At 42.9% G+C, this 144,179-nt stretch overlaps 3 protein-coding genes across 6 annotated transcripts in view; 1 reads left to right on the forward strand and 2 right to left on the reverse strand.

The window, feature by feature from the left end:
• Positions 1-4,247, reverse strand: part of KCP (kielin cysteine rich BMP regulator) — a 24,872-nt gene extending 20,625 nt beyond the window's left edge. Inside the window, 4 exon segments of the mRNA XM_073898554.1 lie at positions 541-617; positions 694-883; positions 1,459-1,625; positions 4,153-4,247. Coding sequence (XP_073754655.1) covers positions 541-617; positions 694-883; positions 1,459-1,625; positions 4,153-4,231 — 513 coding nt within the window. The 5' untranslated portion in view covers positions 4,232-4,247.
• Positions 4,248-21,549: 17,302 nt separating this feature from the next.
• IRF5 (interferon regulatory factor 5) lies at positions 21,550-32,120 on the forward strand. 3 transcript variants are annotated; one of them, XM_025865608.2, is made up of 9 exons: positions 21,550-21,574; positions 26,285-26,490; positions 28,464-28,653; positions 29,088-29,197; positions 29,659-29,692; positions 29,883-30,152; positions 30,397-30,789; positions 30,875-30,993; positions 31,267-32,120. In XM_025865608.2, the coding sequence occupies exons 2-9, from the start codon at positions 26,296-26,298 to the stop codon at positions 31,513-31,515; spliced, it is 1,560 nt and encodes a 519-aa protein (XP_025721393.1). In that variant the 5' UTR covers positions 21,550-21,574; positions 26,285-26,295; the 3' UTR covers positions 31,516-32,120. The 3 variants fall into 3 exon arrangements, with proteins under 3 accessions (XP_025721393.1, XP_025721392.1, XP_025721391.1); XM_025865607.2 differs by lacking the exon at positions 21,550-21,574 and adding an exon at positions 22,157-22,292; XM_025865606.2 differs by lacking the exon at positions 21,550-21,574 and adding an exon at positions 22,495-22,964.
• Positions 32,121-33,109: 989 nt separating this feature from the next.
• TNPO3 (transportin 3) lies at positions 33,110-112,461 on the reverse strand. Of its 2 annotated transcripts, XM_025865610.2 has the most exons (24): positions 111,984-112,461; positions 100,325-100,485; positions 88,481-88,681; positions 87,434-87,507; positions 85,805-85,961; positions 76,078-76,221; positions 73,028-73,203; positions 72,406-72,544; positions 70,765-70,911; positions 68,052-68,159; positions 66,280-66,371; positions 64,234-64,373; positions 61,262-61,453; positions 58,540-58,631; positions 57,592-57,668; positions 55,788-55,848; positions 54,768-54,908; positions 51,225-51,341; positions 49,857-49,951; positions 48,349-48,505; positions 46,768-46,935; positions 42,707-42,819; positions 36,073-36,164; positions 33,110-34,273 (listed from the first exon to the last, which is right to left on the reverse strand). In XM_025865610.2, the coding sequence occupies exons 3-23, from the start codon at positions 88,601-88,603 to the stop codon at positions 36,104-36,106; spliced, it is 2,574 nt and encodes an 857-aa protein (XP_025721395.1). In that variant the 5' UTR covers positions 88,604-88,681; positions 100,325-100,485; positions 111,984-112,461; the 3' UTR covers positions 33,110-34,273; positions 36,073-36,103. The 2 variants fall into 2 exon arrangements, with proteins under 2 accessions (XP_025721395.1, XP_025721394.1); XM_025865609.2 differs by lacking the exon at positions 100,325-100,485.
• Positions 112,462-144,179: the final 31,718 nt, after the last annotated feature.

Genomic DNA, 144,179 nt, shown 5'->3' on the forward strand with positions numbered 1-144,179 from the left:
TACCCCCACCCCCATCATCTCCTGCTGCTCTGGAGCCCCAGAAACCGTCTCTTCCCAGTGCCAGCAAGTTCCCAGAATGGAGAGGTCCTAGGAAGGGAACTGAGAGCTTCCTCAATGGAGGAGCGAGGAGGGAAAGGCTGGAAGAAGGTGGATGTGGAGCCAAGTGAGGGAGACCAGGCGGGTAGATGACAGGGACAGATGGATAAGCAGGGACAGGGAGGGTCCACAGGTGAGGGGGTGATGTAGGAAGACAAGCAGCTCCATCCCCTCTGCCCTCTGCCCTCCATGCCACTGTTTGCCAAGCCCAAATCAGAGGGGCTTGGGGCCCCCCCACCATGTGTGTGTGTGGGGGGGGGGTTGAGCTCCAGAAAACAGAGCCACTTGGAATCAGCAGAAGCCCCTGGTGGCAGGGCTTTGGGGGAGGGGCGGGCAGACCCCATCACTCAACTTCCAGCACACGAGGCTGCAGTGACTGGTAACTTAAGTGAGGCAGGTGAAGGGGACAGGTATGGGATATGCAGGTGGGTCATGGGAACTCACCAAGCAGTGGCAGGTGGTGCAGGCGTCTGGGGAGAAGGTCTCCCCATTGCCATAGGCTTGACCGTTGTGGCTGCAGCCTGGGGAGGAGACAGGCCGTCACTTAGGCACTCAGGTGCCCAGGTGGTCCTGGCAGGCAGATAGAGTGGCACTCACCATGGCAATGGGGCAGGTCGGGCTTGGGCTCACAGTGCACAGCCCCGTCCCGGCAGACACAGGCTGTGCAGGTGTCGGGCTCCCAGCGAGCGCCCTGGGGCCAGGCCCGCCCCAGTCCCCAGCACTGGGCAGAAGCGGGGCGGCATTCACAGGACTCCAGCCGCCTCACCCTCACCCGCAGCTCCTTGTTCTGGGAGAAAGAGGCGGAGGGGAAGGTAGGAGGTGCTGGCTCAGCTCCACCCCATCCGACACATCTGGCAGATATGTGGGGTGTGAAGACTGAGCAGGGCGAGAAGGCAATTTGACTGTTCCAGGGCACAGGTGGGTCCCTTCCAGGCAGCACCTAGTTTACCCACAGTTCTCAAGATCGGGAGTCTGGACAGGCTCCTAAGGGAGCCCGGGGCCCCCAGACCTCTCCTTTGGACAGAAGTGGACCAATCCCCTCTCCCCAACCATTAAAGACCTTTATCCATCCCAAATCCTTTCTGATGAGGCCTTATGTATAGTAGGTGCTCCATAGTGTTGGCCAAATACATGAAAGAACATGAACATCTAAATTGATGAAACCAATACTCTGGAGATTCTTCATTTGTATGAACGAATCAATATTAAGAACCGTTCATATAAGAACTTCTCCATGTGCATTTAAAAACCAAACTCTATTTTACAGTTCCCGGCCCCCCCCCCCCACAGCCCAACCCTTCTTTCCTCTAAGGACGCAAGATCTGCCCTACCCGGCACAAACCCACCGGCCTCCCACGCTACCTGCTCTCTGAGCGCCATCATCTGGGCCTCCAGCCTTCCCAGCCGTTCCTCCAGGGGGCGCCCCTGCTTGTGGGGGGCCCCAGCAAGGGCTGAGGCGAGGACAGGCCCCTGCTGCCCGTTGTCGTGGATGTCAGCAAGCTCAGGGGGCTCCCTGAGGATGGCCCCACCTGAAGGGGACAAGAATCCAAGGTGGGCTTGTGGGTGAGGGGCTGACAAGGTTTCCTGGGTCCCGTCTTCCAAACGCTGCAGGGGAGGAGGGGCACCTGGGCCCCACCCCTGTCCACCTGCCCACTCACCTTCCAGAGAAGGAGATTTGGTCTGTGAGGGTGCCGGAGTGAAAGCGTGGAAGGAGAAGGGAAAAGGTGGACAAAAGGGACCCAGACCAGCTTTCCCAAGTAGCAAGGACCCCTGTCGGTATCAGCCCCAGGACCCTGACCTGCTGGGGCCATGGGGAGAGTATCTAGGCCAGGGCCTCCCTGCAGCCTCCCATATGCTGCAGGGGTCTCCCGCCATGGGGAGCGGGTCAGGGTCCCCCATCTTTATGTGCGCAGGGTCTTGGCCAGGGTGAGCCTTCGGAGCTGACCAGTCAGGCTGGGAGGGGCCAGTGTGGGCTGCAGTGCAGGGGAGGGAGCTGGCCATGTGAGCGCCCCGGGCCCTCCAACTGCCCGTCCTCACCCGTCAGCGAAGGCGCTGTAGCTGGAGCGGGTGCACAGCGAGGGGCGGGGCGGCTCCTCCCTCTGCTCCACCCCCACCCCGCCCCAGCCTTGCCTCTATTTCCAGGCCCGCGGTGGCGGGGCCGCGGGACCCCACATCGGGACCTCACAGTCTGTATCTGACAGAGGTCCTTGCTACTTGGGAAAGCTGTCTGGGTCCCTTTTGTCCACCTTTCCCCTTCTCCTCCTTCCACGCTTTCCCTCCAGCACCGTCCCAGACCAACTCTCCTTCCCTGAAAGGGGGGTGGGCAGGTCGACAGGGGTGGGGCCCAGGGTGCCCCTCCTCCCCTGCAGGGTTTGGAAGACAGGACCCCACACTGGGCAGGGGGAGCTCCAGAAGGTGGAACTTGGTTGCATTTCTTGAAGGGTTTAGGGAAGGGGTCAGCAGGGCCCCCACTAGCTTTCAAGGCACCAAGCTGAACAAAGACAGCCTAACCCTGGTTTTTGATGACACTATGTTAGAGAAAGGGGTTCCTCTGAGTTCAGGCCTGGGGTTGAACAGCCATTTCCACCTCACTTGAATCCTTCCCGTGCAGTCAGAAAAGTGAAAAATGGGGGTGGGGGGGGCTGTAGGCTGACTCCACAGACCTCCGATAGACCAGATCCCTCCTCTGGGTGGGGGTGGGCAGAGGAAGGTCTGGAGGAGGAAGAGGAGGAGGGAGAGGGGAGGGTCTTCCCTGCTGAGGCAGCGAATTATGAGGCCTGGTCTGGGGTGGCTAAAAGGGTTTCTCGTAGACACTAGTCCTGTGAGGCAGGGGACTATGTCACCCACTCCCCTCCCCCACTCCCCGAAGCGGGGATTGGAGAGTCTCATTTGAAACCTAAATTATCTTCTTTCTTCCAAACCTGCTTTGGCCCGAATTCCTTGGCTTTGTTGCTGCCATCCCCACGGACTCTGATATCAATCTGGGGCTCGGTTTCCCTCTTTTGTGCCCCCCCAACCCATCAGCCTCTGGTCTTATCCGGTTGTCCCCAGCCCTCTCCCCTCTCTCCACTCAGGAGGCTGAAGTCAGAGCCGTCCTCCCTGCCTCCACCTGACACCACTTCTCTAAGTCACACATCTGAAGGTTCCCAGCAGCAAGTCCAAATGTGACCTTTTGCAAACGCCACCCATCTTTTCAGCCTGCCGCACTACTCCCCACATCCAGGTTCTAACGCCCCCAACAAATGCGGGCACTCAAGCCTCTTGTGCACATTCCCATTCCCTCCCTAGCTGGGTATCCCGTCACCTGGAACTCGGTAGGGCTCCTGTAGGTGGCGTTCTTCCCCGCCCTTTGCAGGGCAGCTGAAAATAGATGAGGGCTCAGCATCTTAAACCCTCCGTCCCAGCTTGACACCCCCACCCCCACGATCTCTCCTCTCAGGCCACACCTCCAGGTCTACTTCAGCAGCACAATAAGGGAGTCGGGGAGAGGGTGGGGGTCCTTTGGGACCCTCCGGGAAGACAGGGCCAGTCCCTTGCCTGGAGAGACCGGCAGAAAGAGCTCCAGATTGTTTCACAGAGCCTGCTTGCTCCCCATGGAACTGTCCTCGGCTCCCCTCTCCCTAGCCGGCTGCCAAGTCCTTGCACTGACCCCTCTAGTCCTGCCTGCCCCCCCCCCAGAAGGCCAGACACAGACTCAAGGTCTGCTCCCATAGCGGGCCTCCTTCCCCCCTCCCCTTCTCAAGACAAATAATTAACTTCAGACTCCCAGATTCCAGGGCAGCCTCTCCCCCACCGCTGCCTGCAGGAATTCCTCCCGAGCCATTGCAGGAAGCCCCCCCCCCCCCCTGCCCCGGGCTCCGGGCCCCAGCCTCCGTGCGCGCCCCCACGCGGGCTCCTCCACCGAAGGGGAGGACTGAGGCCGGCCCGGGAGGCGCTCGCACCCCGCGGCGGGAGGTCGGGAGAGGCAGCCTGGCCTCAGCTCCTTCCCTGGGGCTGGGCTGAGTGAGAAACGGGGTCCCGCCGGGCCGCCCCCGAGCCTTCGGCGCCCCGACTTACCTCTGCCCGTCGCCGAGACCAAGGCCAGGCTGGTGAGCTGCAGGATGAGGGGCAGCGGAGCCGCCCGGGGCCCCGCCATGCTCGCTCCGCCTCGCTGTCTGTGGTGGCGGCTCCGCAGGCGCTGGGGGAGGCGGGGTGGGGACACACCAGGCCGCCTCCCACCCAGTCTTTGTTCAGGGAGGGCTTCTGGAGTCTGTCATCCTGCCTGGGGGCGCGCGCCTCCCCAGTGGGCACCTCGAGCCCAGCGCCGTCCTGACCCCAGCCCTGTGGCAGAGGGCAGCGCCTGGGGAGCAGCCCCCGCCCCGCAAGAAGCTGGGACCCTCTCCTGCCTATGGTCCCTGGTGGAGACCCTGACAATAAACACAAATTTCTCACTCTGAGGCCCTGGGACAGCTGGTTTTCCTGCCTCCCCCTGCCCCCATTCCTTTGGGGTTACTCCATTTGCCCTGGGGTTCCCAGTTCAGCTTCTTTCTTGCTTACAGGAGGATGGGGCTGGGTTCAAAACCCTATTTAGCCAAATCCATGTGTCCTTAGGCAGACCCCTAACTGTGCCTCAGTTTGTTTGCAACCCGGGGATTCTAATATCTACTTTATAGACTGGCAGTGAAAGTATATAAATAGGGTAGTGGTTGGCACATGCTAAGTGTGTAAATAACAGTAAATAACAAATTCCAGCAAAGATGCTGTTCCAGACCGCTGAGATCAAGGTCTCCTGCTTTCTTCCTCCTTTGTCCACCTATGCGTTTCCTTCCCGGACTCTACTCACCACCCCTATCCACCCCACTAACCCCAGGCTTGGCCCCAAATGCCAAGGCCTCCCTTTGCTGCCTGGTCCCAGCCCATTTTCCAGTTCCTAAACTCAGGCCTGGGGGCAGGGGGTTAGGGGGGTGGGGGTGGGCAGCAGGGACGGGGGTGGGGACAGGGTTGGGCGTGGGGCTCAGCAGGCAGAGGGGGCCAAAGGGAGGAAGTGAGGAAAGCTGGCCACGAACTCCTCAGTGCAGCTGGGAAGCAGGGGGAGGTGGGGATGGGCCCCCGAGCTCACAGGCAAAGGGACATAGAGGGTGGAGTCATGAATCCTGCCAAAGCAGTCTCCCTCCCTCTTGTCAAAGCCAGCAAGTCAGAAGTCACCCTTCCCCCCAGCCCAGGCAGGGACTAAAAGTCCCCCTCCCCTCCCGGCCCACTCTCCAGGCACACTAAGAGAGGGCAGCATCTCTCCCAGGAGAGTGGACCCCTAAAATGGTCTGTGCAGTTGACAGCAAGGCGAGGGGCGGCATGAGCCACTGCTGAGAGCTGGCCTCTGCAGGCCTGGAGCTTGGCTCACAGGAGCAGGGGAAAGCTAGGGCCCCCAGGCCACAGAAGAAACCAGAAGTGGCAGGTTTCATCCCACCAGTGTTAAAGAAAATGGTGCCTGTTATAAGGCAGGTCCCCTGGGAGACTGGGTGGGGCAGAGGCTAAGAGCAGACTCTGGTGAGAGCTGCCAGACCAAATCCTGGGTCTGACGATGCTTTCTACTGGTGACCTCAGGCAAGTCATTTAACTTCCAGTGGCTAATTTTTCTTAGCTGTGACCTGTTGCTCTAATAGCACCCCCCTATAAAGTGTTTTGTGAAGCTCAAGTGAATCAGTGCCTGGAAAGAGCACATTCGTTATCTTCAAGAGAAGGTAGAGAAGCTTCTGGAAAACTCACTCTATGAAACAAAAACCCAAGGCCCGGAGGAAAAGGAGTTTGGAGAGACATTTGAGTTCCACCATAAGCGATTACTGTGAGTCTCTTTTGTGCCAGACATCGAGCCAGTATAGCAATAAACAAAACATGGTCCTTCGTGGAATGCCCCCAGGAAGGCCAAGGGAAGGGGGAATGTGGTCCCTGGCAGAGGAGGAGTGTGAGCATGGGATTATGGATGCACACAAGTGTCAGGCTTGGTACAGGCCTCACGTTTCTCTGCCAGATGCGGCTGTCCCGACCAACACCCAGCCCATTCTTTAGAAGAGGGCATTCTGGCTAGAGAAAGCAGGAAAGACTCAGGCTTGAGTCCTTACTTGGCAGCATGGCCCCACATACACAGTGCTGTGTGGGAGCTGGAGGGTATGTGTGAGCAGCAGCAGGACTCCAGGGTTCAGAGTTGCTGAATTCTGAGTTCAGCTCCTGCTCCACACTCACGGTCTGCGCTGGTGGTTCTGCATTTCTCCCCCCTCCCAGCCCCTACAGACAGCACCCCCCTGGCTTCCTGTTGGGTCAGCCAATGAGAGGCACGAAGGTAGGAGAGGAGAGTGGTTGGGGGTATTTCTTCCCTCCTTCTGCTCACCTGGGCTCCCTTGGTATTCCTTCCCGTTGTCCTCTCTGCCCACCCATTTTTGGGCCTCTCTGTCCCCCCCGGGTGGTGCTGGCCTCCTGCTATTGTTAGTCCCGGGTCTTCAACATCCCTCATGAATTCTCTTACCACTGAGTCGGCCAGTCTGTAAATAGTCCCTTCCTGAAGTTCTCCTGAGCTAGGAGCACCTGGGTGGCTCAGTTGATGAAGCGTCTACCTTCAGCTCAGCTCAGGTCATGATCTCAGGGTCCTGGGGTCGAGCCCTGTGTCGGGCTCCCTGTTCAGTAGGGAGTCTGCTTCTCCTCTCCCTTTGTCCTACCCCCCCCACACTTGTGCGCACGCTCTCTCTGTCTCAAATAAATAAATAAAATCTAAAAAAAATAAAGAAAAAGAAAAAGAAAAAGAAGTTCTCCTGAGCTAAACCCTTTTGAAGGGAATTCTGTTTTCTCCTGGGTCTTCAGCCAATACGTGAACCTTACTACTTACTTCGTTAAGTTACTCCGCCTACGTAAGCCGAAATCTTTCATCTATAATATGAAGTACTAAGCCTACTGCAGGTGGAGAAAGTTCGATGAGGATGTGCGCCTGACGTATGCGTGGTGCCCAGCACACAGAGGACCCCAACGTAAGTTACCTCCCGGGCGTTCATTACGTGCTTCAGGCTGTACTGCCGATAGCCGATAGCAGCAGGTTGGTTTTCTTTCTGGATTTGCTGGCTGGAAGTAAAAGGCCAATGTGGGGAGGGAGGGACAGAAAGGATTAGTAAATGATTAATTTTTTGTACTTCATTTGCTATCTTTCAAATCATACCAGTTGTAACAAATGCAGTGAGTTACTACAAAGGTATGCAGACCAAGTGCATTGTTACATCTGCTCCAACCCCTTTCCTTGCCTATCTCCTCCCAGCCCCACGTGACCAAGGGTAACACGGGTATGTTCTCCCACACCCTTCACCCGGCTCACACAACCATATGCAAGCGTGTGTACACCACGTGATTTCGTTTGGAGATGGCATTTTGCAACAGGCTGTGTAGGATCTCAGCCCCCAGCCCCAGCCCACAACCCTGGCCAGCTTGCCCCTGAGTCAGCAATCTCAGTGGCTCCCGTCTCAGCCTCCCAATTTCCCCAGGACCCTTCCTCCCCACTGACAACATCGTGTCACCCCCCAACCCACCCTACCCCCTCGCAAAAGTCATCCCTAGCTGACCAGCTTGAGCTGCTGCAGCGGGTGGGGGATGTGTTGTTCGTCATAGATCTGAGATTCAAATCCCGCAACTGTATCTCTCAGCCTGGCTACCCCTCCCCCAGATTCAGAGTAAGTAGCCGACCAGTGGCCCTCCAGGAAGGTCATCCTTTGCCTGTCCTTAAAATGCCACAAAGGTCTGCCTCCGGACGTCCCAGGCTCTGTGCCAAGCTGCGGCACGTCTACTCAAGTGTGTGCCGGTCCACACACTTGACCAACACCACTCGAAGGTTAATACTCACAGGTGGAATACTTCCCTGTTGGATTGAACCTGCTGGGATTTTAGGGGTGTGTGTGCATGTTTTGTTTTATTTTTGGCATAGAGAGACTGATGCCATCAGATTGCATATCTGAAGCCTGCTGCAGAGCAAGGACCTAGGGGGTGGGCAGAAGGTTTCCAGGTGCCCGCACTGCGACTGCCAAGCCTTGAAGTTCTCCAGCTGGGAGGGGAGCTTGCCCATCATTCTCATGCCTATTCCCACCTAGGGTTTCTTCAATCTCTTTTGTGACTTTCTTTTCTCAAGGACTGGCCCCTGGGAATCCCACGAGGGCTTGGAGAAGCTAACAGGGTGAGGGAAGAGAGGACGAGATACATAGGCGTAGCTTCCTGTCGGCACTCCCCTCTTCTTCCTACCCAGCCGTTTATCTTCTTCCTATCCCTCCTGGCCCTGACAGACAAGGAAACTGAGGCTTGCAGGGTTTAAGCAGCCTAAGCAAGCTCACTCAGCTGGAGAGTGGCGGAACTGGCTCTCCACCCCAGCTCTGATGCCTAACCACTGTGGAGATGCCTGCTGGCTCTTCTCCCACCGCCCATGACTCCTGCACACAGGGAACTTCTGCTTCTCGTCGGTTCTTCCGCAGCACTGGGAATTCATGCAGTTACAAGATTTAGGTGTCTTCTCCCTTGCACAGAGGGCTGGGAGCACCCCTTGGGCTGGGGGGTTGCTTGGCAGGTACTGGTGGATGGGCACACACAGGGGTCTCTCTTTCCACTGCCTCAATCCCATTATAAAATCCAAGGATTGGGTTGGGGGTACTGAGTCTCAGAAGTGCCTCTGGCCCCCCTATTCCTGTGATCCTGGGTCAGGACCCCAGAATTCAGATCCCAAACAAAGGCAAGGCCTATCATTAACAGCCTCCCTCGGAACTGACCCAACTCAATTTGTGGCTCTGAGGAGCCAGATGGGGGCTGGTGAGTAGGGGCACTGTCTACACTCTGCTTTGGATTAGCTCAGAACCCCTTGGCAGTCAGGCTCTGAGATGCGCAGGGTTGCCTTCCCACATGGGCTGGCCAGAGGAGACAGTGTCTCGATGGAGTTTGGGCCAAGACTGGCCAAAGGGGCTCTAGTCTAGCAACTGGTCTCACCCAGCCCCAGCCCACAGTTGGAGAGAAAAACGAGACTTCGGACAAGGACTGAGGGAAGGGACTAGCAGCTCTTCCTTCCAGGTAATGTGGAGACAGGGATCCGATGACTAGGGGGAGAGGCCAGGGGATCAACACCACAGCTGGGCTATCTTTTTTTTTTTTTAATTACATTTTTTTTTTTTTAAGATTTTATCCACTCATTCAAGAGAGACAGACAGAGAGAGAGAGGCAGAGGGAGAAGCAGGCTCCCAAGGAGCAGGGAGCCCGATGCGGGACTCGATCCCAGGACCCCGGGATCATGACCCGAGCCGAAGGCAGACGCTTAACCGTCTGAGCCACCCAGGCGCCCACAGCTGGGCTATCTTGAGGCACCAGATGTCCTGGCACCCAGCAGTAACCTTGGGTTCCCTTTTTATGTTTTCTGTTTGGTAACAGTTTTTTTGAGATATAATTCACATATCATAGATTGACCCGTTTACAGGGTACCATTCAGAGCTCACAAGATGGCGGGGGCAGTGACCTTCCCGGGCTGCTGGGCCCGAGCGATGTGGAGGCGCTGAGGCTCTTGGCCACCCAAAAGTGTATATAAACCCAGCCAAAGAAACAAAAACTGGGACCTGCGGCTGCTGGGGACTGCAGGTCAGACAGCACCATCACTGGAGTGAGCCGTGCCCCTCGGTCCTGGGCAGTCCACACGAGCATCTCAGTGTTGACATAAAACAGGTGGGGGCCCCTGGCTCCTTCGGTGGAGCATCCTACTCGATCTCAGGGTCGACCTCGGGGTCGTGAGTTCAAGCCCCGCATTGGGCTCCCTGCTGGGTGTGGAGACTAATTAATTAATTAATTAATTAATTTAAAACATAAGACAGATGAAGAGCCTAGTGCTATTCCCAGGGCACTGCTGGTGCTGAATAAAGGGTGTTGTTATCCAGCGGGTTAGAAAAGAGTGCAATTCAGTAGTTTAGTATATTCACAGAGCTGTGCAACCATCAGCACAATCAACTTGAGAACATTTCATCACCCTCCAAACGGTCACTGTACTCTCGGGCAGTCACCCACTGTGTCTCACCGCCACCCATCTCCCAGCTCTGGGCAACCACTCATTTATACTTTTTTTTTAACTTTTCTTTTTTTTTTTTTTTAGATTTTATTTGTTTATTTGAGAGAGAGAGAGAGCACGAGCGGGGTGAGGGGTAGAGGGAGAGGGAGAAGCAGACTCCCTGCTTGATCCCCGGACTCTAGGATCATGACCTGAGCCTAAGGCAGATGCTTAACCGACTGAGCCACCCAGGCGCCCCTACAATTTTCTCTATAGATTTATTTGCCTATTCTGGTCATGTGACCTAAGTAAATTATACAATATGTGGTCCTCTGTGTCTGACTTCTTTCACCGAGCATATTTTCAAGGATCCTTGGTATCATGACGTGTATCGGGACCTGATTCCTTTGTCCTGACAAATAATATTCCATTGTAGGTATATATCATATTTTATTTATCCACTTATCAGTTGATAGACATTTGAGTTGTTTCCGCTTTGGGGCTGTTATGAATAATGCTGCTATGAATATTCATGTGCATGTTTTTGTGTGGACATATGCATTAATTTATCTTGGGTATATGCCAAGGAGTGGGACTGTTGCATCATGTGATAACTCTATCTTTAACCTTTTGAGGAACTGCCAAATTGTTTTCCAAGGAGGCTGCACCATTTTACATTCCCACCAGCAATATATGAGGGTTCCAATTTCTCCACATCCTCTACAACACTCATTATTATCTGACTTTTTTATTGTATCCATTCTGGTGGGTGTAGAGTGGTATCTCATTGTGGTTTTGATTTGCATTTCCCTAATGACTCATGATGTTGAGCATCTTTACATGTGCTTGTTAGTCATTTATATAACTTCCCTGGAGAAATGTCTATTCAAATCCTTTTCCCAGGTTTTATTGAGTTGTGTTTTTATTATTTAGTTCTAAGTGTTCTTTACAGATTATAGATAGAAGTTACTTATCAGGTATATGGCTAGCCAGTATTTTCTTCCATCTTTTTTGTGGGTTGTCTCTTTTTTGATAGCATCCTTTGCAGCACAAAAGTTTTTAATTTTGATGAAGTCCAATTTATCTGGTTTTTTTTTCTTTTGTGGCGCACTTTAGGTGTCGTAGTTAGGAAACCACTGCCTAATCCAAACTTAGGAAGATTTATCCCTCCAGTTTCTTCTTCTTCTTTTTATAGTATTAGCTCTTACATATAGGTCTTTCATCCATTTTGAGTTAATTTTTGTATACAGTGTGAAATATAGCTCTGTTGTTAGGTATGTATATATTTATAACTGTCACCTCTTAGATGGACTACACTTTTATCATTATAAAATGTCCTTCTTTATCTTTAGTCACTTCCTTTGTCTTAAAATTTAGCAGGTCTGGTTGGGGCACTTGGGTGGCTCAGTGGGTTGAGTATCTGCCTTCGGCACAGGTCATGATCCCGGGGTCCTGGGATCCAGCACTGCGTGGGGCTGCCTGCTCAGCAGGGAGTCTGTTTCTCCCTCTCCCTTTGCCCCTATACCTGATTGTGCCCTCTCTCCCTCTCTCAAAAATAAATAAATAAATAATCCTTAAAAAAATAAAATCTATCGGGTCTGGTATAACACAGGTGAACGTAGTCAGTAATATTGTAACAACTTTGCGCGGTGACAGGTGGTAACTAGACTTATTGTGGTGACCATCTCGTAATGTATAGAAATATGGAATCACTATGTTTTCCACCTGAAACTAATACAATATTGTGTTCCAATTACTCTCTTTCAATTAAAAAATACTATGATGATGGCATATATTAGAAATCCACTGGTTAATTTAAATTCACATCTATTATGTATATTAAACATAAATAAACTTTGTTCTTTAAACTTAAAAAAAATGGACGGGGTCTGGTGTCAGTATGGCCTCTCCAGTTTTCTTATGGTCACTGTTTGCATGACATATCTTTTCCTGTGCTTTTACTTTAACATCTATCTATATTTCGTTAAATCTAAAATGTGTCTCCTAGAGACAGCATATCGTTGGATCTTGTTTTCTAATTTGGTCTGATGATCTCTGCCTTTTGATTGGATTGTTTAATCCATTTGTATTATTGGTATAGTTGTATTTGCCATTTTACTAGTGTTCTAAACATCTCATCTTTTTTGTTCCTCTATTTCTCCCAGACTGCTTTCTTTTACATTGTGAATATTTTCTAGTATAAAATGTAAATGATTCCTTGAATGATTTTTTTAAATTTTTATTTATTTATTTTGGGGGAGAGAGAGAGAGAGAGAGAGAGAGAGAGACCAAGCAGGAACAGGGGGAGGGGCAGAGGGAGAAAGGGAAAGGCAGAGGGATGGGAAAGGGCAGAGGGAGAGGGACAGACAGACTCCCCACTGCGCAGGGAGCCTGACATGGGGCTCGGTCCCAGGCCCCCGAGATCATAACCTGAGCTGAAGTCAAGATGCTTAACTGACTGAGCCACCCAGGTGCCCCTTACTATTTTTTAAGTTGTTTTCTTAGTGGTTGCTGTAGGCTAAGCTGTGGACAGTTTACAATACTGTCTTCCTGTCCCATCCAGGTAAGCTGTCCCCAGAAAAGGTCCTGGACAGTGTGTGGGCAGGAGAGTTACCTAAGGAAGGATGGCCTTGGACAAGGGGTGCCACCTGGAGGAGGACCCGGGCACTGAGATGGCCACACGGTGGCCCCAGTGAGTAGTACGGAGGAGGCAGCTCTGACGGAGCATTTGGGGGGTTGCCCAGCCCTCGGGATTACCTCAGATTTTACGAGTCAGATGTTCAGGCCCAGGAAAGCACGTGTCCGAAGGTCTGGGTGCAGGCCATTGATAGCCCTGTGGTCAGGCTCCCTGGCAACTGCCCCCACTGCGCTCCTTCCTGCACCTTGAACGGGGACACATTCCCTTCTGCCCCAGGAAGGAACAGGCTGTGAGGGCAGGGCTCGGTGGAGATGGTAGCTACCCCCTGCCCTTTCCCTAGAGTATCCTAGAATTCGAAGCGTGAGCTGAGCTGGGCTGGAGGGCAGACCCAGGGATGAAGGGTGGAGTGGGGGATTGGAACGCGAGGAAGTGTGAGGAGTGGACAGCTGCTGAAGGCTTCTGCGTTTCTGGTTCATCCAGCGGCCCTGCTAAGAAAGCGAAGCCTCCCTATCAGCGCATCCGGAAATCTTTGGGAATAGACCTGGGGGCGGGGAGCTAGTGGAGCATAGGACATGGTGAAGACCAGGGTCACCCACATACCAGGAATCAGTTCACTCACTGGGGACAGGGTTCCCTGCACCCACTCACACTTCTGTGGGGACCCAGACCTAGGGCTTTGGGGGTCTGGGGCAGGGGCAAAGCTGAAGCATAATGAGGAGTGCTCTGCCCTTGAACCCCCACCCCAGGCCCCCGCCCCTCATCCCAGGTGACACCCAGTGTCAGGATTTGCTGCCTTCCTAGCTCCAGTCCAAGGTAGAAGGGGGGATATGATGTCTGATGACCTCCCCAAGAGACCTCTCCTAAGGGGACCTGCCGTAGGCCTCCCTGCGGCCCACCCTAACCCTCACCCCAACCCCAGTGCTGGCTCTTGGACCCCAGAGCCTGAGCCCCTGAGGTCTTCCCCATGAGATTTGGGGCTCCCCACCTCTCTGCCTCTGCACCCTTGGACCCACAATAGCCTTCACCAAACGCCCAGCCCTACTGAAGGAGGCGCAGGGTGCACGCGGGAGGGGTGGTTTACAGCCTGACTAGGGCCCGCGGGGTGAAGTAGCTGGGACACAGAATGCACACGTACAAGTGTGCAAGGCCCTGCTGCCCGTCTCCTGACCTCCTCTCAGCTCTCAGGGGGCTGAGAAGTCCGAGGTAACTGTGGGCGCCAGGGTGTGCCCCCACTCCCCCATCAGATCCCTCCCTTCCCAGTGGCTCTGGTCTCTCTCTGCTTGCCACCCCTGCCCCTTCTATCCTCGGCTTTCTTCTGCCTTACTCCACGCCCCAAAGAGGCTGACCTCCTCAGCCTGCGTGCCCCTGACTCCCTTGGCCTCTGGATTCCATGGGGATTTAGCTCATGGGAGGCATTGACAAGAGATGGGGGCAGGGTTGTGGAACAGACTGTGTCCCTCACCTTGTGGTGGCCACAGGTCCCGGGGGGTGTCCCTCGGAGGCCGATAATGGCTCCCCCCCGATGCTAGGCCCTGGGTGCCTGGACATTCCCCCTGGCTTTTGTAACCCTGCTCACGCCTCTGTGAACTGGCCTGCATGTCATGGCACCTGTGTCCTGCCAGGACCCTGACGTGTGCCCCTGTCACTGCAGCCACTCATACGGAGGGTGGGCCCTTTCCCTGGTGCCCGGGGACAGTCGGGGAGCTTGACAGAGGTCAGACAACAGTCAGCCTCCTGAGAGCTGAGAGGAGGTCGGGAGAAGGACAGCAGGGCCCCAAAGTGCTGGGCTGGAGGGAGGGAGAAACAGAGATGGTGGGGGCAAGGTGTCGCCCCTGCCCGCCTGTGAAGGATGTGTTCTTTTCCTTTGCTTTGCTTTTTGTAATTACGTAGAATTTTTATGTTGGGTTTATTTAAAGAGTTTTCCAAGACCTATTTATCATTTATCAGTCTTTTGCTTGCCTAAAAAGGAAATTACAAACTCAATAAATTTGTTAAGCTATGCCCAAAACTTCTTGACATTTAGTATTTGGCTCTTCTGAATCACTTTTTGAATTTTTATTTGTCACTTCCATACAATAAAGCTCACTCTTTTTAGTGTACCCACCACTGTTAGTCTTCCCAACACTACAGCCCCTCCCTGCACCCCACCTGCTGGTCTGTTCTCTGATCCTACCCTTTTAAAGATTCATTTATTTATTTGAGAGAGAGAGCAGGGGTGCAGAGGGAGAGGGAGACAGAGAACCTCAAGCCGACTCTGTGTTGAGTGGGGAACCCCACGTGGGGCTCGATCTTATGACCCTGAGATCATGACCTGAGCCGAAACCGAGAGTCGGACACACTCAGCTGACTACACCACCCAAGCGCCCCTGATGCTACAGTTTCTCGTGGGCTGTCCCTGAGGGAGAGAGGGCGAGGCAGCTGGGGAGGGGGCAGCCTCTCTCAGGGGCACATTTTCTACACAGACAACACCGTGGGGCCTGAGCACGAGGAAGGAGGCCCCAGCTGCCGACTCCTTCTACCTTCCCCCTCACCTCACATCTGGCCCAGCGGAGGGAAAGAGTCGGGGGCAGGTGTGGTGGGGGCAGCCAAGGAGGGGGGCTAGCCCCGGGGAGCTCTGGGGGCGGCTGGACTACAGGGATCTGCATGGCTCCCCGGCTCTGCCAGCCCCTGGGGCCCAGCAGGACGAATGGTCGCGGTGAGGCAGCCACCTGGAACCGACAGAACACAGGACATGCTCCACTGAGCCATGGCTGCTACGTTTATATGATTAGCATTTCTTCTGCTGTGCGTCAGTCCCCCGGCTAGACCTCATTCTCACCGCTGAGCAACAGTACGTTGTTGCTGACAGGGCGGTATTGACCCTGTCTTATAGATGAGGACACTGAGGGTCAGAGAGGCTGCTCCCCAGGTCACACAGCGAGGACCCAGGCCCTGGTCTGTCCGACTCCAGAGTGATCAGATGTCACTCACGGTTTAGTCTGGTTCAAATCCCAGACTAGTTGCTGTGTACCTTTGGGTGAACTACCTAACCTTTCTGAATTTCAGGGTCTTCATCTATAAAACAAAGGGAATGCATGCTCCTGCTTTCTACGGTTGTCCTGAAAGTCAAATGTGACCCCAGCGTTCGGCGCAAAGTAGGTCACACGTTAAATATTGTTAGGGGTTGAGTTGTGTTCCCTCAAATTCATATGTTGAAGTCCTAACCCCCAGTACCTCAGAATGTTGCCTTATTTGGACATAGGAGCACAGCAGATTTAATTCTTTAAGTTAAGTTGAAGTCATTAGCATGGGCACTAGTCCAATATGACTGATGTCCTCATAAAAAGGGGAAATTTGGACACAGAGATACAACACAGGGACAGCACCATGTGAGGATGAAGGCAGAGATCAGGGTGGTGCTTCTACAAGCCAAGGATAACACTAAGGCTACAAAGAAGTAAGCAGAGTAACTTGTTCAAGTTCACCAGGTTAGCAAGTTTCTCAGCTTGCTTCTTTGTAAAGGGGTTACTAACAGTGTCCGCTTCACGTTGGCTGGTCGTGGCAATTAAATGCAGTAACACAGGAAAAGTGCTAAGTAGTGTCTAGCAGGTATTAAGGATCCATTAGTATTATCTGGTTGCTTTTGCTCCTCAGGTCAGCCCAGCATGTGGCCTGCCCCCTCCACAGCACGTCCCTTTCCAACATGACCTTGAACCAGCAGGCCCCCTCAGCCGTGAGCTGCGGTGGGGGCCAGCGGTGAACGCTCCTGGCTTCTCTCCATAGCTTGGGATAGGCCATCCCTCTGCAAGGTGCTTGCTGCCTACTCTCTCTCCCCTGAGCCCCGGGCCCCGAACTGCTCTCTAGATGGCCAAGTTGCGGGGAGGGGTGGGCAGGATCCCCGGACTCTCTGTCCCCTTGCCCAACTCTTCTGGGCACCCTGTGACCTGCTACTGCAAAGCAAAGCCTTTGCAATGAGTTGGGGAGGGGGGCGGCAATGAGGAAGCCCCTGTGAGCTCTTTCCTGCCTGAGCAGGTACCTCTTTCGTCTTCCTGTTCCCACCATGGGCCCCGGATCAGCTGTCAAGCCATGTCAGCCTCCCTGCAGCTTTGGAAGTGCTGCCCCAGGAAAGAGGGAGGACGACAGGCTAAGAGAAACGGGATATCCGTGGCCCTCGAGACTGACCCAGATCCGTGGAGACTCCTGGATCCCACATGCCCCCCAGCACCCCTATGGCTCCAGTCAGCCTGGCACGGGGACTTGGGTGGGCATCAGAGTTCCCTCTGGCTCCTGGCTTGGAGAGCTGTGAAACAGTGGGGTTCTACAACACTGGCCTGGTAAGAACCAGCCCCCAGACTCCCCTCCAGAGAGGCCTGGCAGCCAGCCTCCTCTTCTCTGGGAGGGCCTAAGAGAGCAGAGTGGGCCTGCCCGAGGAGCCCCCCAGGGCCCTTGAGCCCCTAGAGCATTCTGCTTTCTTGACTTTCCACCCCTGGCATCAGAAGCTACCAGAGCGGTAGAGCAGCCTGGAGGACACCCCACCCCAGACCCCCCAGAGGTCTGACCCCCCAGGGAATAGTAGCTCAGGAGGGCCTGGTTGGCAGGAACACAGCACCTGTTCCCACAGCTCTGTTTGGCTACTACCAGCCTCCAAGAGCTCCCACTCTTCCCTCCACCCCGAGTAGGAAATGCTCAGCCCACAACCCCCACCCCTTCCCCCTGAGAAGGCCAAAGAGCGGCAGGGACATCCACCTTCCACGGTGAAGGGTCGAGAGGCCATGTAGGGTGAATGTCTTGCCCCTGTGCCCCCTCCCAGGACCTCATGCTTCAGCTGCTCCAGGCCAGAGAGCACCTCTTCCAGAGTCCCAGAGCCAACCCTGGACCCTCTGTCATTTCCCCACCACCCTGAGGCCCAGATGTGAGCTGCGGAGAGCCCCCTACGCCTTCGGGCTGACCCTGACATCCTGAACAGAACTGACTCCTCCCTCATGTCTCCCTCAAAGGATAACAGTCCTGCCCCAGGCAGGATCCCAAGCACTGGTTCCACGCTGCAGGGGCTTGAGATGGATTTGGCTGGTGAGCACCTTGGAGCCTGTGACTGCAGGACCTCCTGCACCCCAACCAACAATGGGTGGGCCTCGTGCACCTGGATGGGACCCCTGTCCCTGGTGGAAACATCTACAGATTCTGGGCATCAACAAGGTCCATCTGGGACAAGAGAAGACACTGAGATCCACAGCTCGATCCTGTGGGGCTGAGTGGTCTCTGTCCCCATCAAGCAGCCATTCACAGTGCAGGAGCCTAGAAGGTCTGAGTTTCCTCCTCTTTCTTTTCCTTCTTGTCCAGGTGCCTCATGCTCTTCAGACAGGCAGGAAGGCTGGGAGTCCTGATCCCTTCTGTGACAGAGCCCAGTCGTGGGGAGGGAAGTGGTTTGAGTGAAATGCTGAGCTCAGCGGATTTTCAGAGCGCCTGAATCATTGCATGCAGGGGTGGCGGTGGGAGGGTATCAGAATGTCTGGGCGAGGCAGCCTGGCCATCTAGAAGGAGGATGTGCGTGGGGGAGGTGTCAGCAGAAGGACCAGTGACGACTATACGCTGCACCTGAGAGGCAGGGCAGCACCAGGTGGGGGGACTAAGGCACTGAGCCAAGCTAGAAGAGCCTCCACCACCCTTATTCAAAGAACCGATGAGAGGGGCGCCTGGGCAGCTCAGTCGGTTAAGTATCTGACTCAGGTCATGATATCAGGGCTGTGAGATGGAGCCCTGAGTCAGGCTGGGCATGAAGCCTACTTAAGATTTTCTCTCACCTTCTCCCTCTGCCCCTCCCCTCTCTTGCCCTTTCTTTAAATAAATAGCGAGCCGGTGAGAAATCCAGGCAGTAGTGCAACCCCGGGATCTGAAAGTTTATATGAGAAAGAGAGGCAGAGACTGGAGTTTCTGAGGAGTTCCTGGGAGTTCCAGAGCCTGCTTGCGCTGTGGGACCGAGGTCCATAGCAGAATCCATGGAAAAGGGGTAGAAGCCAGGTTGCCAGGGGTCAGGGTGAGGGAGGGTGCTGACCATGAAGGGAAAGGGAAGTAGCCTCTGTGTTTAAAAAGGCCAAGGGAGTAGGGAGCCAGGGCCTGGGCTGGATGCGGGCAACAGCACAGCCCTCCGGCCTCAGGCCAAGTGCAGAGGTAAAGGGAGCTGCGGATCTGGGCTGGGGGGGGGACACGTGGGGGCGTGAGGTCTAGAGGCGTGCATGTGACAGTGCTGGCCAAGTGGGGGACTGGAAAGCTCTGAGGGGGTGGCAGTTGGCAAGAAAAGGGGAAGAAGCCCCAGGGTGGCCTCCTGGGCATCGCTCATAATAAAGCTACCACTTGCATGTTTACAGGAGCTGAGAGTAGCCGAGTTATAGCCCTGGTCAGATCATGTGTCTCTGCTCAGCCTGAACCATGACCCACAAAGACCCCTCATTTTGTGACTTAAGCATTTACCATCTACCTGCATAGAATGGAAGCTCCAGGAGGGCAGGGAGTTTGGACAAAAGAGACTTTTGTTCACTGTTTCATGCTGGCATGTAGAAGGTGCCCACTGGGCACCTGTTGAATTTAGGCCTCGCAGCCAACCTGTGACAGTGATGTTATCCTCATTTTATAGGTGTGAAAGGGGGTTCCGAGGGAGTCTGTGGTTTGCTCAAGGTCACACAATGCCCCTGTGGTAGAGCCAGGGACTGACTCAGGCCTATCAGACTCCAGGGCCTGATGTCTAGGCAACAAGTTCCCAGAAATAGGGGGTACATGGGAGACAGGTGAGCCTGGGGAATCCCAAGGGCTGAGGCTGAGAGGGTGGGTCTCCCGGAGGGGAGGTAAAGGTAGCTGTCTTTCGCACAGGCCTGCACTGAAAGGGGCGGGTCCATAGCTGGCAGGGGGCGGCGGGGGGGGCGCAGGGGGTGGGGGGCGGGGGCGGGTTCTTGTCCCACTCCACCTTGCACCTCTGTCCTCTGTCCCTACCACTCACACTAGGCTTCTTTCAGTTCCCTTTGGTGACACGGCTCCCCCCACCCACACACTCACGCACCCTGGCCTCTACCGGAATCGGGCCTCTCACCACACCCTCAATCTGCCACCCCAGTCAGGGGAAGTGGGGACAGGGGCTAGCTCATCCATCGTTGGGAGTGAGGGGCCCGGACACATATCTGGGACTGTGGAGGCCAAGTCTCCCTGCTCCCTGCTGGGGGTGTGGGGGTGGGGGTGGGGGACCACGAGTGATTGCATGGGGGTTGGGTGTAGCCTCGCTTCTCTTTCGCTTTTGCTTCACCGTAGACAACATCAGGAGGCAAGGGGACCCCTCTGTTTTGGAAGAGCCTGAAGGATGCTCTCTGCCCCTGCCCCTTCCTTCCTATGCTATGTCTCTGGCCCAGAGTGGTTCTTGGTTCAAGTTCCCCTGGTCTGGGCAAGGCAGGACCCCAGGGGAGCAGAGCTAGTCCCTATCACTGGAGCCTCGCGCCAACGCTGTGAGCTCGATAACATCTTCTCGCCTTTACAGACAGAGAATGAGATTCATAGGACTGGCCTAAGGTCACTTAGCACCAGGGATGGATGCCAGCTCAAGTGTGGTGAGCTTCTTCTACACACAGCCCTGGCATGGTATTCTTTACAGAGTCGCTAAGAGCAGGGACTTCACCTGAGCAAGAGGGACAGTGGGTAAGGGGTAGCATCCTGGAGTCTCATGGTCCCTCAGACTATGTGTGGGACATATGACAATAAAAGAAATCTCTTGGTGGCTATTTCTCCAGATATATTTTCTGGACCAACGTAGAATATTTTTTCTATCGAGTGTAACTGATCTCCGGTGGAAAAGGGTTCCCATTTTGTGGTGGCCACTTTCTATTTAATGGCAGTTTCATTTTTACAGAAGAAAAATATAAAACAATCTACCGATCCACATTTTCCCCATCCACACTTTAAATTTTTAAAAATATGAAATAGTGAAATACTCAGCAGATACAAATAATAAAATACTTGTACATAACTATATTTCCAATTTATGTTAGGGCTGGAGGTTGGGGGAGAGAGAGAGGGAGATGCAGAAAATAAGAAAAAAGACAGCACATAATAAGTAATGATGCAGATTAGTAGTGAAGAACAACCCAGGCATTCCTAGAGGGAAAAGGAGAGGAGGGAAAGGTCAAACTTCTGATTCATCAACTAATACTGGATTTGGAAAAAAACACAGGAGCTCTAAACTTTAAAGGGCAAATAATACTATCAAAAACATATATATTTTAGTTGCTATCTAAAATTTGATCAATTAACTTGAAAATTTTCATTTAAAAATATTTTTTATTAAAAAAAAAAAAGAATTAGGGGCGCCTGGGTGGCTCAGTCGGTTAAGGGTCTGCCTTTGGCTCAGGTCATGATCCCAGGGTCCTGGGATCGAGCCCCGCATCCGGCTCCCTGCTCTGCGGGAAGCCTGCTTCTCCCTCTCCCTCTGCCAACCGCTCTGCCTACTTGTGCTTTCTCTCTCTGTCAAATAAATGAATAAAATCTTAAAAAAAATTATTATAGAAAACAATGAAAAGACAAAAATAGTCCCTGAGTAAGCTGATTCCAGTGGGGATCAAACATTAAAATAAAAATTTCATAAGTGAAGCCAAGGAGGATGAGTTTGGGAGCTCAGTAACCTGACCAAGGAGAGGAAGTCAAGGTAGGCTTCCAGAGGAGATGATGCTGAAACAAAATTCGGAGAGCAGTCATTATCAAGCAGAGAATGCTTCAGGAGAAGGAACAGGACATATGAAGGTTGAGTCCGGTGAGACCCATTCATGGAACCGAAGAACGATCAGAACAGCAGGTGGATGGTCAAAGCAGCGGTAAGTGTGACACGCGGGACAAGAGACCACGCACTGACCCTGAGAGGTCCTGAGGGCGACCAGGGAGGGAGAGCTGGGGTAGGCAGGCAGGTGCGAAGGTTGAGACTTAGAAAGGGACAGAGTGGTTTGAGGAGCCCTGCCTGCAAGCACGTCGAGGAGGGGGTGTCCGGAAACGGATGCCAGCCGGTTGGCCCTGGAGCGACCCTCCGAAGGAGCTCGGGAGGGCGGAGCGAGGACCCACGAGCTGTCAGTCGGCCCCACGGCGCCCTCGTATGCACTCTGTTGACGCCTGTGTCTGCCCGGATCTTGAGCTCCCGAAGGGCGCGGGCTGGGGAAGTTCCCGGGCTCCGCTGAGCACTTCGGCAACGTGGGGAAGGGGTCTGGGGTTGTCAAATGACTCGTCTGCCGTTCCAGGTTGCCGGAGCCCAGTAGTCTGCCTGGCGTCTCCCCGGAGGCCTTGGGCTGCAGGGGGGCCTGGCCGGGCCCGATGCTCGGGGGCCCTCGGTCGCCGGGTCAGGGCGGGGTGGGGCGAGGTGGTCCCGAGGGGCAGGGCGGGGCGCTGCGGGCGCTCCCAAGCTCTGCAGCCGCGGCCCAGGGGCGGGGGCGGGCGATGCGGAAGTGCCAGGCGGGCGGGAGGCGCAGCTCGGGGAGAGCGCAGCTCGGCCCCGCCGCCCGGCCCGTGCTCCCGGGCGCAGCCACGCGGGCGCACCGCAGACAGGTAGGTCCCGGCGGCCCGCCCTCCTCTCCGCGCCCTCCCGGCACCTGCCGGCGGCGGGCGGGGGACTGGGGCAGGGCGGGAGCGGGTCCGCGTCCGGCTCCGCCGGGCAGTGGAGCTCCAGCGGTGGGGTGGGGGTGGGGAGTGCGCCTACTGTTGGGCGCGCCCCTCGGTCTGGCGGCCTCCAAGGGGCTTCCTACGTCCGGATCAGCGCGGGATGCCCGGCACCAACAGCCTCCGTCCCGCGGGCGCCCGGAGGCCCGGAGGCCCGGGCGGCCGAGTGGCCACCAATGCCAGGGGCGCCAGCTCCGCTCTTCTCTCCTTCCGTCTCGCCAAAGCCACCGCAAGGATGGGGAGCTCCCGGCGCCCGACGGCGGGCTGGCTTGGGTCTTAGAGGGTCTTCCGCCTTTCTGCGCGCTCTGCATCCCTCTTCCCCCGGCACCCCTCACCCTGTCGGTTAAGAGAATGAGGCTTAAAGGGCTCGCCTTCCCAGGACCTTAAGGCCAATGGCAGGAATTCGGGCAGAGTGTGTGGGCAGATGGTGTCGGGTAGGGGCGCCGTCTTCTGACTCGCGACAGACAAGAGGAGCTGCCCCTCCTAGCAGAGAAGAACCACCGGGAGCAATTCTTGGACTAGTTTCTTTACGTCCTTCCCTCGAACTTAGAAACAAAACAAGTAAGAGTCTAAAAGTAGAGGGAAAGTGAGAGGGCTGTGGCCGCGACGCGGGTAGAAGGTGTTTCCCCCCGCCGCCGCCCCAAAAGCGCAGTCGGGGGAGGGGCACAAAGAGTGGGGACGAGACAGGGGGCGCCGTCGGCTGGGGGAGCGCTTGGAGAGGCAGATCCCGAGCCCGCGCCCGAGCCCTGGAGGTGGCTCCTCAGGATTGGCCCGTGAGTGACCGGCACCAGCCGGGACGCAGGCGGGCCCGAGGGAGGAGGCTAGAGGGGCAGCGGGGGCCAGAGGTAGAGTCCCCGCCCTCCCTTGAACGATCTGGTCGGGGCGCTAAGACTCCTGTCAAGTCTAGGGAGGCACTGGGAAACGACTCTTTTTTACCTAAAGGCCTTACTTTGGGGTTTCCCCCTGCACCTTGGCCTCCCCCTGAAGGAAGCTGAGAGAAGCATCTGCTGCCTGAGAGCCCCAGGTTGTCTCAGGATGGGGTCAACTCACTTGGAGGGTGTGGGATTAGGGTCATACCAGGTGCAGGGAACCCTTTGCCTTCTCCCTGAGCTTAGTATGGGGTTTGCCGGGAGACGGTGTGAATCCGACAAACTCCACAGGTGGCAAGGTTGGCTCCTGGAACTGTAGGGCCCTGAGGTGAATTGTGGGGCTTCCCCACCTCAGCAAGAGTTCCTGAGAAGGAAAAGATGTTTCGCTTTTGTAAAATTCACCCATGAGGGCTTCCTCAGGTCCTCAGCAGCCCGTACCTCTTTTCCTCATTTCCATGGAAACTGATGGTTTTTCTGGCTTTCCCCACTCTCCAGGGCTCAAATCCTAGGCCTGGGGACTGCAGAAATTTCACCCCAGGTCTCCAGACCCCTGAGAAGGCAGACCTGGTCAGGCCTGCCCTCTATTGAAAAATCAAGTCTTCACAGCAAGGGGCATGGAATGTGGGATGGGCTTTCCAAGGTGGTGCTATAGCTTCTGAGGTCCCCTGGGACTATAGGTGACTGTTTCTGCCTGGGAGCAAAGTAGGGATGGGGCCCAAACCCACTGAAATTCAGAACTCTTGGCATTAGGATAGTCTGAAATGAGATCTAAGTCCACCTCTAGGCAGGAGGAAACCTCCTTGGCAAACACACTGAGCCTGGTCCTGGTGCACCTGAGGCTGAAGACCTTTCTCTGGCCCGCTGGACACCCTCCCCTGGCCGTGGCCGGACTTGTGATGAGAGTCTCCTCTCCATACCCCACTCCTTAGACCGCCCCAAGCGATCGTACCTTACTGACATGAGTAATTTCAAAATCTTTGTCTTGAGCAGGACTGCTGGGCCAGGCTAGGTGTCAGGGCTCACGCTGACTTCCTCCTTGCCCTGGGCAGAGAAGGAGGCCCTCTCTGGTGTCCCAGGTCCACCCCCCCCACCCCCCACCCGGCTGCGGGCCTGACCACGTGGAAGGGTGGGCGTCAGGGTAACTTGCCTCTGCTCTGGGTCGACAGAGCTTTCCTCTGTCCACCTTCACTTAGCCACAATTGGCAGCTACTGATGACTATCACAGGTCTGTTAGAGGACCAAGGGCTCTGGGCAGAGGGTGCAGGTGGAAACTATAAATACCACTGTGGTGGGTGAGGCTCTTCCCCATGCTGTGAACCACAATAAATGTGTAATGACCAGCAGCAAGGCTTGGGGATTGGGCAATGAGCTACAGGGTAGGGGATTGAGAATTTGGTTTTAGGGACCCAAATGTCAATGTTTCCATGGACCTTCCCCCCCTCAAGTTCACAGTGAGTCAGATTTCTGAGTTGTCTGGTCTGGCCACTTTCATTTCCCCTGGGGCTGGGTGGAGATTGGTTCAGAAAGGGGAACTGAGCCACCAGTCTTATGAGGCCTGGGGACAGGCCTGGGGGCTCTCCCACTCTCCCTTGTCCTACCCCAGAGCTGGGCACTGCTCTGAGGAGAGGCCTGCAGATGGGGACTTCTTAGCAGCGTGGAGGCGGCACTTAGCACCTCCAGCCCAAAAAGGCACTGGGCAGGGAATTTCTGGGAAAACTGAGCTCTAAGCAAGCCTGGAATGATAGGGTCCACACCTGAGAGATCATGTTGTTCCAGTCTCCCACCTAAGGCAGGCTTGAGGACCCCCAGAAACCAGTTGCTCCCAGGCCTAGCCTATTAGTTGCATGGCTTTAGCTGTTAGAAATGTTTTCAACCTGGATCTAGTCTGCCTTGGTGGAGGCTGACTCAAACCCTCGTCCTCTTGTCACACGGTGGTACCACAAGTGTTAAGGATAGCTCTTGTCGCTATCCACCAACCCAGATGCCCCATTTCCTTCAGCCATTCCTTCTTCCCTGACAGGCCCGCCCCACCATGGACCCTTGCCTGTGTCACAGCCCCAGCGGCCTTCCTCCGACCTCTGGTCTCACCACACTCTGAGTCAGAGGAGGATCCTGGAGAGAGCAGGCTGGTGGGGGAGAAATAGCTGGAGGACAGAATCTTCTAGCATCTTGGGTATATCAGTTGGCTGGTATTTCTTAAGCCCCACTTAAGGCCGCTGTCCTGGTGATGCAGGAGGTAGACTGAGTGGGCTGATGGGATTTCTCTCAAGATGTCCAGGTGTGGGGAAGCTTCATCCCTGAGGGAAACCGAGGAGGGAAGGAAGCTCTGAGGAACAGGTGTGGAAACCCTCTCTCCATTCACACGCTGTGACTTGCTCTTCAACCAGGTCTCCTAGAAGGTGATATAGTGAGGGAGTCCTCTGGACAAGGAGAGGGAGGGCAGAAGGGGAGGGAGGGAAGCGGGGTGGGCAGGAAGAAAGCTGAGCAAAGAGGTGGTATGGGCTGGAGACAGCCTCCAGCCTGACCCCACAGGGAGCTCTGGAGCACAGCTTGCTCCACCTGAAGCAAGGGGGCTGGCGTTTTGTATGCGCATGTCAGTCGTTGCCCGGCTGTGGGCTGCCTAACCCTGGAGTGAGGCAGCAGTGAGCCGGGCTGTACCTTTGTGCCATTCCAGCCTCACAGCAGCTGGAGAGTCGATGTCCCACCTGGTACAGCACGGCTGGGTGGGCCACGCACAGCATCCACTCTATCTGTAAACGCCCTCCTTCTCCCCCTCATCCCCAAACACAAAGCACAGATGCAGTGACCCTGAGACAAGAAGGCTGATGGTTGGAAAAGGGAATTGGCTGTGAGCATCTGGGCAGACCAGAGACACTCCAGCCCCCAGTACTGGGAGGAAGAGAAAGCCATAATATCCCTGGCTTGGCCCCTTGCGTCCCTCCCACCCCCATTTTCATGCTGCAGGGAGTGTCTATCTGGAAATCTTCTGATGACCCCCTCTTTCTCCCACAGACCCCTTGGCCATGAACCAGCCTGCCCCCAGGGCACCCCCTCCACCCCGCCGCGTGCGATTAAAGCCCTGGCTGGTGGCCCAGGTGAACAGCTGCCAGTACCCAGGGCTGCAGTGGGTCAATGGGGAAAGGAAATTCTTCTGCATCCCCTGGCGCCATGCCACGCGGCACGGCCCCAGCCAGGACGGAGACAATACCATCTTCAAGGTAAGCTCCGGACATGGGTAACTGCCTGGACTTCTGGGGCACCCCTGCCCTAGAAGAGGATCCCCGTACATCTCAAACTGACTGCTCTCCCAGCTGCCTGGCTGCAGGTGACCCCAGGCTTGGACCAAGGGGAGGCGGGGCATACCCCTCACTCTGCTTTTTTTTTTTTTTAAGATTTTATTTATTTATTGGACAGAGAGAGACACAGCGAGAGAGGGAACACAAGCAGGGGGAGTGGGAGAGGGAGAAGCAAGCTTCCTGTGGAGCAGGGAGCCCGATGCGGGGCTCGATCCCAGGACCCTGGGATCCTGACCTGAGCCGAAGGCAGACGCTTAACGACTGAGCCACCCAGGCGCCCCTCACTGTGCCTTTTTTAACCTCTTGCCCAGAGCAAGGTGGGGACTGAAAGACCCCCCTGGAGACCCTCCTCCTCCCTTTTCTTGTCTCATTCTCATCACCTGTGAGTGCGTGTGCAGTGTGCGTGTTTGGTGTGCACATACTCTAAAAGGAGACCACAGATTGCCCCTGTGATGGGAACACTAGGAGGTAACTATATATTCAGTTTTCTGTATGAAATCAACCGTATATTGTTTTGCATCCTGCATTTTCCACCCAACATCAGAACCAGCTTTCCTCTGCCAAAAATGTCACATCCCTTTCAGTGACCACTGGAGGGTTCGCAATTTAGTTATCCAAACCCGGCTTTTGGACACTTCACGTTGCTTCTGGTGTTCCAGTATTGAAGACCCGTTGCCATGTACCCCCTCTAAACTCTTAACCCTTTGTATATCTCAAGTGATTTTCTTTGGGGTTAGTTCTTAGAGTTCAACCTTGCTGGGTCAAACAGAATCCTTATTTTTTTTTAATAAAGATTTGGATATGCTTTCCTTAGTCTTTGTGGGTTGATATTTACCCTTTGAAGGTTCTTTTCAAATCTGTTTCTTATTTTTGAATAGGTAATGAAATTCAAATTTTAAAAAGTGTAAAATGGTTTGCAGCAAAAATCTCCCTCCCCCCTCTGTCTCCAGCCACCCATCCTCTCCCCAGAGCAATTAGTATCGTCAGTTTCTTGTTCATCCTTCCTGATTTTTGTGCATAGGCGCAAATAGGTACCTATCTCCCCCCCCCCCCCACTTTTTACAAAATGATAGATGTAGACGTACCCTTCCATACCTCATATTTCTTGAAGATTGTAACACATCAGGATATCAAAAACTTCCTTTTTTTTTCTTGCTGTCCGGTATTCCATTCTAAGGATTGGTCGTTAATTTAACCAGTTCCCGTTGATGGACATTTATTTGGGATCTTCTGCTTTTACAGATAGTGCTGCAGTGAATAACCTTGTAGGTGCAGAATTGTGTGTGGATGCTTCTGTCTCCCTAGGATAAATTCCTAGAAGTCGAATTGCTAGGTTAAAGGGAAGAAATATTTGTAATCCTGCTATCAGCCAACTTACCCTCAAAAATAATACCAATAGCTAAAGTGTACGGAGCCCATCCGAAGTGCAGGCACAGTTCTGGAAGCTCTGTGGGTCCTGGAGTCTTCAATACCACCCTGTGAGGAGGGCACTACGATGGGGATATTACAGCAAAAAGAGGCAAAGTGACATGCCCCTGGCACCCAGCTGGTGGGTGGCCATTTCCAGATTCAAACCCAATCCCACTCCAGATCCCATGCTCTTATCCACCATGTGACACGGTCCTCCTTAGAGATTGTGCCTATAGTGACCCTCGCAGGAGCAGTGAATGAAATGCCTTTCAAAAGCACTTAGGTTTCCTTTCGTCTGTTGGAGCCCTGAGGGCTGGGAAGGACTGGAGTCCTATCTCCCACCGTGCAGAGGGACACTCAGGTGAGGCTCCGCGTGTCCCTGAAGTTCTCACTGCTCATCAGTGACTCCCACGGGCCAGGAGAGGCTGGGGCTTTGCTGAAGGTGGAGGTTCTCTGTGGTGTCCTATCTTTTCTTCCTGCCTCAGGCCTGGGCCAAGGAGACGGGAAAGTACACGGAGGGGGTGGACGAGGCAGACCCGGCTAAGTGGAAGGCCAACCTGCGCTGTGCCCTTAACAAGAGCCGTGATTTCCGCCTCATCTATGATGGACCCCGCGACATGCCACCTCAGCCCTACAAGATCTACGAGGTCTGCTCTAATGGCCCTGCTCCCGCAGGTACCGTGCCTGACCAGGTGGGGGCTACCTAGGAGGCTGTTCAGGAAGGCCCAGGGCCCCTCCAGCATGCAGTGGTCAGGGGCGTGCTTCGAAGTCCTAACACCCCAGGTTCCCAGGAGTGGCCTGCGATGGGCCCTGTGTGGGGCCCAGCATGACTTGGCACAGACCAGGCTCCGTGTCTGTCTTCCTCAGCTTGTCCCTGTTCTTGGCTCTTGGCTCCAGGGAGTGTAGGTCTAGTGACCTAAGGAGCTTAGTGCCATGAGGTCGGGGAGGTCCCTAGTGATTCCTGGCAGCTGTGTGGCCCTTCACTTCACTGCTGGGGCAGCTCTGGGCAGGGAAGAAGCCACAGCGGGAGCTGCCCCACGGAGCCCTGGTGGCCTTCCTTCTCCTCCCCCACTGACTCCCTTGCTTTGTTTTCTCTCCCTGCTCTGCAGAGTTGCAGCCCAGTGAGGACTACACTTTCGGTCCAGGAGAGGAGGAGGAGGAGGAAGAGGAAAACGGGAGCTCAGGACCATTCTTGGCAGCACCTGCCTGCACTGACGTGGTGGGTCTTGTTAGGGCCTTTCTGTGGGGCTGCTCTGCTTTGGGATTAAGCGGTCCCTTTCCTCCAGGGCCCTGCTGCCCTTTTTATGGCTCTTCTTGAGTTTCTTCTTGGGGTTCTGAGGCTAGGAACGCAGTCACCACCCTGAACCTCCTTAGGGCTCTGTTGGTACAAAACATGCCCACATGTTGTGTGACACACCCTCACAGGAGCTGGGGCTGGGTAGGTACTACTTCCTGTAGAAGGCAGATGAGGACACCAAGGCACTCAGAGTTCATGGAGCTGCCTGGAGGGCAGAGCTGGGAGCGAAGGCAGGGTCTGGCCTTGCAGAGCTGAACACCGGGGAATTGCCTGTGTGATTCTCATGGGTTATTTCTTTAGCATCAGATCAGTTCATTAACTTGTCCTCCCTTCTCTCTCTCTCTGGCCTATTTCCTCCTCCTTTGCCTGGGTCTTCCCTTCAGCTCCAGAGGATGTTACCAAGCCTGAGCATCACAGGTGGGGCTGGGAGGGGGCGTGGCTGGGGGCCTAGTATAAGGAGAAGCTGCAGGTCCCCTAGGTACCTGGGAGGGGGCTGAAGGGAGGCTGGGGGGAGGCCCAGGGCTGAGAGTAGGTGGGCCTAGCGGGGGGGGGGGGGGGATGTTCCCAGAAGTAGCATTAAAGCTCTGCCTGCCCCCACCCTTTGTAGAAGCAGTGCAACCTGGCCCCCCCATGGCACCCTATTCTTTACCCAAAGAGGATGTCAAGTGGCCGCCCACTCTCCAGCAGCCTGTGGTGCTGGGCCCTCCTGCACCAGACCCCAACCTCCTGTGCCCCGCCCCCGGCAACCCTGCTGGCTTTGGGGAGCTTCTCCCTGAGGTCCTGCCGGGCCTGCAGCCCGGGCCCCTGGCTGCCAGCCTGCCCCCCACGGGTGAACAACTCCTGCCCGACCTGCTGATCAGCCCCCACATGCTGCCTCGTAAGGACCCACAGGAGGGCTGGGCCGGGTAAAGTAGGGCTGGGGGGTTGGTTTGCAAGAAGGGTGGAGGATGAAGAGCAAGGATGCTCAAGCCAGGCCCTCCGTGAGGCGGGGTGGGGAAGAAAGTGGGAGAGCCAACGAGATGGCCTGGCTGCTGGACAGACGGGACAGAGCAAGTCAGTGGGCTGCAGAACAAGGTGGCGTGGGGCTCACAGACTGGCCGGGCCTGCCCTCTGCCCCATAGTGACTGACCTGGAGATCAAGTTCCAGTACCGGGGGCGGCCACCTCAGGCCCTCACCATCAGCAACCCACAGGGCTGCCGGCTCTTCTACAGTCAGCTTGAGGCCACCCAGGAGCAGGTAGAGCTCTTCGGCCCTGTGACCCTGGAGCAAGTGCGCTTCCCCAGCCCTGAGGACATCCCCAGCGACAAGCAGCGCTTCTACACAAACCAGCTGCTGGATGTCCTCGACCGCGGGCTCATACTCCAGCTGCAAGGCCAAGATCTGTATGCCATCCGCCTGTGTCAGTGCAAGGTGTTCTGGAGCGGGCCCTGCGCCTCAGCTCACGGCTCACACCCCAACCCCATCCAGCGGGAGGTCAAAACCAAGCTCTTCAGCCTGGAGCATTTTCTCAATGGTGAGGGACTCGCCTCATGTTCCTCCTGGCTTTCTCTAGTCCAGGGGCATGGTTCTAGCCTCTGAGGGTCTTGATCTTGCTGCAGAGCTCATCCTGTTCCAGAAGGGCCAGACTAACACCCCACCGCCATTTGAGATCTTCTTCTGCTTTGGGGAGGAATGGCCTGACCGCAAACCCCGAGAGAAGAAGCTCATCACTGTACAGGTATACCACCATCTCACCTCTCAAGCCCCTGCTCTGCTTTGGCTTGAGTACTGGGGGAATCCTGCGGCACAGCCTTTGCCCCAGGGTGGAGGCTGAGGACTCTCTGAGCAGGTTGGCTTGGCAGCCAGAGATAATCAAGGCCCAGGCTTGCCCACACATAAGTAGCCTTTGTAGGAAGTAGAAATTAGTGCCCCTTCTTCCTGGTGGATGCCTCAGGCACAACTGGATTGGACAGTCTGCCAAGGTTCTCCCTGTCCCTCTTTGCTCCCCCAGGTGGTGCCTGTAGCAGCTCGGCTGTTGCTGGAGATGTTCTCAGGGGAGCTTTCTTGGTCAGCTGATAGTATCCGGCTACAGATCTCAAACCCAGACCTCAAAGACCGCATGGTGGAGCAGTTCAAGGAGCTCCATCACATCTGGCAGTCCCAGCAGCGGTTGCAGCCTGTGGCCCAGGCCCCTCCTGTGGCAGGCCTCAATGCTGGCCAGGGGGCCTGGCCCATGCACCCGGCTAGCATGCAACAATGAGACTGCAGACAGTGACTGGCACAGGCTTCCCAGGTGGCTGTGTGGGCTCATGTGAAGGTATGATAGCCTCAGTGGGCACCTGACTGGCTGCAGGGCCCTCTAGCTGGGTCTCCTGGAAGTGGATCTGCACCAAGGAGAGGGGAAGAGAGTTTCCAAGTTCCAGGCTTTCTCCTGTAGCACCCGAGGGAAGCTGGTAGCATTTTGCTTTGAGGACGGTCTTCCAGTATATGTCTGTCCTCTGCTCACTCTGGAGGAACTCAGCCATTGGCCCCAGTGAGCAGAGGAGTTAACTCCACCAACCCTGGGGGCCTAGTTGAGAGGGAATTGTCCCAGCGTGGCCCACTCTTGTGGTTGCCCCCAATTCCTCAGGCAAAAAGAGCCAAGTGCTACGGGCCATGCTCCCTCAGCAGGGCATGGGCCTGATCCGATTTTGGGGTTCCCTAGTTTGAGTCTCACTTCCTTACATCTCTCTCCCTCCTGAGATAGGCACTTAGGTATCACACCAGATCCTTAAGACCGGCAGCTACCTCCTTCTTCAGAGTCTAAGAATATGGGGTAGAAGTGGAATTTTATGTCTTTTTCAGTTAATAAATATTAAAAACAGATTCAGCTATTTACTTTTTCCAGTACCAGTTGCTTCCATGCTGTTCTATCAGACCCTATTTCTGGTATCAACTGACCCTCTTTCCCCTAGCACCTGCCCTTCATCTATGAGGCCACAACAGAAGAAGGGCCTGCCTTTCCAGGCTGATGAGTCAGTGGGGCTCCATAAGCTCTCAACTGGCTGGCTTTGCTTTCTAGGAGGAAGCTAGCTGAAGGAAGGGTGTGGATCTTTAAATGTGTGCAGTTTAAAATCCTGTCCAAGTCAAACTCTGAGTACAACTCATGTTATGCAGGAAGGTTTGTTTCATGGATTCTAAATACTGTATAGAGCTCCGCAGTCAAGCTTATTAGCTCAAAAACCAATACTTTAACATACTACGTGATCCTATTTATATAAAACTAAAGAAAATGCAAACTAATCTACAGTGACAGAAAGCAGATCAGTGGCTACTGGAGCATGGTAAGAGGCATGAGGGAACTTTGGGAGTAAAGGTATGTTCACTATCTTGTGTTAATGGTTTCACGGGTGTATCCTATGTCAGAGCTTATCAACTGTGTAACTGAAACATGTGCAGCTTATTCTATGTCAATGATACTGCAATACAGGTTTCTTTTTTTCAAAGACCAAACACTGTACTCAGTGGGTTAGGGATCAGTCTACTTGGATGGCTGTTGTGGAAATGTACCACATTTCTGTTTAACGTGCTGAGGGACCCATTCTCTCTCCCACCGAGGCTGTATGAAAGGATAAAGTGCAGCATGAGGAGTTTTTTTTAAATAAAAATAAAAGATGCAGAAGGAGCCACTCCCCTGAAATATGGAGGGTCCGTGGCATCAAGGGCAGAGCCCGCCATTTAAACTCCATCTCCAGCTGTCTCCCAGGTAAGGGCTAAGTCCGCTCCCTCACGCAGTCTAGCTGTATCATTTCAGAGCTCTGAGGCAGTGGAAGGAAGGAAAAAACAAAGACTGATTAAATTTTAAAAATTTATTGTTTTCTTTTTTTTCTTTTTTTTTTTTTGGTTTGTTTTTTTTTGTTGCCGTTGATTTGTTCTTGAGATGGCTACAACACCAGACAGAACAGTGCCCTCATATCTAACACCTGTGCAGGGCCGCAACTCCTTTAAAACATTAAGATCTGTTTTGGGCTTCCCTCTCCCGCCTCACCCCCCAGTGAAAGTCAAATAATTTCCACATTTTTTTTTTTTTTAGTAAAATACAGTTAGCCCTGTAAACACTTTCCCCCATACTCCTACCCTTTTTTTTTTGTCCTCTCTCATGTTTGTGGGTGAAAAATTAACTAAAAAACACAAAAATCTTAAAAAAAACCTAAAACTTAGAATATACATTTATATCCCACTCACCCTAATTTTGGCTCTTCTCTCCAAGGCCGATGACAACCCAATATGGATTGGAAATGGATTTAGAGACTGGATAGGGTCAGGGCTGGGAATATACATGAACTTTGGCCCTGGCAGGTCCTGGTACCACTGATGTGACCATGATATAAAACAAACAGGCTCCTCCTTGTCGGAACAACTCTAGAGGTGGGAAGAAATGCTGGGGAGAGTGGGAGAAATTTCTACTCATTTTCTTTAAAAGAGGAAGGGAAAGAAGGGAGGGTGGGAGAGAAAGAGGAAAAAACAATAGAAAACCTTAAGAGATGATCCTGACCCTTTCCTTCCAATTGCAGCTATGTCGTCTGAATTCCCATTTTCCCTAAGTAAATGGTTTGTTTCACAAAAGTTTGTACTTTATTCCGTGTGCACATGCGTATTAGCATGTGTGTATAGGTACGTGTGTGTGTGCGTGTCACTGCTACCAAGTGAACGTTTCAGTTCTGGTTTCAGTTTAGTTTTCCTTTTTTTCCTTTTTTATTTCTTTAAAATTATTTTTCCTTTGAAACAAGTTCACCAGGAAACCAGCTCCCCTCCCACCACGCCGGACAGGCCACAGCCATCTTTTTTTTAAACCGCACTGATTTTTCCTCACACCCCCAAACAGGAACTCCTCAGGACGGCCTCTGAAGGCTGGAGTCTCTCCCTGTCTGGCGGGACGCCGTGGTGGCGGTGAAGGCCCCTCTGCCACAATGGAGGTTTCTGATTGTGGGACACAGTCTGGTTTTTGTTTTCTTCCTGTCTTCTAATTAAAGACATTCCTGACAAAAGAGAGAAGACCGTCAATAACTGTGGTTCAGGAGATAATAGCTTCTTCTAAAAAGGTAGAAGTTTTCACATTTGCTCAGGTACCTCAGTCTGGCCTCTGCCATAAGAACTCAGCAAAAAAAAAAAGAAGTTGGAGTTTTTACTTGTGATTTCAAGAGAGCTACTGCTGTAACGGATACTGCCTGCGGTCCTTTTCTGAGTGTGCTGTGGAAAGTAGGGATGCTTTGTGGGGGGGAAAGAGTGAGCCAGCAGGTCCGGGCTGCCCACCCCAAACCAACCAGAAAATCTCTACTTTAGTCCGTTTAAATACTGGGGTTTCATGCAAGAGTTTATTCTGAAGGAAGACTTTGCCTACTAACAAAAGTTTAAACACCACTGATTTAGTCTGTATGAAAAGGGTACTATGTGAATGTATGAAGTAGACCGGTTAAAAGTAAAGGCTCTGGCACCAGCATATCTATCAATTACTGACTGTGACATCAAGCAAATCGTTTAACATCTTGGAACCTCTATTCCCCTGTACAATGGAAATAATAATGGTGACTAACCCAGAGAACCACCTCAGGATTATCCGAGTTAATACATACAAAGCACTTAGAACAGTACCTGACACACAGTAAGGGCTCCATAAATGTTAGCCAACAAGCATCCACAGCTGTCCATGAATAAGCCTATGTGTATCAATGTTAGCTATTACCAACACTACAAAACTTGAGAATCCCAAATGATATCACTACTCACTAAAGAATAAAATTTAGAAATAATTTCTGGTGTGGGTGAGGGGCACAGCTGCAGAGTGCCTTCATCTACTACTACATTAAATGACAGAAACCACGAGTGAGGTGCTGTACATTCATTGAGAACTGTCTCGTGGGACAATAAATACTGCCTAAGACCTCAAAGGGGGGTGCGGGTGCTTAAGAGAACTGCCTTTCTTCTCAGTCAAGAAATTGGCACCCAAATCCCACTACCCAGTTCTTTCTGTCCTCAGCTAAGATTCTTGTTTTGCTGCAGAACCAGGAGTCAGGAAGCACATGGAGAAAAACTGGTGATCGGGAGCTAGACAAAGATGCTACCTCCTTTCCTCTACCTCTTGCCTTGGGCAGAACCTGGCATTTCAGTGTTCAGACTGTAAAAGTGTTAAGAATAAGCATCTTTGCTCATTAAATCCAAAAGGTCAGTTTTAGGAGAATGGTGTCAATGTAATCACAGTCAGCTTTAGGTCAGTACCGTTTTCACCAAAGTAGCCAGGTTAAAAATACTTATTTGTTAACATACACACTTACCATCCTAAAGTGTCTGTAAGGGAATGAAAGGAGGAATTTTTTTTGAGATCTCCTACAATAATAACTTTCCTATGGGGGTGAAGATGGTATCCAAAAGCAGCTGGCAATTACCTGGTTGCCCAGGCCCAAGCAAACCAGGGTCCTTTCTTAACTGTTCAGCAGTGTTAAACTGTTAAGTCCTTCCCTAACTAGCTATAGTACAAGTCCCATGATGGGCATTAAAACCTATGCCATCCTGGGCGCCTGGGTGGCTCAGTTGGTTAAGCGACTGCCTTCGGCTCAGGTCATGATCCTGGAGTCCTGGGATCGAGTCCCACATCGGGCTCCCTGCTCAGCAGGGAGTCTGCTTCTCCCTCTGACCCTCCCCTCTCTCATGCTCTCTCTCTCTCAAATAAATAAAATCTTAAAAAACAAAACAAAACAAAACAAAACAAAACAAAAAAACCTATGCCATCCCAAGCGCTCCTGACAGCGAGAGGGAAAAGCCAGGAACTATAACCACTCACCTGGGTGACAGGCACAGTTCAGGAGTGTGAGCTATCGGAACAACCTGGTGAAGTCTCGCAAGGCCCAGCAAACTTGTTTACATTCCTCAGCACTAGAAAAGAAAAGGTAGGTTGGCCCCTGATGAGAAAGATGTTAATATGCTGCAAACAACCACAACACTGAGGTCCACTGAGAACTATCCTAGCTCTGCTTGAAGCTCTCTCCATTGTCTCTTGATTCTGCTTCTGATCTTTCTGTAACTCAAGGCAAATACTAACTACTGCATGTGAGAATAATTATAAGCTGTATGGTCCCTAAAGAGTGGCTGTGGATAAAAACTGTACGTTTGAATCTTGGCTCCACCACTCTTGGGCGAGTTACCAACCTGCTTTGTTGCCGCATTTGTTACCTACCTTATAATGTTTGGAGGATTAAGTCAGTTCAACACTTGGTTGAAGTCCCTGACATAAATACAAGAAAGCCAGAACCCCCAAATAAAAAAAGCAAGCATATTCACCTAAGGCTGATAACTTTAACTCTACGAGTTGAGCTAACTTAGGTACCCTGGTTTTCTCATTCTCTTCCAAAAGCAGATTTTGTTTACAAAGCCCATTCCGGCAACTACGTCTCTATCAGTCATCGATTTTCTAGTTGGACAGGCTGCTCAGGGTTTCCTCCTGTGGGAGGAGAATGGAGAGGATAGAGGAAAGGGTTAAGGCATGTAGAAAGGGGGGAGGAAGCAGGACTTCGTCCTCAGGCAAGCACTGAGATGGGGTTTTTCACCTAACCCTTTTCTTCCCAAAAGGCCTGCTTTGTCCAAAACTGTCACCGAGAAACCAGTTGATGCCCACCTTCATTCCTCTGTGTCAGTCTTCAGAACAGGTTCTGGTAACTGAACATGAAGCTGAGCTACAAATAGTACCTGGAAGAGGAAGAACTCCTGAATATGCTCATTCTTCTGTGGCCCACTCTCTGGCTCAGAGAAACTCAGGGACCAGAGCCTACCGCCTAAGATTCAATGTTAGAAGAGCTTTCTCCTCGTAATGGTTAAACACCAGGGGAGGGAACTGCTAACCGTGGTTCCACAGAAAAGATGAAAGGAGAGCTATCTCCTTAGTGCCTACATCTGGATTTCCCCACCTATCATAAGGTCTGAAACATCATTAAGAACCTTGATTCAGACCCCAAGATTTGACTCAACAGGATATTCTAGAAACTTTCTCTAGTCTCTCTCCATCCAAAATGTAATGAAAATGATAGTCTTCTGGTTTTACTGAAATTCTGCCATTTGTGAATTTAACATGCTTCCATACAACCATTCCTTCCCTCAGTCTATTTCCAAATCAATACTGACTATTGAGGCAGTTGGGTGAGCAGCACATATCACTCATGCTCCCAACTGTCACGAAGGAAAAAGATATGTAACCCAAGAGAAGCCACCGTGTGGCATGTTATCATAAGGAACTACAACAGTAAGAAATAGTTAAATGTGGGGCAACAATGGAGGCTTACGATTCTTTTGCTACTCTGATGCCTTACATGTTTTAAATTCTACCCTTCTTCTACCCTTGGTTTAATACAGAAGAGAAATCATAACTCCATCCTTCACCTCTCTTGTGACACAGGAGAAACCAAAACCAGAATGCAACTACAGAGAACTGTGTTAGCCAGGGTGAAAGAGGGGTAGCCTGGCATCTCAAGTCAGCTCAGCTCTGCTCCCAGTCCTGTTTGCAACTGCTCTGGTGTCCAGAGCCTCAGCCAAATGTTTAATGTGTCCTTGATTAGCCCCAAAGAAATGGATTAAAAAAAACAACAACAACAAAACATCAAACTTAGAAGCTACAACTATTTTCTGTTTTCCACCTCAGTCCTTCTGGCATTTATTTCCCATTTCATTCATTTATTTAAAATGGCCACTACTGGGGCACCTGGGTGGCTGAGTTGGTTGGGCGTCTCTGCCTTCAGCTCAGGTCATGATCCCAGCGTCCTGGAATCTAGCCCTGCGTCGGGCTCCCTGCTAAGCAGGGAGTCTGCTTCTCCCTCTCTTCGCTGCTCATGCTCTATCTCTCGCTATCTCTCTCTCCCTCTCAAATAAATAAACCTTTAAAAAAAGTCTTAAAATGGCCACTATTTTTTCTAGATTCTATTTTCTGGCTTCTAGTCCCACAATCCTGATCCTTTCACCATACTTGTGAATACTTTTATGGTGACCGTTCCTCAAGACCCATAATCCTAGCGGTGTGATGAGAAATACAGCCCTTCTCACCGGATGTTCGTGGATAATGGAGAGTAACCGAGCTCTAACTAACGACTTGAGCAAGACACCCCCATACTGGATTCTAACTCTAGAGTCAATGCTTCCTTTATTCAACATCTTCTGACCTTGAGATTCTCATGTAAGTGTTAAGAGTCAGGGAATAAACATCAACATAGAGACATGGGAAATGATGGCAGGATTTCTTCTAGTCATAATTAGTGGTGTTTGGAGAGCAAGAATGATATTTCAAATGAAAAACCTCAGCTTTCTTTAAGTTGACCAACTAAAAATGTTAGGGAATTAATTACCAGTACCATTTGAAAAACAGGCTTGGACTTGCTGAAATGAAACTGAACCAGTTTACCCTCCCTGTTAGGATGGCAAACAAAGCAGCATGTTGAGGCAGGAATTATAGGACCTTACAACCAAAAGGGAGACTGAGTCATGCATGGAACAGAAGATTCAAGAACAAAATGTATACTAGAGAAAGAATTACTACAAGGAGGTGAGCAATCTCAAACCTTTTCTCTAGTACCTTGACATTGCCTCTTCTGTTCATTTCCCACCACCGCCTACTATAGGAGGAACTGCAAAATGTATTCCACAATGAGAGACCAAGTAGGCCAGCTTGGTAGTGCACCTTATTTCCCCATATCATAGGGCAAAGATCACAGATATTTTTGTTTGTAGCATTGCTTTATTTAGGTTCCTTTTCTGTGCCACTCAATTTTCCTTAAATGAGGGAATGTCCATGACTTTTCAGACGTATTCTATGGTTCTTCCCTATCACAGATTAGCCCAGATAAGGGAATACAGGTTTGGTGGAGACTTATTCTAGAATGTGTGGGTGGTTACCTTAGAGCTGGCAGGAGACATGCTCCAGCTAGCTTTGCAAGTACATAACGACATTCCAGCAGGTTCTTTTCCAAGGAGAAAGTTAACATTCACTGATCATCTACTACATACCAAATCTTTAAATTTCCACTTGATATCTCATTAAGAACCCCTTATGAATAAGATAGGTAGTACTAAGCCTATTTTACAGTAAATAGGCCGAGGTTCAGTAAGTGGCAAGATTCATGCCAACATCCTTGACTCTAAGCCTAGATCTTTGAGGGTTCTCTCCAGCCTCTCATTTGCTTTAAGGAAATTAGAGCCAAAATGATCCTGCCCTTCTACTGACCAATACTAGATGGAATACAGCAAAACAGAAGCAGAAAGAAGCTACTTTTCCCTGAGACTGCTTAGAGGTGGAATACTACTTCTACTGGGGAGATTCACAGTAAAAAGAAATAAAATAATTTTGTAAAGCCATCCCAGTCAATATACACCTATCTAGAGGAGGGGAAATTCCCTTCTGACAAAATAGGTCATGAAGGTAGTCACATGATCTATGGCCAAAATCAGTAATACTTCTGGGACATGAAGTTAAGCTACTTTTAGTAAGCTACAAAATAACAGCACTCATAGGTTTGGAATTTTAACAAATTAGCAAAGTTATTAGAGAAACTCTGGGAGGTGAGAAAGTAAACCATTTGGAAAGTAAGATAAGAAATTAAATCTCAGAAAAGAAGATTAGCTCTTATACCATCACCTACAATTTATTTTCTTCCCCTTTTATTTTTTTAAAGATTTTTATTTGAGAGAGAGAGCGCGCGCACGAAAAAAGAGAGCAGGCACGCACACAAGCAGGGGGAGGGGCAGAAGAGGAGGGACAACCAGGCTCCCCGCTGAGCACAAAGCACGAGGAGACCTGGAGATCAGGACCTGAGGGGAAGTCAGACGCTTAACCAACTGAGCCACTCAGGCACCCCGCTCCCCCTTTTAAAAACTAGGTCTGGTTTTAATTATAAATGTATACCACATGCTCATGAAAAAAAAAGAAAATAGTACAGAAAGTTATGAAATAAAAAGTGAAAGTCTTTCCTCCCCTGCCATCCTGGTCTTAGTTGTCTATCTCTCCAGAAATTTGCTATGCATATATACGACACACATAATAAAACAACTTTTAAAAAAAGTGCAAGTTGGTTCATTTACAACAGCATCAAAAAGAATGTAAAAAACTACAAAATGTTGCCGAAAGAAATTAAAGACACCAATAAATACGAAGACATCTCCTGTTCGTGGATTGGAAGACTCAATTTTGTTAGGATGTCAATACTACTCAAAGAGATCTACAGATTCAATGCAATCCCTATCAAAAATCCTATTGACATTTTTTGTGAAGACAGAAAAATCTATCCTAAAATTCATACGGAGTCTCAAAAGACCCTGAATATTCCAAATAACCTTGGACAAAGAACAAAGCTGGGGGTCTCACACTTCCAATTCCAAATTATTACAAAGCCCTGGTAATCAAAACAGCATGGTACTGACATAAAGACAGACACAGAGACCAACGGAATAGAACAGAGGGCCCCAAAATAAATCCCTCGCATATATGGTAAAATGATTTTCAATAAGGGTGCCAAGACCATTCAGTGGGGAAAAGGACAGTGCTGGGAATTCTTTTCAATCCAAATGAATTGAAAGCAGGGTCTTTCTTTTCTTTCTTTTTTTTTTAAGGTGGGGAGGGGCAGAGAAAAAGAGAGAATCTTAAGCAGGCTCCATGCCCAGCACAGAGCCAAACGCAGGGCTCGATCTCACAACCCTGAGATCATGACCGGAGTAGGTATCAAGAGTTGGGACACTTAACTGACTGAGGCACCCAGGCACCCTGAAAGCAGGGTCTTGAAGAGATATTTGTCTACAGCCATGTTCATAAGAGCATTACTTACAATAGCCAACAGGTAGAAGCAATCCAAATGTCCACCAATAGATGAATGAATAAATAAAATGTGGTACATACATAAAATGGAATGTTACTCAGCCTTAAAAAGGTAGGAAATTCTGACGCACGCTACAACATGGATGAACCTTGAGAACATTACACTGAGTCACAAAAGGACAAATACCATATGATTTCACTTATATAGGTACCTAGAAGAGTCAAATCATAAATAGAAAGAGTGATGGTTGCTGGGGGATAGGGAATGGAGAAGGGAGTGTTGCTGTTTTATGGGTATAGTTTTGGTTTTATAAGATGAAAAAAATTCTGGAAACTGATTGCAAACAACGTGAATGTGCTTAACACTACTGAACAGTATACTTGGGAATGGTTAAAATAAATTCTATGTGTATTTTATCACAATTAGAAGTTAAAAAAAATTGTCAGTACAAGTTGGGTTATATGATACTGTTATTTTTTCCCTTTATAATATACTTACATAAATTTCTGTAGCATGACATGCATATTCTTGCTCCTCCTTTTTTAGTGCCTCTTTAGTTACATTCTGTTAATTATTTAACCATTCTCTATTAATGAGCAATTAGAATATTTCCAGTGTTTTTCACTATTACCAAACCTTACTGCAACACTCATGCTTGGACCCGTAAATCATTCCACTACTGTATGCATATAAGCCAATGCCTAAAATTTAGGCAAAATTCTAGAGATTCTAGATATATAAAAAGGCGTTATCAGGGTAAGGTAGCACACAGTTACAAAACTGCTACCATTAATACTACCAAAAGCCATAAAAATCTCATAACCTTTTGATTCAGTGATTGCATTTTAAGGAAAATAGTCAAAAGAAGGAAAAGGCTAGGGTTTTAATATTACCCGTAATACTAAAAAATAATCTAAATGTCTACTAATAGAGGCACTGTACAGAAATTAAGTAATGCTTTCTGGCTATAAAGTAGTAATTAGGAAGACTATGTAGTTACACTTAAAATGTTTACTATGGGTTCACAGTAAAAAATACTCATGTATACTTAACATTTTTACTAAGCTGTAAATAAGCAGCTCATGGGCCTAATACATCTCAGAGAGAGATTTTGTTTGGCCTGCATGACATTAGAATTTCAGTATCTTTAGGCACAGTGAAAATTTTCCAATTCACTGCAATTTACATCATCTATGTTTTACAACTAATGCTTCGCCTATTCACATCTGCATTCCTGACCCCAGAATACAGATGAGAACAGAGGACTTCAGAAAGATAAAGACAGATCTTGTGAAGGGTAGTGGACTGATGAATGCATTTTTCTTTTGGAAGAGATAACGCCTCCACTTACCCATTAAGATCTTATACCAGACCAGTTAATAAATTTGTACAGTAGAATTGATGCACACCTATACGGCATGATGATATTTCCTCTCAGATTGGTATCTAATGTCAATTTGTGCAAGTCAATGCTAAACAGACACTAAGTTGTGAATTTACAAAGGCACACAGAAACATACTCTTGGGTAAATCTGGTATAAGAAACAAAGATATATTTTTTCTGCACACCCATTTCTGTTCACATTAAAAAAAAAACAATAAAACCAAAAAAAACCTCACATCACTCACCTAGTGACTTGTTTGTGGAAATCTGTAAGTTGTTTGTGTGTCACTGTGACTGCTCCCACAGTTGTCTCCTTTGGCAAACCTTTCAAGGAGTTCTCTAACCATCGACAAAAAGTCTGTGCAGAGAGACGGTAAGAGTTTTAAGAGGAGGCAGGACTTACTCAACTGGACCCTACAAGTAATAACAAAACCTGCAGGTTTTTCTTAGCAGCATCAGCTCTTCACGACTTGGAAGTAAGGAAAGGAATTAACAAAAGCACTACTATCTTTAGGCCTTCCAACCCTCTGGGGTTTGGAGTAGTCTACAAAGGCAAACCTAGACTTCCCTTCAAAGGTGTAGCAGGCATCATTTCAGACAGCCCTTCTCTACCTTAGAAGTGAAGTCTCTTTTGGATGAGACTATTGTTCTGTTTGTCATTAAACTTCTGTAATATTTCAAAAATTAAACAGCTGCCAGAAAACTCTTGAGTGTAAAGATCAAAGGCAACCTACAGCAAAAGTTCAGTACCACAAAGAGCAAGGACAAAAAGTATAGTTAAGTAAGGGGCGCCTGGGTGGCTCAGTCATTAAGCATCTGCCTTCGGCTCAGGTCATGATCCCATCCCAGGGTCCTGGGATCAAGCCCCGCATCGGGCTCCCTGCTCGGCAGGAAGCCTGCTTCTCCCTCTCCCACTCCCTCTGCTTGTGTTCCTGCTCTTGCTATTTCTCTGTCAAATAAATAAAATCTTAAAAATAAAAAAAAGTATAGTTAAGTAAACATGTCAGAGAATATATAAATAATATGAATCCAGGGTCTAAAGGATTTTAAAGTCAACTCTCTCAGTAGAATAGTCATATCCAGTCACCTCCTTTGTGATACCTGCCTGTTCTTTGGGTCAGAAAATTTTGTTGCTCACTCTGGTTGCTACTTAAAAGAATATTATTGGGGTGCCTGGGTGGTTCAGTGGGTTGAGCGTCTCACTCTTGGTTTCGGTTCAGGTCATGATCTGATGGGTTGTGGGATCCACTGCTCAACAGGGAGTCTGCCTGGGATTCTCTCTCTCTCCCTCTGGCCCTCCCCCGACTTGTGCACACTCTCTCTCTCTCAAATAAATAAATCTTTTAAAAAAATGTTGTAGGGGCGCCTGGGTGGCTCAGATGGTTAAGTGTCTGCCTTCGGCTCAGGTCATGATCCCAGGGTCCTGGAATCAAGTCCCAGGGAGCCCGTTTTTCCCTCTGCCTCTCTCTCTGTCTCTTATGAATAAATAAATAAAATCTTTAAAAAAAAATGTTGTAAAAGAATATTATTTACATCTGAGCATAGTCTCTTTATACCTTTCATATGCACAAAAAAACCCCTTACTTCCTTCCTCTTCAAACTAAAAATCAAATTCCAGAGACTTCCTCTGGGTTATTTTCAGTTGAACTGTTCTTTGAGTTAGCTTTAAATTTTCCATGCCTTTCTTAAGTAGGATGTACACCTTGGTCGTAGTTTTCAGCAATAAAATAACCTTTTATAACTAAATTTTTAACATTATATATTCCCCCATTATGTTCATTTATGATAACAAACTGGAACAAAAGTAAACATTACATTATAAATGCTTAAGAAGTCCTGCATAATTCTCCAAATGTTGCCCCCAAGGAAGATAACACTCTACTAAGACAAACAAGGAGGGGCAAGAGATTCAGGAAGAACCCTTAACTGATAAAAGTTTTGGCATCCAAAAACAGCCTATGAGTTAACTACAATATAGCCCTAACCAAGAATAAGAAAAGAAACTAAAAAGAAAACTAGTCAGCTAGCACACAATGGGTCTCATCACTTTCTAATAAAGGAATCTGAGAAATCTGGTTGAAAGCACTGAATAAATTTGCCACAGATGGGTATCCAACAAAGAAGGTAAGGGTTTAAATACATTCACGTATATTCACGTCACATGACAAAGCTGATAAGCCATCTTCTATTGAAAAATCCCTCCTGCGTGTTGAATTTTGAAAATGGTACAAAATTAAGAAAGTGCTCAAGAATGCAAATTTTCTTTGGGCTTACATCCTTAGAATCTCAATCAGTTTACAGGGTACGGACAACCTGTATTTATGTAAGAGTTCATTTACAAAAACTCAGTTGTAAGTTGATGTTTATAGAAAACAATCACTTTAAATTTTTTGACACCCATTCTGTGGGTACCTATCTATATAGTAAACTCTTATGAGCCCATGGATATCTGGTTTCTGTTCCTGCCTCAACTTACTTTTGTAATTTTCTTCCTCTGTTAGCACTTAACCATATGTTTACAAAATAAGAATGTTTTTATTTTTATTTTTTTAAAGTTTTTTTTATCCATTTATTTGAGAGAGAGAGAGAGAGAGAGAAGCAGACTCCCTGTGAGAGGGAGCCCCACACAGGGCTCGATCCCAGAACCCCGAGATCACGACCTAAGCTGAAGGCAGCTGCTTAACCAACTAAGTCACCCAGGCACCCCAAGAATGTTTTTATAAAGTTAAATTTACATAGTAAGTTTTCTGATACCTGGGAAACAAGTATGTTTGTAAAAAGTTAACAGTATGGAAATTTTATTTCTCATGTCAAGTGCTTTTGTAATTAAACCTGTTGGCACTGATGGGGTTTACTGAGTACTTTCTTTACGAAAACACAAAAATATAGCCATATTAGATTGAAATCAAGAACATGCTGAACAACTAGCAATAGGACCTGTAGATACTATTCATTCCTGAAGCACTTGAGCTTACATGGAAGAACAGAGCTACCTGATGAAACCAAAGTCACATAGAAGCCTCAAGAGTTTGGTATAGAAGAATTAGGGGTGCCTGGGTGGCACAGTCGGTTAAGCGTCCAACTCTTCGTTAGGCTCAGGTCCTGAGACTGAGCCCCGTGTTGGGCTCTGCACTCAGCTCGGAGTCTGCTTGAGAGTCTCTCTCCCTCTCCCTCTGCCCCTCCTATTTGTCCCCTCTCTCTCTCAAATAAATAAATCTTAAAAAAAAAAAGTTCATGTGGCTGTTTTGGAAGATAAACCTAAAGAAAATGTTAGAAATTTATCAAGCATCTGCCCTACACATGACCACCTTTCATTTTAGCCAAAGATCAAGAAAAGCAGATGCTCACTAATATAAACTTATCACTGAATTTTGGAGATGAACACACAAATCCAAGGCAGAACTTCTGGCTCAGTAACATCAGAATCTAACCATAAAAGTGTACTCTGTTTTGTGAAACTGCTGAAGTTGAGGCTAACATATGTCATCAATGATACAAAGCAAGAGACAACATTAAGATGCATATGGACTTAAAAGTTACAATAAACTTGTGCATCTGGATTTTTCTGTAGTTCTGGAAGACAGCTCACTTTAACTAGAACCAACTGTGCACTTTTCTAAACTGCTTTCAATATTAAAAAAATTATAAATACTATTTAAAAAATAATGTATAGGCTATGTGTACTTTACCACTATGCTCAAAACTTTCATGCAGTACACATAACTTGATTTGTGATCATGTGGCCCAGTACTGATATTATTTGGAAAATACTGGATAGCCTAAAAAAACCTTCCATGCTCAGGTGATAAATGACCTGGATCAAGAATTGAAACAAGATGCAAGTTAATCCAAAGGAGAAATCCAAGTGTATATTGTGAGCTGATTTTCTGCTTCTGTATCCCCAAATGCTCTGGCTAGATTTATTACCAAGGAAAACCATACAGTGCTATCTAACGAGCTTGGAGTAAATTCACTTCTTGAATAACCTGTACTACTATGTAACTGATATATGGGCATCTCTCACAAGTGAACAAATTTCTCACTGGCCAGCCACACAGCTGAATTCAATGCTTAGTATTCACTTCAGGTAATATAAACCCTGTGACAGTGACACCAACATGCTTTAAAAACCTAATAATGAATTACTGGCCTTCTATAGGCCCCTTCATCTAATAATTAAACTTAGCAATATGCCTAGATTAGGTTCCATGAATATACAACAGAGCTGGTTTCAAAATTATAGTCTGCCTCCAGGGACCAAAGTTTAAGGACTATGAGAATGGGTTCTTCCTGAAAACAATCTTACCGGTCTGTCAACCTGCATGATCTCCCAGAGTACTTCAGCCACATCTGGTAGGGTATAGGGAGGGAGACAAAAGCAGCACGTGTGGAGCAGTTGGCTTACAAGTTGCTGTCCAAGCTGGTTCATCACCTGTCCAATCAGTTCTTTCCGTAATTCAAAGTCTTCTTCATGCTATAAGGAAACAAGAGCAAAAGATGAGTTCTAATTTCAACTCTCCACTCTAATAATTCCTCCTTCCTGGAAAAGGAAGTATATATAATATATAACAGCTAGATTCACAGACTCCAATAAAATGTTCTGTCCTTAGGAAGAAAATATCAAGAATTTAGTATCAAGGAAATGGGCATGGATTTCAGCTGAGATTAACCTTAACCCTTAGATTTTTTCATGAATAGAAAGCAGAAGAGAAACAATGACTAAAGGTTACAGGTAGCAATTTTAATTATTTTTCAGAGAAAAATAAAGTGTTCCTATTTCCTTTTTTAAAACCAACTGAATTGGGGCACCTGGGTGGCTCAGTCATTAAGCATCTGCCTTCGGCTCAGGTCATGATCCCATGATCTTTAAAAAAAATAAAATAAAATAAAACTAAGTGAATAAACAATCAAAGACTTCTATCAGATACCTAATCTTTTCTATCAAAAAAACCTTATTTTCTTCCTCTCTCTAGTCTATACATTTATTTCTAATATCTTGAAAAAAATAACTTTTTTTTTTTTTAAAGATTTTATTTACCTGACAGAGAGAGACAGCAAGAGAGGGAACATAAGCAGGGGGAGTGGGAGAGGGAGAAGCAGGCTTCCCGAGGAGCAGAGAGCCCGATGTGGGGCTCAATCCCAGGACCCTGGGATCATGACCTGAGCCAAAGGCAGACGCTCAACAACTGAGCCACCCAGGAGCCCCAGAAATAACTTTTTATAAATTGCTTTTCACATCTAGTTTTCTTCTTTTTCTTTCTCCTTTTATGACCAAACTTCTTGAATAATTAGCCCACTCACATAGTTGCTTATTCCTTCACTGTTCTCTATTACCTTAAATTCTAATCCATATTTAGCCAAATCTACCTTGAAAATTTTGTGAACCATTTTACTACTCCAGCCCAACTATCCTGACTTTCTCTGTGATTTATGCCCCAGTTAAGACTATCCTCCCCTCTCTGATCCATCCAAATTCCACCTATATCCGATGGTCCCACTGAAGTCCCTCTTCCTCCAGAAATTAATCCCAACCCACTTCTGACCAAGGAGTTTTCCCTCCTCTGATCTCATAGCAATCATGACTTTTATCACTCATTTGGCAATCAAATACTGCCTTCCTATTGTTATTTAAATATTCATATCTGTTTATCTCTTCTACTAAACCTTGAATGACATGGGAGGAGAAATACTTTTAGATTGTTAATATATACCTTACAGCACCTAGTAGAGGCTGTCTTAAATCTAATAGTTAATGTTTTGGTTAGTGAATGGTATGTACCTACCAATATAGATCAAATAACAAGAATCTGGTTTTCCCCTAAGAAATGAGGAAGAGATGTAAAAAGTGATGAGCTGCAAAGTAGCAAGGTACAATGTTTATACTTACATCATTGGCTACCCCTGTATGGATAAGGTCTCGTAGGAACCTCATGACACTGCAATTGGCATCCCGGTGGTCCAGGGTAGTGGAGGCAATGGCCCACTGCAAGATAGGGATGACCACTTGGCTCCTCAGCAAGGTAACAGGGCTACGCTGAATAAATCTGGTGTGGAAAGACAGGCTAGATATAAATGACAGGATTAGGTTCTACAAGCAGCCAGAGTAAAAGGCAAAACTACGGATAGAGACAGTAAAAAATCAGTGGTTGCTAGCAGTTAGAGGGTGAGGGAGGGCTGAACAGGTGAACACATGGATTTTTACAGTATTAAAACTATTCTGTATGGTATTATATTGGTAGATACATGTCATTACACATTTGTCCAAATCCACAAACGGTACACCACCAAGAGTGAATCCTCATGTAAACTATAGACTTTGGGTGATAATGACATATTAATATAGGTTCATCAATTCCAACAAACGGACCACTCTGGTGGGGGATGTTGACGGTGAGGGAGGCCATGGCGGGGGCAGGTGAGCACTGGCATATGGGAACTCTCTAAACTTTACACTCAATGTCCCACAAGATTTCTCAGACCCTTTAATGTACATGGAGAATCTCCACAAAAAAGATACAATATTTTCCAAATTTACTTCACAATGCTTATTTGTGCAAAGAGCATCTCTGGGGATCAGTTTTTCAAGGAACACACACTGGGAAAAGAGAGACTGGAGAGTCCACCCAACGTTCTCCCGTATCAACAACAACAAAGGTGTTTCTAACTTGTCCAAAAACTAACCAAAAAAGCGTTCGACATACAATCCTGAAATAGTCAATACTATTTCGCATTTGTGATAAGGTATGTATTAAATGTATAATTACATATAATAATCTATTTTTCATAATTTTTAAATGCTTCTATGTTCACTAACTGATTTGGTTTAAATTCCTTAGCTTGGGACTAAAGAAGGAATTCAAAGGTTTGGCAATAATATAAGTCAGTGTTACTGGTAAAGGGAAATTTAAGCAAAAACTGGGGTGGAAAGCTGGGTGCAGAACCAAGAAGTGCAAAACAAGATAACTTCTAAGGCACCTTAAAATCCTAAGAATTTTTTACTCTGAGATGTGATTATATCTAAAGGATGCCAAGCTTCCTAAAGGAAAAAGCTGAAGTGGAACATGTCATCAGAGCAGCACAGAAAGTTAAAACTACAGGGGATTCTAGAGATTTTCTAGTCAAATGTTTTTACAAAGTTGGTTTTAATTGTCTTGTCCATGTTCTCTCCTTTGTGACAGAAACCCAGCTGCTTTACCCTGCTCCCATCCAACTCCTTTTCCTCACTTACAGGGATATTCTGGTTCACAATTTAACTTAGGGCTATGAATCATTAACCTACCTATACTTCACTAACCTCATTTTATAGAGAAGCATACAGTCAAGTGTTACATGACAAGACGAAGCAGTGATGGGGATAAGCAATAAAAGAAAGGGTTGCTCTTCAGAAGGACTGACCTGGTGGCCAGCCTGAACAGGTCATCCACAGTGTCAGGGTGATTCTGGAGCCCATTCTGCTGTTCCAGCAGCTGAAAGGTAGGGATGCACAGTGCCTAAAACAGAACAGTGATTTTAAATAAATGCTAGTATATAAATCCAACAGCATTCAGGCTTGCTAAATATCACAACATATACAAAAGGAATAAAGTGGGGGAAGCAAAGTGGGAAAAGAAAAAGACTATGATGAGAATCAGATCAAGAAAAGGAAGAGAGAAATCTTTCTCAATTGATAGAGTTTTCACATATGAAGTCCACATTTCAGAAAGGGTTGAGGGTATAAATTTTCGTTGATGAAACTGGACAGATGTCATCTCAAAGTTTTAGAAGTTTCCGGGGGCGCCTGAGTGGCCCAGTTAAGCGTCCAACTCTTGATTTCGGCTCAGGTCATGATCTCAGGGTCATGAGAGTGAGCCCTGTGTTGGGCTCCATGTTAGGCGGAGAGCCTGCTTAAGATTCTCTCTCCCTGTTCCCACGCTCCCTGCCCAGCTTGCTTTCTGTCTCTCTCTCTCTCAAAAAAAAGAAAATTTTAGAAGTTTCTGAAAGTAAAGGCTGCTTATGTACTAGATACGGTCAAGTCCACTAAAGGAGTACATGAACTTTTTTTTCAAGTTTTAAGGATAGTATGTCGATTTTATTTCTGAGAGAGCGTGCCAGTGGGGGTGGTGGGCAGAGGGAGAGAGATAATCTTAAGCAGGCTCCATGCCCAGCCCAGAGCCTGATGTGGGACTCGATCTCACAACCCTGAGATCATGACCTGAGCCAAAATCAAGAGTCGGACATTTAACTGACTGAGCCACCCAGGTGTCACATGAAATGTCAATTTTAAAGGGCAAGACATCTTGTGAAAAGGAGCATCATTAACTCCCTAATATATTTTCCTCCCTATGACTAGGAGGGGAAAAAAGCAGTGTATCAAGAGCCTTTTCTAATGCCTGCTATTTACCCTATGACCATCCCTGCTAATAAGTGAGTTAGTTCACTGGTTGTTCTAGGCAAGAACCTAAAAATAGAATCATGCTTGAGCTTACAGATCTTTTGTTTTATATCCATTTGTTCCCTTTTCCACGTCTCAAAAAACCATTATCTTTAGAGAGCATAAATTTGGCAGTAGTAGCTGTAATGATCCTTACAGTCATATATGGTCAATTTCTCATTCTCCCAGGCATGTCTATCCAGAGAACAACTAGCAAGTTTCTACCTCTCTGTTATTAGGAAATCAATATGCCTGGAGGATAAACAATGAGAAGCAAGAGAATTCAAAACATGGTGCAGAACAAACCGCTCAGGGCTTTAGTCCCTCCAAGATACTCCCCAGGGAAAACAGACCTGGAGCATGTCTAGTAGTCCCTGCCGACAGCCCTCTTCCATGCCGTATTCATCCACAAGGATACTGCCAAGGTACAGGAAACAGGAATGCTGATGTACGTGGTACACATTCACCATCTGCCAAGGGAGAAACCAGTTGTTCAATTCTCTACCCGCCTAAGTATCAACTTAGGAAACTGTCTGGAAGAAATTCAGAGACAGACTGGTTTCTTCTCTTTAAGACAACATAGTAAAGCTTGTTGGCAACATTTTTTGAAACACAGGGCTCAATTTTTCAATAATTTTCAAGTACTCTTTTCAGAGTCCTTCCAGCCTTTGACCTTTTATCTTCCCAAGACAACGTTGTAAGAGAGCTGTATGTAGTTTGAGCTGGAAGCCGTTAAGATGCAATCATCCAAGCTATTTGCAAAATCCTAGCATAAATCCCAATACCTAAAGGTTGTCCTTATTTGCATTAAAGGTTAACTCTTAAAAAAAAAAAAAAAAGAAAGAAAGCATATATAGCTATAGCAGGGCTAAAAATACCAAATACCCTTATCCTGAAAGAAACTGTGAAAGCACTGTTTAAATTTTGAATTGTTTCTAAACCCCTCTACTTAAACTCTTAAGTAAAAAAGTGTTTCTGTTCAAGATACCTGGATCTCAAGAGAATAAAAATGTTAATACAATATACATATTTGAATTAAATGATTTGTTCAGCATTTTTTCCCTATTCTCCTCCAAAAATTAAGAGGCATCTGCACATTTATCTATTTAAAATGCCATCACAACACATGTATTGATTTTTTTTTTTTTTAAACACAGGCCTTGAACTCATGACCCTGAGAGCAAGACCTGAGCTGAAATCAAGAATCGGACGCTTAGTGCTCGCTTCGGCAGCACATATACTAAGAATCGGACGCTTAACCAAATGTACTGGTTTTATTATATAAATTCAACTCAATGAGTGTGGTGGGGGCTGAAAGACAAAGTGACTGACTCTTATTATTAACGTATACCATGGAATGGGCATGTGATGAGAGCTATGACTCTATTTGGTGTTGTATACTCAAAACTATATGCTCTACATAATGAATGATTTAAGTCAGGAGCTGGTAAACGTTTTCTTTAAGGGCCAGATAGTAAAAATTTTAGGCGTTGCTGGTCATATGATCTGTCTTTTCAACTTTGCCACCACAGCACAAATGGCCAATACAGAATACTTAAATGAGTAAGCATGGCAACCTCTTAGTAAAACTACACTTATAAAACCAGGTAATAGGCCCAATGGTTCTAGTTTGCTGACCTCTGATTTTTGAATTTTAAAAAATACTTTTCATTTTTTCACATATACTGTCTTTAGAACACATTTCCTATACAAGGTGCTACTCAAGTGGGTTGGTCACATACTTAATTAGCAGGAATAAAAAAAAAATCAAAGTCATGAGGGCATCCTCTAACAGCAAAGGGGTATTAAATCAAGTTATGTTTGACCCAGAATGTATTACACTGAAGAGGACATATAACCAAAGGTGGAAACGCATGCAGTACAAACATATGGTGTCCTCAGGGTACAGTAAATGTAAACTTTAATCAAATCTACAATATAAAGGAGGCAGGGCTGTGCATATGCCAACTGATATTGCAGTAGCATGACCCTACTTGAGGGTGCGTGCTTCCTTAAGAATGAGGTGCCTAGGAGAGACAGGCAGGGCAGGGTCACACCTCTGGGGGCAGTCACCACAATCCTCAGGAGGCTGAACTGTAAATAAATGCCGGCCTCTGCCCGCTGTCTGTCCTTGCCCTTGTTGTTCTGGTCTCTCTGACGACTTTGCAAAGAGCGAGCCCAGGTTCTGCTTTGCACGCAGCTGCTGCTCTCCCCTGCTTGCCCCATCAGCCCGGCCGCCCTGCATCCCACCCGCCTCAGCTCCCAGGTGCCACCAAGGAACCGACACCTCCAAGACCAGCAGAGTTGCCAGGCAGGAGCTAATAAAACTGGCAAGAATAAAGGTGTCGTGAAAACATGTGCCTGATCCATAAAGAGATTCTAACCCAAACCCTATATATTGTACAAATGGACACTGCTCCTAATGGGAGGGGTGACTTATTTTCAACATTTTTAATTTGTTTTCTTATGGGTTTACGATTTTGAATTTTTCTTATTTGTTTGAAAGGAATTATGATTATTATCAAGCTGAGTGCAGCCTGTAAAAAGAATGTTAAGTTGTGGGTAAAATATGCAAGTGAAGAGAAATATATTGTACAAATTCTATTTAAAAAGGCGGGGGGATGCCTGGGTGGCTCAGTCGGCTAAGCGTCTGCCTTTGGCTCAGGTCATGATCCCAGGGTCCTGGGATCGAGTCCTGCATCAGGCCCCTTGCCCAACATGAGCGTGCTTCTCCTGCCTGCCACTCCCCCTGCTTATGCTCTCCCTGACAAATAAATAAAAACAAACAAACAAAAAAACAACTGGCTGGTTCAGTCAGTGGAACATATGACTTTGGATCTCAGGTTTGTGAGTTTAAGCCCCACGCTGAGTGTAGAAGTTACTTAAAAAATAAAATTTAAAATTTAAAAAAATTTAAGAGGGCACTCATTGTCAGGGTCAGCTCTTCAGAGGGTTTGCCTCCTTAAAATCTGCACCATGGATATACTGTCCAGGTAGACAAAGGTCACTTCTGGCTAGGTGGGTGTGGCCCAGCCTGGAGCTGTGCATTTTCCCTCAAGGCATGGATGAAAACCTAAGAAGGCACTTGCTCCAAGTCCTGCAAATGCCAAGGCTGACACTTTGCCTTGCCTCAATCTAGTCCTGGCTTTGCTGTAAGGTTAACATCAAATTGCTTAGTGAACTAAGTTACTAGTTACAGGCTTCGTATATAGAATAGTTCTTGATGTGAATGTGATTGAGTCACACCATCATAATTACATATCAATCTTGGTGATTATAAAAAAGTCAAACATTTCTTGACAAATAACAGACTTATGTGATCACCTGTGGTTGAGACAGAAAAAATTCCTTTGGGCCGGCCAAGAAACAGCAAAATTTGACGGGACACATTTTAAAAAGAAAAATTAGTATAAAAATGCTTAGCGCTGGTATATGAGAACTGAGCATTAAAGTCGTTCTCTTCTTAATTTTACAGTGGAAATGTGTTACTATTTAGACTATTACTATACAGAATAGATTATAGGCAGTTTCCCTCAGAGACAACATACCATAGGCACTACTTATCTCTTTCAAATATTTTGGAGTTTGTAATTTAATAAATACAAAAGTGTTTCATTTCATCAGCAAAGTTTTTGTTCTAAAGACTCCTATTTCAGGGGTGGTTCAGTAAGGTAAACGTCTGCCTTCAGCTCATGTCATGATCTCAGGGTCCTGGGAGAGGGACCAAGTCAGGCTCCCTGCTCAGCGGGGAGTCTGCTTCTCCTTCTCCCTCTGCCCCTCCCCCCGCTCCTGCTCCCCCCTACCCTCTCCCAAATAATAAAATCTTTAAAAAAGAAATAAAGACTCCTACTTCAAATTCTGTACACTTTACATTTTCCCTCTCAGGAATAACTTACCTGTGTAACCAGTGGCTGAAGCAGGGCTGCAGATCCTTTGCCTACACAGCGAACAGCAAAGCGGAGGCACCTGCAACAACGCTCTACAATCCGATTATCAGCCCGGTGTTTATTTAGAGTCTCAGATAAAACTGGCCATATCTGAGTCAAAAGTCCAAGAGCACAAGAAAGAAAACAGTGAACAACTAAGGGCTAAAAAAAAAAAAAAAAATGCTCCCAAGTTGGTAACATCTGATTTGGTTTTCAAATAATTTGGGAAAAGCTTTCTTTATAGGAAAACACGTAGCCTGAATCTAGTGTGCATGAGTCCGTTGAGTGTGTACTCAATATGCTATCCATCACTAAAAACACAACCACTTCTTAAGAGAAGCACAGTGACTCTTTAGAACAGGAAGAAGAGCATGTCTAACTTCACTAAAAGATAAACTTCGGAATTCCCGATTTAGGATGAAAAGAATTAGTATTAATTATAGAGGAATAGATGTTTAAAGACAGTTCTGATTTGGAATTCTTTGAACAAAAGGGCACAGCTAATAAAAAGGCATTATTTGATACTGTCAAACACTTATGGATACTTGGTGTTTCCCCCCTGAAGTCTGAAAAGCACTTCTCAAAACATGCCTTTTGATCTTCATATTACCCTCAGTGAAAAAAGTAGAAGTGTGTTTACAATGGGGAAACAAAAGCCGTGAGGGATAAATGGCTTTGTCAAAAAAAAAATTCTGCTAGTATTAATCAGGCCTCCTAGCAACTCCAGGATTCACATAGTTAATCTCTCTCTACTTCTCTGGACTATGAGTGCATTTCCCCACAGTCTGTTTTCTTATCAAATCTTAAGTAAAAAATATTTATTTGAATATAAATTCTTCTATTCATTGAAATTTAAACTGTATCAACTGTATCAACAAATTGAATCTTCCTATGGACCTAGAAGACAATACCTTCTCACTTTAGTTACCCACAGCCTTGTAAGGAAAAAGGAAGAAAGCCTTGTACCACAGGCATCCGTTAAGCACTTACTTCCTGTATGACTTTTTGGCACGGATGAGTTTGTCCATTTTCCACAATGGGATTGGTGTGTCTGGGGAAAGGCAACAACCCAAAATAGTAAAAGAAGAGCAATTTAACTGAAGAGCCACAGCCCCGAACCCTGCTAGCTTACTTGGTAATATTGTCACCACATAAAGAATACCAAAATAATAAAGTTATTTATGACTCAACACTTTTTCCTTCAATTCAGTCAAACAAGCACATAGTTTAAATCATTCCCCCTTTTTTTGCCACCTTTAAGCCACTTCCACTAAAGCATGGGAACTCAATCTAACTCTGGCTTAACATGGGTTGTGGAGCACTACAATTATCTTTTTCTTTTTTTTCTCTTTAAAACCAGAATAAGTACTCTTCTAAATTAATAAAAAATATTAATTAAAAACCAGGTTATCTAAATCCACTATAAGAAACAAAGTACTATTCCACTCTCAGCATTAAAAGGCAAAAGCTTCAGAAATTCTAATCTACCCAAGATGTTTCTCATGGTTCTAGTCTGAACCCAGTGATGTATGATATGGGCCCACTCACAGTATGTCAAATCCAATTACTTGTCTAGTTCTAGAATCCACTAATCTGAAAGAAAGCAGCAAAAAAATCCTGTATGATTACGAACCTCTTTAAAAGAAAGAAATTTTTTAATTTCAATAAGCTCAACAGCAACTTAATAAAAATCTCATTTTCTTTAAATTGGGGGATTTCCATCTATTGCAGATTTTCCTTCCATTTATTGTGAAATAAGGACTGTTGGTTGGGATTCCAGAATGTCATGTAACAGGGCTATCATGATTATATAAGAAAAGCATTGCACCAAATTAAAAAGAAAAACCTGTTGACAAGAACACATAAGCTAACACACCTCAGTTTTAACTTACTCCACATAGGCTTTTACGTAACAACTACTCTGATATTCCAGTTATATCTATGGGTCTGACAATTTATAAAAAGCTCTCAAAGAAAAACTAGGTAAACTGGAAAGAACCCAAAAAAAAAAAAAAGCTCTCAAAACTCAAGTGCTTTTTTTAATCATTAGGCTCCTCTTGACTTCAAAGAAAGATCCTTCAAAGAAGGATTAATTTCACCTGATCAATGAAAAGGCTTCATGATTTTTTTGCACCCCTATAAAACACAGCAATAGCTCTGAAAGTGTGGTCCTTGGAATAGCACGCAGCAGCAACAGCATCACCTGGGAACTTATTAGAAATGTAAATTCTGGGGCGCCTGGGTGGCTCAGTTGGTTAAGCGACTGCCTTCGGCTCAGGTCGTGATGCTGGAGTCCCGGGATCGAGTCCCGCATCGGGCTCCCTGCTCAGCAGGGAGTCTGCTTCTCTCTCTGACCCTATCCCCTCTCATGTGCTCTCTCTCTCTTTCTCTCTCTCAAGTAAATAAAATCTTAAAAAAAAAAAAAAAAAGAAACGTAAATTCTTGGGTCCTACCCAAAATTCAACTGAATCAGACACTCTGGGGATGGGACCCAGCAATTTGTTTTGATAAGCCCTCCAGATGGCTGTGGTGCATGTTAAAGTCTGATAATCACCAATCTAGAGACCAAAAATTTTAATTTCATTTTAGAGGATCTTTTGACAGAGGTCTGCCAAGAACATATTCTTAGAATTTGTCTTTGCACCAAAATTTCGGGTAATGGGCTTATCAGTCTCCTCAGAGAAGAGATTATAGGCGGTACCTGAAGTTTAGGAAAACAACACTTGCTTTCTTCAATACACAATGGTCTTATTTGAGCATTAACCCAAGGCAGGGAACCAGTCTCCCTTCTTACCTAAATATTACTGCAAGGCGATCTAAGAACACAGTGGGATCTGAGGATATACCATTGCTGGGCTCCTGAGACAACAGCTGAAGAGACAGAGAGGCATCAATACCCTGTGGTTACACATACATACCTACTGCAAGCACTGCAACATACACCCTTACATCAACTTCCCTCTCAATCTCTGCTTATTTCCTTCTAGGGTGGTGCAAACTCAAATAGTGCAAACTTTTAAATTCATATTGTCAAATTCCTTTCCTTCACCTTACTGCATCATAGCCAAGACTGCATATTACTACATTTCACTACATGATCACTGTGGAGTAGAAAACAGTATTATTTAATTTTTTTCCCATTTACTTTTATAATGACCAAGACATTATAGACATTATATAATATAGATCATATGTAACATTATTATATAATCTATATCTTTATTTCACTTTCTTTTACAACACTTTTTTTTTGCTTTTTTTTTATTACAACACTTTAAAATGACTAAGGCTTCATAATAAATTTTAAGAGATAAAGCAAGTTACTTCTTATTCGCTCCTAAAATTTCTTAAATGTTTCTACCAGCATATCATTAGAGATAAACTTCAGAGTCATTATGTCAAATTCTATTATTGCACTATAAATGTAACTTGAGAAGAGTTGACAACTTTACAATATTCTTGAAGGAAACATGGTACGTTATGGTTTTGGTTCCTAACTTGAATGGTATTTTCCCCATTATATCTTCTAAATTGTATTACTGATAGTGAAAATCTTACTGGTTTTAGAATACTTATTCCATGTATGCAGCTCCCTTGACAGACTTATTAATTTTAATAACTTTCTAGTTCATTCTTTTGGCTTGTCTAGGTAGATAAAAGATCACCTGTAAATTCTGTCTTTTCCTTCCTAACATGTAAACATCATATACATGTACTAAACCCCTTTTTAAATTGGACTCACCTTTTTCAATGCCATAACCTGAACAGAACATAGTTCACTAAGGCATTCAGTAATCTTATCCAAAGGTAACCTGGCTAGGACAAGTGCTGTCCCTGCAAGACAAAGAAAAATACAAACAAAACAAAATAAAAGCTGAACTGAGGTAATTCATTGGTCTCCATCATTTGACTAACAGAAGAAGCCGGCTGGTTTCATTCTTTTAAAAAGATCAACACTGCTTTTTCAGTTATAGTATCTTGTTATTTAGGTCGGTTTCTCTTTATTTGGCTTAGACAACAAAGTGACCTTCACACTAACATTTATAACTGAAGTTAATATTAAATTCTTTCTCCTCAGCAGACTATGGGTTTAAAGATGTTTAAATACATCTCCCCTTCCAATTCTTCAAATACTTAAAAAAAAATCTCCTTCACAAAGCCAATGCCAAAGCTATTTTTATATAGCACAGTACAATGGTTCTCAAACTTCCCAGAGGTTCTGATCTAGCATGTCAAGGACAGCCTTTATTTTTGATAAGTACTGTAAGCAATTCTTATCATCAGAGAAGTGTGAGAAACAGACAATTTTTTTTGTAAGAATGGGCTGAAATTAGAGATCTGATTCTAGTTACAGCATCACAGAATCTATGAGCTAGGTAAGGTATTATCTCTGGGCCTCAGTTTCTTCATCTGTAAAATTTTGAGTGCTTTGAACAGAAGAATAAGTTAGTTTGCCTTTCTTTCATTTTTTAAATAGTTGCAAAAGCCTACCGACCCCTTCTTTTATTAAATAAAATCTTAACTTGGAACTCCAATAAAATACATTTATTAAAAAAGTAGCTAAAGTGGGAATAGAAGGCCCAGACCCTTCTCATTCAGCCTTCTTCTTGTCATAATCCCCATAAAAGCTGAACCATCTCCCCCAGAGCCAAATTTAGTCTAGGTGTTTTCCAAGGTAAAAACAAAACAAAACACAAACTCCATGACTGATTTTTCTCTCTTCCAAAATTTCATTCCAAGGAATAATAATCAATCCATAAGTCCAAATGTGAATGAAAAAACTAAATGATTTTTCCTGGTAGTCTATAAGCCATGGGTGAGTTAGACTTATTTAAAACTGGAGAGGGGACTCTAACTTAAATATGCTTTTTCCTTTTAATTCATTCCCACAGAAAAGAATGTTATTAAAACTTTTTATTTTTTTAATTTTTTTTTTTTTTAAGATGTATTTATGGGGCACCTGGGTGGCTCAGTTGGTTAAGAGGCTGACTCTTGATTTTGGCTCAGGTCATGATCTCAGGGTTGTGGGATGGAGCCCCAAGTCGGGCTCCCCATTCAGCTAGGATTCTCTCTCCCTCTGCCCCTCTCCCTCTCTCTCAAAATACATCTTTTTTTTTTTTTTTTTAAGATTTTATTTATTTGACGTATATAGAGAGAGGCGTGAAAGAGAGAGCACAGGCAGGAGACAGAGGAAAAGGGAGAAGCAGGTTCTCTGCTGAGTAGGGAGCCTGATGCAGGGCTCAATCCCAGAACCCTGGGATCATGACCTGAGCCAAAAGCAGACGCTTAACCAACTGAGCCACTCAGGCACCCCATAATTACATCTTTAAAAAAATCTAAAAATAAAAAGTTTTCTTTATTAAGAAGATATCACTGATGACTGAGATGCCACATCCTACAACATACAGGTTAGACGTCACTTCAGTATCAAGGTTAAATTTCACTAGAAAATTACGAGATGGCAGAAATAACCACTAGCAGTAAGTAAGTAGTAAGAATATTTGACTCTGGTTCAATGCTTTATTATCTATGCCTATGAATGGAAACAACAAAAACCCACGCTACAAAAAGAAAATCTGTCTTGGAAAATGCAGATACACTGACTGGAAAGGAACTTGGCCATAGATATACGAAAGATCAGTTAGTTCCCACACAAGGTCACCCAATCTAGCCAAGATTACTTGTTTGCTATTCACAGAGGCTTAAATGATGCCACACAGGTTATATTACCCAATCTTTTGATATATTCTCAATCCCCTCTAACTACAAGCTGTAAGGATTTCACTACCTCACAGGGTGCCCCAATCTGTTTTCAGAGTTTAGTTAGAAAGTGTTTTCTTTCTAAAAGCCAGTACATGTCAACAACTGACTACTACTCATAAATCTGTTCCCTCTTTTATAGGATAATCTTTCAAGTATTTAAAAATAGCCATCATACTTAAAGTCTCTTCTTTTTTCCTAGCCTTAATATCTCTAGTTCTTCTTACTCTGAACTTCATCACCACTTTGGCTGCTTGTCTCTGGATAGGAAATCACTGAGAGTAAAGTTGATCCATAATGGTTAAAGACCACTAAGAGACCAAGTTTCTACTGATAGGACTGATCCACACACACTACCTTTTAAATTTCCACCTACCACTTTGGTACGGCAATGCTATCTGGTCTCCCTTTTTATTCTTTCCCCAACTCAAAAAGGAACTATGTTTAGTTCAAATGTGTCATCGCCACCCCAAAATTTAGGTCTGTGCTATACACACTGTAAGCAGTTTGAATTAGTTATATGGCCTTAAAATATTCTAAGAAAAGAATGCATGTATATATAATCAACACCTTCCCCTGACTGGAACAGCCAACTTTCTCCATCACTAAGCATACTGCAACTGAAAAACTGGGATATGACTAGTATAAGATAACCCTCCAGAAGTGGCTTAGAGATGTTACTGGTTAACATCTGGAGTAAATACCTTTTAGCAAGCCCACAGCAGCTTCTGGAGACAACATGAAGGAATCAAGGGAACGGGCAATCTCCAGGAGTCCATTAAAGTGCTGAGCCATGTGGTCTCGGCAGACAGAACAAATGTTATGAATGGCTTTGGCTGCAGCAGAAGCCAGAGGCTTTTCACACAGGCCCTTCATCAAATAGCCCAACACAGGGTCTAAGGAGAGAAACCACACAGTAGAGATTACATTTCTGAAACTCAAGGAAAACTTCTAGTTTCTTAGAACAGAGGTTTATATCCCTGCCCCCACCCCCCCGTTTTTAAGCAAGAGAACTATTTAAAAAAATGAAATGTGTTCAAACTCCAATATATAAAACATAAAAAAAGGAGCTGATCTCACTGACATAGTGTCAGGGAGCCCTGGGTCCTATCTATTCACCTTCTATTTCTTTCCTCATGGCTAGGCCTTCACACAGCACGGTTTGAAAACCAGTGGTGGATAAGACCATCCAAGTATTAAGAATAAGGTAATATAAGAAAGAATATAAAGCTCAGAGAGCTACCATTATTTATACTCAGAGATGAGTCACAATGTAAAAACAGCCTATGTTAATCAGGACAATGACAGTTATCTAAAGTGGACACTTTTATACTTACTTCTTTATAGTCAGAAAAGGCCTTAAAAACAGGCAGATTGAGCTTTAGTAAATGTTCTACTTTGTAGCAAATGTAAGTGTTCCAAAGAAACTGATCAAACTGGTGAATTTCTATAAAGCACATTCTACTTGTCTTTTACCCTACTTTATAAAAATCAGAATGATTTTCTATGGAAAAATCACTTATGATTAAAAGAGCACTTTATAAGTATGTCAGAGTAACCTCATACCAAACCATAAAAGAAGGAATCAAAAGAATGTCATAAAGCACATTAAAATGTTATCTCCATTTCTAGTCTAATGACCGATATGATACACCAACCAGAATGAACCCCTGGCTCCCTCCACAAAAGAAGCCTAAAACTTTTAAGCCTAGGAATCAGAAGAACTAAGTATACAGTATAGGGAACTATAATACTGCAGGCTTCTGTGTTCTCAAATGGAATGCATTGTTTTAACTATTCTAAAGTAAGTACAAACATGCAGCAATTTGTCTTATTGCTGAGGCACACATTTAAATGAGATACTGCATGGTGGTACTGAATGATAGGCTTAACAAATAAACCCACTTTAGTTTCTTGTGGAAAACCATTCAGAGAAGAAAGTCAAATGTTGAGACAGATAATAGAAGTGAAGAATCTAAGAATCAGAAAATCGTTGTTTTTTTTTTTAAGATTTTATTTATTTATTTGACAGAGAGAGACACAGCGAGAGAGGGAACACAAGCAGGGGGAGTGGGAGAGGGAGAAGCAGGCTTCCCGCTGAGCAAGGAGCCTAATGTGGGGCTTGATCCCAGGACCCTGGGATCATGACGTGAGCCGAAGGCAGATGCTTAACAAGTGAGCCACCCAGGTGCCCCTAGAAAATAGGTATTTTGAGAAAAATCTTTAAATGGTATGTTGAAAGTATCTCAGCTATAATGTGAGCATGTCTATCATACGCTCTATATACAGAAATAAGAAAAAAGAAACATCACTTTTTAAGCAAGAGTTTCAAACAATAAAAAAGATCACATGTAAAATAAAATCAAGCTGAAAGGTGGTAATAAATGTATAATCCAGTAATTTCACTATTGGGTATTTACTCAAAGAATATGAAAACACTAATTCAAAAAGATGCATGCACCCCTATGTTTAATGCAGCATTATTTACAACAGCCAAATTATGGAAGCAACCCAAGTGTCCACTGAAAGATGCATGGATAAAGAAGGGGTATAAACACACATGCGTGCACACTCACACATCGGAATATTACTCAGCCATAAAAAAAGAATGAAATCTTGCCATCTGCAACAACATGGATGGATCTAGAGAATATAATGCTAAGTGAAATAAATCAGAGAAAGAGAAATACCACATGATTTCACTCATATGTGGAATTTAAGAAACAAAACAAACAAAGGAGAAAAGAGACAACCAAGAAACAGACTCTTAACTACAGAGAGCAAATGGATGGTTACCAGAGGTGGGGTGGGGGGGGATGGGTGAAATAGGTGAAGGGGATTAAGAGCACACTTATCTTGATGAGCACCGAGTAATGCACAGAACTGTTGAATCACTATATTGTACACCTGAAACTAATATAACACTCTACGTTAACTATACTGGAATTTAAAAAAAAGATAATAATATAAGCATAGGAAATACATCAAACTTAATATATAATTAATGATATTCACGAGTTTGGGGGGGTTCTTAAAATTCTCAGAACATATCACTCCTGACTATTAGGGGGGCTTAATATATACTACCCTAGATAAATTATTTAGTCTCTTTGGATTTGTTTATCTGCAAAATGAGAGGGATAAAATAAATGATTTCTACCTTTACTTGTGATTCTAAAGTTACTCTGTATAATCTTTATTTTTTCAAGCCAATAAGGGCATCCAAAGGTTATGTAAGTCAAAATTCTTAACTTTAATTTGTAGTTATTTTGTTTCCAATGATAATTCTTGGTTTTTAAAAGGAGCATGTATTTAGCACTGAAAAAAACCTTTCCTTTGCTTTAGCCTATTAATAGCATCTAAGTTAGAACTACAGGGACTCTGATTAGCTCAAGCATGTGCCAAAGACTAAAAGCAATGTTCATGCCAAAGCAGACTACTAGAAGCAAACTGTTTCCCTATCTAGAGATCTAATCTTTCAAAGATCCCTTCTTCAAAGGATGATCAGTTTATAAATGTTGTGTCAACTAAGCAATAACTCATAATACAGTATTTACTCTCAGTGTCTAGCAATAGTCTACCTACCAATAAAAATAGAGAACAAGTGAACAAGAGCAAAAGAACAAAATCAGAAAAATCACTCTCAGCAGCTGCAGAGGAGTGAGTTCACACATACCAAGAAACTGAGGATTCCGATCAACCACTTCGCTCATCTCTCCAACCAATTCAATGCTGGTGTATCGCACAGCTGTATGTACAGTCTCTGGAAGACGGACAACTCCTTCTAAGACCTCCACAAGTGTTGGATTGTTCTCCCTGAGTACAAAAGGCAAGTACTCACAGTTACTGATTTCAGAGGTTAGATTCTGGTCTAATAACAGGCCGCAAAAAGACAAATCATTGCTTTTTTCTAAACACATAACCATTCGGATGAAAGTCCTTAACATCTGGTATGAAAATTTTTTAAGGCAAAAAGACAGAAATAGGAAGATACTGTTTCAGAGAAGCATACTGCTCCTTAATCTTCTAAATGCCAATAAAGTATCTAAAGATACATCCTGCTATCAAATAACGTTCTTCAAATTGGAGAGGCAGGCATTTACTGTGGATGAATGTCTTCTTTTAAAGAATCTGTTTTAGTTATTCTTATATCTGCAGTACCTAGAACAGTGCCTGGCACATAGTGGGCACTCAATAAATATTGCTGAATGGCTAAATGAATGAATAATTCTCACAGACCACTTGGTATTAGTTCTTCTCCAAAAGATTTCTGATAGCTGGATACTGGAAGTTTTAAGACCAGGTAAGTATGGGTGGGCCAGCTCACTAACTAAAGGAATAAGAATACAAGCTGCAGGAATAGTAAAGGTGCCCTGACTTGGAACATGAGGGAAAATTAAAGTTAACCAAATACTCTCCATGGCTCCAAGAATTTTTTTCCCTTTCCTTGTCTTTTTTCCACTCCCCAAGAATATTGGCTGAAATTCTTTATGCCCCCATTGTGGTAGGATATAATCCAGAAACAAAAGATGTTTAAAATCCAAATAGTGTCCTGGATAAGAGCAAAACCACTCCATGCTGATAAACTAAGTCTAAGTCCTTTATATACACTAAAAAATTATAATCATGCAGTTGGCCTCAAATGTGGATAAACAAAAAACAATATAAAATCTTCTCTCGTTCATGCCTTATGTTTCCTGGGAGCACTAAGCTAATTTTTGAGACTCTCTACCCATCCTTTTTCACATCAGCACATATCAGTTAGAATAGAAGTGATTTTAATAATCTTCAGACTATCACTGAAGGTTCCAAAAGATAGCAAAACGAATTTAAGAGCAACAGTATGGTATGTAATTCAGGACCAGTACATCTTAATAGAGAAAAACAAACCTACTCTATTCTCCTTGAATATTTACTGGATTAGAAACAACGTAAGATTTCACTGACTAAACCCTAAGTAAGCAGCTAAGTAAGAAGCACTATACTTTTCATGAATACATGCCTTAACCATCTCTTCAACCAAGGCTTGGGATAGAGCTCAGTTGCAGGTTATCTGATCACAATACAAGAAAACTTAATGGACATTAGCATCAATTTATAAACTCACAGCACAAATTTTGTTTTTAGAAATTCATGTTAAAATAATAAATAGAATTTCTATGCTACTCAATTAGAAATCAAATTCTAATAAATTAAAAATTTCCCATGACAGTAACAAAAATAATTGCCCCTTAGATTTTGCTACTCTTTTAAGGTGAAATGGTGCCTGTCTTGCCTTTCTGAAACTCAGAAATGATTCTCTAAGGCAGACAAAAAGGAGAACAATATAATGAAATATTTGTAGGAGAACTTACCCAAGGTCCAAAAGCAGATGAGAGCTAATTAGTGTCTATTCAACTGCTTTTAAGGAAGTACCAACAATTTAACAGCCTAACAAAATTTTTTATTGTATCAACTTTCACAAGGGAGCCTCAGCTGGAAAAATAAATCAGCATTATCTTCCTAGCATCAAGAACAAAATAATTTTAACTCTAAGATATGTGGTTAAAACATGAATATCAGCAATGCACGCTACTCTGGAATAGATTCTAGAAGTCAGAAGACTAGGCAGCATTATAAAAGAAGTTCTGAGTTTCCAAACATATACCATATGAGAAAAATGGTGTAATTTTCCTTCCTTTGATATTTAGAGTTCCCAGCAAAAGACTTATTAGACACTCACGGATCAACACTCTTTGCTATAGCAGCCATGATAAAGAGAACCGCTTCTGTCACCTCCCAGGGTGGGTTGCCTTCTTTCAGAGTAGAATATAACTAGAGAAGAAGAGGTGGATTATGGATCCATTAAAAGGAAAACAGAATAGAATTCCAAAACAAACAAAACAAAAAATCCTGTTAGTTAAAATAAATCCAGCCCCTTGTTTCTAAATTAATCATCTCTGAGCCAGGGGAGAATATTATTTCATTTTTCACATCTTCACTAACTACAAGTAACTGCTATTTTAATATCTGAAATAAACCCAGTTAGATTCCCCAAGAGTATATCAAGATTATCATCTGCCCCCACAAAATGAGTATTATGGAAAAGCAAAACATATTACATGAATGTCTTTTCCTGATCTCTGTAATAACTGATAAATACATAAATACACTTAAAATTGAGATACAATGTAAATTTCTTATATATGTATTGATTTTACATTTCTATTGTTTAAAAGACTTATCCGCATCAACACTAGTCGTTTAAATTCTTAAAAAGTAGCTATTTAGAATACCATATCCAAGCAAGGGGAGGAAAAAAGGAGACCAAGCAGAATACTCAGAGATGTTCTAGTCCAAAAATTTCCCAGGGTATATCCATCTGATTGAGACTGAGTTTAAATAAGGTTTCTGTAGTCAAATAACAAACACTACTAAGTAAGATAAAATTAAATATTCTCTTGTTGTAGGACTTCATCGAGCCTTTGATATACTGTTTAAGTCATTTCCCAATTTTAATTGAGGATTCCCCTCCCCACAAGAACATCTCATAGGACTGGTGTTCCACAGAATACATCTTGGACAACACTAACAATTTAAGTAAATTTGTAAACTGAGATCTGAACAAGTAACTTGCTCAAAGCCACATAGCGAATGACAGAAGAGCTGAAATGTGAACACAGGTCATCTGCTTATGATCTGGTGATCTCACTGAATCTGCTTTCTAGGAATCTCCAACCCTTTGTAATTAGATCAATAAATACACTTTGCTTAAAATAAAGAAAAATAGGTTTAATTTTATTAACACTTTCTAAATCAGATTATGCCCCCAAATATACAAAATGGCTGGGTTACCAAAAAAATAAAGGTTAGTTCACTATTGCTGATAAAGTATCAAAACTAGTATTTCAGAGCTTAGAGCATGATCCAGCAATATGAAAACTGCCTGAAATTATGCTAATGTTAAGGGATGTGGAATGGTGATGATTGCTACCTTAGGAGGTAAAATGTTACTCACTGTCAGGAAAATCATAGGACTATGACTTCTACTCTAGTATAGTCACCTCTGGGATGAAACTGCACACGAATCTAACCATAAGTGTGGATAAAGGAAATGCCAAATAACTAAAAGAGTTGCCAGGATTTGGCACATAATTAATAAAGCAGAAAAACTTGCCTATTTTTTCCTGGCTAGGTCCAAGTTCCCTATAAATACCTTGGATCCTTAAGGTTTATCTATGATTTTCCATTCCGACTGGACAAGTAGAACAGCTTTCAACAGCAAGAATAATAAGAGTAAACCATAACTGAACCATCCACAGACTGCAATTGGCTTGTTAAGATACTAAACAAACAAAGCTACTATATGCCAGGCAGTGTGCTAGGCACCCGCATATCTACTGTCCCATTTAGCCATTAAAATTTAAGAAAAAGGTGGAACATTTACAGAAGACACAGAAGAGAACACAACTCAAGTGATCAGTAAAACCAGTAAGAATCTCCAAATGGACTTACCTGAGCAAAACACTCCATAGACCCAATCAAGAAAATCAAGTCTTTCACCAGATCTGATACCCTCATCCGAAACTCTCCAAAGTCATCAGTCTCCTCAGGAACCCCCTCCTGAAATTTCAAGTCAGAGAACATTTCTTTTAAACTTATCACTAAGGCTTTCACTGACCTCTATAAAATCAATAAAGAAAAAGCCATTAAGCAGTTTAGTCCCAGTGAACAAGAGATAAGTTGCCTAAATCAAGGGATATTTTACTATATAGGGTCTCCTAAACTTTTAGGTATGTAAAGTCAATACAACCTATCCTCTACCTTTACTATGAGAAACCGTTCTTCCTTTTACCCCTTTTTCCAAGCCACACCTTGCTCTGTTGTTGAAAAATTTGAGTGGTCGGGGTGGGAAGTGACCTGGAAGAGGTGGTAATTTAAGAGTTTACAAGCTAGGGCGCCTGGGTGGCTCAGTTAGTTAAGCGACTGCCTTTGGCTCAGGTCATGATCCTGGAGTCCCAGGATCGAGTCCCGCATCAGGCTCCTTGCTAAGCAGGTAGTCTGCTTCTCCCTCTGACTTTCCCCCTCTCATGTGCTCTCTCTCATTCTCTCTCAAATAAATAAAATCTTTAAAAAAAAAAAAAAGAGTTTATAAGTTAATCTTATTTTTAGTACTGAATAAGCCCCTGAAGCTTCATGGTTCAAGATTTACCAGAATCAGTCATTATGTCAACAGCTAGATGCAGAACAGAATTTTATTTCTTTTTCTTTTTTATTTTTTTTAAAGATTTTATTTATTTATTTGACAGAGAGAGACACAGAGAGAGAGGGAACACAAGCAGGGGAGTGGGAGAGGGAGAAGCAGGCTCCCCGCGGAGCAGGGAGCCTGATGTGGGGCTCGATCCCAGGACCCTGAGATCATGACCTGAGCCGAAGGCAGCCGCTTAACCAACTGAGCCACCCAGGTGCCCCCAAGATAGAATTTTAGACTTTAAAAAGAATTTTATATAGGTAGACAGATATATAATAAAACATAAAACAAGTATAGTAAAATATTAATGGTAGAATTCAGGTAGTAGGTATATAGACATTCACTATAAAATTTTTACCTTTGCCAAATATTTGAAAATTTTCATTAAAAAACATAGAGATCATTCATATTTCATGCTTCCAATTGGGAGATGGTTAAGGGCATGTATAAGAAGCTTTATCCATGACTATGTGGAAAAAGCTGATGTGAAAAGCTGATAAAGTCCAAGCTTTATCCATGACTATGTGGAAAATCCTATTGAGAATTGCTGATCTAGTCCAACCTCCTTGCTTTAAGATGAAGAAATTAAAGTCAGAGAATGAGGGGGAAATGATGGCTATCTTGAGGTAAGGAATTATAAAGCACTCCACACATTATAAAGCACTATATATCCACAAGTATAAGGAATTGCTGCAAGGGAAATGGTGCCAGGGAACTAGCAAAAGGAAGAACGGGATCAAGCAAGTAGAGCCAACTGAAGCCAGAAGCCCTGCTTTTATTTACATATTAGGCTTCCATGGAAGATGTAGTTGAAGATAGAATTCCTCAGTTGAACAACAAAAAATAAAGGTTGAAAACCACTAGACTAGATCATCACTAAGATTCTTTGAAGGTGCAAAATACCATGACTCAACAATGTTAACATTAAAATGAAGAGAACAAAGACAATTACAGTTTTCACATCAGAGCTAATTGTGAGCAATGAGAAAAAACTCTCTTCAAGTCCTGGGTTAAAGGAGAGGAATTAAACCAACTAACCAACAATCAAAAGGATGAAATAAATGCTGTAAGATTTAAGAGACTAAGCAAAGAATGGAAGTTAAAGAGTTTTCCAATTAGGCTATTTTATAATATTTCTAGTATATATTCTTCTAAGCAAGTAGATTATTTCTATATTTTCTTATAAATTATAAAATCAGTATAAAGAAAAATGTGTACTGTATGTGTATGGAGAAGGAAATCATATGTAATTCACCACAACCTCACACAAATACTTCTTTTGTGTTAGTTTTAATCCAACTACATGTTATACCATTAAAAATACAGCACATAAATTTTTTTTAAAGATTTTATTTATTTATTTGAGAGAGAGAATGAGATAGAGAGAGAGCATGAGAGGGGAGAGGGTCAGAGGGAGAAGCAGACTCCCTGCTGAGCAGGGAGCCCGATGTGGGACTCGATCCCGGGACTCCAGGATCATGACCTGAGCCGAAGGCAGTCGCTTAACCAACTGAGCCACCCAGGCGCCCAGCAGCACATAAAATTTTACATTCTGATTTTTTCATTTAGCAAACCAATTACTGCTATTTCAAAAGTCATTATTTTGCATAATGGTCCATCAAGCTGCAACATCATAATTTACGTAACTCTCCTTATACTGTTGTACATGAGTTTATCATTTTTTTTTTACTTTACAGATAATGCTTTATATATAAAATAGCCATTTTTTTTTCTTCAGCAGAATTATTTAAGGTAAATTTCTAAGAGAAGAATTACTGGCTCAGCAGAACTTATTTCTTTCTATATAAGCCTTATACTCACTCTTCATTACACTGGTATTGATTTCTTTAGTGTATGCTACAGAGTGACAGAAAACCTGTAGATTCCATTAGCTTTATTACCTTTTTAGTTCATTTTCAAATTAGCACTGAAAAGAGTAGGAAATTAAGATCTGCAGAAGTGGAGAAGGGAACTTACATGGTCTGGTTCTAGCTGGCAGTGTCGAGCCAAGGCATGAAGCAGCCTCTGAATGTAAGCTTTGAAGATTCCATGAATAACTTCATCATTAGTTTTGTACAAATGCTCCCCGAGTCGGTACCAAAAGTTAAAGGAAATTTCTACTACCTGTCAAATTAAAAGAAAAAGAAAAGGTTTATTTGAATCAGAAAAGGAATGGAATACAAAGACAGTTTTATTACTAGAACCATATAGGAAAGAAAATATAATCTAAAATAATATGAGTAGAGCCAGTTAAGAAGCCACCTGTTCTCTAGCAGATTTATTACTATCCTCCCAAACTAGCTTCCCATGGTAGGCCCCAAAATCCATTTACGGTAACTGGGTGTACAGTCCCTCTTTAGCTGGTAACTCTCCAACAGTATAATGGATTCTGAATTTAGAGAAATAGACACAGAAATGGAAGTCTCTTTTAAATATTTTTTCTCAAATCTAAAATCATTTCATGTTTTGAGATTAAAATACCTCTTGACAGGGGCATCTGTGTGGCTCAGTCAGTTAAGCGTCTGACTTCGGCTCAGGTCCTGATCCCAGGGTCCTGAGATAGGGCCCCACATCGGGCTCCCTGCTCAGCAGGGTATCTGGTTCTCCCTTTGCCCCTCCCCCGCTCATGCTTGTGCTCACGCTCTGAGATAAAATCTTAAAAAAAGAAAAAAAGAAAAAGAAAAAAACCCCACCTCTTGACAGACAAACGATCTGCAAATCCCTGAACATACCAACCTTGTGTCATTTTTACTCACCTACTTTTCTGAGTGGGACTGAAAGAGAAGAAAAAGTCTGGGACTTTATCCACAGCTTATCTTACTTATGGCACTATTTAAAGGAATGATAATTATCAAATAGTGCTACACTTACTCCCATAAATGTTTTGTGTTTCACCCAAATCTAGATATCCTCATGAGATCAAGTCATTTTTTTTTTTAATGAATAAGAGAAAAAGAGATGAGAATCACAGAGCCGTGCTCCTCCTTTAGAGGGGCCCTACCATCCTTTTCCCATCAAGGATCTAAAATAGACCTATTTAAAACAATACCCAATTTGGGAGTTCTTTCTTACTTCCTATAACTATTAAGAGGAGGTAAAACTTCTTGAATAAACAAGATTTAAAAAAATCTAGCCAACTTTTTTAAGAGGCAGGGTGTTGTAGAGATTTTGGAATGGAGTAGACTTTTAAATCCTTTCAATCCCTTTCTCATTCCCACTCACCATTTGGAGAAAAAATTTTGGATGTTAAGACTTATACAGTTAAGATTTTGTTTATGTGGTTTTGTTTTGTTTTTAGCTGTAAAGCTCTAAAAAGAATAACTGGACCTACAGAGGGGGCTCAGTTAAAAGGTAGTAAGCTTTCTTCCTAATGGGTTCCCTGAGGTGCCTACAGCAGTCAGCCCAGCTAACCGGGTAAGAAAATTGAAAAGGATTCAAAGCAGAAACCCAAATATAATTTAAAAGAAAAACTCTAACAGAGGAAACCACCACATCACGCTAATCAAAAATAAGACTATAGTTTCCCACAAATAAAAAGCTAGATGGGTGGCAATGGAATATAGGTAATATGCAACAAATAACCTGGAGAAAATGGGTTTAGCATAATACAAACATTACCTCATATTGAGGATGTCCTGCACAAATAAGCAGCAGTTCCAGAGTTCGTAGGTCGCCAAGACCTTGGCCTGGAGTACAAACAATTTTTTCAAGAAAAGTTTCACATAGTTCAGTGAAAATACGGCAGTAATTCAGAACTCTGCAAATGAAAGAGTAATGAGAGCACCAAGTCAGAAATCTGTATATTATATGTACATACTCACAGACATAGTTAATTAAGTAAAAGGATCCTTGGCCTAAGGGACATGTAGTGATTATTAGCTATGCTGTATCAAAATCTCCATAAAAGCCACCTTTCCTTATCATATGTTTTTATACATATAAGCAAAACACTCATAAGTCAGTTCAAATTCTCAATTACTAAAACATTTGAATAAAACCCTTATCAAATCACACTTGATACTCCAAAGTTCATTCCTAATTCTTAGAGCCTTATCCTTTGTGAGTGGAAAAAATTACTACTTTCCATGATTCCAACCTCTCCCTCTGCATCCAATTTGCCACTCTAGGTTCATTCGAGAATAACAGAGCATCTTTAGGCTGTGGTGTCTATATTTACCCAGGGTCTTAAAAAAATCACGAAGGATGGAATCTGGGGCTACTGCCTTAAATAATCACTCACTTGTCTAAATCTTCACGTGCCACAGCCATATGATAAGCAGTCTCCAATGTTAGGACTCCTTGAAAAAGCTGCATGGCTAATGGCAAGTTAGTCTCCACATTCTCAATGGCATAGAGAGCTGAGCATACACAATCCGAAGCAGCTTCGTGTAGGTTGGATGAGGTCTTATCCTGTTGCTGGGAGATGGCAGGAATAGGGAAGATGTTATGATCATTAAGCTGTAATTCAAGTACTCGCAAAACAATTATAGCCCATTTCTGAACATGTACTTTAAATATATAACAGCCTAACAGTCATGGCCTTCAACCAGGCAATATTCATCAATCTTCCCTGTCTTATTTCTATTTCCCTATATGCCAAACAAATCAGCCTTTTTGTACCTCAATCACAGTCACATGACTTCTAAAATTCCATGTTTTTTTTTTTCCATACCACCTCTCCAAATGTAATGCCATGTGTTCCCTACCCTGTTTTAGTCTGTGAAAATCTTTTCCATCCTTTTTCTGATATTCAAGAACTATTTAAAATGAAAGGGTCTGGGGCGTCTGGGTGGCTCAGTTGGTTAAGAGCCTGACTCTCGGTTTCAGCTCTGGTCATGATCTCATGACTTGTGAGACTGAGCCCCACGTTGGGTTCCACACTTAGCGCTGAGTCTGCCTGCGATTCTTTCCCACTCCCTCCCCGTCTGCTCCTCCCCCGCACTGGCACACACTCCCTTTCCCTCAAATAAATAAATAAAATCTTTAAAAAAATAAAAAATAAAATGAAAGGGTCCAACAAGTCTCAAATACCCATACCTACCTAATACATCATCATCATATTTCAGAATACCATCATATTTCAACAGAGGATCCTAAAGCTTCTGGGAATGAGAGAAGGTAACTTTGAAAGGAGCAAAAATCAGTTATTTAGCGTCTCATCAGCAATGATGCCTGCCAGTATACAAGAAAGAAAGGCCTTGGAAATATTGAAGGAAAAGAATACTGAATCTAGAACTCTATACCTAGTTAAACCACCAATCAAGAATAAAAGCGAAATATAAATATTTCTCAGGAAAGCAAAAACTCAAAATTTACTTCCCACATATCTTTCTGAGGAAGGTATCTGAGGAGATTCAAAAAACAATCCAATCCAGAAGCACAATAAAGAAAAGCTCCAGAACGACATCTGGGAAGTAGATCTAAAGAGCAATTGATACGAACTAAAGTAGAGTTCAAAGAGACCTCTAGGGTTTCTATTTAGAAGAGTACAGTTGAGAGGGTGGATAAATTTAGTGAAGGCATATTAGTCTTTTATGAATAATAAAAAACAAGGACATTTAGAACCTCCAGGGCGGGGAAAGAGTTAATACAAGCAGGGCTGGAAGAACACAAAGATAGATGTAAATTATTCATTAGCTTATTCTTAGGTTGAGAGGTGGATTCAAAAATACTTATTATTATTACTGTGTTTTAAAAGTTAAATAAATGTTCAAATTTATTCTTTTGTATATATATCCAGCATATTTATAAAAGCTTTAAAAAAAAAAAACTATGGGAGAAAAGGCTATATATCTGTAATAAAGTTGTGGTCCAAACACAAAGCAAACTAAAATATGGCATGATTTTGAATCACTGAATGAATGCAAGAATGAGAATATATTGACTCTGACTCTAAAACCACTCGTCTTTTAAGTGGCAGAGGGATCCTGACACTGGATCAGCGGAGAAGATAATATAATGCTGGCATACTACTTGGCTTGTTCCTTACCCCTATTTTAATTCCCAGAAGTAACCACTGTCTTGAGTTTGATATGTATTCTAAGCTGCCTTCCCTTCATATGTAATCAATCGTATTCATAAATTTTATTTATTTATTTCAGACAGAGAGAGGGAGCGGGGGGGGGGGCAGAGGGAGAGGGAGAGAGAGAATCTCAAGCAGATACCCCACTGAGCACAGAGCCCAAAGCAGGGCTCAATCTCACGACCCTGAGATCACGACCTGAGCTGAAACCAAGAGTTGGCCGTTCAACTGAATGCACCACCACACCAAGGTGCCCCTCATATTCATAAATTTTTAAACAAAAGTGGGAGATTAATTTATTTATACTGACTATTCTTCACACAATTTAGTGAGATGAGAACCAAAATTACCATTACTGAGGTAGGGCATCAATAGACATGGCAACAAAGACAATGACTAGCAAAACAATTATTAGTGTCCTAACTTTCCTGAGTCTTAGCTCCTGATGCAAGAATGAAGCATAAATACACTAACAACAATGAAACACCAAAAATGTCTCCTTGGAGAATGTGCTTTCTTTTTCTTTAATTCACAGTGGTATCAACCCATTATCATGCTACCATCTTCTAAATAACAGTGCACTAACCAGTACACACAGAGCTTCCATACTAATATGACTTCATGGAAAGAGACTATCCAGGAAAAGGAAACAAAATCACTCCCATCTCCAAAGACCTGTTCGATATGTGCTTGAGACATTGCTCTGTTTCTTGTTCTAAAAAGTAGTCTTATTCTATGCACTCACTTACTCCTATCTACCAAGACAAAATAATGTATTACTAGGTACTACTATTTTCAAAGTTTATGGAAAACATGCACAAGTACATAAAAAGACACTACTTTTTATTCCATTAATCTCAAAAGCCTCAAATCCACCCTATACATACCTTGATGCTTAAATAAACTATCATAACTACAAAGATAATATTCTGATCTGTAACTGTCTCAAAGACCCAATGACCATTATTATATTTTTAAAACAAGAAAAAAGAGACCACTGGTTTTTTTGTTACTTGTTGTTTAATATGTAAATCATTGATCTACACATAAAACTGCTTTCCTATTAAACCTAACTACATTCTATCCTGAGTATTAATATTAATACCTTCATTTGGTAACTTGGTAACAAGGAAGAGACATTGCTGCTTTCTTACTATACACCTTCCAATCACTGTACAGAAATCTGAAAACACTGCTATGTCCCCGAAGGTTAGTTACTACTGTGACTACGTGGTAAAAATACTTTCATAAACAAAGCCATTACTTACCAAAACCTCGAAAAGGAGTGCTAGTAACTTATTGTTCGCCATGAAGTTACTGTCCAAAACTCCTAGGTTAAACCAACTTCCTAAACAGCGAAAGACCTTCATAAGCATTTTCTCATCTGTTCCTGCTTTTTCTATACAGGTCATCTGAAAAGAAGGCAAAAAAAAGTTAAATAATGCCAAACTTTAAATTTAAACCATTATTACAATCACCTCTTAGGTGTAATAATGAGAAGGAAAATAATACTAACAGCTAACAGTTAAAAGTGCTTTGTAAGTACCAGATGGTGCTCTCAATATTCTTAATTCATTAATCCCCACTAAAACTACAGCCAGGTACTATCTCCATTTTCTCAACTGGGAAGCTGAGATACAAAGAGATCGCAGACTTGCCCAAAGATAGTTCTGTTTCGAGCGCCTGGGTGGCTCAGTCGGTTGAGCGACTGTCTTCGGCTCAGGTCATGATCCTGGAGTCCCGGGATCGAGTCCCGCATCGGGCTCCCTGCTAGTCAGGGAGTCTGCTTCTCCCTCTGACCCTCTTCCCTCTGTCTCTCTATCTCTCATTCTCTCTCTCTCTCTCTCAAATTAAAAAAAAATAATAATAAAAGAAAAGAAACATTTAAAAAAAAAAACAAAGATAGTTCTGTTTCAGAAATAATGGTTTCTTAGATCCCTCTTCTGCATTAATTTAATTGTATCAAAAAATTATTTTCAATTAATACTCATCTACACAGTTGATTTTACAGAATAAAAACAAGACAGTCCTACTATTGTATAACCCCAAATAAAAAGCTGATGTTTCAGCTTCTGTACTCAAATACTCCAGCAAATACACCATTCCACAGAAAGTGACACTACTATAAATACGGTAGGTTGATAAAAGAGATAAAATGAAAAGCCAACTAAAACTCACCACTGTTTCTCTTTGCAAACTATTTTTGTGATGTATATTTTTTCCAAAATAAAGTGTAATGCAACTTTTTCTGGATTAAAAAATGTTTAAAAATAACTTTTATAGGCAATGGGTCAGAAACGTCATAATTGCCATGGGGTTTGTGGTGGGGTACAGATTCCCACAGTGATCTAAATGTTGACTCTTGTACTTCTAAGGTAGCCATGCTCCTCCTATATTTGCTGTATCAGACAATTATGATTATATTCTTCTCAATTAGTTTGAATTATACTGAACTGAATTGAAAGAAGAAAAACAAGAATGCTTCAAGTAAATTCATGGCAACCACACAAATACTTGAATCTTTGAATCTCTGGATGTAAAGTCATCACACGATTGTTTGGCCTTTATACTTCCTGAATGACATTTCAATTTACTAAGACATGATGTTTACAAATGGGAGAGCCTGACTATACATTCTAACTTCTGACTCAAACTTAAGAACAGAATTTTGGAAAAAGCCTACATCTAAATCTAGTTGCTTGAAGAGAAAAGAATTCTGCTAATTAAATCAAACACACACCAGAAAGCTTCAGAACTAAGAGAAAGTTACCTTGGGTTCCTCTTTAAGAACTGCATTATTAAGAACTCTGTCTCTTAAAGCAAGGCCTCAAAGCTGAAACAAATGCCAGAAGCGTTCACCAGTAAAAATAAAGCAGAGGTAAATAAAAACTGACCTTGGATTAACAAAATGAAGACTAAATGAAGGGAGAAAAATATATTAGAGGACAGGCTCAGTCAACTATATGGGCAAGAAGAATATTTAAAACTTTTAAAAGTTCAACACAATGTTTAGGAAAGTCTCCATTTGAAGAGACCACAAAAGTAAAATACTGACAAAATGGGATGGAATAGAATGTAAATAAGAGGAACGTGGGGGAAACAATGGAAAAGGTTTAAGAGGCCTCTGGTACCTGGTATTACAGCCAGCCTATTTTTCCTGGCAATTCTGGACTATTTCATTTTCCGGGTTCTGTAACATGACAAACTACATGACAGAGTTATAGACTGTATTAAGTACCACAGGGACAAATTTTTCAGATTTCATTACAACAAATCAAGCTATTGCTTGTTGTCAATTATGAGGAAGTGTTAAGTCAAGCACATGCCATGGGAGTCCAAGTAGCTCCTACACTTGACCACTGTGCCAGTAATGATGCTTATGAGGGCTGCAGTGCTGACTGGATTCTTTTGGCTTCACTTGAGACCTTACAAAAAGAAAATGACAAGCTCAGGTCCCTTAACTCAATTCAAGTCATAGTCTGAGAACCAAATCTTCTACAACCACTCTAAATGAAGCTCTTATTTTGTGTAGCTCCAGGGCTGATAGTCATACACATAATTTGTGTGGCTTGCTGAACTACAAACAACAGCTGAATTCACAATCTCACCAAATTTCTCATGTGAAAGTTAAGAAATTGTAAAATGTGGAATTCTGAAACTTGGAAAAGAGACATCTGGTGTCTGGACCCTAATGAAACAGATAATCCTGAACTCCCAAATTACTGAGTCTCCCTTACCAGCAGATGCAGTCTGCTTTCCAGTGTCTGAGAAAAGCCTTCTTCAGTTTGAAAACCCTGTAATAATGTCATCTGAGACAAATGCCTTCATAGGTGATGCCCAATCTCTTCAAGACCTACCACAACCATTTCCTGTGCCACCCATAACTATGGCCAAATCTTAGCACCTTTGGGGGGGGGGAGGGTTGGAATGACAGGTATATACAAGAGGAAATAACTTATCAAGAAAACTGTAAACTTTGCTAACATGTATCTGAAGAAACCTGGGTAACATATATGGGAATGATTCTAAGGGTACCAGACCATGGGAGGCTGGAATATACCACTAACTTGAGCCAATCTCATTGATATGAGTGTACTTCCTAGAGATTCTGGATTTAATGAGTATATGGTGCCTCTGGCAAGGACCCAGGAAAATCATAGTGCAAATATCTAGGACTTGGGAGCAAATCTCTACCTTCTGCAGGTAATTATTCTTTTGAGAAACAGCTTCTGGCTTGCTACACCTTGGTAGAAACTGAACATCTATCCATAGGACATCAGGTGACCACGTGGCCTGAGCTTCTCACCATGAACTAAGTATTGTCTGAACTACTTAACATGGGCATGCGTAACAGCAACCTGTCATCCGACAGAAATGGAATACAAGAAACTGAGTTCAAGAAGGTGTAAGAAAGTTGCATGAGCAGGTAGGTCAGATTCCTTTGACACCAACTCTTTTTGCATTGATTCACTTCCCTCAATCCATGCCTATTGCCTCCTGCCTCCTGGATGTTCCTTACAACCTAGTTAACTAAAGAAGAAAACTCTAGCCCAGATTACAGAATGATGTGTACAACATGCTGGTACCACCTGAAGGTGGAGAGCTGCAGAATTACAGACCCATACAGGGTAATGAAGGACAGTGAAGGACAGTGGTTGAAGGAAAATCCTAATGGGCAGAACTTCAAGCAGTATAACTGGTTGTCCACGACGTATGGAGTGAGAGAGAACCAAAAATATGGATCTGTACTTATTTATGGACAATTTTTAATGATTTGGATGACCAGGGATTTGGAAGAAGCATGATTAAAAGATTGGTGACAAGGAAGTCTGACGCAGAAGTATATATGAATGGTATACAAACAGGCACAGACTGTGGAGAAATTTGTCCTGTGCGAATACCCACCAAAAGACATCCACTATAGAGAAATCTTTCAATGATAGATGGACAAAATTTGAAACTCTATAATGTTAGCCCCTTTCCCCAGTCACCTTGCTCAATAGGCTCATAAACAAAGTGGCCACAGCAGCTGAGACAGAGGCTACACCAGGATTAACATGAACTTCCACTAAGTAAGTCAAAACTACTGATGAGTGTCAAATCTGCCAATAGCAGAGACCAACACCGAGTCCCTAAAATGGCACCATCTACCATGGGGACCAGGTTCATTGATTACATTGAACTTCTTTCACGAAGGAAGAAGAAATTTGTCTGGAAGGACAAGGCTCACAGGAAGAAAGAGACTTATATGCTGGATATGGATTTGCCTTCCCTGCTTGCAGTGCTTCTGTCAGCACTGTATCAACCACAGACTCACAGAATGCCATATCCAACCATCAAGGCCTCCTATCTAATCAAGGAACTCGTATCAGAGTAAGGGAAGTACAGTAATGAGCAACTGTGACCTCTGTTGGAGATTCTGGTCCCCAAGGAAGGAATGCTTCTACCAGGAAGTACAAACATGATTCCAGTAAACTATAAGGTAAGTCAACCACCTGGACAATTTGAGCTTCTTCTGCCACTGAACCAATAGGAAAAAGGGGAGGAGGGTGTTAATCTGTAGGTTAATCTGAGTGACTGATCCCAATAACCAAAGAAAAACTGAGTTCCTCCTACACAATCGAAGCAAGGAGTTCTCAGTCTGGAACAGAGAGAATTTTCTAGAGAGCTTCTTAATACTTCCATGCTCAACAGTAAAGGTTAATGCGAAACTACAGAAGCAACAACCAAAAAAGGCAGGATTATTGAGGGCTCAGACTCTTTGGGGGAATGAAGGTTTGGGTCACTTCACAGAGTAAAGAACCCCAACCAGCTGAGGTTCTGAACAAGGCAGTTGTCTTAGTCCATTCATGCTGCTGTAACAGAATATGATAGATGGGTGGCTTATAAACAACAGAAATTTATTTTTCACAGATTTAGAGGCTAAGAAGTTCAAGATCAAGGTACCCCCAGATCCAGTGTCTGTTGAGGAACTGGCTTCCTGCTTCATAATGAAGGATCTTTTCTCTATGTTTACACATGACGTAAGAGGGAAGAGAGCTTTCTGGGTTCTCTTTTATAAGGGCACTAATCCCATTCATGAGGGTCCCATACTCATGACCAAATCACCTTCCAAAAGCCCCACCTCCTAATACTACCACACTGGGCACTAGGTTTCAACATATAAATATATAAATTGTGGGGGCGGGGCACAAAGACAAATATTCAGTCCACAGCAACATAAAAATTTTGGGGGGGGGAGGCGGGAGAAGGGAGACACACACACAAATATTCAGTCTATAGCAGCAGGGGAAAGAAGAAACGAGTTGTGCAAGAAAGCCATACATATCAATTATACAACTCTTCTGACCAATACATAACTGAGGGCTGTAGTAGCTCTGCATATTTCCTATTTGCTTGTTATGCCACTGCACACAAGTTTTCTGTTTTTGTTTTTTTTTAAGATTTTTATTTATTTGGTGGCTCAGTGGTTAAGCGTCTGCCTCCGGCTCAGGTCATGATCTCAGGGTCCTGGGATGGAGTCCCGCATTGGGCTCCCTGCTAGGCGGGAAGTCTGCTTCTCCCTCTCCCACTCCCCCTGCTTGTGTTTCCTCTCTCTCTGTGTCTCTCTCTGTCAAATGAATAAATAACATCTTAAAAAAAAAGATTTTTATTTATTTGAGAGACAGCATGAGGGAGAGTGTGTGAGCACAAGAGTATACACAAGCCGGGGAGAGGGACAGAAGGAAAGGGAGAAGAAGATTCCCCACTGAGCAGGGAGCCCAATGCGGGGCTTGATCCCAGGACCCTGAGATCATGAACTGAGCGGAAGGCAGATGTTTAACCAACGGAGCCACCCAGGTGCCCCTGCACACGAGTTTGAATGTATGTAAAAGAGTTAACCAAATAGGAAGTTAAGTTAGTCAAATAGGAAGACTACGGCTGGTTATAGATGTATTGCCCCTCAGCACCAAATTCACCCTTTTAGACTACTCTGTAAAAATGGATCTGGGCCCTTTAAATATTTTTTCCTGTGCCGCTAGACTGACTTTTTGTCAGAAGGCCACTAGAGAGAAACAAGAGAAAAGGGTCTGCTTCCCGGTGCTAGTGTGCTCCCTTGGTAGCCTTCAACAGAATGTGCCGCTCCTCCAGCCCCAGACTCCTATTTCCTCTGGTGCCTGCCTCTTGCAATGCACTGGCCACCAATTTCCCCAGCATTTCCCCCACCCTCTCCAATGGATTTACAGCAAATCGCGTCTGGCTCCTAAAGAATGTACAACTTCTCCAGCACCAGATTCACTGTGTTCAGTTTCTCCAGTGTCTGCCAGACATCGTGGCCAGCAGCTGCCTCTGGTACTCCCATACCAAGGTGATTTTGTGGCAGAGAGACACCTTCCCCGAACAGCTTTCTTGGGCTTCCTAGAAGGCAGATTTCCTGCAAGTTCAAAAAGACTGATTTTCAGCAGCACGGAGTGCCAAAAATGACTTCTCCACAATTCTGTGCCTTCTACAACAGGGTCTGGATCTTAGCCCTGGGAAGGGGTGAACTCCTCCTTCCTTGGAAACTCTATCTTAGCCTTGGGGTTAATGTCTGCTCCTTGTTTCTGTTTTATGGCTATATTCTTTAGAGCTCTCTTTACTTCTTACCAGACAATCCCTCATCACTGTAATCTCCAGTTAGAATTAATCATTCTTTGTATTAAACATTCCCACATACTACTATGTGGTTTCTCTCTTCTGACTAAACACAGACTGATACTAAAAGGATTCTAGATCTGGGGCAAGGAGGTAACAAGGTGAGTATTAGTCCTCTTTTTGTGTTAGGAAGGAGAGAAATGCTCCAGTGGCCAAAGTTATAATATTTTAAGCATCAAAAAAAGATTTTAGTTGAGACCCTGAATCAATGAAAACCCATGAGTCATAACACTCCATAAAGAGATGTCAGAAAAAAAAACAGTGACACTTGAGGCAGATTTAAAACAAAACCCTATTTTGCAAACAGGAAATTAAAAAAGAATTAAGATTTATAGTGCTTTCCTAGAAGAATGCCAGAATACTCACAAGAATACCAACTAATACATACACAGAAAGAATGACAGAATTAAAATATTATTTTGCAAACCACAATTAAATTTTTTTTAAAAAGATTTTATTTATTTGACAGAGAGAGACACAGCGACAGAGAGAGAGCACAAGCAGGGGGAGTGGGAGAGGGAGAAGCAGGCTTCCCGTGGAGCAGGGAGCCCGATGCGGGGCTCGATCCAGGACCCTGGGACCATGACCTGAGCCGAAGGCAGACACTTAACGACTGAGCCACTCAGGCGTCCCATGATGAAATTATTAAGACAATGATTACCAACTAGAATTTAAAATCTTTAGGCAAAGGTTGATATGGAATTGAACATTTTCTATTTTATGAACTACCATCATACAAATTGCATTACAAGGAGGAAAACAAACTTTATAAACGGAAGAATCAAACTTAAAATAAATGGTAAGTTGAAAAATGCATCCTAATCTAGTCAATCCTAACATCACTAATGGAAGGTCACCAAAAAGTATTTCTCTTCTGATAAGATGACACATGAAGTATCTATGATGTAGTCCAGTCAATTATGTTTAACCTTTTGGGGCATCTGGGTGGCTCAGTTGATTTAAGTGTCCCGACTCTTGATTTTGGCTCAGGTCACAATCTCAGGGTTGTGGAATCAAGCTTTATGTCAGGTTCTGCACTGGGCATGGAGCCTGCTTTAAGATTCTCTCTCTCCCTCTGTCACCCCCCCCTTAAAAATAAATAAATAAAAATTTAAAAATCTTTAACCTTTTAAAATCAATCATTAAGTCTTTCTTTCTCAACCAGGGTTCTGGAAAGAATTAAGTCCTACAGAAAATTATTTGGGTGACTGTTTTCTCCATTATCCTAAGGATAGTATACTTGTACCATTATTAATGCATAGGAGAGAATCTGTTCCATACAATGGATGCCTTAGGGCATTAAGGCTTAATTGTCTAGAGGAATCCCTACTGAGAAAGGCTGTTTTAGATACAACTTCCAATTAAAGGAAATACAGAGAACAGAAAAACAAACTAAATGAAACAAAGACAAAGCAATCAGAAAATCCAAAAGGCAAGAAAATCTATAAAATAACTGGTCCAATCTCAACTCAATCAGTGTCATTTTGAAAAGAAGGGGAAGAGGGACTGTGATTAGGAATCATAATAAACTGGGGCGCCGGGGTGGCTCAGTCGGTTAAGCGTCTGCCTTTGGCTCAGGTCATGATCCCAGTGTCCTGGGACTGAGCCCCGCATTGGGCTCCCTGCTCAGCGGGGAGCCTGCTTCTCCCTCTCCCTCTGTCTGCCGTTCTGCCTGTTGTGTACTTGCTCTCTCTCTGTCAAATAAATAAAATCTTAAAAAAAAAAAAAAGGAACCATAATAAACTGATACAAGGCATGGTTCTAGACTGGATACTGATTTGGAAAAATGCTGTAAAGGCTATTTCAGGATGAACTTGGGGAATGTGAAGATGGTCTGGGTATTTATTAGATGATATAAAAATTTACTGAAATGGAAAGATGAAGCTGGATGACTGAAAAAGCAGGCTATAGAAGGATAGGTAAAATATAATCTCATTTGTATTTCAAAAATTTGTCATATGTTCATAGAGGATATGTACTAAAGGGTTAACTGTGATCTCCAGATGGTTTGAATATAGTTTGTATTTTCTAATTCTCAATAATACTATCTCCTTAAAATAAATTCTGAAAAATGCATATAAAAGAGTAATTTTCCAGTGAATTTCTAACACCGATCTGAAGGCAATTTTAAGTAAAAAATTTCTTTTTCAAATAAAAAGTTCTGGGGTGCCTGGGTGGCTCAGTCATTAAGTGTCTGCCTTCAGCTCAGGTCATGATCCCAGGGTCCTGGGATTGAGCCCCACATCGGGCTCTCTGCTAAGAGGGAAGCCTGCTTCTCCCTCTCCCACTCCCCTGCTTGTGTTCCCTCTCTTACTGTCTCTCTGTCAAGATAAATAAAATCTTAAAAAAAAACAACAAAAAACCCCAACTCTCAAGCAACTATCATCTTTAAATAAAAATTAAAAAAAAAAAAAGTTCTATGATGTTCCAAAAGTACTGAAACAATTCCCTGAAAAATAATCTATAACCACATTATTGAAAAAACTGATCTAGACTATAAAGACCTAAAAATGAGATGTGGCGGCTAGATAATTTAATACCATCAAGTTCAAGAACCAGCAAATATTTTCTTTAAAGGGCCAAAGAGTAAATACTTTAGATTTTATAGACTATATGTGGTCTCTGTGAAAATTATTCAACTCTGCCATTTCAGCTCAAAATTATGGACGTACACAATACATAACTGAATGGGCATGACTATGTTACAGTAAAACTCTATTTGCAAAAATAGGTGACTAGCTCATAGGCCATAAATTTACCCATCACTGGTCTACAGCATTAAAATGTCCACCTAGTCAAAAAGGACCTAATCACATTTAACTCTTTTTAAAAAGATGGTGTAGTATTACCTAATCTGTAATTGTGATATTGCCCAAAGGTCAATTAAAGTACTGAACCACTTCCCTATCAAATCTCAACTGATCCTTAAGAGAGGATCCTTTCCTTAAGTAAATTTATACATTAGCATGGTTCTTTGTCAAGAGCCAACAGTTTGTACCATGAAGTAGTAGAAAAGCAAGGGATGTGTAATCACAAAGCCTGAGTTCAAATTCTGAACTAAGAGTTGTATAAGTCTAAAGCCCGTATACATCATTCATAAAATGGAAATAACATCATCCTCACAGTGTTACTTACGAGCTCAAAAAGTATAGTTTCTGAATATGAAAGTATTTAATTGTAAAGTGTTCTATAAAAGTCACAGTATTATCATTGCCAATTTTTGCAAAGAAATCGTATTTCACAATAATGCAACTGAATTAAAAAATAACCACCATGGCTTTTTGCCCCTACAGAACAACTCAGTATTTCACACTTACTCACCAATAGAGATACCACTGTACTAGAGTAGAAGGCCAAATCTTCTATAATTTCTGTGCGCCGGTTAGCCCCAATTCGTAAGGAACGACTATGTACTTCTTCAGGTAACACTGTAAGGATCTCCAGCAGAAAAGGCAGAGAAGTTACATCATTGCTATATCTGGAAAAGGAAAGGCGAGAGATTAAAGTTACTCAGAGTCAGAAAATACACAATCACAAGATAACAACAGGCTTCAGAATAACCTGTAACAACAAAAGCAGCATTCTCACTACTGTTAAAATGGAGGAAAAAACAGATAAAATTTTTTGGAAAGGTATCTGGAAATCAAAATTTCAACTTGCATCATCTGTGACCCAGCAACTCCACTTCCAGAAATTTCTCTCAGAAAATCTCACATACACATGCAAAGTATATAAATATATGCACTGCAATACTTTCTCATAATAGCAAAAATATTGGGAAAATATAAAGGTCCTCCATTATTAGAATAAAAAAGGTTACAGACAGTTATACAATGGAACATACACAGCCATTAGAGTGAATGAAATATCTATGTCCTAACATGAAAAGATGTCTACAACGTACTATATAAAAAGTATATGAAATATATTACATATGAGTGAACAAACACATAGATATATTAGAATATATACGCACTTATTTATTTTAAAATGCTTAAAGTCTGGAGGGCTATACAGTCAACCATTAATAGTGGTTACTTATGAAATACAGAAATAGGGAGAGAGAAAGGCTTTTACTTTGAAAGCTTCCACACTATTAGAGTTTTTTCAAGGAACATGCGTTAATTTTCTTAATGAAAATTTTCTTTAAAAAAATAAACAAACTATCCATGGTGCCTGGGTGGCTCAGTCATTAATCGGCTGCCTTCGGCTCAGGTCATGATCCCAGGGTCCTGGGATCGAGGCCCGCATCGGGTTCCCAGCTCCACGGGAAGCCTGCTTCTCCCTCTCCCACTCCCCCTGCTTGTGCTCTCTCTCTCTGTGTCTCTCTCTGTCAAATAAATAAATAAAATCTTAAAAAAAAACAACTATCCATATAAAGATTTAATGACACATTGTAGTTGGATTAGGCAAAAAGGACATCCACTTTGCTCAAAAATAATACCCTAACCAAATGCCAAAATGCAAACAAATATCAAGATTATCCAGCCAAGACCATGAGGAAATGCTTTTATTCAAAGTAGCAGGCTCCGTGTAACTGAAAATCATACTGTCCCTTTGACAGATATGAAATAAACCCCAATTAGTAAGAACTTTTACTCATAATGATTTCTAATTTAATATAATCTTAAATATTCTGACAATGTTTTTATAGAACTGCTGACATGTCAGTTAGTGGGAGTGATCCACAAGACAATGAAAGACTTTGCTGCAGTTAATTCAAGGAACATGTGTGTATAAATTATGAGGGCCTTTATGTTCCACATGACACACTTCTGTAATATTTAAATTTTAAATGATTTTCTTTTAATCTAACAAAAGTTAATAATAATTCTTTGTTAAGTGTTTGGGGAAATATCCCAAATGTCTAGCTAATGCGATCAAATTTCTCTTTGTACAAGGTTAATAGTAATTCCAAATGCTAGAATATAGTTAATACAAGTTACTTACTTTTCCACCAATGTTTGTACACATCCCTTCCAGGAAGGCATCTGTAGGGCAAGGTCTGCTATTGCTAAAGCCAGCTGAATAAAAAGAGAGATTAAATAAATGAATAGAAACAGATGAACAGAAATAGGGTTACCATCAATATTAATTGGAAAGCAAAGAAACTAAACTTTATCCAAACAATATGACAACAAAGACTGACACCCCACCCACCCACCTCTCCTCACCTCCACAACTACATATATAATGTAAACTCTTCTGGGCTAGCTACAAATTGCTAGGATTTAAAAGTTAACCTCTAAAAATGAAAAAACAAAACCAAAAAACAACAAAAAGAAATCAGAAAGAACAGACTACAGATTTTCCTCAGAATATATCAATACTTACTTTTATTTGGCAATACCATAGAACTTCATGGACAGATAAATTATACTTTGCCAAAAGGCCAAAGCTACTGACAAAGTCAGCCCTTTGACTTAATCCTCAAGTAATGGAATGCCATTTCCCTTCTCTTTCCATTTCTCATCTTGAAGCCTTATGCAAAAGCCTCCTTCCTCTTCAAGGGCACTTCTATGCCAGGCAGAGAACACACATGAGTATGTATTCACTGAAGCTTCCAGTTTTCCTTTCTAATGTATTTACCAGTCTAAGGGGGAAGAGCCAGATGCTTCACTGTTTCATTCATACGACTTTTACTAGCCAACTGGTCCAGAAACGATTTTTTTAAAGGCAAGTAGGCAGACCTCTGACCCAGAACAGAAGAGTATACAATATTTTTATCATCTGCAATTTTAATAGGGTTGGGGGGGGCACATATGCCTGCCTGTGAAAACCTATACTCATCTCCCCCACTTCTGGTATTTAAAATGGTTTGAAATCAAATGAACTCTAATATTAACATAGAAGATTTTCACTTTCTATCCACTTAAGAATATACCATTAAGTCCATAATAAAGTTAACATTACTTCACATGGCCTAGCAATGTCAATCAAAATCTGATAAATCCAAATGGCCTTACAAATTTCCCTAATGAGAAGCACAGGATTTACCTGCGTTACAATGACAGGTGACAAGTCTTTCAAGTTCTGGATATGGGTTAGTAATGAGTCCCGTAAAGAGGCATGAGAGTCTGTGGGGAGCTCATAAAATGAGGTCTGAATCTTCATTTTCATGGTCTGTGCAGCAAAGTAGCATGATTCCACATCCTGTCGGATCTGTAACAATTGGTCTGAAATCTCCCATGCATGAACCTGAAAGCAGATCAGACAAAAACGTCTTAAAGACTATTGTACTAAGTAATTTTAATGTTACACCTCAATACACGTAAAAACATACGTAGACCAATATAATAAAAACCCGACAAGCTAAATTACCCACTAATTTAGCCAATACCTCAAACTATATATTTATAGGTCCTGTTCAACAAAAGTATTACCTAAATCCTTCTGACTCATTCTAGGAAGGCATGAGAGTTATCAATCAGATCAATAGGTCTAACCTTGCTGATCAGAATCATTAATTGTGTAGGGGAGAGAGTAGGAAGAAAAAAGTCCCAAAAGCTCCTACTAAAACTAAAATGTCACTGTATAACTTCCAACCCTATCTGGTTAGATGTTTCTTTTCCACTTTTATAAGCTTTTGTCTACTTTGAGAATTGAATCTGATAACCATTTTAATATATCTATAAATAGGTCTCAGTAGACCTACATTTCAATCTTTAGTTCCTTTTAGCAGAAAAAAAATCTCACCCTAAATGAATATTATTTCACATACTTCTATTATTTTCTAATGTATTTATGTTTGGCAAAGTGCTAATATATACTTACTACTAAAATCATTTTCATAGGAGAAAATAAATGTATCTATGGAAATAATAATGGAATGAAAGCATAGGATTTGGTCTCTAACGGATAGTCACAGTTATAAAAGAGTTCTATTTTGAAAGATAACTTTGGGAACAAAGTTGTGCAGTACACAGTAGGCAACTAATTAACAACTGATTAATTTTAATCCAATTCTACCAAACTGCCTCTTCTTGGGAGAAGGCTAAAGTAGGTTGGCAATAATGAACTGAAAAAAAAAATTTGCAATCTCAATTCAGGAGCAGAAGCAATTGTGGAAGGAGATCACAAAGATTCACCTAGTCAATTTCTTATAAAGCTAGAGCACTTCACAAGTAATACATAATCATTCTTCAAGATCTTTCCAAAGATAAACAGGAGTCAATAAAGAGAAACAGGCAGAATAAATGGCCTGTACAAGTTCCCAAAGTAAACTGAAAATAGAGACACTGAAGTTCATTAGAGGTTAATTAACATAAAACTTAGCTTTCAATCAAATAAGACAGTGGAAAATAAGCATAAAACATTATGTCACAGAAAAAATCTTCCAGCCACATTAAGTTTTTAGCTATTTAGTATCTAACCAGTAACTCAAGCACATCTGGAGTTTAATATGCCATCAAAATATATTTTTCTCAAACTGATACTTTATAATCTAGTTTATTGGCTTTTTTAAAAAAAGATTTTATTTATTTGAGAGAGAGAGAGAGCGCGAGCACAGAGGGAGCGGGAGAAGCAGACTCTCCCGCTGAGCAGGAAGCCCAATGCGAGACTTGATCCCAGGACCCTGAGATCATAACCTGAGCCGAAGGCAGATGTTTAACAACTGAGCCACCCAGGTGTCCCTGGTTTTTGTTTTTTTTTTAAGTAAGCTCTATACCCAATGTGGGGTTTGAACTCATGACCCTGAGATCACAAGTCGCATGTTCTACCAACTGAGCCAGGCAGGCTCCCCTCAAACTGTTATTTTAAAAAAATAATAGCAAAAAGATTCTATGAAACCTTGGAATCTCCATAAATGCCCTCATAAAAACACAGCAGTTAAAGAGCAAAACTAAAGCACTACGGGCATTTACAACAAAACCAGGTATTATCTTGTTATGTCTAAGAACCCCAAAATATAAGTGGTTGGGGACAAACCAGTGACATCTGTAAGACCTGTGTAGTTTCAGCTTCAGTAAAAGCAGAAGCAGAGAAAAATAACAGGGTATCTAATGGATATAAGGCAAGAGGAACACCAAAAGAGCCAAAAAGTATTCAATGGAAAGAAAAGAGAGACAATTTGAGGACTGAAAATAGAAGAGGTTTTGTCTGATCTGAAAGCAGGTGAGTAGAAGAGGTGAGTGGAAGAGGCCTACATAACATCTAAGGAGATGGTACAGTCTAGCTTCTATAAATTCCTGAAATGAAGGACAGGACTCCAAACTGAAGATAGAATGCTGTGAACAGAATCAAAATTATACAGGATAAGTAAAATAGAGACAAAAGAAGAAAAGGAGAAGATAACAAAACTAGGAAATCTTAGAAGTCAAACCACATTTGTAAATACTATAAGAAAACAACAGAAAAGGAAGTTCTTTGAAGATGGAAATACTACCCTTAGCCATGCCTCCTAAAGTTCAGAAAGACTAATTTCATAAAAAATAAGCAATTGAAGCCAAATGCCATATACAGATACAGGGGGAAAAAGAAAATAATGAACAGAATAACATCTCTACAAGGAAAGCAGGCCAGAAAAACATTTTAAAAACTAGTCTACCAGAAAAACACAGAGATATTGGCTATCCATCTAAATAAATTGGACACGATAACATTAAACAATTGCTGAATCTAAAAACAAACAAAAAAACCAGTCTAAAGTCCAAAGGACACAGAAGCCAACCTGAAAGAGCTCAATGGCCAAAGATAAAAAACCTAGTGTAAGAAAATGGATTATGATAGTATTGGATTATAAACTCAAAAATAAAGCAAATGCCATGAGTCCATACTGATGTGAACAATGACCAAATAAATAAGTGTGAAGTTATTTGTAATATATAAAACATCATTTTTACAGAAGAATGCTTAGTTAATAAAGGTAAGAAGGAATGAGAAAAATAGACAATTACTATTTCAACACCACAGTAATAATTGCTACAGGAAATATTCATGGATAGGGGATAAAATTAGTGGGTGAACTTTAAAAAAGAAACAGGGGGGCGCCTGGGTGGCTCAGTTGTTAAGTGTCTGCCTTTGGCTCAGGTCATGATCCGAGGGTCCTGGGATTGAGCCTGCATCATTGTGCTCCCTGCTGAGCGGGAAGCCTGCTTCTCCCTCTCCCACTCCCCCTGCTTGTGTTCCCTCACTCGCTGTGTTTCTCTCTGTCAAATAAAGAAATAAAGAAATAAAATCTTTAAAAAGAAAAAAAAAACCCAACAACTCAGAGTTCTCTACTGGAGAGACAATGTAAAGAGACCTAAGACTACATGGAAAGCAAAAGGAGGGCGGCTAAGTCCAGCCTTCCAGCCATTTCTATCAGTGTCAGTCATGAAAATGAAGCCATCTTAGAACCTCCAGACCAGCCCATCCACCAAACTTCATGGAGAATTAGAATTCAGAGTCCTGCTCAAATACGTGACCTATAAAATTGTGAGATACAATGAAATGATTTTTGTTTTTGTTTTTTAAATTTTTTTTTTAAGGAGGCTCCATGCTCAATGTGGGGCTTGAACTCACAATCCTGAGATCAAGAGTCACATGCTCTACTGACTGAGCCAGCTGAGTACCCCTGAAACAATTTTTGTTTTAAGGTAATTTGTTTCACAGATCATGAGACCAACCAACCAAATATTATGTGCATCCTAACAAAAGAACAGGATACCACAATGACAAGAGGATCAAACTTGTGTCTCATCAAACCTTTGGATGCAGCTGGCAATTTGCAGGAAACACAGAGGAGACTAGAGCTGCATGGTAACTATGCAATCAGCAAAATCCACAACATAGAGTAACTCAACAGGTCAAATGGCCCAGATTCCCCAACAGTTAAATAATCTAGAGAGAGAGAACTTACAGATTAAAAGACACTCAAAAAGCATATTTTTTAAAACAAGACTGGGCGCCTGGGTGGGTCAGTCGTTAAGTGTCTGCCTTCGGTTCAGGTCACGATCCCAGGGTCCTGGGATTGAGCCCTGCATCAGGATCCCTGCTCAGCAGGGAGTCAGCTTCTCCCTCACCCTCTCCCTCTGTGTGCACCTCCCCCCCAATAAATACATACATGCACACATTACATAAATAAATAAATAAATCTTTAAAAAAATAAAAATAAATTAGAAGTAGAGATCTCAAAAAGGAAGGGCAGAACCAAAAGTCAAAACAAAACAAAAAGCCCATTTCCTTCTGGACTGTTAAACCTGGGGGTGGGGATGCAAAGATTTATTTTCCAAACATCATTTTTATTTTGGATTTTTTTAAAAGGTTTTATTTATTTATTTGGCAGAGACACAACGAGAGAGGGAACACAAGCAGGGGGAGTGGCAGAGGGAGAAGCAGGCCCCCTGCCGAGCAGGGATTTTATCCGATGTGGGGCTCAAGCCCAGGATCCTGAGATCATGATCCGAGCCAAAGGCAGACGCTTGACAACTGAGCCACCCAGGCGTCCCATATTTTAGATTTTTTAAAAAGTAATCTCTACACCCAATGTGGGGCTCGAACTCACAAACCCGAGATCAAGAGTCACATGCTTTTCCAACTGAGCCAGCCAGGTGCCCCAAAAGTAACACATTCTTAAAACAGTAAGACAAGAAGAGAAACTGAAAATATCTTAACATAAATGAAAATAGAAACACAACATACCAAAGTTTATGAGATGCAGCAAAAATAGCATTTAGAGGGAAATTCATAGCCATACACATTTATGTTAAAAAAGAAATATCTCAGATCAACAACCTAACTTTACACCTTAAGGAAGCAGAAAAAGAACAAACTAAACCCAAAGCTAGCACAAGGAAGAAAATAATAAAAATTGCAGCAAAGATAAATAAAAAAGAGAACAGAAAAACAAAGATTTGATTCTTTGAAAAGATAAAAAAAAAAAAAAGCCAAACCTTTAGCTATATTAACTAAGAAAAAAGAAATGGAAGTGAGGACTTACTATCAATTTTACAGAATAAACAGTGTATCAACAAATTGGATACTGTAGATGAATGGGCAGACAGAAACATACAATGTACCAAGACTGAATCAAGAAGAAATAGAAAATCTAAATAGACTATATTGCTATAACTAGTAAAAATATTGAATCAAAACCTTCCAATAAAGAAAAGCCCAGGACCAGATGGCTTTCCTGGTGTTTTCTACCAAACATTTAAAGACCAATTTTTCTAAAACTCTTCCAAAAAACTGAAGAGGAGGAGAGAATGCTTCCTAATTTATTCTATGAAACCAGTACTACTCCGATACCAAAGCCAAAGATACTACAAGAAAACTACAGACCAATTTAAATATTGATGAAAAAAACCCTCAATAACATGCTAGCAAACCAAATTCAACAGTACATTAAAGGATTATACACCATGACCAAGTGAGATTTATTCATGGAATGCAGGGTGGTTCAACATAAAAAAATTTAAAAGTGTAATATACCACATGTTAAAAGAATGAAGGGGGAAAAAAGACTAACATTTCAATTGATGCAGAAAAAGCATTTGGCAAAATGTAACACCCTTTCATGACACTCAACAAACTAGGAAAAGAGAAAACTATCTCAACGTAAAAAAGACCATACATGAAAAACCCACAATGAACATCTTACTCAATGGTCACTGGCAGCTTTTCAAAACTCTAAGATCAGCAACAAGACAAGGATGCCCATTTTTGCCACTTAAATTCAACACGGCATTGGAAGTTTTTATTGGAAGTTCCAGCTAAAGCAATTAAGCAAGAAAAAGAAAAGGCATTCAAATTGGACAGGAAGGGGTAAAATGATGATTACTTACATATGACATGATCTTATATGTAGAAAACCCTAAAGATTCCAAAAAAACCTGTTAGAACCAATAGATGAATTCAGGAAAATTGCAAAATACAAAATCAACACCCCAAATCAGTTTTTATATATTAAACATGAACAATTTTTATACATTAACAATGAACAATTTGAAAAAGGAATTAAGAAAGCAATTGCATCAAATTACAATAGCATCAAAAAAAGAACAGAATCTACTCAGCAATAAAGTAAGGAAGCAAAAAGACTTGTACACTGAAAACTACACAACACGGGGTGGCTGGGTGGCTCAGATAGTTAAGTGTTAACCATCTGAGCCTCAAACATTAAAAATAAAATTACCGTGTGATCCAGCAATTCTGCTTCTGAGTATATGCCCCAAACAATGGAAAGTAGGGACTCAGATATTTATACACACCAACGTTCATAGCAGCATACTTCAAAATAGCCAAAGGTTGAAAACAACTCAAATGCTAACTGAAAGATGAATGGATAAACAAAATGTGGTATACACATACAATGATTATTATTCAGCCTTAAGAAGTACCATTACATGCTATAACATGGATAAACCTTGAGGACATTTTGCTAAGTGAAATAAACCAGACACAAAAGGACAAATACTGCACGATTCTACTAATATGAAGTACTGAGAGTAGTCAGAGTCATAGAGACAAAGTTAGAATTTTGATTGCCAGGCATTGAAGGGAGAGGATAATGGGGAGAGTTACTGTTTGATGGGTACAGAGTTTCAGTTGAAGATGAAAAGTTCTGGAGATGCACTGTGGTAATGGTGGTACATTTGGGGCACCTGGGTGGCTCAGTCATTAAGCATCTGCCTTCGGCTCCGGTCGTAATCCCAGGGTCCCGGGATCGAGCCCCGTGTCGGGCTCCCTGCTCTGCAGGAAACCTGCTTCTCCCTCTCCCACTCCCCCTGCTTGTGTTCCCTCTCTCGCTGTCTCTCTCTCCCTGTCATATTTAAAAAAAAAAAAAAAAAAAGTAATGGTGGTACCTTAAGGTGAATGTATTTAATGCCACTAAATGTACACTTCAAAATAGCTAAAATGGGGGCCCCTGGGTGGTGCAGTCGGTTGAGCAACCGATTCTTGGTTTCAGCTCAGGTCATCTCAAGGTCCTGGGATCGAGCCCCACATCAGGCTCCGAGCTTGGTGAGGAGTCTGCTAAAGTTTCTCTCCCCCTCTCCCTATGCCCCTCCCCATGCGCACATGCACATGCCCTCTCCCTCTCAAATAAATAAATCTTTAAAAATAAATAAGATAAAATAGTTAAAAATGGTAAATTTTATGTTATGTATATTTTATCACCAAACGAAAGAAAAACAGTTTAGAATCTGCTCCATCTCTTTTTAGATTAAAGGGCTTTGGTCCTATTATAAAAAACTGCCAGAAGCAAAAGAAATCATGTCAGGAGAAAACATCATTTATTATCCCTTCAACTTTTCATAATATATCCAGTATCAAACAAAAGCAAGACTAAATAACAACAACAACAAAGGGAAAAGAAAAATGACAATAGAAAATAATGTACCTAGATAATGGAATGAGGACTAAAACATTATGATGTCTTAACTGAAGTGACAAAACTTAACATCACCAATAATGGAACAATTTTTTTTTTTTTAAGATTTTATTTATTTGAGAGAGAGAGAGAGATAGCGAGAGCAGGAACACAAGCAGGGGGAGAGGGAGAGGGAGAAGCAGGCTTCCTGCCAAGCAGGGAGCCCGATGCGGGGCTCGATCCCAGGACCCTGGGATCATGACCTGAGCCGAAGGCAGATGCTTAACGATTGAGCCACCCAGGTGCCTGGAACAAATTTTTATACTACTCCTGATGTGTTTCACTGAAAACAACAAATTATCAACTGTGTAGTATTCCTCCAAAAAATGTTTTACCTGAATGAAATCAGGAGAAAATGATGAGACAAATCCAAACAGCGGGGCATATTAAAAACAAACAATGGGCCTAGATTTGTTTTTTAGTGTCACTATCATAAAAGAAAAACCAAAATACCCTGAAGAACTAAAAAGACCAACTACAAGCAATGCATTTTCCTTAAATGGATCCTGGATTAGGAAAAATAATAAAAAATAAAAGCTATTGGGAAATCTGAATATAGGCTGTGTATTAGATAATACCATTATGCCAAAGTTATATTTCTAGAGTAACAATGGTTTTAGTTTAGAAAAGTGTCCTTGTTCTTGCAAGAAATATGTCAGTGTTTAGGGGTACAGCATTAAAAGGTCTTCAATTTACTTCCACAAGGTTAAAAAAAATACACTCAGAGAAGGACAGAAAGAGAAAAACAGAGAGAAGCAAATGGAACACTGTCAAATTGAGGAGAAGGGCTATCAGTGTTCACTCTACAGTTCTTTCAAGTTGTGAACTTTTCAAAATAAACAGCTGGGAAAAAATTAAGTAGCTGATTAATGTATTAGAAGACAAACTGGAGAATGTCCATTAAGAAATGTAATCTATAAAAAAGAATCAAATGGAAATTCTAAAACTGAAAAATACAGTAACCAAAATTAATAACCGAATGGGGGAAGGGTTAAAACTGCAAATTAGACAACTGAAGATTACTATGCTAGAGACAAATCAAGAGAAAATAATAAGACCGAAGCACAAAATCAAAAGAGACAGAAGGGAAAGAATGGGAAGAATCTGAGTGACATGCGGGACACAGTGAAAAACTTTAACATACATGTAACTGAAATCCTACAAGGAAAAGAAAAAATGGGGCAGAAGCACTACAGATAATGGCTGAGAAATTTCCAAAGTGGTAAAAGACACCAACCCACAGACTTAAGAAGCTCTATAAACCCGAAGGACAGAAAAACCAGACCCTAGGCACATCATAATAACACTGTCAAGAAGCCAAAGAGGAGGGACGCCTGGGTGGCGCAGTCGGTTAAATGTCCCAACTCTTCGTTTCGGCTCACGTCATGACCTGGAGCCCTGTATTGGGCTCAGCGCTCAGTGCAGAATCTGGTTAAGACTCTCTCTGTACCCTCACGTGCTCTCTCTCAAATAAATTAATAAATCTTAACAACAAAAAAGGCCAAAGAGGAAAATCTAAAGGACAGAGAAAAGAGAAAAGAAGATATATTTTCTTTAAAAGAACAACAATTAGATTGATAGCTGGCTTGTCAACATTAACAACGGGAACCAGTATCTTCAAAGTACTGAAGGAAAATAACTACCAATCAGTTATTTTATACCAACAAAAAACCCTTCCAAAATGTAACAAAATAAGACATTTAAGACCCTAAAGAAAGGGGTGCCTGGCTGACTCAGTTGGTAGACCACCTGGTTTTTGATCCTGGGGTTATGAGTTCAAGCCACACGCTGGGTCTAGTGCTTACTTGCTTGCTTATTCGCTGCTTTGCTTACTTACTTACTAACCAAATAAGATAAATAAACAAAAAAATTTTTAAATAATAGTAAAAGAGAAGAAGACAGTTTATAACCAATATACCCTAAAAGAAGAAAATACTAAAAGGTGTTCTTCATGGAACAGGAAAATAATTCTGGATGGCAACATGGAAATAGGAAGAAATGAAGAGTAATGGTAAGGTTAAGGATGCGAGTATATCTTAATGGACACTGATTATATAAAGTAATATCATCTTGTGGGGTTTAAAACATATAAATAAAAATACCTGAGAGGAGAGACGCCTGGGTGGCTCAACTGGCTAAGTGTCTGCCTTTGGCTCAGGTCATGATCCCAGGGTCCTGGCTGGGATCGAGTCCCCCATCAGGCTCCCTGCTCAGCGGGGAACCTGCTTCTCCCTCTGCCTGCAGCTCCCCCTGCTTGTGTATATGGGCGTGCCCACGCTCTCTCTCTCTGACAGTAAATAAAATCTTTTAAAAAAAAAAATACCTGAGAGGAGTTCTACATCTGTCTAAGATGTAGCAAGTCAGAAAGAACACTGCTTTTGAGTTAACAATAAACAAAAGCAAATAAACTACAAAATAACTTCTTAAAATGCATCAGAAAGCTCAGGTCCCAGGGCAACCAAGTAGACTGAAATCTAAAGACAGACCTCCAAGGAGATAGGAGGCGAGTACTGGTTCATCTGTGGCATAACAAATGAGGAAAAGAAACATAGCTCAACATAACCAATTAATAAAAATTCTGCCAAAATTATGAACAAACTGATAAAGTCTGAGCATGGACCAAGCACGAACATGTAAAACCTCTGGGACTCACAGACAAAAGGGGAGTTCACAACCACCTACAGGCTCTTCTCCACAGACCTCCCCCAGATACTCAGGACAAAGATTGGAGATAGGGCAAAAGACCACAGAGAAACTCCTTTGGTAGGATGATCCTGGACAGGAACCCTCAATGGCATAGAAGGCACAAAAAGCTGATTAGATCCTCACCCTTACTGAACAAAAGCCTCAAGCTGTGTGGGGGAAGCAAATCTTGTCACCCTCACGGCACAGGTGAAGACCTATTGCTGTTACTGACCAACAGAAGTCTCCTGACACTGAGGGCAGGGCAAATAAAAGTATCCTGCACAAGACCTGCCAGATGCAAGGCAAAGCAAGAATGCCTTAGGTGAGATCAGGGTCACTGAGAAAGCCCCACCACTGAGAACAGCGGCACTGGAACTGAGACTATGGTAGACTGGGGCAACAGAGAACATTCCTTTCCTCCACTCACCCACACAAATAACCACTAAACACATCATATTCAAACTCATGAAACACAGAGATAACAAGAAAATATTGGAGGCAGGAATCTTTTTATATTGGCTCCACGACAGCTCAACCGTAGAACTTTGTACTATTATAATTACTCAGGCCTTCATTCATCTTTTCTAATAGACTGTGAGCTCTTTAAAGGTAAAGAACAATTGTAACTACTGTCTACATCTTACAAAATCCTTTGGCCATAAGAGGTACTTAAATAAAGTATTTATTAAATTACTAAATATGAAGCAAAATGACAAGATACTATCATCTCCTAAGTCTGTAACACCTCTTTGCTTTCCCAATCACGAAAAGCCCATCCTTCTACTACACAGCTAAATACTTAAGGACTGGGAATCACCTCTAAGAACAGAACCCAAAATGTACTGCGAGAGAAAGGGCAAGAGAGAATAAGCAAATCAGTTCTTTACAGATAAAGAAAACAAAGGCCGAGAGGATGAGACATTTTTCATTCAGAATCCTCATTTGTAGAACCTCACATGCCTTGCACAGATGGAGCCTTGGTTCTGTTTTATTTTAAATACAGATTTAGTTTTAGCAATGAGAAGAAGCTCAATAATTTCCTAGCTAAAATCTGAAGATTCAGATATTTCAGAAAAAATTCAGTGAAGAGAACCTTAAAATCTCCCTAAAACGGGAATCTTCTGGAATGAACTTACTTTAAAATATTACCAGTACTTCTGAAATAGGAAAAAAGAGAACAGCACTTAACTCCAAGCAACTAAATCACCTATAAAACTTGTATCTTTTAATGCTCATTATGTAATTATCTAGGGTTTTGTTGTTTTGTAACTAAACTAAAAGATAGCTGAATTTCCTAGGACACTTCTATGAGAAACTGGTCTTCAGAAAATTCCCAAACAGGCAGAACCAAAGTGAAAGAGCTGTCCTCTCATTTTAACCACCCTTATTTATCTTGATGCTACCTCACCCACTGGTCAAATGTGCCTCTCTTTCCAAATACTTGTCTTTTAGAGTAAGAATAAAATACAGAGTGATCTCTAAAGAAACGTGGCAAACTTAAATATCACAGCTGCTAAGTAGACTGTCAATGAAAAATTACTTGGGATGATACTGTCAGTACTATATATTAAGGGGTCATAATTTATCAACTTTATTTTGAATTCTAGGACGGTTTAAGAATTGTTGACATCCAAAAACAAATAATCTTGTTTTGGTCACTGAATCATAAAGAAAATGCAACCAAATCCTGATACCCTAGACACTACAGTATATTGCTCATTGTACTTCCCCTTTGCTGAGCTGCAGACAGAAGGAAGATAAGGAAGGAAAAGGGATTCTTGAGAAGGAGAGAATAAAGCACTTACACTTCATAGGACTTTCTAGCCACAGATGCCAGGTGCTACCCACTGAAATCCAGGCTTGGACTAAGCTCCACATTTCTGAAAGGACCATCTCAACCGAAGCCTGGGGCTCAGAGTCAGCAGGAGGAAGCTGCAGCTCCCACCAGCAGCACATTTCAAAGAGGCTGCAACAAGAGAACATTTTCCATTTAAGCATCTAATTCCAATCTTCCATTTCACAAAGCAGTAGCAGAACAGGCCTTTACATCAGTCTTTTCAAAAGATATTTCCATGACTATGTGATGAATATGAAGCAGGCTATGGCCCAGCAATCCTTTCACTAACATACTCTTAAGTCTTTCATTATACTTCACAGCAAATCCTAAAAGTACTTGCCCTTTCCTTTTCTTTAATGGTGCTCTGTTGCTCCAAGACTCACTTCTACACCAACAGTTCTAAAACTGCCGAATCAACCTAAATCACCGAGCAGACAGGCTGTCAACAAAGCAAGCACACACCCAGATAGGAGCCTAAGGATTCATTAGCTGCCAAGAACTGGAAGCGGATTAAAGCTGCTAGTTAATCCTACAAAAAACTGCTCAAATTAAGCAGAATTACTTAAAATACTTCACTGAGGACAGAAGAGCTCTGGCAAAAAGAAAATGAGGTTCTGGAAATACAAATATTTCAGTGAAATTTGAGAAATAACATAAAAGTATCAGGTTGCTGTAGTTTTTTAAGCATTTCAATTAGTGAATGATATATTTATTAAATAAAGACTTTTAAAGATTTACAGTATATTGGGGGAAGAGACTAAGACAGAGTAAAAAAATAAAACAAACCCCCCCAAAAAACTATCAGTCCAAGAACAAAAGCTTTAGAGATATACCCTGTAACAACGTGGTAGAGCTAGAAAACGAGAATTTCCCAAATCAAGAAAAAAAAATCATTCCCATGAGACAGACTAAAAAAAAAGAGTAAGTCTAATTTACCTGAAACAGAGAAAGTAACTTTTTAATTTGGTCAACTATCTTATCTTGAAAATTATATTTTTCAAAATAACTTGTTTTGTAAGATGGCCTGAAATGCAGAAACCATGATGAAATGAACTTAAGTTAAAACTTTCACCACAGCAGTGATAAGTAAACGCCCATCTCCAAAAGCAGAGTGTAAATGAAAAAGTCATATAAAGCCCCTAGCAGGCTCCCATACCCATAGAATACTCTTGTGCGCATTAAGTAACTTTTCTAGAAGCAAAAAGGCTCCTTTATAGAGACAAATTCAGCCAACTTAAACATTTTCACAGCCATCTCCATAACAATTGAATAAATAATTAAAAGGGAGATAACTATTTCCCTTATAGGAGGGTAGAGATTCCTAGCTAAAAATAATTCTTTACAAGATCATTAAGCTATTCAAAGTCCATGAGAACTTTCCAAACACTTTTCAAGTCAACTTTCAGAAGACTGTAGAACCCACATGCACTGTTCTATCTTGATTTCAATGAAGGCAATCAGTAAGACCAAATGACAGCACTGAATCCTGTGGCCACCTCAGTTTCTGATGAGATCCCCATGTTTCTGGGACAAGCATTTTCGAACAATCTTAAATCCTAATGAACTCTGTCAAATGAAATTTGGCTCAAGTTTATGACTGTCAGTCACGCATAATACGGTACTGAGAAATCCTGCCAAAATATTTTCATGACAAGTGTAAAAAATCCCTATCCAAATTTAAAATCGTCAATGACCTAAGTAGGTGAACATGAACCTCAAGAATGGCCCTGAAAAAAGATAAATAAATCTGGATCCATAAAATCAACTTTGTCTGGGAGTGACTGAAGCATGCATTCCTTGGTAATCACTTTGCTTGCTGTGGGCCTTACTAATTATACTAGGCAGTCCTATTTTAAAAGCAGAAAATGCCAACCTTGAAACCATTTGAAACAAAGCCAAGGTAAGTACTTCCTAAAAGCCAAAAATATAGAAAACCTATTTCCTTTAGTCACTGGTCTCTATTCCTGCCCATCTGAGCCAAGTTTTATAACAACTCATACAAACCAGAAGAATGAGAATATTCTCAGACATATTAAGCATATGTTAACACTATGCTGAAGATTCAAGTTTTTCAATCTTATAGGAATGTGAAATGTCTAGCTTAAAGTATTGTATAAAAAAAAAAAAGCATCAAAGTGTTAGAAAACTCTGAAACCTTATGTAAAAAACCCGTATATTTTCAGGTCTAATTCTAAGTACTTTCTTCTGTTCTGGAGCCATTTAAATAGTATTATACATGTCTGAAACAGAAAACAATGAATACAGAGGAAAAACTGAAAAGAACTGTGCTACGGGCTTGAGAAAAAATAGGTAAAATACATAATGAAAACTCCATTAACAGAAAATTTCTTACCAAAAGAAAAAAACCACATTTCATACTATTGTCATTTTGGAAACTCTACCAGAAAGGAAAGTTAAGTCAATATTTTTAAGGAGTTCTACACGCCAAACACTACAATATTTTCCCCTTTAGCAGCACTATGAACTTCCAGTAACGAGAAATAAAGCTTCTGTCTGAGACTTCACCTGTACAGCAGTAAAACACTCTGTTAGTTACTTCAGTACCAGGGTACAAGCTAGAAAAATACAAGAGAGGTAATCTGAGCAATCTCAACTTCGTATGAATTAAATTTGTTTTCAAGTTCAACAGAGCTTAAAATTCTATAAAATCTGGAAAACAGTATGGCAGTCCCTTAAAACAAAAAAAACAAGCAGCACTACCATATAACCAGCAATTCCCTTTCTGGATATATACTCAGAAGAAGTGAAAGCAGGGCCTCCAAAAGGTATTTGTACACCCATGGTCACAACATTATCTGCAATAGCCAAAAGGTAGAAGCAACCCAAGTGTTCATTGACAGATGAGTGGATAAACAAAATGTGGTACATACGTTATTATTCAGCCTTAAAAGGGGATGAAATTCTGAAAATGATACACCATAGATGAACCCCGAGGACATTATGCTATGTGAATAAGCCAGTCACGAAAGTTCAAATACAGTATGATTCCATTTACATGAGGTACCTAGAGTAGTGAAATTCACAAAGATAGAAAGCAGGTTGCTAAGGGGCTGGGGGACGGGGAGGGAAAAATGGGGAGTTAACTGTGTTTAATAGGCAGAGTTTCAGTTTTACAAGATGAAAAAGTTTGGAGATGGATGGTGATAATGGATGCACAACAACATAAATGTATTTAAACCCATTAATCTGTACACTTTAAAATGGTTAAATGGTGAATTTTATGTTATGTATATTTTACTGCAATTTTAAAAAAGGAATGATCGTGAATGAACCTTAAAGACATTATGCTAAGTGAAATAAGATACAAAAGTACAAATAGTATATGATTCTACTTATACAAGGTATCTGGATAGTCAAATTCATAGAGACAAAAAGTCGAATGGTGCTGCCAGGGGCTGGAGAGAAGAGGGAATGGAGAGTTATTTAATAGGTACAGAGTTTTAGTCTGGGAAGATGAAAAAGTTCTAGAGACCAGCGGGGGTGATGGCTGCACAACGACATGAATGTACCTCATGCCACTGAACTGTATACCTAAAAATGGTTATTTATGTTATGAATATTTTACCACAATAAAAAAAATCTATGCAATCTATTTTCCATTTTCTTTATAGACATCAGTACAATCAACATGAAAAAAAAATGAACTATCTGGAAAGCTTTGGAAGAAAACTGTGTTATAATTAGAAAATGCAGCACTGCCCTGATAATTTTATATCCTGAATCGCACTACCAACTTTGGTCCAAGGCCTGGGAAGACAAGAAATAAACTAATCCAAACATGGATGAAAGCCACTGGCTAACAGACTACCATGCCAACATAAATACCATCACAAATTCTCATTCATAGTCTCCAACACACCAAAGACATGAAATGTCTATATGTGCACTGTCCAAGACTTGGAATGTGGCAAATAAGGAACTGATTTTAACTTTTATTTAATTTTAATTAATTTAAGTAGTCACAACAGCCATCTGGCTAATGGCTACCATATTAGATGACACAGCCAGATTGCTGAACTCTGGAATAAAGGTCTCTGGTTTTTATCATTTATGTGTTGCCAGTTTCCAGCAATGCAAGGCATACAGTAGTCCTGTTCGTTGAATTAACTGATCCACAAAATTTGTAGATGAATATTTTCTCTTTTCTAGAAAGCTCTCCTTTCAAAAGCATGTCATGTTTTAAGAGTCACTTAACTGAAGGATGAAAGCATAAGCATAAAAAAAGCCCAGATTTTCAGATATGTCAAGTCAATAACTGCAATTGCTAAAAGAAAAACCAAAGACCCTAGATTTTTTTAACTAGGCTAAAGAATCAAGAAATTCCAGAGAGGAAAATTATTAAGAAAGAAATGTGAAGCTGAAATTCCATGATCCATGACTTTCCTGATAGGATATTTGGAAGAAAATTCCTAAGGATATGTGACAAACCAAACATGACAATGTCAACTTAGTCCATCAGAGCATGCTTTGATTGCTTTTTATGATTTCATCATTCCGTTTCAGTTTCCAGACTGAACTATAAAATTTTTGAGCTAACCTCTGACCCACAGATTGTCTCTATAAAAGTAGTCTCCTTATAATCTAAATTACAAACTTAGAAGAAATGCGTAGCATAATTCATTAGCTGTATAAAGAGATGGTCTTTCCTTCTATTGCTTGCTTTCTACACCATCTACTCATTTCGGTTACCAGAAGTGGACAAAGTGTTCAGAACAGTTCACTGATAGGCTTCCTTTAAGATCTGTCTCAAAATAACTTGCTTTATTTTAAAAAACTTTGGGTATCAGTGATACCTGCCTATCACATAAATCAAAACCATGGCTGTAGGTTGTTTCCAAGAATTTTGTCAGGAAAAAAAAAAGCTTAGAGTAATGAATATAGATTCTTTGGCAAATGGCTGTTTTATATAAATATTAGAGAAAGAGAAAAGATGCTAACTCATAGCATGGACTAAACCTTATCTAAATTACACCTTTAAACCAAATCAATTGTTACCAGGTCATTAGAATTCTACTAAATGGCTTTAAGATTAGTAAAGTGAAAGTTAGAGGGAAGTGATATGTTTTTTCAAAATGTGTATTCTTCTGGGGTGCCTGGGTGGCTTAGTTCTTAAGCGTCTGCCTTCAGCTAGGGTCATGATCCCAGGGTCCTGGGGATAGGGCCCCACATGGGAGCCCGCTTCTCCCTCCCCCACTCCCCCAGTTTGTGTTCCCTTTCTCGCTGTGTCTGTCAAATAAATAAATAAAACATTTTTAAAAAAATGTATATTCTTCAAAATGGTTTTCAAACAAACTAGGCACATTCGTTCCTTAACAACAAACTTGAAATTAAAACACTATGCCTGTTACTACACTAGAACAGACTTTTAGTCTGTACTTAGTGACTACCTCGAGAAAGCCTTATTGAGTCAAAAAGTTCCTCTCCTTTCCTGTACCCAAGTCTTTTAAAGAATAAAATGAGGGCAATATAAATTTATCTCACAAAGGTTGTTTTTTTTTCAAAGATTTCATTTATTTATTTGAGAAAGAGCAAGAGAGAGCAAAAGTGGAAGGGAGAGGGAGAAGCAGACTCCCTGCTGGGCTGATACCAGGACCCCGAGATCATGACCTGAACTGAAGGCAGACTCTTAACCAATTAAGCCACCCCGGTGCCCCTCACAAAGTTTGTTTAAAAAAAAAAAAAAGGGATGGAGGGGCGCCTGGGTGGTTCAGTTGGTTAAGCAACTGCCTTCGGCTCAAGTCACAATCCCATGACCCTGGGATCCGAGCCTTGCATCGGGCTCCCTGCTGGGCAGGGAGCCTGCTTCTCCCTCTCCCTCTGCCACTCCCACTGCTTGTGCTCTCCTGCTCTCTGTCAAATAAATAAAATCTTTAAAAAAATAAATAAATAAGGATGGAAAGCCTCAAAACAGATCACAGGAGGCTGAATAATATTATTTTAAATTACCCATGGGTATGGTAGAGAGAGGCAGCAAAAAAAATTTGAGACATCCAACTATCCCTTCGTATTCATTCAACACACATTTTTTTTTTAAGATTTTATTTATTTATTTCTGCAAGAGGGAGAGCAGGAGCAGGGGAAGGAACAGAGGGAGAGGGACAAGCAGACTCCACACTGAGCGTGGGGCCTGATGTGGGTCCCTGAGATCATGACCTGAGCAGAAACCAAGAGTCAAACGCTTAACCTACTAAGCCGCCACCCAGGTGCCCCTCAACACACATTTTTAAGAACCTTTGTGTCAGGCACCTTGGTCACTGCTTTCTTAATAACCATTAAATTATTCCCTCAACTGTATCATATAAGCAAATAAAATGATTCTACAGTCTAACAGGGGGAACAAAACAGATTTTCAAAAAGGTAAAAAAAATTACAAATGCAATTATATAAAGTGCTCTAGGTGTTCAGTGGAGGCAGAAATGATTTTCATTTGAAGAGAATCAGTTAAGACTTCAAGGAGAAAGAATTTAGGCTGGGCTTTGAAAAGATTGGTTAGTTTCTTCATTTGAAGACAAGACTGGGAAAGAGTAAAACCACAGAAGTATGAAAGAATTAAAGAAATAACAAAATTGGACAGAGAAAGCATTCTCTACCACCTCCCTTCTCCCTCCCCACCATAACCATTTGCTTACTATGGGAAATACTACCGCTGTATGAATGCTGATGGGAAAGACGCAGTAAAGAGGGAGTCTGAAGATGCAAGTGAGAGGATAACCAAAAGATCAAGGTTCCTAAGAATTCAGAAAATGGATGCAGAGCACCTAGACCTGACAGGAGAAGGGAGAAGCAGTTGGCTACACCTATGCTGAAGTTATACCAAATCAGAGGTGAAGGGCTGATGGTACAGTATATTTATGAAAATTACTAGAATGATAGACCTTGTAATCCAAATTAGATAGAGAAAAGTAAGACAAGACCTAACGAAGAAACAATAGGAGCCAGTCAACTGAATAAGGTTTTGATGAAATTCAAGAACTAATTCGGGGATTTGTTTAACATGACTGAACTGATTGAATACATTTGTTTGCCCATGGGTCCCTTCCAAAAATCTACTAAAATCAGAGTAAAGAGATTTTTTAAAATGGGGGGGGTGTTCCATAAGGACAAAAAGAATGGAAACATGACTGATATTAACAAAACTGTGAAAACTAGAATGCTTATTGAGGAGTTAACTGTCTTAGCAGGTCTGAAAAAGTTGAAACTTTTTCAGAGGAAGGACAGGATAAGAAACGGAAAGCCAAGGGGGCAAAATGATTCACGTTGCAAAATCTCAGTGAATTTAAAGTACCAGGTACAAGAATTAAAAGGTACACCAGAAGGCAGATGCACAGGCGGAAGAAAAAACATAGGAGTGGGTTCAAAATCTGTAATAAGCAGTTAGACTGAGCGGCCAGGCTACTATCCTCCCACCGTCACAGAAGACTCAAGATTTACTTTGGAAAGACTGATACAGAAGGACTCTGCACTCTTGGCCAATAGACTCACCTAAGGACAAGAATATCATACTGAAAATATATTAAATTAAAGCCTACATACTGGGGCACCCGGGTGGCTCAGTCGGTTAAGCGTCTGCCTTTGGCTCCAGTCGTGATCCCAGGGTTCTGGGATCGAGTCCCGCATCGGGCTCCCTGCTCCATGGAGAGCCTGCTTCTCCCTCTGCCTCTGCCTCTCTCTCTCTCTCTCATGAATTAATAAATAAAATCTTTATATAGGCTGAACACTGAAAATGTAATTTGTTGATTTCAAGTAATGTTGATGGTTTGCAACATAGCTATAATATATGGCAACAAGTCGTTACAAGTCTTGATGTCATAGCTGCCATGATAAAGCCTAGTGTCTAGATCTTGATTTCTAAATACTGTTATTCAATAAAGAAACTGTAGGTCTTTAAAAAAAATAAATAAATAAATAAATAAAATCTTTAAAAATAAATAAATAAAGCCTACATACATCGTGGTAAGATCCATTCCCTGGTTCATTCTCCCACCTGCACTGGCAGCCCCATTTATATCCAAAGGATTGCTCTCAGGATAAAAGTGGTCCAAGAAAAAAAGACCAACAGAAATATGAGAGAAGGGGTAAAGGTTCCCTTCTCAATTAGCCATCAAATGAGGGAGTAATCCTAGAAAAGATCATGGGATCCAGGATTCAATGCATCTAACACAAGAAAGAGAATGTAATTCCCTAGGAGGGTTAGAGATCCCAGGACAATAATTATGCAACAGACCTGGAGAATAACAAGGTCAGATCGAGCAGGAAGATAGAGCCCTTTAGGGAGAGGTTTTCTTCTACCAAAAAAGGAAAGAGATTACCAATCTGAACATACTAAGAGGATATTTACATACTCAGAGGGTTTTGAACAAATTATTACAGATATACAGAAAATGAAGTAAATGTGAAAGAAAGAAAAAGGTAATGACTACCACCAGAAAAAAAAAGTTGCACAAAAAAGGAAAAATTACCATGTTATATATGCTATGTGGTTCACAATGTGTGTTGTGTATATTTAACAAAAACTGATATAACTATGTTTAGAGAGATGCAACAGAAGATGGAGGGAGCCCAAATCCTCATCTTTCACAGAATAAAGTCTAAACATAACTGCTCTTTACATCCTAGGACTTTTTCTTGTAAAATCCATTTTATAACTTTTTAAAGTTTTAAAAGTTTATTTTAAAATATTTTAAGTTTTAAAAATACAACTACATGGGGTGCCTGGGTGGCTCAGTCATTAAGCATCTGCCTTCAGCTCAGGTGATGTTCCCAGGGTCCTGGGATCAAGCAAGCCCCGCATCAGGCTCCCTGTTCCGTGGGAGGCCTGCTTCTCCCTGCTTGTGTTTCCTCTCTCGCTGTGTCTCTCTCTGTCAAATAAATAAAATCTTAAAAAAATATATATATATGTTTTTTTGGGGGGGGTGTTTTTGTTTTTTTTTACTGAGAGAGGGAGCATGTGAGTGAGAGGTCGGGGAACTAGGAGAGAGAGAATCTTAAGCAGGCTCCCTGCCCAGTGCAGAGCCCCCCACAGGGGCAGGATCTCACCATCCTGAGATCATGACCTGAGCCAAAATCAAGAGTTGGACGCTTAACCGACTGAGCCACCCAAGTGCCCCATAACTTTTTAATTTTGATAGAAATTAAAATCATAGATTTCAAAAAATGCCTACTATATAAGGTTACTTGAATCCCTAAGCAGCAAACTAGAAGAGTGGGTTGTGATTAGAGCAGATATCTGAGTTAGTGATGTGGGGGGCTGGTAACTTTTTTTTAAAGTGGGCTCCACACCAATGTAGAGCCCAACATGAGTTTTAAACTCACCACCCTGAGATAAAGACCTAAGCTTAACCAACTGAACCAGCCAGGCACTCCCCCGCTTTTATTTTAAGTAAGCTCTATACCAACATGGGTCTTGAACTCATGATTGCAAGATCAAGAGCCACATACTCTATCTACCAACTGAGCCAGCCAGGCACCCCAGGCTGGTGACTTTTTAATAATGACAAGATTCAGGTTGTGACTGTGTGACCATGTAGCTGAGTTAGCGACTTGAGGATTGGTGGCTTTTTAGTAATGGAAAGATCCAAGATGTGACAGCGTGACCATGAGGCTGAGAAAAGGAGGTAAGGGAATTAAGGGGCTGAAATGTCAGCTGAGTTGTGAATCCTGATGCCGAAGTTGCCTAAAAATGATGTGTTTTTAGGTCCACTTTCCCACCCTTCCCTACTGCTTTTTGCCCCACTATGCTGACCTATATGGACTATATCAACTGGTTCTGGTTGTCCCCTAGCTTTTGTTTGGGTTTGCCCAAAGAAGAATCCCAGGAGTTTAGGGGAATAAGGTCAATATATTTATTCCTCCAGCCCATCTCCTCTCAAGGCAGCCAACTCCACACTTTCCTTCAGAGTTCAAGTAACTACTCCCTCTCCTATTCCTTCCTGCCTATGGATGTTAATTAGTTTGGCTACAGGTTACTTCATTATCTCTTGTGGTACCACATTATACCAGCACCTTTATAAACAATACTTTTATAAAATAAGCCCTCCTTGAACTATTCTATTACAAGTGTGCCATCTGTTCCTGTTGGGACCCTTACTGTAAATAGTAATAATGATGATAAATGTAAGGTTGTAACAGATGGTAGTGGAAAGTAAGAAGAGTGACTACCATTTAAATAACAATTACTAACATATTTTAAACTCTGGGTTCCAAGAACTTTTCTAAGTTCTTTGCAGATATCAACTCATTTAGTCATCACAAATATACTATGTGGCAAGCAGAGATTTTTGCCTGGTTCATTTGCATATACCAAAGCCTAGCACAGTTGTGGTACAGGGTAAGCACACAAATATTTATTTTAAAATACACACAACAAAAAGCAAGTTTAGTAGGGAAGAGATGACTTTTAGTACGATGTATCAGATTTATAACTCCCCAAAAACTAAACACTAAATAAGAGCACATGTGAATGATTTTCTTGTGGAGCCTACAGTGAGTCTTATTCCTTTATCTTTTCCCATGAGTTTATCCAGAACTTGGGATCCCCAAATTTTTAAATGTAATATCTAAAGCCAAAGTTGCAAAATTTTAAATATTTATTACGCACTTGCAGCCCAGAGTCTCATTTAGAAGGGCAGAGCACCTTTAAGTATCAGTTACTAGTTTTAAAAAAGAAAGGGGGGGGGAGAAAGGGGAAGGAGTAAACTTTAAAAATATGCTTGGGAATATAAAATTCAAAAGTAAGAAAGGTAAAGTCAGCAAGATCACCAAGTATACACACACACACAGAAATAAAGCACAGAAAAAGTGAGTATGAAATTTAGAGGAAAGTTAAGACACGTGAATTAAAGAATGCAGAAATACAATAGGTCTAACAGGCTGAAATTAACCCCCTAACTGGATGTTCACACAGTCATATGGAATAATCAAGGCAGCTATGGATACCAGTATCTTATAAAGAACCTAAAATCAAGGAAAAAACAAGGTTAGGGAACAAATATGCAGCAAGATGTGAACTAACTGCAAGAATTTTCAACTGGTATTTTTCTCTTTACATCACGTTGTACTCCCAAACACGGTGGAAATTCGCCTGTAAAAGAATCTAGAACCTTGAGAAGTTTCGAGAATAATAGATTCAAACTATCACTGTTACTTAATGAAAAATCAGTAAGACACACTAAGGTGCAAGGCTACGACTGGGATGGAATTGCCAGACGCGAACACTGGGACACCGAAAGGAGACGGATAAAGCACCCGTAAGTGGAAGATGGAGAAACACTGGGACTGGATTTGAAGGAAGGCTAAACGCGAAAGCAGGGCCTAAGAAGCAAGTAGCAAGCGTAAAACTTAAACAGGACCAGATCGATACCACAAGCGAGTACGGGACCTACAAATCTGATTGTACGGGGTGGGGAAAGGGCCAGTTCGCGACCGACCAGCAGCGACTAGTTTCCGAAAAGCGGCGTAAATGTAGCCTCGCAGCCCCACCCCGCGGCAGCAGCTCCTCCCTAAGGAGCATCTCACGAGGCCAACCGCCCGGCTCAGGATCCAGCTCGAGCCTAGGTCCCACCCCGCCCTTGCCCCGCGGCGCAGAACGGCCTCTGTGGGCCCCTCACCGAACGCTGCAGCTCTCCAAGCCAAAACGAGGCGCGCTCCTTTCCGCTGGGATCTGGGTCGTGGTAAAGCGCCTGCACTGCCTGGTATACGAGCTGCAAAGTCGGCTTTGCCCCTTCCATGGTGGTGGCAGTGGTAGCGACAGCGACGGCTCTGGCTGTTCTCCGGAGGCTTCTCCGGTTGCTCCGCCTTCAAGCTTCCTCACTGTGTCGGCCACGGCCGCTCCCTGACTGGCGCCATCTCCTCTTTGGCCGTTACCAGGGCAGAGGGGTTCCCGTGGAAGTTGCCCCCTCGGAAACAGAGGTTAGATTGTATTCGGGTTCCTGGCTTTTTTCCCTATCCTCTCACTAGACTCCAGACTTCTGAGTTCAGACGCCGATGCTCGCCTCCTCACCCACTGAATTGCCTTCAGAAGTCTGTCACCGCACCACACAAACCACGCAGTGTACTTCAGCCGCGTTAGCCCGGACCGGAAGTCGCAGCACCGATACCTTTGGCACACTTCCGCCCGGTGCGGCGCAAACGGCCTTCTTCCCGGCACGCCTCCTCCTGTCTCCCCGCCCCCTCCCGGAAGTGGCCCTGCCGAGCCGGGAGCGGGGAAGAGGCAGTCGGTTGTGGTTCTCTCCGTTACTTGCGTACGATTGGAGCAATAGGACCAGTGCGTTCCATACCTGAGCTGCTCTTCTCTCCTTGGCAGTGGGTCCAAGGTCTTTCCAACCCCCTTAGGACTTCTCCATTCCTATCCAGGGAATCCCTTCTGACGCCCGTGGACAAGGCGCCTCAATTCAACTGTCCGTGCAGTGTCCACCGTACGGCAAATGCAAAGATGACTGAAGACAGGGTTTCTGTGCTGACTCTGGTGGATGAGACAGACACGTAATGTACAAGTAATGTACAAAACTGAAATATGTGCCACACTGGGATGAACCCCAAATGCCTACAATCTGTGCTCAGCCCGTTGTCTACTAAGTTCTTAACCCAACAAGGTATTTTATTCTATTGCTCAGGACACTCTGAATTCCATGGTATTTACATACATCTTTAGGATCATTTCCACATTGAGGGGCGCCTGGGTGGCTCAGTCATTAAGCGTCTGCCTTCCGCTCGGGTCATGGTCCCAGGGTCCTGGGATCGAGCCCCACACTGGGCTCCCTGCTCCGCGGGAAGCCTGCTTCTCCCTCTCCCGCTCCCCCTGCTTGTGTTCTCTCTCTCTCTCTCTCTGTCAAATAATAAAATATTATTTTTAATATTCCACATTGAATTGAATTTTTGTGTATGTCTTTACGAATCAAAAATCAAAGGTCTGACAATTCTCAATTCACAGAAGAAAATGGTAATCTTGGAATCTGCACTCTGAAGAAATTTTGGACAAAAGTATGTTAATGGATTTCCCGACATTGCTGCTAGTTCTTTGCAGTAATAAATGCACTATTTGATGAATGCTTACAATGTGTAAAGCATTGTAGTTAAAAGATCTGATTTAATCTTTTTGACAGCTACACCAACTAAATCCCCATTTTATAGAATAAGAAGTAGGTAATGTACTTTGCCCCAGGTTACACAGTTCTTAAAGTCAGGATTTGAATCCAAATCGGTTTCACTACCATGACGCCTGTTAAATAATACAATTCCTATCAGCCTGTGTATTCGTTTCTGAATTGTTACTGTCAACAGATTTGAATTGCCAACATCATAATGAAAACAGTGGTACTGCACAGAATTGATATGGTTTCAGACAAAAGAAAAGAAACTTGATATTCTGTCAACCTAATTCATCCATTCATTCAGAAAAAATTTAGTTAGGGACGCCTGGGTGGCTCAGTCGGTTAAGCGTCTGCCTTCTGCTCAGGTCATGATATCAGGGTCCTGGAGATCGAGTCCCACATTGGGCTCCCTGCTCAGTGGGGAGCCTGCTTCTCCCTCTGCCTTCTGCTCCCCCTGCTTGTACTCTCTCTCTGACAAATAAATAAAATCTTTAAAAAAAATTTAGTAAGATCATTTTGGTCTCTGCCCTCATGGAGTTTATAGTCTAATTGCAAAGAAAGACCAGCCGTACAGTTTAAAAGTTCTGTGAATATTCACAAGCTAAAGAATGATGTTGGAACTACCTTGCCCATAAATGAAAAAATAAATCCCAGAACCTAAATGTAAGAGCTAAAACTATAAGACCCTTGGAAGAAAATAGGACTATATCTTCATGATCTTGGATTAGCCAATAGTTTCTTAGATATGGCACCAAAAGTACAACAACAAAAAGAAAAATAGGTAAATTGGACTTCATCAAAACTAAAAACTTGTGTGTGTCAAAGGGCACCATTAAGAAAGTGAAATGACAATCCACAAAATGAAAGAAAATTTTTGCAAATCATATATCTAAAGGATTAGCATTCAGAATGTATAAGAACTCTTACAATTCAACAATGAAAAGACAATTCAATTTTTTAAATAGGCAAAGGATTTGAATAGATATTTCTCCAAAGGAGACATACAGAACCATAATGAGATACCACTTCACACTCCCTAAAATGGCTAAAAAAAGACATTAAGTGTTGGTGAGGATGTGGAAAGATTGAAACCCTCACACACACTGCTAGTAGGATTGTAAATTGGTGCCGCTGCTTTGGAAAACAGTCTGGCAATTCAAAAGGTTAAATTTACCAAATGACCCAGCAGTTCCACTCCTAGGTGTATACCCATGAGAATGAAAACATAAGTCCATACAGACATTTGTACATGAATGTTCATAGTAGCATTATTTATAGTAGCCAAATGAAAGCAACCCTAAGCCTACCAACTGATAAATGGATAAACAAAATGTGATATATCCACATGATAGAATATTAAATATTAAAGTAATGAAGTACCCATCTGCAAGCCACGGAGAGAGGCCTCAGGAAAACTTGGTCCACCAACATGTTGATCTGGGACTTCCAGCCTTCAGAACCATGAGGAAATAAATTTATGTTATTTTAATTAATTTCAAAAATGAATGAAATACTGATACATGCTACAATGTGGATGAACCTTGAAAACATGCTAAGTGAAAACAGCCAGACCAAAAAAAAAAGAGCCACATATTATATGATTTCATTAATTTGAAATACAAGAATAGGCAAATTTCTAGAGACAGAAAATAGATCAGTGGTGGCCAGGGGGAGGGGAAGAGGGGAGAGAAGGAATATTCTGGAATTAAATAGTGATGGTTGCACAACTTTGTGAATATAAAAACCATTTAATACATCTTTAGGATGAATGTTATGGTATGTGAATTATATATCAGTAAAATCATTATTTTAAAAAGTTTTGTGATTAGAATTTTTTTAAGACACCACGTAGATATTTGGCCAATATTTGCAAAAACAAACAGCCTCCCCCCCCCCCATAGTGTCCTTTTCCTCTACATGTCCTGAAACCACTGTTACATAGTGGGTATATAGTAAATGTCTTAAATAACTTATCTCCTAGCTCTTTAGTCAGAAAAATCAATCTAGTTGCAACACTAAGTGGCTGGGCGAGAGGGGCAAAAACAGAAATAATAAACTTGTAGGGGCGCCGGGGTGGCTCAGTCGATTAAGTGTCTGCCTTCAGCTCAGATCATGATCCTGAGGTCCTGGGATCGAGCCCCCACATCGGGCTCTGCAGTCAGTGGGGAGTCTGCTTCTTGCTCTCTCTCTGCCACTCCCCCTGCTTGTGTTTTTTTTTTCTCTCTCTCTAATAAATAAAATCTTTTTATTTTTTTAAAGATTATTTATTTATTTATTTGTCAGAGAGAGAGAGAGAGAGGGCACAAGCAGGGGGAGCAGTAGAGGGAGAGGGAGAAGCAGGTTCCTCACGGAGCAAGGAGCCCGATGTGGGACTCAATCCCAGGACCCTGGGATCATGACCTGAGCCGAAGGCAGACACTTGACGACTGAGCCATCCAGGCGTCCCTCAAATAAATAAAATCTTAAAAAAAAAAAAAGAAACTTGTAAATAATCCTGGTGAGGTCTGGTGGCCTAGAGTGACACAGCAGTGCTGATGGAGATATGGATACTTAAGATGAATTTAGGAAGAAGAATTCTGATATGGTGATTGAGTTGTAGGTTGTGTTAGTAGGAAAGAGAAACCAGGCTTCTGAGTATGGAACCCAGAAGAAAAAAACAGCTCTTGTGGTAGTGGGGAGGGGTGCAAGGGTGAAGATGTTGAATTCAGTCTTAGCTATGTTGAGCATTGAGGCATTTACGAATGAGCCAAGGCCAGCAGACTGTAGTTTGCGTGAGACTGAAGGCAGGGACTGGGTTGAAGATACAGATTTGAGAGTCATCATTATATATAGGTGGTGGGTGAAGACAAGGAAATGGTTGAGATGAGCCAGGGAGAAGGGGGGCTAAGGCAGAGCCCTACAGATAAACACTGAAGGATTGGCAAGGAAGTAGAGGCTAGGAAGGAGTAGCCAGAAAGGAAAATGGAGAACCAGGAGAATGTACGGCAAAGGGATCATCTTTGAAGCAGCATCAAATGCTCCAAAGAGGTCAAATACTGTTAGAATAATAAATTTGAAATAAAATTTTAGAAATATTTGAAATACCTGGGGCACCTGGCTGGCTCAGTTGGTAGACCATGTGACTCTTGATTTCAGGGTTGTATGTTTGAGCCCCATGTTGGGTATAGAGATTACTTAAAAATAAAATCTTAAAAAAAATTGAAATACCAAAAGCTCTACAACTTCTGTCCTAAGGCACGATGACCACCCTGGGAACACTGAACTCTGATGCAAAGTTTGATGGGCCTGACCCCACTCCCAACAGAAAGGTCCTCAGTTCTTCTTGCTCCAAGCAAAGAAGTATGTTTTCTTTAAGCAGGAAGGTGTTTTTCTGAAGGGAAGAAAGAAAGAGGGTGTTTCTTTTACTCACTAGTGGTGAGCTTACCCCAAGGTGGAATATCATACATCAATAAACAAGTTCCTCTCTACTCTCAGACAGATGCTGCCATGGGGACATCCATGAAAGCTTAGATCTGCCATGGGATGGTGCTTGTGACATCGTGGCCCCCTCCAGTTCTCCTTAGTTCTCTTCTCTCATCCCCTGACCCCTACTCCAAACCCCAGGATTAGGTAAGCCACTGAACTCTGGGGATAAGTCGTAAACGCAGCATGGCAGAAGCCAGTGGTTTCCTCTCAGTACCTATTCTTTTCTTGTTTGGGTTGTTCAACCTTTCCTAGAGTTCCCTGAATGAATACTTTTTTTCCTAACCAATTCAAACGGAGTTTCTGTCACCTGTCATCAAAAGAGTTTTGATTAAATGCTCTGCTGTCTTACTTCAGGCTGTCATAAATGCCACACCACACACTGGGTGGCTTACATGACAGAAATTTATTTTCTTACCGTTCTGGAGGCTTTCTGGAAGTTCAAGTTCAGGGTGACACTAAGGTCAGGTGAGAGCTCTCTTTCTGGCTTGCAGATGACCAGATTCTCACTGTGTACTCCATACAGAGGGTGTCTCCATACAGAGGGAAAGACTGTGTGATCTCTCTCCCTTCCTCTTCTTATAAGGTCAAAGTCCTATTGGAATAGGGAACCACCCTTATGACCTCATTTAATCTTCCTTACCTCCGAAAAATCCTATCTGCAGATACAGTCACATCAGAGTGAGGGCTTTATATGAATTTGGCGGGGAAGCAATTCGGTCCATAGCAGCTGTCTCCACTTGGCCTTGGAGAGCCAGGAGAAGGCCCTCCTATTCGCCCAAAAGAACCAGATAACATCAGACTTGTTTGGCACACAGATGATAGAAACTCAAGCACAGCTGTGCGGACGGCTCTAGAACAGAGATACGCTGTGCTTAGCTAGAAGACAAAACCCTCAGATTGGATTTCACAGCTTCCTGCCAGGAACAAGCAGCCACAATTTGCTCAGGTAGTAAAAGAACACTTTTATGGTAAAAAGGTGCATGCATAGGAATGTTCATCCCGGTGTGGTTTGCCCTAGTGGAAAATGAAAATATCCTAAATTTCCATCAATAAGGAACTGAACATTAGGGTGTATGCATACCTTTGATCCCAGGCAGCCATTGAAAATCAAGTCAGAACTATTGTTAATTTGTTACATATTGATGAGGGATAGAAGCCGAAAAATGTTCACCTTTAGCCCCAAAGGCTGTCCTATAGCCTGCATTGTTCTGAGAAGGGTAAAACATGTGCCGTTTGCTACATTCTTAAAAGGCCCGTGACTGCCTGTGCATCTCACTGATAGTTAATATGAAGCTGAATGAAAAGCACCAGTGGACCTCTAGATAGCTTTGGGATGTGGGTTGGTCACCAGAAAGACCAATTCAAGGTTTGTAACTTTGGGCCCAACTGACCTCCTATGAGGGAAAAGGAGCTGGAGACTGAGTTCAAGCATATGACCATTGATTTAGTCAATCATGCCTAGTAATGAAACCCTGATCAAAACTCTGGACATTGAGGGGTGCCTGGGTGGATGCCCCAAGCGTCTGACTCTTGATTTCAGCTCAGGTCATGATCTCAGGGTCCTGACATCAAGCCCCACCTTGGGCTCTGCACTGGGTGTGGAGCCTGCTTAAGATTCTCTCTCCTTCTCCCTCTGCCCCTCCCTCCTTTTCCCTCTCTAAAAAAACACAAATTAACAAACAAAAAAACACCGCATTTTTAAAAAAAGATTGTATTTATTTATTTGACAGAGAGAGACACAGCAAGAGAGGGAACACAAGCAGGGGGAGTGGGAGAGGGAGAAGCAGGCTTCTTGCTGAGCAGGGAGCCCGATGTGGGGCTCAAACCCAGGACCCTGGGATCATGACCTGAGCCGGAGGCAGACGCTTAACAACTGAGCCACCTAGGCGCCCCAACAAACAAACAAAACAAAACAAAACAAAACAAAACCTCTGGACGCTGAATCTCGGTGGAGCTTCTGACACACTGATGTGCCGGGAGGGTACCACACCTTGACTCCATGGAGAGGGGGCATGGGAGCTCAGCCTTCCTCTCAGACCTCACCCCACATATAGTCTTTATAATAGAACTTTAATCATCACTGTAGCACTTTTCTGAGTTCTGTGAGTTGTTCTAGCAAATTACTGAACCTGTGGGGATTATGGGAACCCCTAAATTTGTAGCCAGTTTGTCAGGAGTGCAGATGGCCTGGGGACCCCTGAAGTAAGGCTGACATCTAAAGTGAAGTCCGTCTCGTGGGAGTCTGAGCTTAAGCCTGTGGAGTCTGATACTAACTCCAGATGGTTAATGTCAGAATTGAATTCTGCACCCCGCCTCAAAAGAATTAAATTGCAGTTCACCCAGTTGGGGTAGGAACAGAAAAGGTACAAAGTTCATGAAGTCTGTAATATAGTTTAACAGACATAAGCACTGCCCCCAAATAGATGATGGAAATATGGCAAAATGTTAACAATTGTGGGGCACCTGGATGGCTCAATCAGTTAAACGTCTGCCTTCAGCTCAGATCATGATCCCACCGGGATCCTGGGATTGAACCCCAAGTAGGGCTCCCTGCCCAGTGGAAAACCTGCTTCTCCCTCTCACTCTGCCCCTCCCCGCAGCTTGTGTGTGTGCTCTCTCTTGCTCACTCTTGCTCTATCTCAAATAAATAAATAAAATCTTTTAAAAAATGTTAACAATTGTTAAATGGGGATTAGTAAAAGTGTCACTATATCATTCTCTCTACTTTCTATGTTCGAAATTTTCCAAATTAAAAAAAAGTCAAAACTGGGGGGAAATATCATGTCAGTTTTTATTTATTGACATGAAAAGATGTCAGAAAATCTTAGTAGAAACAGAAGCAGGGACGCCTGGGTGGCTCAGTCAGTTAAGCGTCTGCCTTCAGCTCAGGTCATGATCCCAGGGTCCTGCGATCGAGTCCTGCATCGGGCTCCCCACTCAAAGGGAGCCTGCTTCTCTCTCTCCCTATGCTGCTCCCCCTGCTTGTGCTCTCTCTCTCTCTAGTAAATAAATAAAATATTTTTTAAAGAGGTTTAAAAAAAAAAACCAGAAGCAGGTTGTGCTCAGCATGTGAAAATACCCATTGATATAAAATTATATCTCTATTTGTATAGAGGCAAGAAGAAGGGTCTGCGAGGATATTCACCAAAATGTTAACAATGGTTTTTTCTGGTGATGGGATTTTGAGTGGTTTATACTTTATCACCACTTGATATATTCCATATTTCTTTATTTTTTGGCTACTCTTCCCATTAACATGTAAGCTCTGTGCAAATAGGGACTCTGTTTTGATCACTGTCATATCCCCAGTGCTTTGAATGGTGCCTGGCAAATGGAAGGCTCACAATAATTATTTGTTGGATGCATTAATACTGATTACATAAATTGAATTTTCTTTATAATGATTATTTACATTTTTAACAAACATTTTATCAAAAACAACACAGCTGGGGCGCCTGGCTGGCTCAGTTGGTAGAGCATGCAACTCTTAATCTCAGGGTCATGAGTTTAAGCCCCAAGTCAAATCTGGAGCCCACTTAAAAAAAATAAAATAAAAAAATTAAAAAACAGGGATGCCTGGGTGGCTCAGTCAGCTAAGTGTCTGACTCGTGATTTCAGTTCAGGTCATGATCTCAGGGTCCTGGGATTGAGCCTCACATGGGGCTCCACTCTCAGCAGGGAGTCTGCTTGAGATTTTCTCCCTCTCCCTCTGCCCCTCCCCCACCCCCTCTAAAATAAATAAATAAATATATTTTAAATAATAAAAAAATTTAAAAATTAAAAAAATTAAAAAACAACACAGCTGTTTTTTTTTCCCCCCAAACGATGACACTATATAAACTCAAAGAAGTCATAACCACCAGGGACCAGTGTGGATTAAATCTTGGTGGCTATTTGCCAAGAAAAAGCTGTACAGCATGAGCCTCTCCTGGCCCTTCTCCTGACTACTCAACCCTTAGGACACATGTTCTAGACCAAATGCCTTCAGCCTCACAACTTGAGACAGCCGTAAACCCAGCGTCGGACAAATCTCTTTTCTCTCAATTAAACCCACATTCAGGGCTCGCGTGCTGAGGATAGCATCTGCCTTTGGCTCTCCACTCGGAAGTGCCTTTAGTTCAGGCCAGCTTTTTACCCGGTTTTACTCACAAAGCAAATTCAAGCTGGTGGAAGAGGCTGGGAGAGGGGGGTAGTGAATAGAAATCATGAATTTATTTTATATTTTTTGAGATCATGAATTTCCGTGGAAAAATGAGAGCACCAATTAACTGTTCAGAGTCAAGATGTTGTGGGGGACAGTTCTGATATACTGGGGTGGGAAAGCACTGAGCAGGTTTGAATTTTTCTCAACATTAACAAAGTGAGATTTGTTTTATTTAATTTACTGTTATTGTTATTATTATTATCATTATTTTATGCCTCGTATCCTGCAGTTCAGAGATCAAAAAAGGGAGATTTGTTTTAGCAAAGGAAATCCACTACTGCTCAGAGAACCCAGGGGCAATGGAGAAAAAAACATACACAGTTCAGGAAGGGTCCACCAAGCTCTCCCTGCCTCCTGCTCTTCTATCTCCTGCAAAGTCTTCCTTCCTCTGTTGAGCTCTTCTCTTTGGAAGCCAGACATTGGGGTAAGGGGAGTAGCTTCCTCCCGACAAGATTAATTTTTATAAGACATATTATATCCACATTTATTGACACTTAGCCCAGTTTGTTTTTAAGCAATGCATTGGGACGGGTTCGATCCAAACTGTTGCCCAACCAGGCTGAAAGGAGAATGCACTTCCCTCACAAATGCAAGAAGGCCGCAGTGGGCTGTGGGAAGAGAAAAAGAACTCTCTCTTGTGGTGGAAAGAGGGCTGTCCTAACTCAGGCCCCCTGGTGCCCCTTTTTTCTAGCCATGTGACTCTAACCAAGTTAACTGTTGTCCTAAGTTGGACTCTCCTGTCAAAAAGGTCATGAGAGGGCACCTGGGTGGCTCAGTTGGTTAAGCGACTGCCTTCGGCTCAGGTCATGATCCTGGAGTCCCGGGATCGAGTCCCGCATCGGGCTCCCTGCTCAGCAAGGAGTCTGCTTCTCCCTCTGACCCTCTTCCCTCTCGTGCTCTCTATCTCTCATTCTCTCTCAAATAAATAAATAAAAATCTTAAAAAAAAAAAGGTCATGAGAGTTACCCACCATGCACAAGAAGGACCCAGTAAGATCATGTGAAAGTAAGATCATGTGAAAGGCGTAGTGTAAACAACTGTTAAAGTAATTAAACACCATTTTACAAATATGTGAAGTCAAACATTCACTTCTGGTCTTATTGAGAGACTTGGAAATCACAAGTTTTTACCCCAAACCAACAGGCTTTGCAAATACTGGAGGAATTGTGTATTTAATGAGCTGCCCAGGCAATAAGCAAAGCAGAGGCTTGGTTACCTCACCAGCCCAGCACCTGTAACCACTGTCACCCCTGTCATGCTACCTGCATCTCCCTGCTTCCCTGGGCTGACCAGCTGGCTTTTACTTCCTGAAGAACTTAGGTATTTAGATCCACTTCTGACTCTCACCTGCCCTGCCACTCTGCTTAATGGGCACTGAGCACATACCTGCTCTGGTTCCAAGCGGCTGGATCTAGGCTGCAGGACCTCTTTCCATGAACAAACCTTGAGTCTTCATCATTGTCCTCCAGCCTTCTAGATCTCTCTCTACAGCCTCAGACATTCCAACTTCCCGCTTCCCCCGAGGCCTAAATAATTCACCTTCCAGGACTCCAACTTCCGTGGCTGATCCCTCTTTAACTATCATGGTCCTATCAACCCAGTTGCACACTAAAGTCACCTGGGGGAAACTTTAATTTTGGCCTTGGGTACCTCCTTAGACCAGTTAAGTCAGAAACCCTGGGGCTAGGTCTGGAGGTCCAATCGAGGCACTTTAAACGTCCCGGGTGATTTTAATATGCAACTTGGTTAGCGGTCATGACTTTGTTTTGCTACAGAAGTGTCTCAGCAGGGGAGCTGCTGACATTTGGGACAGGGCGATTCTTCTTTGTGTAGTTCTGACCCACATATTGTAGAATGTCGCTAGCATACACATCATGGTGACAACAAAAATGCACTAAACATCCCCAAATACCCCCATTTGCGAGTCTCACCTCCTTTCTTTTTTGCACCCCCCGCAAAAGTGAAAGCCCTTCCCTTCCTGCCCCAAGCCTCAGTTGTCGGGTGACCAATTGTTGTAGTTGGCTCAGAACTGAGGGGCTTCCCAGGACATGAGACTTTCAGTGGTGAAACTAGGAAAGTCCCAGTTAAACCATGATGCTTAGTCACCCTAGATTTTCTTCTGTCACCACCCGTAAAGGATACCCATTGCTTTTTCTTCCCTTCCCAACCCCACCTCCCTCCATTCAAAGGTTGCTGACACAAACCAGGCCACCTGAGTTTCTCTTCCAGAATCTGCAATTGGAACTGGATGCTGGTCCCGATTTGGCTGGTGCTCAAAAAAAAATTTAAATTTGGGAATTGTTGGTGGCCATTTTCTACCATGACAACTACTGTGCGCTGGGGGGAGGATGGGCAGTGCTCAGAGTCTGTCTGTAGCAACAGAGCAAACACATGCCCAGAAAGAGCAGAGGGGAGGTAGAATTTTCTTGGCTTCCCCCACAGTGCTCAAGTGATGTTCAAACTTGAGACTACACCAGCATCCATCACCAGAGAGTTCCTGAGAACACAGATTGTTGGGCTTCACGGCCAGAGTTTTGATTCAGTAGGTCTGAGTGTGGCCCAAAGATCTGTTTTTCTAAGGAGCTCCCGGGTGGTGTTGCTGTTACGAGTTAGGGGCTCTAGAAGGAGGACCCCTGCTCTAGGGCAGAGTCCTCTCCTCTAAGAGTCCTCTGAGGGCCCAGCAGTCACGGCCCTGTCCTAGAGTCACAGGAGTCTGATCTTTCCAATAATTTTTTTTCCTAAATAGTTTTATGGAGATATAATGCACATATCATACAATTCACCCCCTTAAAGTGTACAATTCAATGGTTTTTACTAGACTCGTAGATATGTACAACCATCACCAGTAAATTTTAGAACACTTCAGCACCTCAGAAGAAATCCCAGGCCCTTTAGCTGCCACTCCTCTTCCCGCCTGCTTCTCTCCCCACCCCCGCTGTAAGCAACCACTCATCTACTTTCTCTATATAGTTGACCCTTGAGCAGTGTGGAGGTTAGGGGCATAGACTCCCTGCACGGTTGAAAATCTGCAATTAACTTTGATTCCCCAAACACCGAACTCCTAATAACCTACTGTTGAGTGGAAGCCTTACCAATAACATAAACAGTTGATTAACACATATTTTGTATGTTATGTATATTATATACACTCTCTTTTTATAATAAAGTAAGCTAGAGAAAAGAAAATGTTAATAAAAACATAAGGAAGAGAAAATACATTTGCAGTATTCTACTGCATTTATTGAAAGATATCCATGTACAAGTGGATCCAAACAGTTCAAACCTGTGTTGTTCAAGGGTCTCCTGTACATTGATCTCCCTGTTGTGCACATTCCATATGAATGGAATTACATCATATGTAGCCTTTTGTGACTGGCTTCTTTCACTTATCATAATGTTTTCCAGATTCATCCACACTGTAGCATGACTGATCAACTCTTTGTTTCTTTTTTTTTTAAGATTTTATTGATTTATTTCAGAGAGAGAGAGAGAGAGCATGTGAAAGCATGAGCAGGGGGGAGGGGCAGAGGAAGAAGCAGACTCCCTGCTCAGCAGGGAGCCCAACACTGGGCTTGATCCCAGGATGCTGGGATCATGACCCGAGCCGAAGGCAGACGCTTAACCAACTGAGTCACACAGGCGCCCCTAGCTCTTCATTTCCATTCAGATCCTTGCCCGTTTTTAATTGGATTATGGTCTTTTTATTATTGAGTTGTAACAGCTCTTTGTATATTCTGTATACAACTCCCTTAGCAAATATATGATTTGCAAATATTTTCTCCTGTTCTGTGATTTGTATTTTCACTTTCTTGGTGGTGCTGAATGTTTGTGTCTCCTCAAAATGCATATTATGAAACCCTAATGCCCAATGTGATGGTAGTAGGATGTGGAACACTTGGGAGATGCTTAGGTCATGAAAGTAGAACTGTCAGGAGTGGGGTTATGCTCTTATAAAAGAGACCACAGACTCCCTGGTCTTTTCTGCCATGGGGACACAATGAGAAGTCTGTGACCCAGAAGAGGGCCCTCACTTGACCACGGTGGCACCCTGATTTCAGACTTCCAGCCTCCAGAACTATGAGAAATAAAATTCTGTTGTCTGTAAGCTGCTCAGTCTATAGTATTTTGTTATAGTAGCTCAAACAGACTGAGAGGGTGTCTTCTGAAGCACAAACATTTTTAGTTTTGATGAAGTCTGAATTGATCTATTTGTTGTTGTTGCTCATGCGCTTGGTGTCACATCTAGGAATCCTTTGCCACATCCAAGGTCATGGAAATTTACCCTTACATTTTCTTTTAAGAGTTTTATATTTGACATCCATTTTGAGTAAATTTTTATATATGGGGTGAGAACTCCATTCTTTTGCTTGTGGATAACTAGTTTTTCCAGCACCATCTGTTGAAAAGATCATTCTTTCCCCATTAAGTGGTCTTGCACCCTTGTTGAAAATCAGTTGGCCATAGACGGGTGGGTTCATTTCTGGACTCTCAAGTCTATTCTATGGGTCTATATCCCTATTCATATGCCAGTACCCCACTGTGTGTGGTAAAAGCAATTGCCATTGCTTTATTGTAAATTTTGAAACCGAGAAGTATGATCCTTCTGCTACTTCTTTTTTCAAGAGTCTTTTGGCTATTCTGTGTCCCTTACTATTCAATATAAATTTTATAATCAGCTTACTAATTTCTACAAAGAAGTCAGCTGGGACTTTAGTAGAAATTACACTGAATCAGTAGATCACTTTGGGAATATTCCTATCTTAAAAATTCATGTATATAATATCTTCTACACCACAATAGAATCATATTCATTTTACTGTTTAGATAATGTTTTTTTTCCAAGATAAGCCTTTACTATATGATCCAGCAATTTTATTTCTGGGTATACATCCAAAAGAACTGAAAGCAGGAACCTGAAAAGTTATTTGTACACCCAAGTTCATAGCAGCATTATTCATAATAGCCAAGAGGTGAAAGCAATCCAAATGTCCATCAACAGATGAATGGATAAACAAAATGTGGTATGTGTATATATACAAAGGAATATGATTCTGCCTTAAAGAGGAATGAAATTCTGACATATGCTACAACATGAGTGAACCTCAAAGACATTAAGCTAAGTGAATTAATCCAGTCACAAAAGATGAATACTGTATGATCCATTTATATGTCTAGGGTATTCAAATTTCATAAAAACAACAAGTAGAATGTTGGTTGCCTGGAGCTGGACAGAATGGGAAGTTGTTCAATGGACATAGAGTTTCAGCTCTGCAAGATGAAAAGATTCTGGAGATTGGTTGCAAAATAATGTGAATATGATTAATAGTTCTGTTCAGTACACTTAAAAATGGTTAAGATGGTAAATTTTATGTAATGCGTTTTCTTACCACAACGAAAAGATAATTTAAAAATTAAAAAAATTGAAAGAAGGCCTTATGATTTGATCAAAGGAAGCAGTTAGTGTCTAGATTCAGCTAGCGCTAAATACACTTCTTTGGTTTAATTTATGGAAATGTTTATATAGTCAACTTTTAATTATCCTGTAGGGACTTCTCTGCCCCAAGAATCATCCTAGTCCCCAGGCCAACAATAAACAGAAACTGAGCCAGAGGAATAGACCATATGACTCTCAGTGTGTTTCTGTCATGCCAGGTGGGCCTTTCCGGGTCACCTCCTATTGTGTTCCAGGACTTAAGATGCATTCTAACATGTCACTCCGCATACATTAAGGATTAGGCTTTATTAAGTAAGGGGAGTTCTTACAAGGCTGGGTCAACAAGCAAAGAGAAAGCAGGGGTTCCCCATCCTTCTATTACCCCATAGAGAGGTGTGCTGGGGTCAGGGTACTTTCCTGGATCCACAGAATAAGTCTATGTTCTGCTGAAGAGGCATTGCCTCTCTGTTCTATTTTGTTCTCACAGCACTGATGTATCAGGAGGGAGTGAGTTGACAAATGTCTGACCAAACAAATGGCTGGAAATACCAGCCTTCGTAGCATTTGGTACACCATTCCCTTCCCTGGGTTCACAAAACAAATGTTGAAAGGCTCAGCGCAATAATCTTGCCCCTCATTACCTTTGTATCTCCCCTTGATAACAGGTTCACCATGCCCTCAATGTCTAGATACGCCATGGATGGAAGTACACGACAAAGCAAGATCAATCAGAATTTTTTTTAAAGATTTTATTTATTTGTTTGAAAGAGAGAGAATGAGAGAGAGAGAGAGAGAGCACATGAGAGGGGGGAGGGTCAGAGGGAGAAGCAGACTCCCCATTAAGCAGGGAGCCTGATGCGGGACTTGATCCCGGGACTCCAGGATCATGACCTGAGCCAAAGGCAGTCGCTTAACCAACTTAAGGTTAGTTGAGGGAGCCACCCAGGCGCCCTCAATCAGAATCTTTAACAAAAGAAAAGCCAGCAGCAACAGATCCTCCCATAAAGAAGAAACCACAAGGAAGCTATTTCCCAAACAGCCCAAAAGTTCTTTCTCCCCCAGAAACAGCTGTCCACCCAATTTTTGGCAAGTCTCCACCCTTGTCCCAAATATAAATAAGTGCAAACACTTATCTAGGCTTGCTACGTGCCAGGAACTGATCCAAACATCTTGCTTATATTAACTCATTTAATCATCACACCAACCCTGTGTGATGAGGTAAGCACTATTTTTATGCCCATTTTGTTTGTTTATTAAATTTAAAAAAATTTTGAGTATCATTGATGCACAATGTTACATTAGTTTCAAATCCCAACATAGTGATTTGACAAATTTATACATTATGCTAGTTCACCACAAATGTAGCTATCATCGGTCACCATGGAATGCTATTACAATTTCACTGACTATATTCCTTATGCTGTGCCTTTATGCCCGTTTTATATGTGAGGAAAGTAAGGCATATACAGGTAAATGAACTTGCTTATTGCCTCAGAGTCTGTGCTTTTAATCAACAAACTAAGCCAGAATTAAGACATTGGGCTAAGTTCGGCAGGAATCTTAAGCATGCCTCATCCTAGGACCTGGGCAGTCTGACATTGGGCTCCTGGAAGAGGAGCACCAATGAATGTGGCGGGAAATGGGGGCATACCCTGGAATAGAGTAGCGTGGGATGGGAGAACTTGGAGAACATTGGTGAGTGTAGAAGAGAAAAATAAATTTTAGGGAGTACAGTTAGGAGGGCGCTTTCAGGTGAAAAAGTACTGACATGACAAAGGTGGAACAGCAGAGTATTGTAAAGTTCTTTGGATTCTTTTGAAATAGCTTTCTTGAGGTATAATTGACATACAATGCATTACACATGTTTAAAGTGTAGAACTTGACAATTTTTGACATATGCATACACCCGTGAAACCACTGCCATAGTCAAGATAATGAAAATAAACATCATCACCAACAGTTTCCTTGTGCACTTTTATAAACCTCCCTCTCTGCACCTCCCTCCAAACTCTCCCTCTGGTAACCCAGGGTCTGCTTTCTGCAACTTTAGATTATTTTACATTTTCTAGAATTTTATGTAAATAGATTGTACCGTGCTTACTCTTTTTTTTTTTTTGGTCTGGTTTCTTTCACTTTGTATAATTATTTGAGATTCATCATGTTGTTGTGTATCAATGGTTTATTCCTCTGATCTGCAATAGGGGACTTAGATCTGCAATAGGTAAAGAACTTATAACTCACTCATAAAAGACAAATAATCCAATTAAAAAATGAGCAAAGGATCTGAACAGACATATCTCCAAAGAAGATATACAAATACACATGGAAAGATACTCAATAACATTAGGAGGGCCATAATGAAAAAGTCGGGGGTGCCTAGGTGGCTCCGTCCATTAAGTGTCAGACTCTTGATCTCAGCTCAGGTCTCAATCACACAGTAGTGAGTTCAAACCCCGAGTTGGTTTCCATGCTGGGCATGGAGGCTACTTTAAAAAAGAAAAAGAAAAAGTCAGATAATAACAAGTGTTGGAGAGTATATAGAGAAATTATAACCCACAAACAACTACTGGTAGGAATGTAAAATGGTGCAACCACTTTGGAAAACAGTCTTGAGATTCCTCAAAGTCATGTCATTTGACCCAACAATTCCATTCCTAGGTATATACCCAAGGGAAATGAAAACAAATGGGCTCACAACTTATACGTGAATGTTTATAGCAGCAGTATTCACAATAGCCAATATGTGGAAACAACCCAAATACTTTCCATCTAATGAATGGATAAACAAAATATGGTATAATCTATATGGCTGAATATTATTCAGCCATAAAAGGGAATGAAGTACTGATACATGCTACGGCGTGGGTGAATCTTGACATTATGCTAAGTGAAAGAAGCCAGACACACTCACACAAAAAAACACACACTGCATGATTCCATTTTAATATGAAATTGTTCAGAACTGGCAAATGTATAGAGACAGGAAGTAGATTAGTGGTTGCCGAAAGGCTGGGGATGAGAGCTGGGGGAAATTGAAGGCAATTGCTAAAGAGAACAGGGTTTCTTTGTGGCGTGATGAAAATGTTCTCAAATTGGCTGTGGTAATGGTTGTGCAACACGGAATATATAAAAAACCATTGACTCGCACACTTTACATGGGTGAATTTTATTGTATGTGAATTATGTCTCACTAAGGCTATTACAAAAAGTAATTTATTTCTTTTTATTGATGAGTAGTACTCCATTGTGTGAATATACTTCTGTTTGTTTATCCATTTAACTGTTGATGGGCATTTGATTTGTTTCCCATTTTTGGCTATTAACAATAAAGTTGCCATGAACATTCCTATACAAGTCTTTGTGTGGAATATGCTTTCTCTTCCCCTAGGTAAATGCACAGACGTGGAATGGTTGGATCATATAGTAGGGTGTATGTAACTTTTTAAAGAAACTACCAAACGGTTCTCTCTTTTATTTTTTAAAGATTTTATTTATTTTTCAACAGAGAGAGAGACAGAGAGAGAGAGGGAACACAAGCAGGGGGAGTGGGAGAGGGAGAAGCAGGCTTCCCGCGGAGCAGGGAGCCCATTGCGGGGCTCGATCCCAGGACCCTGGGATCAGGACCCATGCTGAAGGCAGACGCTTAACGACTGAGCCACCCAGGCAACCCCAAACGGTTTTCTACAGTGTCTGTACTCTCACTTTCCCACCAACAGTTTATGAGTTCTGGTTCTTCCATATCCTTGTCAACTCTTGGTATGATCGGTCTTTTATTTTATTTTTTTAAAGATTTTATGTATTTATTTCAGAGAGAAAGAGCAAGAGCAAGTGGGGAGGAGCAGGAGGAGAGAGAACCCCAAGCAGGCTCCACGGCCAGTGTGGAGCCCAACACAGCAGCTGGAACTCACAACCCTGAGATCACCACCTGAGCAGAAATCAAGAGTCAGACACTCAACGGACTGAGCCACCCAGGCGCCCCATATGATTTGTCTTTTTTCTATCCTCCCCCACCATATGGTGTCTTTTTAGTCAGACATCCTAATATGTATGGAGCAATATCTCATTGTGATTTTAATTTGCATTTCCTTAATGACTAAGGATGTTTCAGCATCTTCTCGCGTGCTTATTTGTCATTCATATATTTTCTTCTTTTTTTAAAGATTTTTAAAAATTTTTAAGTAATCTCTACACCCAACATGGGGCTCAAACTCACAACCCAGATATCAAGAGTCACATGCTCTACCGACTGAGCCAGCCAGGGGCCCCTCATCTATATATTTTCTTTGGTGAAATGTCTGTTCAACTCTTTTGTCCACTTAAAAAAAATTGAGTTGTCTGTTTCATTATTGAGTTTTCAAAGGTTTTCATATACTCTGGGCACAAGTTCTCTATCAGGTATGTGTTTTGCAAATATTTTTTCCCAGTCTGTGATTTGTCTTTTCATTCTTCTCACAGTGTCTTTTCAAGAACAGAAGGGGTTTTTGTTTTTTGTCTTTTTAGTTTATTTTTAGAGCAGAAGTTTTCATTTTGATAAAGTCCAATTTACCAAATTTTTCTTCTCTACATTGTGCCTTATCTACAAAATCTTTGTTTAATCAGAAGTCACAAAGTTCTTTGCCTATGTTTTCTTCTAGTAGTTTTATAGTTTTAGATTTTATATTTGGGTCTACGATCTAGTTTGACTTAATTTTTGTGTATGGTATGAAGTATGGATTGAAGTTCATTTTTTGCATATGAATATGCAATTGTCCCAAACTCATTCATTGAAACCACTATATGTTCTCTATTGAGTTGCCTTTAAATCTTTTTCAAAAATCAATTTTTGTCATTATATACATATTTTTTTCTCTATTCACTTCCGTGATCTATCTTGAGGTCCATTGCACATGCTCTTAATTACTATTGTTTTCTAAGTAGTTTTGTTATGTTAGCTCTCTAGGAATGTTAGCTCTCCAACTTTGTTATTCTCTTTCCAAGTTGTTTTGGCCATTCTAGATCTTTTTCATTTTCAAATGAATTTTAGTTTGTCAATTTCTACTTTTTTTTTTCATATGGAGAAGAGACAGAAATACAGCTTGTTAATGAAGAACGCAGGGGTCTGAGGTCAGTCTGCTTCGGTTCAGGACCCAGCTTTATCTCTTCATAGCTGTCTGACTTTGGGCAAGTTACCTACCTTCTCTGCAACTCCATTTCTCATTCATAAAACTGAGATAATAACATTAACAGTCTCATGGGTCTGTAATGGGGCTTAAGTGAAATGATGCATATAATGCTGAGGGCCTGGAAAAACAGACAGTGGGCAGGCCATATATGACGATAGAAGTCTGACCCACAGCCTCTGCCGCAACTCATCTAGGAAGCCAAATCACAACCTCTGCAGCAATCGGCCCAGAACAGTCAGGACTTGACCAGGTCAAGTATCAACTTGAGTATCAACTTCTCTAATTTTTGCTCTGGCTTCCAGCTCAGACCAAGCAGAGAAAGCAAATATGCTCCCCAAACCAATCACATAAGATGCCCCATTTCTAGTCAACCCTCCTCCAGCTTTCCTATGCCGAGAACCTCCCATCAGGGCACACCTGAAGCCTTCCCCTTTGTTACTATAAAGCTTTTCCTCTCTGCCTGCCTTTGCTTCTCTACCTAATGCAAATGATTGTAGCTGACTCCCTGGCTATGGCAAAGCTTTGAATAAGTAGCTTCAGTTTCTTCTCATTTGGGTGATCTTCATTTATTTCCACAGCGCTTAACATGGTGTTTTTGGAGTTTAATGGGTGCCCAATAAATTTTATACAGAGTGGCAGAATTGTTTTGTCAAATGAAATTTTACACGGAATCCCAATATATAAAACAGATAAAGGTGGCTTTCAATAATTTATCTAAGTCAGGCAGTACTAACAATGGGATTTTCATGCTGGTCTCCATAATATTAAAAGGTGATAATGAGAGACAGTTGTAGACACAGTATTTTAAAAAAATCCTGATTCACGAGCGCCTGGGTGGCTCAGTTGGTTAAGCATCTGACTTCGGCTCAGGTCATGATCCTAGGGTCCTGGGATTGAGCTCAGCAGGGAATCTGCTTCTCTCTCTCCCTCTGCCCCTTCCCCTTGCTTGCATGAGCGAGCACATGCTCTCTCTCTCTCTCTCAAATAAATAAAATCTTTTAAAAAAAATCCTGATTCACACCATAAAAGTGGCAAATGCTAACAGTTTTTTTTTCTTTTAAGCAGATCACCTTACCATCAAGTATTTGCAGAACCCCCAAAACACCTCTTCAAAACTCTGGGGCTCTCAAGAGTATGGAGTAAAAACTGCAGGTGTGAAGTCAAGGTTCAGGGTTTTGATTTAAGTGGTAGGGATGCTTTCAACCCTCTGGGTAACATAGGGTAAGTCACTTGACCTTTGTCTGAGTTTGGTTTCTTCCCCTGCAATTTGAGGAGGCTGAACTAAGCCGGAACTCAAAAGTTAGTGTGCATGACCACCAGTGTGTAGTGAAAGGGGACTACGGTATGTGTGCCTGTTTAAAAATGCAAGTTTCCGGGCGCCTGGGTGGCTCAGTCGTTAAGCGTCTGCCTTCGGCTCAGGTCATGGTCCCAGGGTCCTGGGATGGAGTTCCCATTTTGGGCTCCCCGCTCAGCGGGAAGCCTGCTTCTCCCTCTCCCACTCCTTCTGCTAGTGTTCCCTCTCTCGCTGTGTCTCTCTCTATCAAATAAGTAAATAAAATCTTTAAAAAAATAAAAATGCAAGTTTCTGGACCACCTAGTGGCTGTAACTCAGTAAGTCTGGGGTGGCGCCCCGGAGTCTATATTTTAAAGCACCCAGATGATGTGGATGCTGGCGATCCATGCGCGCAACTCCAGAGACCCAGGGAGTGATCGGTCTTTTAGGTGCCCCCTGGCTCCTCCTTGCGGTGTTCAGGTGGAGTTGGTGAAGTCTCAGGGATGGAACAAGGGGAGAGGAAAAGTGGAGAGGAAAATCGCTCAACAGTCAGAGAAAATGTTGATGGGAGTGTTTTAAAAAAGCCCATGGTATCCTGGGTGGCTCAGTCGGTTAAGCGACTGCCTTCGGCTCAGGTCATGATCCTAGAGTCCCGGGATCGAGTCCCACGTCGGGCTCCCTGCTAGGCAGGGAGTCTGCTTCCCTCTGACCCTCTTCCCTCTCATGCTATCTCTCATTCTCTCTCTCTCAAATAAATAAATAAAATCTTTAAAAAAAGAGAGAGAGAGAGAAAGAAACTTAAAAAAAAAAAAAAAAGCCCATGGTATCAATATTCCCTTTTTGAAAGCCCCCACGACTCTGGCCCAGAGAGAGTTGGATTCCTGGCGTTGGTCTTCAAGCTCTTGTGAAGACAGTGCACATTTTATTCTCCACTAGCCCATAGAACAAAGCACTCCCACTAACTTCCCAACCCTATGCCCCAGATTTGAATACACCAGAGATGAATGGCAACATGCAAAATGCCTCCCTGCCCTCCTGCTCCACGGTTTGCCCATGGGTCACTTGGGGTAGGAGAAGACAAAGGAGGATTTGGACAGTCTGGGGTCTGGTTCTCAGAACTAGATAAAACTCTTGGCCACTCTTCAGCCCCGTGGAGCCGAAGTCACTCAATCCCGCAGTTGACATCCCAGCTCAGCGTGGCCATACCACCCTCTTGCGGCAGAAAGTGGGACTCGGCCCGGCGAGGAGAACAAACTCCAGGGGCGGGAACAACCCACAAAGACGCAAGGTTCTCCAGTTCCAAGGTTGGGTAAGAGAAGGAGAAAAAGAAGATACCACCAGAGAGACACTCTCCATTGTCTCTTTCTACTTTCCCTTTCCCTTCTGCATCCCCAAACCAGGCCTCCCACTTATTCTTGCCCTCTATTAATAACTTTTTTTGTATGCCTTGCTGTTTACAGGGTGTTTTCACAAATATCCTCTCATGTGATCCATTCTCACTCCCTTTTCCCATCACCTCTCATCCCCTTAGAGAACGAGAAGGAAAAACTGGAAAAAAAACACAAAACAACCTATGTAAATGCCTTTCTTGCATTTTGCATAAGGGTAGCCCTGACCACACCCTTATTCTTGGGTTGCAGGACTTTGGAGCTGTGTCCATGACCTTGACCCCTGTAGGAGCCCATTAACTTTGTTCTGCTTTGTGGTCCCAAACAGAGCCTTAAACTTGCCAGGGCTTGATCACTAGGAAAAAAGAAAGCAAATCATGGGACTAAAGCAGCACTGGCCTGGATAAACAATTATTTTTTTGTTTAACGTTTTTATATGTTAAAAAAAAAAGAAGATAGTAGGAAGGGAGAAATGAAGGGGGGGAAATCGGTGGGGGATATGAACCATTAGAGACGATGAACTCTGAGAAACAAACTTAGGGTTCTAGAGGGGAGAGGGGTGGTGAGATGGGTTAGCCTGGTGATGGGTATCAAAGAGGGCACGTACTGCATGGAGCAGTGGGTGTTATAAGCAAACAATGAATCATTGAACACTACATCAAAAACTAATGACGTAATAATGTACGGTGATTAACATAACATAATAAATAAATAAATAAAACTAATGATGTAATGTATGATGATTAACATAACACATTAAAAAAAGAAAAAAAAATCATTTATAATAAGGATAGAAAAATACACAAGCCATAAATGTACAGTTCAATTCATTTAACAAATTGAGCAGACTGTGTAATCTGCATGACCAGCACTCCCTAATGCCCTCCTCATAACCCCATCCAGTCCCAACTCATCCCCAAGGTAACTGCTATTCTGCTTTAAACACCAAAGATTAATTTTGTTTGCTTTTGGATTTCATATAAATGGAGTCAAACAATAAGTACTCATAAGTATATGACCTGTGCTGAGCATTGTGAAATTAATCTGTGTGGTTGCACATGGTTCATCCTCTGCTGTGTGATACCATTGTAGAAGTATACCACAATTTATCCCTTTTATTGATGGTAGACATTTTATTAATGGTAGACAGTTCATCCTCTGCTGTGTTATACCATTGTAGAAATATACCACAATTTATCCCTTTTATTGATGGTAGACATTTAGAGTATTTCCCGTTTGGGGCTATTATAAGAATGCTTCTATGAATATTCTTGTCCATAGCTTTTAGGAAATGTATGTACACATTTGGATTGGCTTTATAACTGGGAGTGGAATTGTTGGGTCATAGGATTGCTTTAACTGATACGGCCAAACAGATATCCATAGTGTTGTACTCATTTACACTCCCACCAGCAATGTGTGAGTTTCCATTGCTTCGTATTCTTGACACTGTCGGGATATAGTTTTTCATTTTAGTCATCCTGGTGGGTGGGTAATGATATTATTACCTTGTAGTTTTCATTTCCATTTCCATGTTGACTAATGAAGTTGAGCACCTTTTCAACAGCTTGTCAGCCGTTTGGTTTGGGTATTTTCTTTTGTCAAGTACCCGGTTAAAGCTTTAAAGCAAACAACTTAAAGCCTACATTACCTCCACCAGGAATGATAAGAGCATTGTTAAGTATTCAATTTTATCCCAAATAAGCATGTTCTATTCAAGGCTACACTGAGAAATATTCCTTATACTTGTATTTACATGGTGTTTGGTTAATACAAGTACTCTGAGAAGTAGAAGGAGGACTTTATGCTTGTTTTATAGAAGGGGAAACCACCTCCGGGAAATTATAACATGCCCCGAAATAAGCAGCAAAATCAAGCTGTTCCAGCAAGATTTTGCTGTTTCCTGGCTAAGTGTTCATTCCACTACAGTGGTTCTCAAACCTGTTTAATCTCCCCATGTTTTATAACAAATATTTTGTATCACCCACTCTTTACTACGATGAGATTAAATCTATAGATAATTTCCAAAGATAATATGTTGCCCCTACAGTGTAAAGGAGAAATAAAAGAACTATCATTTGGGCACCTGGGTGGCTCAGTCAGTTAAGCATCTGCCTTCGGCTCAGGTCATGATCCTGGAGTCCCAGGATCGAGTCCCGCATCGGGCTCCCTGCTCAGCGGGGAGCCTGCTTCTCCCTCTGACCCTCCCTCCTCTTGTGCTTTCTTTCACTCTCTCAAATAAATAAATAAAATCTTAAAAAAAAGAACTATGATTTATAACAATTACTATAATTACAAATAAAATAATAATAAATGCCCAGGACAACTATATACTAGAACATATAATGAAATAATTGATGCTTACCCCTAAAAACAGACTCACTTTAAATTCAAATAGCCACAAATAAGACAAATACAAGCGGTCATCCTGACAACCCTAACCCTACAATTGCTGTTCCTGACATGATTTTCCAAATTGACAAACAACTTTAGGTAAAATTCTGAACAAAATAAAGTACAACCATCCTTAACTTATACAGTAGTTTATTCCTGAGAAAGTCACTGTATTTCTAAACCATGTAAAAAATATTTTGTGTTTATGTACAAAAGAAATTAGGTTTTAGGCCCAGATAATGAATATCTGAGGATACATTTAAAAATTGGACCACATGCAGGACAATTCTTCACTTGGGGGATTACCACGCTTGTTACGGGACAACTTAGCAGTCTTGGCTCATGTCCTCCACATGCAATAGTGTCCCTCAATCATCGAGACAACCCAAAACTCCTTGGGGCAGCACCGCTCCTACCGAGAACACAACACTCCATGCTCTGTATAGCAAAGTCCCTGCCTAATGCGACCAAAAAGCTGGGCTGGGGACAGGGAAAGACCTGGGTTCAGCACTCAGCCAGACTTATTCCGTGAGACCTTGAGCAAGTCACTTAATGCCTCTGAGCTCGGTGTCTCCAGTTAGGAGGTTGGCTTCCGTATCCTGGAGCAGCCTGAGCAGTGTTGTGACATTTCTCTGCACCTGTTGTATGGAGAGAGCCTCTATCCCTTACACTCCTGGTCTACCTCCATCCTGCCCGGCCCCACGCTGGCAGCACTTCACGGGGTTGACCCGTTACTACGACACATAGTGCTTTTGATAGCCCCAGTCCCTGTTGATAAATATGTTCAACAGTAGATCATATGGAAGATATTAGCATGAAGTCCCAGAAAAGAAGTTTCAAAATATATATCTATTGCCTGGGTAGAACATATTCCTTAAGGCCTTAGCTATTTAAAAAATACACTATTTGACATGTTCTCAAGTCTGAATGAATTACCATATCATAGCCCAAATCTTGGTAGATATAACACCTTCCCATTGGAATCCCAACTGCAGGCCTTGCTAACACATGTCTTTTTTTAAATTGGTGATAATTGACTGCCTAAAAAAAAATAGAAATCAAATTAGTAAGATCACAGTGGATTCAAAAGTATTAATAGAGCCTAGATTCAAAGGCACAGGGGTGCAGAATGTGAGCATCACATGATCATATATTAAACTATACTATAGTTTTTTTAGTTAATCACATGAACTTATACAAATATAAAATTAACATGTGTTGGAGATTTTATTCAACTTGTTAATTAATGAAGGAACCAATAAGATGTTAAAAGCATTTCAAACGAGAGTCTGATGCACTGGACAAAGATGTTAAAAGCATTTCAAATGAGAATTTGACATACTGCACAATGCATTTTTACAGTTCTTTGGACAGAAACCATTTGTATTACTATGGACAAGAAGCATTTGTATGGCTATCAATTTTCCACAATTTAACTTCTATCCCTACAGGTGGTAAAACAAGCTGGTATCAGTTTCCTATTGCTGCTGTAACAAATCAGCACAAACGTAGTAGCTTCAAATAACACACAGCTCTCTTACAGTTGGCTGGAGTACCTTACAGTTGTAGGTCAGGAGTCTAAAATGGGTTTCACTTGGCTAAACTCAAGATGTCCTCACCCCTGTGTTCCTTCTGGAGGCTCTAGGGGAAATCATTTCTTTGCTTTTTCCACCTTTTAGATGCCAGCTCCATTCCTTGGTACATGGGCACCTCCTTCCATCTTCAAAGTCAATACTAATTAGTGGTCAGTTGAGACTTTTTCACTCTGCAGCACCCCAGGTTCTTGATTTCATTGTCACATCTCCTCTGACTCTCACCTCCTACCTCCCTCTTTCACTTACACGGATTCTTCTGATTATATTGGGCTCATCTGGATAATCCAGGATAATCTCTCATCTCTAGATCTACCAGTGGTGCAAACTCCTAGAGAATCAGATAATCCCCTAAGAGTCTGAGAGGCTACACCCTGCAGTCCCCTGAAAAGACACCAAGAATCTCTTTTGCCCTATTTCCAGTTTCAGACAATTTTTCCCGATGATGCCAAGGCTTACAACAAGGGTAACTATGCAAAACACAAGGTCAGGCAGTCCTGGGACCACAGTCCCTGAGCAGGGAAGCAGCTGCCCCTTTAATTGGGCCATGGTCACTGTCCCTGCCCAACCAACTTGACTCATTTCCTTTGGTCTCTGCTAGCATTTGAGCTTTCCAAACCTGGTTACTGATTGATCAAATTCCCTTTCCTCCACCCTGGAGGGATGAGAACAGAGCAGAAACATTTAGTCCACAAACTGGGCAAAAGGAGACAACAAGGGGAAATAGGCATATGGTAGGGCACCAGACAAAGCCAAGCCTTATGATTTTATGTCGACCTGGCATTGTCCCAGGGTTGGGGCAGGGAGTAGGGACAAAAGAGAGCGGAGGAGGTATCTCTCCACACTGCCCTCTTCCTCCCCTCCATTTGGCTTTCATGGAATAAAGGGAGCCAAGACTTCCCTTGTCACAAGTCCAAGTTGGCTTCAGGCTATTAACTAAATAGCCACAGTGTTATGGGAAGTAGCTGGCCACTCTTGATCAATACAATTTTCAGACTGCTCCTGCTCAAAGTCCTGTTTAACACTACATTTTCACATGGCTTAGTTTCTCATCTCATCTCTCCTAAGCAAATCCTCTTAAATAAATGGTAATTAGCCAAGACAGAATGAAGACCAGCCTAACAGAGGCCAGTAGTTCCCTTCAGTCAAAGCCAAAGTAACTCATTCCTTCCCCAAGGAAACACTGATTTAGCCTCTGCTGAATGCAAGTCACCAGGTTAAGTTCTGATGGAGATATAATTAAGTCCTGCCTTCAGGGAGTTCCAGTTTAGGGGTAGAGAGGTAAGGGCGAAGTCACATGTCCAAAAGCAAAGAAGGGGGAGAAGAGAGTTCCAGATGGAATAGCAGTAGAGGAAATGCAAAGATGTGGACACAGAGGATATGTTCTTGGCTGAGAACTTCAGAGAGAAAGAAGTTCAATGTATTAGCTCAAGCTCAGGACAAATGGCACAATGTCATGCAGATGAGACTGGAGCAGGGGAGGAGGACCAGATTAATATGTGCATGCCTTCAATCTTGGGTTGAGTCCTTTGTTCCCTAGGTATTTACTTAGTGCTCTAATCACCCAATACCGAGTCAAGCACTGCTAACACAAACAAAAATGAATAAGAAATGGCTCTACCTTCAATAAACCACAGTCTAGGGATATGCAAATAAATGCTTCAGTAGTGCAAAACTGAGTGTTGAAAGAGATGTGCTTAAGTGCTGAGCCAGAGGCCCACAGAGTTGGCTCACAGGAACAGGGGAGAGGAGGGAGGGCCACTCGGAAGGTTTTGCAAAGGAGCCCTATAATTAGTAATTCTGCCTGGGTAGCAAGTAGAAGACAAGAGAAATTATAGAATGATCACGCATAGTCTACACGGAAGGTCTATGATTATAGGCGCTCCGAAGGCAACTCATCACGTCCAGTCTGATTGGGTCCTTGATGGCTTGGTTCCCATTGCATCAAGACAATCTGAGGCTAAATTTAAACCCTGTACAAATTCATTTCCCTTCTGCTCCATTCACTTGCCTCCGGCATTACATGCCTTGGACTAGATCTACCAGTGGTGCAAACTCCTCCCTACAGCTCTGCAATTTCGCTCAGGATTTGGTTTCTCCCAGCTTTTGACCTTGGACTCACTGTCTGGCTGCAGTTCTTTAAGTTGCTGATTCTATGAAAGGCCTTCGGATCATCAACTGCCAGTTACTCAGTAACTAACTCGCAAACCCTGAGATTCCCAGTCAGGCGAGAAGGAAGAGCTTACAGGCACTCTGCATTTGCTCTGCTTGGCTAACTTGGCATTGTAAAGAAAGTTTCTCCTTCCAGAGGTGAATTCCAGCCTTTACAGCCAGTAGAGCCAACAATTCTGAGCCTGTGTCATTACCGTCCTCCCCCAACGCTGTCGCAGTCCACAGTGTCTTCTCCCCGTCCTCCCAACTACACCAAAGACCCTGCCGTTTCATGGCGTCCTACTGTGGCTGCATAATTTTTCAACCCTCCAGGTCTCATGTTTTTTGCACAATGAAAATCATAAAATGATTTCTGTGTTCCTGCCCTACTGGGAATTTCTTTTTCTTTCTTTCTTGCTTTCTTGCTTTTTTAAAGATTTTATTTATTTATTGGACAGGGAGACACATAGCAAGAGAGGGAACACAAGCAGGGGGAGTGGGAGAGGGAGAAGCAGGCTTCCCGGCGAGCAGGGAGCCTGATGCGGGGCTGGATCCCAGGACCCCGGGATCATGACCTGAGCCGAAGGCAGACGCTTAATGACCGAGCCACCCAGTCGCCTCCCTACTGGGAATTTCTGAAAGGGCTTGTGCCGCTCATGTAGCCAGAAACATGGTGCACAGAATCCACTCTGCTAGATTCCTCATGGGACCACTTAAAATAAAAAAGACCCTGGCAGACACTGGCCAATGGCTACTTTGGCTAAGGCAGGGGTGAGTGAGCCTCTCTTTCATGGAATTCTGCTTCCTGGCTCTGGATTTGACCTGTGTGCAAATTTCCAGGAAGTACTGAACATCATGATGCCATTAACCAGCATGGCTGCTAAAGGAGGTGGCTTTACATAAATGGTGGCCCTGAGGTTGGGGCAGAGAAGTAGGCTGGCTAACTGTCTACACCTCCCCACTAGTCTGGCCAAGTCCAGAACCTGGCTGGGGCCTGTCCACAGCAAGAAGACCCATGGGGACAACTTGAACTATGTGTGCATGACTGTAGAGGTAAGTGTTGTTTATGGTGTAGGTGGGGCTTGCTGTATGCTCCTCCTTAAATAACCTGTCAGTTCCAATCCTATTAATACCTTCCTCTTTTTCTTCATGCCTCATTATTTATCTGTAGGAATTTGTCCATGGTTCCAGCCACAAAACTTTCTAGGTAGTGAGCCACCTTAACGAACGGGACCAGTCCAGTGTGCTCAGATCTAATTCATTCTGGTTTTGGTGAATGTCAATACCAGATGTGCTCTCCTGGAGATGAGAGGTACAAAAGGGGGTTTGTTCCACATGAGACCCCATGACAGCTGGTCATGGAACTTATAAAGCCACTGACATTTTTATCATGCACTTGTCATAATGATACTGGTACTCTTTCAAGATGCCAAAGTCGTGCACTGAGACCTCAGGTGGCAGCCCCTCCTTGGCTACCTGCTCATAGTTAGGTGCACGACCACCTCTACCCTCACCCCCCAAACTCCCAGTCTCATCCCACTTCCTGAAACCTGCTTTCATCTGACTCATCCCACCACTGGCCAAACACATGAGGAGTAAACAACTCACGGGACAGTGACTATCTGTGTTGTCACCCTTATGCCTACTGGGCTCCTATTTATATAAAATGTCCAGCACAAGAGAGAGCAGTGAGCAGGCTCTTTATAAAGAGTATTTATTTCCATTATCATTATGCTATGTGATGACCCCTAAATATAGTTTTAAAATTCCAGGATCATCTTTCTTCTAATTGTTAGTTGAATATTCCTCCTTTAATGTCTTGCCCTGACTTCAAGTTCAACATGATTAAAACTGAACATATTCCTTCCAAATCAGGGTTTTCCTTCCTACTTCTCTATTTCTCTTACCATTTTCTCAGTCTTTGGGATTAAAAACCCTGAGAGCCCTCCCTCCAAATCCTCACTAACAACCGTCTCTCATATTTTACCAGTTACCTGATACTTCAGATTCTTTTCAAATGCTTCCCTAACCCAGCAGTTCTCAACCCTGGTTGTACATCAGAATTATTAGAGGAACAGTCTTAAAATACAGACGTGGGTCATGTCTGGGGCCACCTCCTTCATACGGTTGTGCGGATCATTCAGCGCACAAGGGTGAGTGGGTGGTCAATCCAATTCATGTTCTGCTTGTTAAGCCATTGGCCCTGGCATGGAGCTACATCTGATGGCAGAAGGGGAAGCCTTTTGGACTCACACAAAGGCACTGTATGGACCAAGTAAGCCCTTTGAACTCACACAAAAGCACTGTGCAAGCCAAGAAGGCCCTGGCCATCCTGCTGAAATTCTGATTCAGCCAACCTCGGGATCTATATTTAAAAGAATTTCCATGAGATAGAAAATCTTTACCCCTAAATAGCTGCGTTCATTTCTCTCTCTTTTTCACGTTATTATTGTTAGACATATTACTTCTAGGTGTGTTATAAACCCAACGATTCATTCTTATAATTATTTCTTTTAAAGGAGCTTGAGAAGGAGAACAAGTATGTGTTTACAGAGTTTATTATATTCACCTTCTGATTTATCCTTCCTGTTTCTCGATATTTCTTCCTATGGATTTGAATTACCATCTGGAGTCATGTCCTTACTTCAGTACAGCTCTGCTCCCACCTGCCTCCTTTGTGCTATTATTGTCAAATAGATTACATTTTTTTCATGTTATAGGCCCAACAATGTATTTTTATACATCTTATTTTATGTCATTGCTTTTTTAGAAAAAAGAAATATAACTCAATACCATAAAATTCACCCTTTGATGACTCTTGATGGTTAGTGCTTGTTGGTCATTTGTCTATCTTCTGTCTATTCAGAGCCTTTGCCCATTTTTAAATTGGGTCATTAGTCTTTTGACTGGTGAGTTGCAGGAGTTGTTTAAATATTTTATGTATAAGTCCTCTATGAGATATGTGATTTGCAAATATTTTCTCTCGTTCTGGTACACTGTCTTTTCACTTTCTTGATGGTGTCCTTTAAAGCGTGAAAGGTTTTAATTTTATCTATTCTTAATATAAGTAAATTTATCTAGTTTGTTTTTGTTTTTAAAGATTTTATTTATTTATTTATTAGAGAGCAAGCGAGAGAGAAACAGCATGAGAGGGGAGAGGGTCAAAGGGAGAAGCAGGCTCCCAGCTGAGCCGGGAGCCTGATGTGGGACTCGATCCCAGGACCCCGGGATCATGACCTGAGCCGAAGGCAGTCGCTCAACCAACTAAGCCACCCAGTGCCCTTGTTTTTGTTTTTAGAGATGGACGGGGGGAAGGCCAGAGGAAGAGGGAGAGAGAAAATCTTAAGCAAGCTCCACACCCAGCGCAGAACCTGATGCTGGGCTCAATCTCACAACCCTGAGATCATGACCTGAGCCGAAATCAAGAGTCAGAGGCTTAACTGCCTGAGCCACCCAGACACCCCTAAATTTATCTAGTTTTAATAATTTTATCTACTTTTTTTTAAAGATTTTATTTATTTATTTTGACAGAGAGAGGCAGCGAGAGAGGGAACACAAGCAGTGGGAGTGGGAGAGGGAGAAGCAGGCTTCCCGCTGAGCAGAGAGCCCGACGTGGGGCTCGATCCCAGGACCCTGGGATCATGACCTGAG

Source organism: Callorhinus ursinus, unplaced genomic scaffold, assembly GCF_003265705.2.
Source record: "Callorhinus ursinus isolate GAN/ISIS: 27379988/994484 unplaced genomic scaffold, GSC_fseal_2.0 scaffold12, whole genome shotgun sequence".
NCBI classification, from domain to species: Eukaryota; Metazoa; Chordata; class Mammalia; order Carnivora; family Otariidae; genus Callorhinus; species Callorhinus ursinus.

Coding starts and splice junctions, on each gene's coding strand:
- IRF5 (XM_025865606.2), top strand. CDS start 22,796: ATGGCAGGAATTCGGGCAGAGTGTGTGGGCAGATGGTGTCGGGTAGGG. Junction 29,198..29,658: donor CACCTGCCTGCACTGACGTG/GTGGGTCTTGTT, acceptor TCTTCCCTTCAG/CTCCAGAGGATGTTACCAAG. Junction 30,790..30,874: donor CCTGGAGCATTTTCTCAATG/GTGAGGGACTCG, acceptor ATCTTGCTGCAG/AGCTCATCCTGTTCCAGAAG.
- TNPO3 (XM_025865609.2), bottom strand. CDS start 112,103: ATGGAAGGGGCAAAGCCGACTTTGCAGCTCGTATACCAGGCAGTGCAG. Junction 61,454..64,233: donor TCGGAATCCTCAGTTTCTTG/GTATGTGTGAAC, acceptor TTCTCTCCTTAG/ACCCTGTGTTGGGCTATTTG. Junction 49,952..51,224: donor GACTACTAGACATGCTCCAG/GTCTGTTTTCCC, acceptor GTTCTGTTTTAG/GCACTGTGCATCCCTACCTT.